Source organism: Lissotriton helveticus, chromosome 8 (genome assembly GCF_964261635.1).
Source record: "Lissotriton helveticus chromosome 8, aLisHel1.1, whole genome shotgun sequence".
Classification (NCBI taxonomy): domain Eukaryota; kingdom Metazoa; phylum Chordata; class Amphibia; order Caudata; family Salamandridae; genus Lissotriton; species Lissotriton helveticus.
This window is the reverse complement of record NC_136069.1, coordinates 143,610,886-143,753,464: the sequence shown is the minus strand read 5'-3', so window position 1 is coordinate 143,753,464 and position 142,579 is coordinate 143,610,886. Positions and strand designations below refer to the sequence as shown.

General features: G+C 45.6%; 1 protein-coding gene across 3 annotated transcripts; it reads right to left on the bottom strand.

Moving 5' to 3' along the window:
* Positions 1–43,725: 43,725 nt before the first annotated feature.
* Positions 43,726–88,669, bottom strand: LOC144772433 (apovitellenin-1-like). 3 transcript variants are annotated; one of them, XM_078656750.1, is made up of 5 exons: positions 88,641–88,665; positions 83,431–83,530; positions 60,406–60,557; positions 51,656–51,818; positions 43,726–48,979 (listed from the first exon to the last, which is right to left on the bottom strand). In XM_078656750.1, the coding sequence occupies exons 3-5, from the start codon at positions 60,434–60,436 to the stop codon at positions 48,826–48,828; spliced, it is 348 nt and encodes a 115-aa protein (XP_078512876.1). In that variant the 5' UTR covers positions 60,437–60,557; positions 83,431–83,530; positions 88,641–88,665; the 3' UTR covers positions 43,726–48,825. The 3 variants fall into 3 exon arrangements, with proteins under 3 accessions (XP_078512876.1, XP_078512877.1, XP_078512875.1); XM_078656751.1 differs by having other exon boundaries at positions 60,406–60,554; positions 88,641–88,661; XM_078656749.1 differs by lacking the exon at positions 60,406–60,557 and having other exon boundaries at positions 88,641–88,669.
* Between the last annotated feature and the right edge of the window lie 53,910 nt (positions 88,670–142,579).

Genomic DNA, 142,579 nt, shown 5'->3' with positions numbered 1-142,579 from the left:
ATAAAGTAAGATATTTTTATCATAAATACCCTCCCACTGGTGGCCACACCCCTGCCGTGCACGGCACTCTGTCTTTGGCATTTGGCTGTGCATTGGTCACAGATCCTGACCTGTGGCATGATGCAGAAGCTGGCATTGCTGCTGCCCAGAGAGAGCAGCTGCTTTTGTATGCTCCCTTCCGGTGAGAGCAAAATGCGATCTGTTTCACCTGCCCACATCTGTGTGGGCACGGAAACAGAACAGAAGTCTGCTACCAGCTGGTGGGAGCATTTTCAAATCTACCACTGGCTAGAGGCACACATAGGGCCCAATTATGAGTTTGTTGGTCTTCCCATTCCAGAAGCAGTGGTCCCAGGAAGACAGACAAGCCTGCAGTCTCCCACCCACCGGATTACAGTAGTAATGCAGGGCTGGCGGTGCGTCAAGAAACAAAGAAGGGAGTGAAGAGATATATCAGTCATGGAACAATCTCCTCTGTAAGCTATGAAAAAACAAAGTGTCCACTATGAGTTACAAAATTAAGTGCTATCCTTCCAAAAAGTGACTAAACCCAAGCGAACCGTTTGGTTTCTAGCATGGGAAAGCAATAGAGAATCTTAAAATAACCTTCACCAACCAAAAGGTCCCTTGTTGGAATGCTTCATCATCGGGTTCTTCCCACCCGCCATTGGGACGGGCGTGCTATGACTGACAGATATGTGGGAGTGCTTTGAAGTGAAGTGAAGGTATGTGTATAGGTGCGAGAGTGGAAGGGTCAGTAATGAGCTTTACAGAAAAACTAAACTTTAATGGTCCCTATAGCTGGTATTTTCAAAAAAGTGGGGAAAGAGGAGGGAAAAAGCTTTAGTGAGCGGCTCCCTCGCTGGTCGACATGTTTCGAAGCCTACCCCTAAGCTTCTTCTTCAGGACCAAATACAATGATCCCTGTTACCACTCTGACTGGTGCCCAGTGCTGTTAGCCTGTTAAGTGTTTTGAATTAATAGACTTCTGTGCAAAACATTTGTTTGATACCTACTTGGTAATATTCTTAAAAGAACGAAAAGCAATTTCTTAATTGAAAATCTGGAAGAATAGAGGAAAAAGAATTAGTAGTCTTGACGTACTACGATTGTTCTCATTAAATATTTTCACCGTAATCGTGTGAGGAAAGAATTGTGATATATTTTCGTGATATATTTTTCACTTCATGCACGATATCGTGTAAAAGAATACATGTGATTTGCGCTGCCCTCTGTTTTTTACAACATACAAGACACAAAAATACATATAAAATTTAAGCCGCTATTACCCACTGCACGGGCGGCGCAAAATTCACAGCTCAGACAGAAGGAAACTACTGCCCCCGGACTGCCCCTCTCCTCTTCAGTATCGCGAGATCGTGATACTGCACCAGAAGACGCATAAAGGAAGCCGCTTTTACCCGTGGCATGGGACGCGCACAATTCACAAGCCGGGCCGGGCAGAAGGAAACCACAGCACCCAGCCTGCTCCGCTCCGATACCGTATTGCGGGATTGCTGGACTGCGCCAGGAGGCGCATAAAGGAAGCAAGCTTTTACCCGTAGCGCGGGACGCACGCCGACATTTCCCGGGCCAAGGGCGGCCTGTCCTTGTCCATCATTGCCAGGAAGAGGCAGGGCAGGGTCACCCCCCTTGCATCTGGCTCCCTGATGGTCCTGCAGGTTTATCGTTGCAACACGAGGTACAGTGATTTTTTTTCTTCTGTTTACCAGCTGGCCCAGGCCTAGGTTGGAATCTGTTTTATCTTGGGCCCAACCTTTTTGGGACCGCCTCCCGGCTCACTATTTGGTAGTGACATTGTCTAATGACATTGACTATTTGACTATTTGACATTGTTCGAGATATTAGGCCCCTTTTTGGATAATTTAGTTATTCACTTATTCCAGCTCCCCTGTGAGAAGTTGGCCTGATGTATGATGTCTCCAATTCTGGTGGCAACTTGTATCAGTCCAAACAATCCCTTATGGTGGTGGTTGTAAGTCAACCTTGTAGATAAGCTATCCTAATGGTAGCATGGACTAAGCAGCCTTTAGGCTAAACTCAAGAGGGCATGTGAAGCCAGCTGTTTTACCATATGCAATCCTGTAATATCAAATGAAAGGACACCACACAAGTTATATATTATAAAAAATATATGTATTTATTACTAGAATAATCCCCTGTACTCTTTATGAGTATAGAAGCACAGCGTTTAAACAAAAGCACAGTTTAACATATGAAAGTTGCACAATTATGGATGAGGCCGGTGGACACTCAAACCATATATCAAAAAAGTGGTATAAGTATCACTTTACGAACAGTGGTAGGGCCTGCGGCCTTGGGAATCGCTGGGACTACACTGGACTAACAGCAGTTAGGATGGGAGTAGCCCGCGGGAATCGGGTGAAGCGCTAAAAGCACACGCATGCACCAATGCAAAGTCAATGGTGCGTAAAAGTTACAAAGTTACTATTTTGGAAGTCTTCCGACTGCAATAGAATTACCACACTTTAAACTACAACACTAGAGGTGTAAACCACTACAGGAGCACCGGTGTTAGATCGTTACCTCACCCAGAGGAAGCGGGTGCATAGGTGCCAGAGTGTGTCGGGTTTCGTCGTGTAGATCTATGGAGCCTGGAGATGAAAATGCTGCAGGCGGCCAGGAGAGAAGAGTCCGGTTGGATCCAAGGGTGGATCGAAGATGTAGAGTACCTGAAAGCAGAGGGGACCGAGTCTGGGTCACTAGCCAGTGACCAGGATGGAACCAGGAAGGAACCAGGCGATGTCGGGCGCAATCAGGTAGTTGTCGCGAAGCTTGTCTCCGCTGCCACGTGGACTTTGGGGCACCGAGGATGACCTGGAGTAAATCACGAGCTGTCCCACAAAGGCTCTGGCTGGCGGCGGTATCGGCTTCCGGATCGGAGTTAATAAGCCTTGGTAAGTGCAACCCACACAGGATTAGAAGATCGCGTCTTGTTCGGACCAGCAAGGTAAGATAGATTGCTCCTTTTTAGGGGAGTGAGGGCCACTCCGGAGCTACCAGACTAGCAGTTTAAATTTAAAGTTTCGTCGGTATTGGGGCCACTAGCCAACGGGCAAGTGATCGGACCAACGTGTCGAGCAGGAAAATGCAAAAAAGGGCCCCACGCAGCACTCGGTGAGTGTGGAGGGGAGATCTTCAGTGCAAAAGCTGCTCGGGGCTGGGGCTTCTTAAACCCCAATGCACAACTTTGAGGGAGCCTCGGGAGCTGCACAGTTAGCACTTCGTAGTTTTTCCAAGATGGCCGGCTCCATGCTTCACGTCGCCTCCACGGGTCTCAGATTCGCTGGGACTGTGGATCTGGCTGTTAGAAGTCTAGGGAAGCTGGTCTTGTTGATCTCTGTTGCTCGAGTTCTGGCGGGAACTGCAACAAAGCAAACCAATGGACGCTGGATGGTGCCTGTTTGCACAGGGTGGTCACTCCTTGAGCACAAGGGAGATTCTTCAGTCTTCCAAGTCGAGTGGGATGTTGAAGGGTCCAGAGTTCTATATCAAAGTTTCAGTCAGGATAATCTGCCTTCAATGGGCACAGCTCCTACCTTTATTCCAAATCAAGGAGCTGGATATCCTAGTAGGTCCCTCCTATGGGTGGGACCCAGGAAGGGGGTGGTTACACCCCTTTCCCTTTGTCCAGTTTCGCGCCAGAGCTAGGGCTGGAGTGCCCCAGCACCGGTTTGAACTGGGCTATGCAGGGGACACCTTGTGTGCCCCAGGCAGTGTCTAGTTTCATTCAGCCCTCCCTGCCCCAATCCACTATCTCCTGTCTGGGGTGGTGTAACACCTCCCTGTGACAGGAAACCTTTTGTCCAAGCCTCCCCTGCCAAGTTTTGGTCAGCAGCAGGAGGCCAGACTTGTGTCTGTGGCAGCAGCATTCATTTTGTGATGCTGAGGCTCTGGTTAGTTTTTACAGCATTTACTGTTACCCACATGTCTTAGCCCTCTAGAAGGGTGGAATGCTACCCCCGTCGCCAAAACTGGCGAGGGGGTAGTTTTCCAAAGTGTATGACACCTTACACGACATGTTTTGATAAAGCCAAACCAAAGTTAGCAATAACCGCGAGGATTATAATGCACTTAAGAGTATATGGTATGGCAATACCCTGGAACAGCCATAAGGAAATGGTTCCGAAAGCTGCAGACAGGCTCAGCTCATGCTAGAGCACCATCTCACATAAAACCAAGCACTCTGCCTCCAGGATTGTTAAGGCCTGCAATAGGAGTGACTTATAGGTATATATGTGTCCAGATATATGTTTAGATATAGGTATACTATATCTAAGCAAGGGGTGATTACACAACCTTGCCCCAGCTGAGTGCTCAGCCAGTTATGTCAGTTCTGATGGCCAGCCAGGGGTGGCAAAAGCTATGCTGCAGCCCCTGGTAGGCCTTGGATGTACCTATGCCCTGGGTACCTATAGTACACTGTACAGGGGCTCATAAGGTGACCCAATATCCAATTAGGTATGTACCTAGGGTACATGGAGTCCATTTTAAAGAGAGAGCAGATAGCCTGGGGCCCTGATTAGCAGGGTCCCAGGCCAACTAAGTCGAAAACCAGCTAAACACAAGGCACAAAATCTGGGGTAACCATAGTCAGGTATCCACCTTCCTACATCCCCTAAGATCAAATATCTGTTATTGGGGGGGGACTACTTTGGCATTTTTCATCCTGTGTTTTTTTAAAGTATCCCTCCTTGGTCCTGTTTTATTTTTTTGTATTTCTAATTTGCCTTACAGGGTGGGTCAAAGTTCCTAGGTTGTATATATCCTTTTGTTGGCTTAGGCACTTTCGCTGCTGATATTGCTATCTCCTATTCATCTTGTTTACGTCGTTCTGGAAAGACCTAGACCTTTGTTGTCTTGAATCTACCTTGGGTTTTGCCCCCTGAGCGTGGAGAGTTAGGGAAAAGAAAAGCTGCGGAGGATTCAGGAAGTGGGCCAGCCGGGAAGGGGTAAAAGGTTAGGAAATTGTCCAAACATTCAGGCAGCAATTTCGTCTTAGATCGCATTGACTACCTGTTAAAAGGATGCAATGGCATTCTAGATGCTGAGCCAGTTACCGCCCCATGCACCTCTGTCGGCCAACCCTCCATTAGTACCATCAGCCCTAGAGGCTCACCAGCTATCCCAGATATGTTTAAGAGTTCACTTTCCAAAAGGCACCCCCCAAGCAAACAGGGGGTTGCATCCCATAATGTGAGGGTCCTCCCACCTCCTCCTAACATCCCCTGCAGCCCGACAACACAGTTAGAACACGCCCTGGAATGTGCTAACAGGTTTACGCCCTTCTGAATTCGACTAATGATGCCAGGGACGATACTATCCTTCAGTCCCCTGAGACACTAGGAGAGACGACACCTGCACCCAACACAGATCTCCAGAACTTGAGCACTTATCAGCTCATTAATGATCTCATGGCTGAAGTAGAGGTTATGAGAATAATGACAGGTGGCCTCACAACGCTAGTAAAGCAACTACTCCAGAATGGACCACAATTTCCATCACTTGCTGAATACACCTTGGGAGCAGAAAATCAGCCCACTTGCAACCAACCCATATCACATCAGCCCAATACAAAAATGGGACCTTCTTTACTATGGGTGCTCTCACTCACACCTTGTTACTATTGCACACATACAAGCACAATTTGAATCTACCGTCATTCGAAATAATTATCCCCCCAAAACATTGGAAGAGAACAGCCCCCCTAATTACCTTGGTGTGGAAAAACAGCCAATCTTTAACGAATAACAAGACTGTTTGGCGAATGACGCCTCTTATTCCCAATATCAATAGTTACCAAAATGTAGAGACAGGCGCTGGAAATTGGACGGCAAAGAACAGGTTTATTCACTCCAGAGGAGAACACAACAGGCCTGACACAAGTCAATGTCTTCAGGAGGTGTTCTAACAACTTCTCGGCTGCTCAGTCTTTTATACACATTTCAGTCAGTTTATTGGTGGTCAAACATCCTAGAAATTCCTGCCTCCAGCCGGTTCCCACACAGACCCACCAGCTTCGTTCCCCCTCCCAAATCTAACAGATGATTGCCATCTTGCAGCTGGACATTCCAGCAGGAAATAAAAGTGTGTGGGATCGATCAGATCTAAAGGTTGTGCAAGTGATAAGATCATGCATTTCTGTTTGTGCAACAATGTCTTGCTGTGTGGGGGCAATAAAGTACGTCCGTAAGGCTTGGTTTACAGCCTGGGATCGGATCAAGTGGCCAGGTGCAGTTGGGGGTTATCAGAAGGGCCTGCCCGAGCGGGGAGGATGAAAGGACGAATGTGTTTTAGGGTGGTAAGTGGCTCTGAGGCTTTGTCAGGCTGACAAGGTTTTATTACCTTAGTGAATTTGGTCATGCTGAATCAGGGCACCGGGGATGGTTGCAGGGTCAGGGTGAATCATGGGTGACTTGCAAAGCGCGAGATGGCCGCGGCACCTAAAATGGATGCCGTTTACGTGTGGGCGATGGCTTTTTGTTAGGCAAGATGGCTCTGGTGATGTGCGCGTTTGTCGATTCTATTTTCAACAGTCGCCCCTTTGAACATTCCCAAGACATCTTGCTAGTCTATTTAGGTCAGTGTTTACAGTGTTAGGTGCACAAAGGGTTTAGACATAGGGAACACAAGGGCGGTGTGCAAATGGGTTGTCTATTGCGGTATTTTGGTGGCCTATTTGTATTACGGGCAGATGAAAACAATCCTGATAATCTTATACAATCAATATGACAGGCGAGGAGGCAGTGCATACAAAATGACATTTGTCGTATCATACATTTAGACCTGGAGATGGCATATTTCTTAGATGATGCAGAGAGTTAATTTTAAATACAAACATGTTACCATACAAATCATTCTGTCAGGATAAGGACCATTAAGCGAATTATTTGAGGCCTAGACTCCGTGGGGGTCCAAACTAGAGATCATATTCATGAGGACAACTGGTGTTCTACACTTATCATTATATAATGCTAACTCTTTCTTTGTCATTCATATACATACAGTAAAAGTGACCGATGCAAGGTTTAAAGGGAAAATCTTTTTCTTGTCCAATTGGCGCATAATCAATACGAAGTGGTTGGGAGAGAAATTCAACTTAATACAAGCGATAGTCAGGGAGTGATAATGTTCAAAGGCTTTTTCTTTCCAGTGTCTTTTTATAGCAAGCCATCACTGGTAGGCTTCCATTGTTCTTCTTCTTTCGTTGGCGCTGTTGAGCACCGGCGGTGGAGGTATGCGTCCAGCTCTGATCCATATTCCACGTTGCAGGGCGTGGCCATTCTTTGCTCTCGGACCACAGTCCTTTTTGCCCTGTTCCCTAACTAATCTGTCATAGGTACCTTAGACATTGTACCCGCACTCTTATTCTTTATCCATGAAGTCCATCCCTATTACCCTATTCTATCTGTGCGCTGTGTTCCTTCATCACTTCATCAAGTCAATTACAAAACTCCATATGAAAAAGGGGGGCGTGCTTTGGAAGGTCGAGGGAAGATAGGGCGGAGTGGGGTCAGATCTGAAATGGACCAAGGGAGGCAGAAATTTCACGCAAGTGGGCCCATCAATTAGGCTCAATGGGCTGGGACTTCTGGCACATGTTTTAATCAACAGGATGGGGCTTCTGGACAGCCCTTCTTTCTTTCATTTTCCATATTGGGAATGGTGCCTCGTCCAGTATCTCTTTGCTCTGCGGCTCCACCTTGGTTGAGGTCATGGGTGTTCCACGATCTGCAGCCAGGCTGTGCGTCACGTCCGGCCCCTCTCCTCCGACGACTGCATGACCTCTTTAAATAAGTACAAAACAATTTTTAGAGATCTGGCAGGGGAAGACGTTTACACCATTCAATTTCTCTCCCAACCCCTAAGTAGCTGAGGAAATGTTTATCGGCTACTCAAAATGACGATAGGGTGGGTACTTTTTAATCCTCGCATCGGTGTCTACTAACTCCTAAATCATTACTGTGGTGCAGGTCTGCAAGCATTTCGTACAAATTTCCACCATAATTTTTATCCTTGGTGTTCATTCCTTTTTCATTCACAATTGTGGCAAGACATCTAATATCTATCAATTACATGGTCTGTCAAATTCAAACCGGCTCCTCCGACAGAGACTCGTCGTTCTAAACTAAATCCTTTGCGCTATATTTTTCTTCAAGGTCTGCTAATTACAAAAAGTGTGATGTGCTATTATCATGGGCATACAGGTACCCTTCCTAGCTATTGTTTACCATAGAGTACACAGCCTAAGCATTGTTGCATTCTATCGATGCTCCCTTCTTTCAGCTAAACGTTTTGGTTTCAGTACTCATTCAGCAGGGCTTACTGCAACATTCCTTTGGTTCGAATCATTTTCATAAACATTATTCTAATTTTCGGCCTCATCTTTTACAACCTAGTTACTTCAACAGTTAATGAGGGACTTGCGATGTCCATACAACCTATATCTAGGGTGACCGGAATCTTAAAGTAAAAGCAACTAGGGACATTTCACAAAATTGGGAGAAGGACTACGATCTTACTTCAAGCCACAAGTGCGTTCCTTAGCAGAGAGCTACAGAACGGTCAGTAAGAATTTACATAAATTGCGAATTTTAAACCTAGCATCTTGCTTGTCAATTAAATCTTTTCTGGAAACAACAGCTAACTTCTATCAGCCTTAGTCAATTTATCTTTTTAGAAACCAGGACATGAGCTACATTTCTTAAAATTTTCTGGGACAGCTGGTACAAAACTGGGACCATTCTGGAAAAACGGGGACGTTTTGGTCACTCTACTTATGTGCAATGGGCAGAATAATATGAACTATGAAGGTTGTGTCACTAAGGCACTAAAACAAAAAGCCACTGACATTTAGTTCCCTTATAAAGGCCAGATTAGGGGACATCAGTCGTCTCACCTGTCCTTTGTTTCTCAGCCAATTGAGAACCATCAATTTACAGAAAGGAGAGGTAGTAATATGGCAAAATATGATTTTTGTTTCTGTCAATTTGTTCAAACACTGTCGTGTTTAAAGCCAATTGGGCGAGTACCGTTGAGGTACAGTGTCATTATTTATTCAAAAGTGAGCTCTCAGAGAGAGAGAGAGAGCGTCGTGCACAACAATAGGCTATTCAGTACACGCATAACATAGAGAGAGAGAGAGAGAGAGAGCGTGTACAATAATAGGCTATTCAGTACATATGCAACATAGATCAGTACAGGTCGGTTTACAAATAAAAGACACAAGCTGAGGAAAAACATAAATGCATAGTTTACGTACACACAAAGTACAAAATTCGAAGACAAAACACAGAGTTGCTTTGGACAAAAAAAGGACTTTCTCATGCATATTGCGTATTCTCAGCACTCTACTTAATTTATTCTGAGGTCAGGCTCCTTCTTTCCTTCTTTCCTAATAGTCGACAATTTTTAGCTGGTGGCCTATTTTGAAAATACTTACTCCCTTTTAATTGGTCGGACACTAGCCGAGTCGTACTTATACTCACGGCGGGGTCCTCCAACATCTAGCAACGATGATCCAGGCTGAGGAAAAGGAGGGATGTCAGTCGGACGTGTGACAGTACTTTTCTTATTTTTCTATGTGGATGGAAGAAACGGGGGTAAATCTAAAACATGACAATATCTCTAACTTCTGAGTGGAGGAGGATTTGGATGATCCCCAACTAGGGGGGACTCTTCATTTCTCTATTTGGTCAGCTCACAGGTGCCCATTACTTTGGTCGCACACTTGCAATATAGGTTAGAGTCAGGTTTAATGTACTGCAATAATCCTTCAAGCTCCTGATGTAGGCTACCCTCCCATTCGCTAGCTTTAGAGAGAGACTCGTTTCTAAGTAAAGAATGTGCTATATTTAAGAAAACGCTAATCGTTTTTCGCATGTAGGTACCATGTTCAGGCCTATTTTTCTCATCCCATTAACCGTTCGATCAAAACTTCAGTCATACCAAAAAGCATTCTCTTATCGACCCAGGCGTACACAACACATACACATTTATCCCATACAAATCAGGACGTGCACACGCATTCATACCCAGGCGTACGCGACACATACGCATTCATACCATACAATTTTTCACAATCCTAGAAATAGCCTCTGCATAATTCTAGATCGGTAGCAGTTAATAACTTGGCTAGCGCGGTGGAAATTTTAAGCACTGAAATGAACATTGTCTTCGATTTCATTTGGGTGGGTGATTTCAATACCCCGTTATGTGAGCTGTCAACCTAGAAAGTTTGTGGGGTCACAGATGATGGTGGTATAGATGTCTTACACTTTAAACATAATGTTTATGGAGAAACACTGCATAAATTTATGAGCTGTTACGATCTAGAAATATTGGGTTTCTCCAAAGACGAAAATGGTCAAATCATTCCTACATTTAAGAACCGTTTTACTAGTTCTGTTATTGATCATGTTATAGTTTCTACCAATATTATCCCCTATTGTGTCTCCCCTAGGATTGAAGTCACCTCATTAAGTGACCATAATTGTATTATATTAGAATGTACATTGTGGAAGGGAAGCACCGAGGAAGCTGATAAAACTATCGCTAATATTGAACCTCACAGACCAAACGGTGTTAGAATGAGATGGAAGGGAGAAAAAGCCAAGGACTTGACCAGCTCTATTGTTAAGGACTGCATGACAGACATTTCGCTTATATTTGATAATACCACCAACGCCGAACAGGTTTTATTTGCTTTTAATGAAATTAATAGATTAATTAATGTTAGGTTCATTAGACCTAGTAGAGATCAGCATCGTAATGGGCCAGGGTGGTTTGACCATGCATGCACCAACTTACTAACAGAACTAAAAGGTGCCCTTACAAAAAGACCTAGAGACACGGACCAAATTATCAAATCCCGACTTTTGTATAAGTTAGCATTGAAGCGTAGGAAGAGTGAGTTACAGCAGGAGGCTTGGGATTCTTTGAACCAAGCTTCTGAGACATCTAATAATACTCTTTTTTGGGCTACAGTTAACTCTCCCTTTCTTAAAGAAGATCATTTACCGGAGTTATCCTCTAACGTCACCAGTGATGATTGGGTTATACATTACTCCAAAATTTTTGCCCGGATAACTGTGATGATTTGAATCATACTAGTTGGCCGCTTTTACCACTTCACATCACTGTTCAAGAGGTCGATCAGGGAATACATGCTAGTAAAGAGGGGAAGGCACAGGGACCCGATGGGGTCCCTATTGATGTTTATAAATCAGCCCCAGAGCTGTGGAGCCCTCTCTTGACTATCGTATTTAACGCTGCAGTCTGTAGTGAGCCCCCTAAAACTTGGGGAGAATCTATAATCATCCCAATCCACACGAAGGGCAGTAGGGCGGATGCAAAAAACTACCGCCCTATTTCTCTTCTTGACTCTTCTGTAAAGATCATGAGTAGAGTAATGCTAAGATTAGAAGAATGGGTTGAGCAAGAAAACATCTTGGCTGACAGCCAGTATGGCTTTAGGAAGGGCAGGGGTACCATGGACCAGTGTTTAAACTTAGACCTAATGATTAGTAAATACACTGAAGCAAAACTTGGTCCGTTATACCTCTGTTTTGCTGACCTAAGCAGTGCTTTTGATATGGTCAACCATGCTATTTTATGGCCAACACTGTTAAAGTTAGGAGCCCCGGAGGGTATAATTTTCTTCTTAGCCAGGTTGTATGAAAAGCTTGAAACCTGTGTTCGATATGGCACTAAAGGAGAGTGTACCCCCAAATTCAATGTGAAACGTGGGATTCGACAGGGCTGTATCCTGGCCCCTCTTCTTTTTATATTATTTATTAATGAGGTTGATGCAATTTTAAAGAACGTAAATGCCGATGCCCCCCAGATGAATGGCGTTTCCGTTCCGGTGTTATTATATGCTGATGACGCCGTTTTGCTCTCAAGAACTCCCCTAGGGCTACAGCGCCTAATTGACAGATTCTGTCAGTTTATCCAAGACAGGAAACTGTCTATTAATAAGGGGAAAACGCACACTATGACCTGTGGGGCTAGTAAGAAATCTTCAAATGCCTTTTTTATTGAACATGAAAAGGTGCTTCATGTGGAAAAATGTTGTTATCTTGGCATTACCTTCTCAAGTAACAGAAAATGGGACAATGAATTTAGCAACGTGGGAAATAAAATGGCAAAAAACGCCTACGGTGTTTTCAGATTTGCGGCCAAAGTTGGAAATAGGCGCACCAAGGATATGCTACAAATTTACCAGGCAAGATGTACTACAATAGCATTATATGGGGCAGGTGTGTGGGGTCATAGATATTCCCAAATCCTACAAATAGAGGAAAATTGTTTCTTGAAAAAACTTTTGTGTCTACCCCAGAGGGCCTCAACTGTGTTGATCCACCGGGAATTGGATATTTATTACCTAAGTGATCTATTATCCTTAAGGCCACTCCTGATCTGGCGCTCCATTTGGCTTCAGGAGGAGAAGGCATTGAATAGAACAATTATTGAGGATTGTTTATCATTGGAAAATTCCCTGGTTAAACTATGGTATTGACTGTTACTCTGAAATTTTCAACCTAAATGTTGTGCTTAATCCCAGAGCCGCATGCCTGATTCCTAAAGCGGAACTTAAAGGTAAATTCTTGGCCAGTAGAGCCAGGAAACGGTGGTCAGCAGCAGGCTCTATGACCACGGTGCAGTTTTATAATAAATATATTGTCTCGGAAGGTCCACCATCTTATCTATCAATGGTGACAAGGCCATCCCACAAGTTTGTGCTGACAAGATTGAGGTTTTGGAGTAGCACACCATTTAGTGGCCCTACCAATTCTTAAAAAACACCCAACAGGACCATGCCCGTGTGATGGTGTGTCCAAACAGAGCACTATGCACTTTTTACTATTTTGTAAACTGTACAAGAACTTTAGAATCGCCTGTCTGAAACCAATGTTTTTGAAATATGGTGCATGTACAGTTAACCAGGCCATGAGCCTGTTGTGTAACATGAATTCTGCTGATATTTGTTTTTATACTGCCTCTTTTTTAAACAAATGCATTTTTGCTAGAAAGAATATGCTTTTTTAATCGTATGGACTGTATCTCTACTAAAATCTGTTTTACTGTTTTTTAGAATCATGTGTTTATTTTTAAATTTGTAAATCTGTTTGTTGTTCACTGTGTGCTTTTATGGTCATGTATCATGTACCGAATAAAGCTTTATGAATTGAATTGCCTCTGCATACAACGTATCATCTCACAGTACTAGCCTACTTTTCGCGTGGAACACAGTGCGTTTAGGCCTTCTCCATTCTTCAGCTGAAACTCCGATGTAACCTACAGAAAAAGAAAAGAGGGGGAGGGGGCAGCATTCAAAGCACATCAGCGCGCATTATAACGAAAATATTTTTACTTACCATGTACCTGACTTATATCTTGGGATGCAGTCCTTGGCATCTCGGCATTGAAGCCCAGAAGAACTGTTAGTGTGGCAAAGATAACCAATGATAGGATGCTCACTACATAGATCGTCCAAGTGCGATATTGCAGACCGCGTGTAGGAAAGGGTCAGAGGCAAGAGGTACTCAGTATAAGGTGAGGGGAGGGTGATGGATCAATGTTCTCATTGAAGAAAACGATCTACAGTGGCCTGGGGCCATTCCTATTCGTTGAGCAGGGAAACTATAGGAGGTAGCGAGTTAAGCTGGGTGCTTTCGCGCTTTCAATGGTATGCATTTTTTGCTACACGGTAAGACCACTAACAGACTTGTCTAATGTCTGCATGGAGATCAGTTTTGCGGGCGGGTGGAGGACACAGCGCAGTTCTAGTCCGATAACGCGGGAGCACAGTTGTGCCGGAAAATCGCAGATTCGTAATTGCGGAGGCTGGCAGACCTATTCATGGGGTCCATAAACACGGACTAGGCCATGTCTGAAATATGTTTGTGCAAGACATACCAATCTATAACAGACAAAAGAAACTGTGCCTTTCTAAAAACCGATAATATGCATTTGTGCCTGACTGCTAAAATACAGTGCCTAGAAATGCCTTTCATATATAATCTAAAGAGATGACCGCTGCGTTAGGAGGTTACGAGAGGTTAAAACAGAACGGGACTTTCCTAAAAATGTTCATTCTAATCATAGGACTTGTGCAAGGACATCAAACGCTAACATTTAAAATGAGCTTTCTTGCGATGTTTTTCGAGCCATGGCTTTGGCCATGCAGGCAAATAGGTTCTAAAGAAGATTCTTCTCTCCTTTTTACTTAATACATTTACAACTTACTCCTGCCTAATGTTAGACTGGATGGCATTCCTTTGGTGAGGCTTAGGAGCATTTTAAAAACTCCTCTGAAACACGTGGTGTGTAAAACAAATATTACGATGTTTAGGACTCCAAGGACAAAAATGCACTTGGTGTTCATAGCTAACAAATTTCGAGCTAATGTACTTCTTTGGGAACTTTACAACAAAAAAATTCCTAATTTGAAAAAGGCGCGCTTTTGCTCCTCCGAGGGAGCTGCTAAGAAAAAGAGGTTTGATCTACTGTCCTCTTTATTGATATATCTAAATATCAGGATCTTTACCAATTGCTTACGTTGTAAGAGTGTAAAATACAACAGATCTTGACCATTGTTTTGACATTGCTTCTGTGTACTGTATCCTTTTTAACTTTTTATAATCGAGTTATTTCATTTTACTGGCCATTTACATTCAAGTTCCTTCTTTGCATATTTGTTCCTCAATGAGTCATAAATTATGGGACAAATACCATACTTTTTTGTTCAACAAACAATTCGAGCTAAAACAACCATTTTCCAATAACTTCAGAAAAGACAGGCAGGATGGATATCGGTCAAAAGAATCTCTCAAATAATCCTAAATTCAGACAAGGAGTCTGCATTACCTGTCGTTTACTATTTTCAAATAGTAACCATTATTCAAAAACTACCAAACAATCAATATTTATGTTGCTAATACCATATTTCTCGTGAAGGGCTATTCCTGGCGTTTCCATTTTAGCGGGGTCAAAAGATCCCATCAGTGGCCTACTGAATCACTCGATTTTTCCTAGTTAGTTTTAGGCCATAGTTTGCTAAAAGCTACAGCGGCTAATCCATATTTCATAATCATGTCCTTTTTTATTAGGGGTGCCCTCCGGTGGAGCCGGATGACTGACCTCCAATAAACGGTCCGGGTTGATCCAATTACCAATCAGTGGGGAGAAGATAGGCATGACGTATAATCGGACAAGTGAAAATCTCAAACAATTGTGGACAAAGGTCCGCACTACCTATCCTTCACTGTCTGCAAAGAGAGAGAATATTCCTATTCTTCGTTGTTTGCAAGCAGGGAATATCTCAAAGAGAACCAACGTACCAAATAGTTAACGAGCTAAACGAACCAATAAAGCGCAATACTAGTATTTCAATCCAAACAATTCCAATACAATCAAACAATCAGATGGATAAACCATCCTACCAATCAGACGTATAAACGTCCTACTTAATCTTACCCGGACCACGTGGACAGTTCTTCGCGTTCCCTTTCCAGCGCCCGATCGTTCTCTTACTCCAATTTTACCGCAGCACTCCTGTGGGGTCCCAGTCAGGAACGCAGGTCACTCGAGAGAGGTCAGTTCGGAACCGGTGAAGTTCAGGTTTGGTTGGCAGCCAGACGAGGGTCCTCTCAAGGCAGGTTAACTTCTAACCGTTTAGATGTTCACTCCGTCGTTAGGACCTCTCTACCTGGACCCGCATGTCTCTGATGGGTGCCACGTTGGGACGCCAATTGTGGAAAAACAGCCAATCTTTAACGAATAACAAGACTGTTTGGCGCATGACGCCTCTTTCCCAATATCAATAGTTACCAAAATGTAGAGACAGGCGCTGGAAATTGGACAGCAAAGAACAGGTTTATTCACTCCAGAGGAGAACACAACAGGCCTGACACAAGCCAATGTCTTCAGGAGGTGTTCTAACAACTTCTCTGCTGCTCAGTCTTTTATATACATTTCAGTCAGTTTATTGGTGGTCAAACATCTTAGGAATTCCTGCCTCCAGCCGATTCCCACACAGACCCACCAGTTGTCGTTCCCCCTCCCAAATCTAACAGATGATTGCCATCTTGCAGCTGGACATTCCAGCAGGACATAAAAGTGTGTGGGATCGATCAGATCTAAAGGTTGTGCAAGTGATAAAATCACGCATTTCTGTTTGTGCATCAATGTCTTGCTGTGTGGGGGCAATAAAGTATGTCCGTAAGGCTTGGTTTACAGCCTGGGACCGGATCAAGTGGCCAGGTGCAGTTGGGGGTTATCAGAAGGGCCTGCTCGAGCTGGGAGGATGAAAGGACGAATGTGTTTTAGGGTGGGAAGTGGCTCCGGGGCTTTGTCAGGCTGACAAGGTTTTATGACCTTAGTGCATTTGGTCATGCTGAATCAGGGCACCGGGGATGGCTGCAGGGTCAGGGTGAATCATGGGTGACTTGCAAAGCGCGAGATGGCCGCGGCACCTAAAATAGATGCCGTTTACGTGTGGGCGATGGCTTCTTGTTAGGCAAGATGGCGCCGGTGATGTTCACGTTTGTCGATTCTATTTTCAACATTGGGATTAGAAATAATAGCCTGTACCAGGGGCCAGTACTGTTAAACCAAGGTGGGACCCAGTTAATACCATCAGTCCCCCCATGTCTGTTACCTGTGTTACGTGCCCAGAAAACCTTTATGTTAATTTCCCCAAACTCAGTGGAAGAACGAGGTATAAGGGGGAAGTTTCTTTGATCAATAAAGCGATTCACTGGATACGCCACGTCAGGGGATGCCGATATGTGATTCGTGATGACATCGCAAGGGCACAAAGATGTACCTCCCCTGACCAACCTCTTGACTGCATTGAACTTACATTCAAAGGGGTAGATCTGGGTGAAAATCTCCTTGCCCTAGAATACTGAACTTGCTTCCCTGATGCTTCTCTAATCCAGTTTAAACGCTTTATACCTTATGAAGAGAGTAAGCCCACCCTCCTCTACCCCTGGGCGGAACGTCTAGAGGTTCCCACCTAGAGACCAACGATTGATGTTTGAGGGAAGACCAGCAGCCTCTGAGGCCATGCCCCACACTTTCCATTTATGCAGATAACTGTTCTAGCCCACTGGATCTACAGAAGTCATCATATACAAGAAGGGATGGACTTCCGCAAGTAGCAGACAAGGGTAGCACTTATATTAATCTTAGAGGGTCAGCATCCAACACAAACCTTAACACTCAAGCATTAACTAATAATTAACTATTGCCCTGCCAATTCAAACACTGCATTCACCCTTAGCCCTGATCCTATCGACAGCTTAGAGTAATATCTTGGAATGTGGCCGGGATAAACGGCAAAACATCACTCCCTCACTAGAACAACTTACTTGAGGAATATGACTTCTGCATTTTTCAGGAAACCTGGTGTTTGGTCCCCCTATTTAAATCTGGATATGCATATTACTGTTCACCCGCAACCACAATAGGGAGAGGGCTTCCATCAGGGGAACTGATCATTTGGGTGGGGATCACCCTGGGATGCCAGATTACCCTTCACCCAAGCCCTAGCCCAGGAATTCTGGGGATCCGCATCAAGGGACCTATGGGGGGCGATTCTATTGACTTGTTCAACATCAACGTAAGGGGGTGACCAAAGGAGGTAGACCATCGCCCATACTTACCCAACTGGAAGAGAGTCTAGCTAGATATCCAATTTGTTTAAGATTAATAGTAGCAGGTGATTTTAAGAGCAGCTTCGAGCCTCTCGATGAAGAGGACCTAACAGACTCACAAGTCGATGACCTTAAATGGGCTTCCCCTCCTTAGACCTACTCCCAGTTAAAAAATGGACCCAGCTGGCGCTCCAAGTCAATGCCTTTAAAGTTGAGTACGTCTTGAGGGCTGCATATGGAAGAACCCCTTCAGATAGTCAGGGTGCAAATACGTACAATGGAGTTAGTTGTCCATCTCGTATTGATTACATCCTCCTTGATGTGAGGCTCTGGCGAGATTCCCTCAGTATGAATGTGGGTGTTACAACCGACACCAACCAAAATCCCCTCTGTCTTAGCATGAAGCTTTTGTGGGAAGCTCCTTGTAACCCCAAGAGCAACTCACCCCTGAGTCATACTAAGGAGATCTATCCCGCCAATGACAGGCGAACACTCAAATGGCAGAAGGTGGTTTTGCATGAGAATAAGATCAAGGGCATACAGCATAATTTGACAGTGGGCACCCTTGAGCTCCAGTCTTTAGCCAATAGTACTGATAGAATGGCCGATGTAGTTATGGCCAACTCTAGAATATTTGATCGACTTAGTTCCTGTTTTGTAGCACTGAGGACAGATCGAAAACCTAACGTCTCACTTGGGAAAGTGTACTCATGCTACACAAGGGATGGTAGAAGTGAGCGTTCAACCCTGCCTCAGCCATCACCGCCAAAAACTTCTCCCTAATTAAAGCTTCTAGGCAGCGTTACAAGGCAAATTTGCGCCTTGCAAAGAGGGCGTGGATGAATCTCGATCACAGCAACTACTGAGAAAGATACCTGGTCATTTTGGTCCCTATTTACTTGGGGCAATAGATCAGGGGTTCAATCATTCCCCAACCATATCACTGGCCAGGAATGGTACGACCACTTTTGGAAGCTTTACACAGACTCTGGAGATGCGCCTGTAGTGGAGGTGGTTGTCCTTCACAGCCAACCTTCGAAAAATGAATTTTTTACCTTGGGTGAAATTGAGGCCTCTATAGGCCAAATAATCTAGTCCAAAGCTGCAGGGCCTGATGGTATCCCGGGAGATCTATTTTTAGCTGATATTTCAAGTTGGGCCTGTTACATTTTACTCCTATCAAATGCAGTAGCTAGCGGTGCCCCAGTCCCGGAGTGTTGGAAGGGGGCAGAGGTGGTCCCAATTTATAAAAAGGAGATAGAGAGGAACCTTCCAATTATAGGCCTATCAGTCTGATCGATGCCCTCTAAAAGGTCTTCTGTAGAGCCCTCCTGCAGAAGATCCACCTGTGGGCAGATGATAATGCAATCTTATCCCAATACCAGGCTGGCTTCAGAGTAAAGACGGGGACCATCGATCAGGCAATCCGCCTCCTACTCCTCCATTGGAAAGTGGTGGTGATTGGAAAGGGCAGTCTCTACTTAGCCTTTATTGATTTAAAGACTGCCTTTGATTTAATCCCCAGGCACAAACTATGGCTTGCACTCAAAGATATGGGCATCCTGCTATCTATTCTCAATTTGGTAGTTCGGTTGCACAAAGGGACTTATGCCAAGTTCAGTGGGGGGGCGCAGGGCAATTCACCAAGCATATTCAAGAGAGCAGGGGAGTTTGTCAAGGCTGTGTTTTGGCGCCCACCCTATTCTCCTTGTATATGAATGGAGTGGTCAGCTTATTGCAACAAGAACCAGCAGACGCACCAACTTAGGGGGAAAAGTATCAACACTTTCGCAGATGACACCCTGCCGTTGTCAAAGACCCCGGCAGGGTTGCAGCTCCTACTCAACAGATTCCATATCTTCTGCAACATTAAGGGTTTGGATATTAACACCTCAAAAAACAAATTTATGGTTTTTAACCCCCACAAGTCCTATAAAGGCAATCTTCTAATGCTAGGAGGGTCCCCCCTGGAAAGAGTTGGTACTTTTGATTACCTTGGTGTTTGACTTTCAGACAAAATGTCATGGAAGCCTCACCTGACTAAGATGCTATTGGGCCACATGCGAGTCACTGCGGTCCTTAGATAAGTAACATCGCTCTTCATATAGCAGACCCATAGCTCCCGCCCTTCAGGTCTACGATTCAAAAGCAGTCAGCACAGCTCTGAATGGAGCAGAGCTGTGGGGAATCGATAAGATAACCGAGCTCTGCAGATCAGAGTACAAATTCCTATAGGACCTGTGATGCTTCTCGAAAGTACCCTCCTTACCTGCCTAATGCTTGATATGGGCAGGCGCCGCTTCGGTGACATAGCAAGGCTCCGCCCCCTGCTTTTTTGGGTTCGCATTAGGCAGACACCAGAGCTCCTGTCCTACGCGGAAGCCCTATCAGAGGTTATCCGGCTAGACATAAGCATCAAGGTAGGCTGGATCAGAAATGCAAGAAGATTGATCTCCGAATTAGGGCTTCAGGCCCTATGGGTCAATCAATCAATCAAAAAGTAAATTTTTGGAGCACACAACTCACCCGTGAGGGTTTCAAGGCCCTGGGGGGAGAGGGTGCTGATACTGCTTGAATAGCCAGGTCTTGAGGAGTTTCCTGAAGATCAGAAGGTCCTGGGTCTGTCGTTGGCGGATGGGGAGAGTGTTCCAGGTTTTTGCGGCGAGGTGAGAGAATGATCTGCCGCCAGCAGTCGCTGGACGGATGCGGGGGATGGTGGTGAGGTCGAGGTCCTCGGAGCGAAGCTGGCGGTTCGGGGTGTAGAAGGTGACTGTTCATTGCGGTACGCTGGTTCGGTGTTGTGGGGAGCCTTGTGAGCGTGGGTGAGGAGCTTGAAGGTGATCCTCTTGTTGACGGGGAGCCTGTGTAGGTCTTTCAGTTGGGCTGTGATGTGGCTGTGGTGGGGGATGTCGAGGATGAGGCATGCTGAGGCATTCTGTATTGTTTGTAGTCGTTTCTGGAGTTTGGCTGGTGTTCCTGCTTGGAGAGCGTTGCCGTAGTCCAGTCTGCTGCTGACGAGGGCCTGGGTGACTGTCATTCTGGTACCGGTGGGGATCCATCTGTGGATCATGCAGAGGGTGTTGAAGCAGCAGGAGGAGACAGCGTTCACTTGATGGGTCATTGACAATGTGGAGTCCAGGATGACTCACAGGTTGTGTGAGTGGTTAGTGGGCGTTGGTGCAGCTCCCAGTTCGGCCGGCCAACATGAGACCTCCCAGGCGGAGGGGGTGGATCCGATGATGAGGACCTCCGTTTTGCCCGAGTTCAGTTTCTGGTGGCTGATCGTCATCCTTTGTGGAGGTTGGATTTGGCGGTGGAGGGGACCTTGGTGAGGAAGTGAATCAGCTGGGTGTCGTCAGCGTAAGAGACGATGTTGAGGTTGTGAGACCTGGTGATGTTGGCGAGGGGTGCCATGTAGATGTTGAAGAGTGTCGGGCTAGGGACCATCCTTGGGGTACGCTGAAGATGATCTTGGTGTCTTTAGAGCGGAATGGGGGAGGCGGACACTCTGGGTTTTGCCGGTGAGGAAGGAGGTGGACCAGTCCAGTGCTCTGTCGCGGATCCCTGCATTGTGGAGGTGTGTGCGGAGGGTGTGGTGGCAGACAGTGTTGAAGGCAGCCGAGAGATCCATGAGGATGAGGGCTGCGATTTCTCCATTGTCCATCATTGCCCTGATGTTGTCGGTTGCGGCAATGAGGTTGGGGGGCGGAAGGTCTGAGGTGTCTGTGTCTGTCGGGGGGCCTGGTTGCTGAAGCTGTCATGGATGTCTGCGATCTTGCAGTGGAAGAAGGTGGCTAGAGCGTCGCAGAGGTCTTGTGATGGCAGGATGTCGATGGAGTTGGAGCTGGGGTTGGAGAGATTCTTCACAATGTTAATGTAATGTAATGTGTATACTTGTAAAGCGCACTGTTGCCAGCCGGCGTCCTGGCGCTGTATACTGCTGGGGAACCCGTCCTGGCTTTCCCTGTGGGATGGTCCCTGCTGGGAATCCCCAAGGTGGAGCCAGGCATCCCCGGCGTTGATGGGGCCGTTGTGGAGATTAGGCAAGCTAATGCCCAGAGTTGCCGAGTGGGACCCCTGGTTAGATTAGGCACCAAGGCAAGAATTATCGAGTCCGCTGACCCTGGTCCACGACCCCGCCACGACGGGAATGGAACCCTGGTCCCGGGCCAACTTCTGCTTCCGGGTCTGCCGCCTCTAACCAGTGAGCCACACCACTCCACTTGACGAGCTCTTTGCTGTTGTGTGTGTTGTTATCAATGCGCTCTTTGAAGGAGGTCCTTTTGGTGGTTCGAATGAGTTGGTGGTGTCTGCGGATGGTGCTTTTGTAGGCTGTGATGCTGTCTGGTGTTTGTTCATGGTGTCACTTCTTCCCAAACCTACGGCAGGCCTGCTTGGATGCCTGGAGGTCGGCGGTGAACCATGTGGCTTTTCTGTCAGTGCATCTGTTCAAGAGTTTCTTGATCGGGGCGAGAGTGTTGGTGCAGTCGTCAATCCATTGCCTGAGGTTGAGGGCAGCGGATTCAGTGTCTTTGGTGTTCGTTGGTGGGTTTCGTGAGAGGGTGGAGACTAGCTGGTCTTCAGTGACTTTGCTCCAGCTGCAGTGGGGGGCCCGTTGTGTGCGGTGGTGCGTGGTAGGTTTCTCGAAGGTGAAGTGGATTCAGCTGTGGTCGGTCCAGTGGAGATTGGTGGTGTGGCTGAAGGTTAAGCAGTTGCTGGCTGAGAAGATGGGGTCAAGCATGTGTCTGGCGGAGTGGGTGGGGGTCGTGACGAGCTGTTTGAACCGAGGTTGTCAAGGTTGTCGAGCAGGGTGGTGGTGTTGCTGTTGGTGTTCTCTAGGTGAAAGTTCAGGTCTCCGAGGAGGATGTAGTCTGTGAACGCAAGGGCGTGTATGCTGACGAAGTCAGCGAGGGAGTCGCTGAACTGTGGCCGGGGGTCGGGAGGTCTGTAGATGATGGTTCCTCTGAGGGTGGTGTTGGGGTCCGTGTGGATCTGGAAGTGCAAGTGTTCGTCGGTGATAAGCGTGTCGTCGGTGCTGGTCGAGATTCTGGGGGTGTTTCTGTGGACGATGGCGATTCCTCCTCCCGTGCCGTTGATGTGGTCCCTACGGGTGATCTTGTAGCCGTCAGGGATGGCTATGGCAATGTCGAGTGCCGATCAGGGGTTCATCCAGCTCTCTGTCAGGAAGGCGACGTCTGGGGTGGTGGAGTCGAGTAGGTCACAGAGTGCAATGGTGTGTCTGCGGGCGGAGCGGGTGTTGAGTAGAACGCATCAGAGGTTGTTGCGTCCTGCTCCGGTTGACGTAATAGTGGTTTGGAGGCTGGTGTATCTACAGTTTCGGCAGGCGAAGGGTCCTTGGGTGCGCTTCAGAGTGGCCAGGAAGCAGGTGTGTAGTCGGCCGGCATTGAGAGCGTGGGGGGTGCTGGCGTCTTAGCAGTGTTGGGCTTCGTGGGTTCTCGGGGGCCAGGGGTTCTGGTGCTGGGCGCAGTCCAGGCGCGGACTGGTGCAGACGGGCTTGCCTTAGGCGCACCTTCGGCGCCCGAGCGTCGAGCCCTCTGCGCGCGGCCACCATAAGAAGGGGAGGTGGGAGCACATGGGAGGCGGGAGCGGGACGAATGGGTGAGCAGGAGGGTGAGCCGCAGGGGACGCAAGGGCAGGAAACCACACGAGTGAGCGGGTGGACTTATAAGAGGGCACAGTAAGAAAACAAAAAGGAATGGAGGAAATAAAAGCAGAGTACAGTACAAAACAGAGCAAAATCACAGCAAAATCATAGCGAGGCACACAATAAAAAAGGGGCAGAGAGGGCACACAGATACCTACGGCCTACCACTGGCCACCAGGGATGAGGCGCAGGTGGTGGCCTGCAGGTGGAGGAGGGCCTCTAACTCACGACAGAGGCGGCAGCAGTGAGCTAAGGGACACAGGCACAACTGGTGGTGCTGTGCGGCGTGGGGAGCGACCTGCCTGGAACAGGGTTAAGGGTTTCTCTCCTCACCGCGCAGCGGCCGCCATATGAAGGGGAGGTGGGAGGGTGGAGCAGCTGAGAGGCGGGAGCGGGACAAATGGTCAGCGGGGGTGGAGACGCAGCAGCGGGAAACCAGGCGAGCAGAGCGGGCGGCCTTAACAGAGGGCACAGTAAGGATATAAAAAGGAATGGAGGAAATAAAATCAGACTTACAGTACAAAACAGAGTAAAATCACAGCAAAATCACAGCAAGGCACACAATAAAAAAGGGGCAGAGAGGGCACACAGATACCTACGGCCTACCACTGGCCACCAGGGATGAGGCGCAGGTGGTAGCCTGCGGGTGGAGGAGGGCCTCGAACTCAAGGCAGAGGCGGCAGCAGTGAGACAAGGGACACAGGCACAACAGGTGGTGCTGTGCGGCGAGTGACCGGCCTGGAGCAAGATCACTCCGGAAGGAAGTACTCAAACAACACTATTGGCAATTGGTGGAGCAGCAAGAACTTAGCAAACCCAACCTGGGAAAACTTACCACAGAATTTCATCTCTTAAAACAGACAAGGTTCCTTGAGCCCTACCATGACATAATCCAGGTCCCTCAGAACAGGATGTTATATATTCATTTTAGGTCTGGTACCCTCCCCGTTTGTGAGACAACAGCAAACTGGCATCGACTCGACCCAACCACAAGCAGTTGCCCAAGCCACAAGGCACCAGTGGAGTCCGTTGCCCATGTTATGGTTACTTGTCAGGCTTATGCCAAACCTAGATCTAAAAGGCTAAAACCGATCTGCCGGCAACTGGGCACATGGAACCATCGGGAGGCCCTGCGCATTTTAAAATCGGATTCCAGACCACTTTTCGCCTGCGGAGTGACCAAGTGTTTAAGCCACACATGGAATATTAGGAGGAAGGCCCAGACAGGAGCGCCAAAGCATTCAGTAGGATGACTTCTCTACCTAGCTACACAAGGGTACATAGGCTACCAACCCATGTTCCCTTCAGTTGTTATGCACTTGCACTTTATTGCACATAATCTCCCTATAATTATATTTTGAGAGTCGAAAAGGCAACCAATATGACTGCTGGGTATGAAGATTACTCAAGGAGTATTTAAGTGTAACAACACTGATCTTCTTTCTTCTCCTTACACATTGTTTTAATTATAATATTGTAATGATGCACTAACCATTTTTAACATTGTCTTTTTTAATCGTATACTCCTCTTTTGCTGTAGCTGTGAATCTGTTAAGCACATGCACTTTTTTGCGCATAATCTTTAGGAGACTATAAGTGTGATATCACTGCAATGTTTGCTCTGCTCCTATCACACCACTTAAAGCACTTTTTAACACTGCAATGATCTGCTAAGATTTTTCTTTTGCTTTTCTTTTAAGATTGACTCTCTGAATCTTATACTCCTCTTTTGCTGTAGCTGTGATTCAAAATGAATGGTATATGCCAAATGGGCATGGCATCCTTCTGCTGTTTTATAATGCGAATCACCTACTACCAGAGGCACCTTTGTAATTGTATTGTGTGTTTACAGTTACTATGGTAGGCTGTTTTAACTTGACATCCCGGCACAGGAACCAGCATATTTAAATTATACTACTGCGGAAGGAACGATTTGTGTGTATGTTATTGTAATTGGTGCGGCACGAATTGTCTATTTTTATATTTTTACTACTATTATAATTGCTGCTTTTTTTATAGCCTGCACAACTGAGAATCCATTTTACCACAAGACATGTGCGATCATTGAATAGTAGGATATTTATTATTGCCAATGGAAGTTTGCTGTATTTGTGCCTTCCAAATGTAATACCCTTTAAATCATATGCTCGTATGGGTACCCACAATTTCAGAGATGTACAAATAACCACTACTTCTATCTTGAGCCCATTTCAGAAATACATAGGTTACCCTGATACCTATTTTTCATATTTACCCCTATAAATTGATCTATACTCAGTATATACAGTGTATCTCAGTTGTTCTTGGAGAACCTACAGACCTAGCAGCGAAAAGGTTAACCTTTGCTTTTTTCAGTGATTATGTAGCGTTTTTTTTGTTACCATACGTTACGTCAACCCGCTGCTGTACATGGCCTTCAGCTGTGTCTGGTGTAGGCTTGGTCACAGTGTCTGGCCTGTGGTCAGGCCCTGGCTGTGCCCAATTCCAGCAGATGCTCCACTCCTCACTGCGCACAAGCCTTGTACAGCAGGGGTTGGGTGTAGCAGATGGGTTTCAGTAAGGGAGACCTATTGACTTTGTCGAAAGGTCACTATACCAAAATATAAAAAGAGGGCTTATTGGCTTTATGAAGAAATCAGGATATCAACCTATAAAAAGCACACCTTATGATCAACAATTCTCATCGATGGCAATAGAGGTCAGATGCTATTCATACATTAACATAGTTATTGTGAGCATGCAAAATGATATGTCTATATTACAAATGTCTAGGTTTCTCCAATCTATAGTGTTACTTACCAGTGTCGTTAACCTGTGCGCCATAGAGATAATAGTATGGTGAGCCTCTCTCTTAATATTCTTGCAGATTTATTGAATACATCACTGTATCTATACCAAAAGGTACGACTTGGAGAACATGCGGGAAACACCATTCGCATGCTAAGGTATGGAAGCCCAACATGTGATCATTAGAAAGCTCACAATAGTACTCTGTTCTTTAAAAAATTATGCTTTTAAACAATGTTAGCAAAGTATGCATGTGGTTGCTTTGCTCCCTGTATAAACATGTGCATATAGCCTTTCTGCCTATGTATTTGATACACTGTGTACTGTCTGGTTCTTTGTACAGTGTAAATATATGTTGTTTTTAATCAATTTGTGTATATGCTGTTAATAAGTCTATGTATTGTACATATTTTATAGCCTTGAAACACGTCGGCTATCAATTGCTTGCTGTGTTTTTATAAACAACCAATGAAAAAATAATAAAGAATAACGAATATATTTTCGAAGGAAGAACGACTCGTACAATGATTTACTGAGAATATATCACTGTGCTTTCTCTATCTGTGGACTATGGATTACAATCTCTGTCACTTGTTTACTTAATTGTGAAGTTGAGTGCTGAACCACGTTGTGAATTTTGGTTTGAGGTTTCTTCCTCCCCACCTAGAGACGTAGGGGGGTCACGTCCACGCTCCAGAAAATAATTTTTTACTATGATCACTCTGTATTGACGAGTGCAAGACTTGTGTACCTTGACTCTTCTTTGTGCTGTTGTTTTGCTATATAAAGCACAAGTATTATCGTTTTCAAAAAATGACCAATATTGTATATTTCATTAATTCACACAGTGCAATGTGATTGTCATAAAAATGTAGTAATGTTATATTTAAAAAAGCATCAACATTATTTGAGTTTTTTTAAAAACATTTTTCAAGCTTCAAAATGCAGCCCCAGAGTCCCTCACAAGGGGGCTCCGCACTCAAGCTGAAGAGTATACAGCTCCAGCTCGGAGTTTTTATTAAAAAAAAAAGCTCCTCTAGGCTCATGGATTCAATGGCCCAGGTGACTTACTGTTCTTCGAATGTTCATGGGGTGCTGCTGAACTCCCTACACTCTCCCACAACATAAAAAAATTATTTGGGTCTGCCCCTGCCTCTTCTAGGGGCACCATCAGCAAGAAAATATTCACCTGAAAAAAGCCCCAGAACATTATGGGGGGGGACTCCTTACTAATAGTAGTGAATAATAAAAATTCAGCTCTTTAAACTCATGTGTTCTTCGTTTTTTCTCACATTTCTTTTTATATAATAGTGGGTGTCCCTGCCCGGGTCCATCCAGGACACCGACCAATTTTTATTTTCCTAGGGGAAATGGGGGAAACCCAGGGCACCAGAGGCCCCTCCGGCTCCCTGGCAAGCATCCATTATCGTTTTAATATTGGAGAGGGGCCTGGGGTCACCCTCCCCAAGCCAATACTGGCCCCAAGGACTCCATCCCCAGTGGTGAAACTAATTTAAAGGGAAGGGTGATGTGTGGCCCCTCTTCTGTGGCAAAATATTGTCCCCAGGGTCCCATCCCCTGGACCAAAATCATTTCAAAGGGTGAGACGTTTGACCCCCTTCTCGGAGCCAAAACTACCTTGGGGTCTAAGGTGGGTGCACCTGTCTTTCCTGGGCACCCACAGTGCACAACTTTGGGGCTCTCGGGGACCCCCACACCAGGTTCAGACAGGCAAGGTATCCCTACCCTGCCCCCTGTATGTTTATTTATCATTTTTTGATTAAGGGCCTGAATGCTGAATCCTAAAATGGCTGCCCCCACATCTTTGTCGATGTGGTGGGAATCCATCAGTCCTTATATCAAGATCTTTTGGCTCAGCGTATCCTCCGTGGCATGAATAGTTATATATTTTGAAACTCAATTTCTCTAAAATTACTGAATGGGATTACACCAAACTACAAAAAGCATGCCTTCTGGACCAAAATCTTGCTTTCTGCCAAATTTGTCTTAATTCAATTCAGTAGTTCTTTGCGGTATTGAGGTTCAATTTTCAAATGGAAAAATTAATGCCCCCACCCCTTTTTCTCACCACCCACATTGATGGATCACCCTGAAACTTTCCAGGAAGTAGCTGAGGTGAATGTGGCTTTTTGTGGGGAATGTTATATCAAGATCATCAAACGGCACCAAAACTTTTGAAAAAACAAAGTTAGGCTCAGATTCAGCAGTTATAGTTGCCTGAGCTAACTATTACATGCGCCCCGCAATGCAATGCTTATGACCTCAATTATTACATCACTCATGACATGGTTATTGACATCACTGATGACATCTCAAATGACATAACTGATGACATCATCCAGTGAGTATGAGTGTTTCATAAACGTTTGTTAAATTTGAAGTTATGGGGCTACTACATATGTTACATTAGTAAACTTTGTGTACTACTATCTGAGTGGCTGTGTGACTGTCTGTATCAGTGTGTGAGTGGGTGTCTGAGTGGCTATATGAGTGTGTGAGTTGCTGTATGGATCTGTCAGTGGATGTGTGAGAGTGCTGTATATGTTTCTCAGTGGATGTGTGAGTGTTTCTATAGGTCTGTGAATGGGTGTGCGAGTGGTTTTCTGGGTGTGTGAGTGGCTGCATGGGTGTGTGAGTGGCTGTATCAGGGTATGAGTGGATGTATTAGTAAATGTATACGTTTCTGAGTGGGTGTTTGAGTGGCTATATGGGTGTGTGAATGGGTGTGTCAGGGCTATATGAGTCTGTGAGTAGGTGTGTAAGTGGTATTGTGGGTGAGTGAGTGGTTCCTGGGTCTTTGTGTGTGTGAATGTCTGTATGGGTCTGTGAGTGGGTGTAAGTGGCGGTAAACACACATTACAACGCATTTTTTACAACACACTACCATTACAACGGAACTTTTACAACGCAAATACTATTACCACGCATTTATTTACAACGCATTTTTTTACAACGCAGGTACTTTTACAACGCATACCATTACAACGTAAGTATAGGTAAGTATATAATTATATTTAAAATGTTATATGTTAGGTTTTTTTTAAAGGGGTATTTTTAGGGTTCAGAGTCAGTTTTGGGTTTTTGGGTAAAGGGGTATTTTTAGGGTTTAGGGTCAGTTTTGGGTTTTTGGGTAAAGGGGTATTTTTAGGGTTCAGGGTCAGTTTTGGGTTTTTGGATAAAAGGGTATTTTTAGGGTTCAGGGTCAGTTTTGGGTTTTTGGGTAAAGGGGTATTTTTAGGGTACAGGGTCAGTTTTGGGTTTTTGGGTAAAGGGGTATTTTTAGGGTTCATGGTCAGTTTTCAGTTTTTGGGTAAAGGGGTATTTTTAGGGTTTAGGGTCAGTTTTCAGTTTTTGGGTAAAGGGGTATTTTTAGGGTTCAGGGTCAGTTTTCAGTTTTTGGGTAAAGGGAAATTTTTAGGGTTTAGGGTCAGTTTTCAGTTTTTGGGTAAAGGGGTATTTTTAGGGTTCAGGGTCAGTTTTCAGTTTTTGGGTAAAGGGGTATTTTTAGGGTTTAGGGTCAGTTTTCAGTTTTTGGGTAAAGGGGTATTTTTAGGGTTAAGGGTCAGTTTTCAGTTTTTGGGTAAAGGGGTATTTTTAGGGTTTAGGGTCAGATTTCAGTTTTTGGGTAAAGGGGTATTTTTAGGGTTCAGGGTCAGTTTTCAGTTTTTGGGTAAAGGGGTATTTTTTGGGTTTAGGGTCAGTTTTCAGTTTTTGGGTAAAGGGGTATTTTTAGGGTTCAGGGTCAGTTTTCAGTTTTTGGGTAAAGGGGTATTTTTAGGGTATAGGGTCAGTTTTCAGTTTTTGGGTAAAGGGGTATTTTTAGGGTTCAGGGTCAGTTTTGGGAATTTTAGATAAAGGGGTACAAGAAAAAAATAAAATAAAAATAAATATAAATTAAATTAATTAAATAAAATTAAATTAAATTAAATTAAATTAAATTAAATACAATTACATTAAATAAAAATAATTTTAAATAATATACAATTAAAAAAATTATATATACTTACCAATACTTACGTTGTAATGGTATGCGTTGTAAAGGTACCTGCGTTGTAAAAAAATGCGTTGTAAATACATGCGTGGTAATAGTATTTGCGTTGTAAAAGTCCCGTTGTAACGGTATGCGTTGTAAAAATATGCGTTTTAACGTCATATATCCGTAAGTGGCTATATGGGTCTGCGAGTGGTTTTTTGAGTGGTTGTATGGGCATGTGAGTGGTTGTGTGGGTGTACGATTGGGCATATGGGTCTGTTAATGGGTATGTTAATGGTTCTATGCAGACCCTCCAGGATTTTGTGATTTTCAAAAAATTACTAAAATCTGCAGTTTTGTAAGAAGGCAGTGATTTTTACAAAATCTACCCACGTAATTTGGAGATTGCAACCTTCCTTGTATTGGTCCAGTGGTCTCCTCACCACTGGGCAAATAGAAGGAAGGTCTCACAGCACGTAACTGCCCCCCTGGCCTGCGCGTGCCCTATGGGTGGCAGGCTCTAGATTTAAGTATCTGAAGGTGTTGAGGTGTTGCATGGCTCCCATGACCTGGCCTGTCCCTGATCCCACTCACCGTGAGGAGCTACTCATGGCTGGTACAGTGGAATGTACAGCCATTACGCTGACAGCACCAGCACCTTTCCAGTCAGTCGGGGCACTTCAGCCTGCAAGACAGGTATGATCCGTTTTTAAACCCATAGGCACTGAGGAGATGAGGAGAGGCTTTCTGTTACTGGGTCAAAAAAATAAAATGCAAAATAACCAAGCGAGAAAGTCGACCACTAGTTGCATTTTCATACAATCGGTCCGGGATGGAATTACATAAAACGGAAATACCAAATGAGAAATTATGTTTTACTGTAAAGTGTTCTATACACTCGCACTCAGAGTTCAGTCTATTTTCCAAATTATGGCGTGCTCCAGGGTGTACTCTCCGTGAAGTACAAACAGATCAATGATTTCCAAGCGTTTCCCTATGGGGAACGTCCCCTGGACACTGCAAAATCCCCCCTAGGGGTTGAAACAAGTTCCAAAAATAAAGTTAATCCATTATTTTCATCAAGATTCCTTTTATTTCATTATGTATTTAAATGCTATTCTTCCTTTTGTATTCATTCATATCATTTCATATTGTATAATCATATCTTTTTCAAATGAATCATCTCTAATCCGTCATCCATCCAATGCATTTCGGCTAGCATGTAACCTTCATCAGGGATTTTAGGTCTGTAAAATAATACATGATTTCAATACATGAGGACACAAAATGACTAACTTTCTATTGCAATCATAAACTGTGAATCTTAGATACATATATATACAACTAAATCCATTGTGTATTTAAATGGAAAGATAATCACACCATCAATAAGCTTCTGGGTTCTGCATTAGTCTGTGCGAAATAAAAAATGCTATGCGTCACTTTTACGCCGCTGGTGCGTCACTTTTTGTGACGCACCAGCGGCGTAAAAAATGTGCCTTGTTGCCCCATATTTACAAAGTGACGCATCTAGTTAGATGCCTCACTTTGTGAACCCCTGCGCCACATTATACCTGCGCCAGGTATAATGTATTCAAGGGGGCGTATTGACGCAAGAAAGGGTCGTAGAAGTGACGCAGTGAAATCTATGTGATTTCACTGCGCCACTTCTAGGACACAAATGCCTCAATTTCTTACGCCTGCCTCACAGCAGGCGTAAGACTGACGCAGGCCCTTTCACATGGGGCTTGCCCCATGTGAAAGAATACATTGCTGGAGTTGCGTCACTTTTGTGACACACTCCAGCAATGCACCACTTTTGAGCCATACAGATACGTCAGAAATACTGAAGTATCTGTAACTCCTTGCGCAATGATGCGTCATACTGTAAATATGACGCATCATTGGTGGTGCAAGGAGGGCGCAGTGAAAAGTGACGCATCGCTGTTTTCATAAATGAGGCCCAGTGTTCTTTGGAGCCGAAAACATTAATTACCGACACAGAATGTCACTAGTACAATCAATGCTTTTTCACTTAGCTATTGAAATATCAACTCTAGACTACAAACTTTTAACATACAAATAAAATTACAATGTAGATAATGGGCACACACTCTCTAGAAAAGTGGCACATTCCGTTATCTTCTAGTCAATAAAAGTTCCATTGTGTGGTGTTATATTTCTGTTACTGCACCACCCGAGGTCGGAGGCATGCCCTGTTTTTTCCAGCTAAAGAGTTAATTAGGAATAATATAAGATCTATATATATATACAGCTGCTACGCCATTTCGAATCAAATTTCAGTTTTTTTAAATCTCGGGCTGACGAGCATAACACTTTTTTGTGCTATTGAAGTGCACAGTACAGGCAAATCACAATGACTGCTCTGCTGACTCAGCATTTGCCCCACAAAACGAAAACGAATCTCTTTTGCTCTGAATAATTCCTCACTTAATATACATTTTCTCTGTTTACATAAGAGAATCAGCATCTTGGCGACAGCTGTACCCCTTCTTATTGTTTTTGCGTACTCAACCCACAGGTATTGAAGCACAGGACGATTTACCCCCCGATTCATCAAAGTCCTGTTTTGCGAGTCCTTAATAGCGATTTTTAAGGAATCGCTATTAAAGACTCGCAAAACGGGATGCATGTAGAAATCGCAATATTTTTTGAATGGCTGTCCCATTCATTCCTATGGGCCTAAAGGCCCATAGGAATGAATGGGGAGTCATTCCTTATTTGCGATTTGCAAATAGTGAATCGCAAATAAGGAAGCGATTTCAAGGGTGCCAGGGTGTCCAAAGGACACCCTGTAGCACCCTTGAAATGGTAATGTACACTGGTGTTGCACACACACATGTCCAAAGGACATGTGTGTGTGTAACATACAACTTAGAAAAATGCACTAAAGTGTATTTTCTAAGTTTTCGCTATTTACCACGAAGTTAGACTTCGTGGTAAATAGCGGCCCCAGATTGCGAATTCACAATTTTAAAATTGTTCATAAATTGCATTTAAGGAATCTCAAATTGAGATTCCTTAAATGCAATTATTCGCAATTTAGCGATTTCTAGAATCTGGCCCTTTGCGAGCCGATTTTGGCTTGATGAATCTGGCTGTAAGTGAATTGCTCAGAATCCCAGCATGTTAAGCCGATGCCGAAACTCGATAAAAATAAGTATCCCAACGACCTGTTGGTTGCCCCAACAGCAGCAGGACCTAGATTTAAGTAAAAAGTGTTGTCCCCTGGCCGTTGCATGCACGATGGGCAGGGGGCCCAAAACTTGATAAAAACTAATGCCCCTTGAGTGCCCTGTGGGTGGGGGCCCATGGGAGTATTCAGTTTATCATATTTTGGGCCTGCCTCCCATTGGGCATGTGGCAGGCCCAGGTGACAATATTGTTTATGAAATCTAGGGCTGCCACCCATGGAGCATGCGGTGGGCCCAGGGGGCATTATGCCATGCAGAACAGCAAAATGAAGAGCAGCAAAAATGCTGCAAAATTTGCTAGTCAATGCTGCAAAATCTCGGGGTGTCTGTCTATGGGTGTGAGAATGGTTCTGTGGATGAAGTAATCAGTGATATCATTTAAGATGTCATCAGTGATGTCATTAGTGATATCACTGACCTTGTCATGAGTGAGGTCATATGAAGTGCATGGTGGGGGCGTAAGTTATAGTTAGCTCAGGCAACTGTAGCTGCTAAATTACTATGGTTTTGTGCATGTAAAATCTGAGCCTATCTATAACATTCCTGTGAATGTGTACGTTTTTTTTTTATTGGTTTTCGAACTATAACGTTCCTTTGACCTTTGGTTTTTTCAGTGAGTTTTTAAGGTTTTTTATTTTATATCAGACATCCCTATAACCTTTAGTTTTTTAAGTGAAGTTCTAAGGGTTTTTACATTTTATTTCTGAGCTATAATGTCCCTGTAACCATTGTTTTTTTTCAGAGACTATTAAGGTTTTTTCAAATGTATTTCCTAACTGTAACCTTTAACCTTTAAGAGTGGGTATGAGAGTGGCTATATGGATCTGTGAGTGGGCATGTGAGTGGCAGTATGGGTCAGTAAATGAGTGTATGAGTGGCTGTGTGGGTGTATAAGTGGGTAGTTTTGTAGGTCATTAAGTGGGTGTGTGAGTGGCTGTATATGTGAGTGGGTGTGTGAATAGCTGTCTGGGTGTGTGAGTGGGTTTGTGAGTGGCTGTATTGATCTGTGAGTGTGTGTGTGAGTGGCGGTATGGGTCTATAAGTGGGTGTATGACTGGTTGGATGGGTCTGTGAGTGGGTTTGTGGGGTATGTTACAGGGTTAAATTACTGTATGGGTGTGTGAATGGGTGTGTGATTGGCTGTATGGGTCTGTAGGTGGATTCGAAAGTGGCTGTATGGGTGTGTGAGTGGGTATCTGAGTGGCTGTGTGTGTGTCAGTAGCTGTGTGAGTGATTGGGTCATGACAGAACCTCACCTGCCAGTTTATCCGATAAAAGTCCACAGTTTTCAAAGAAATGTCTAACCAATTGAAGTATTTTCTACTGGTTAATTAGGCAGTGCAGTGAAGAGTGAACAGGCACTGCAGCAACTAATCCTGCATTTGGGTTTCTCTATAGGACCAAACAAAGTATGAGAAAAATAGTACAAGAAACCAAGATGGCAAACCTACCCCACTAGTATCACTGATTGTGCCTGCTCTCTTCTTTGCAGTCTGTAATATTCGCTTATCTCCTGCCTTGTCACATTTATTGGCACGAGCTTCCCTAACCACTTGCCTGTCTCTGTCTTATCTGTTTATCCAGACAATTAAATCTTCTTTTAAATCAGCAGAGTATCAAATTCTGGGGAAGTCTTAATCTGAACAGCTCCAGCACGTGAATAATTATCCAAATTAGCACCTCATTTTTCATTAGTGGTGCAACCAATAATAAAGGAGAAACTCTAGACTTCGTTATCTTGAAAGGGCAGACCATCACTCTTTATTCCATTACCCCTTGCGATTGGTCCGACCACCACTGCATCCTCTTTTATATCAACAGAGAGGTATCGATGGCGAAGGGTCAACCCTCAAAATCAAAGATCTGGAAAAGGGACCTCAGATCAATAAACTCAGTTGAACTAGCAGCCCATTGTAAATCTACTCTCTCCTCCCAAGCTGACCTGGGTGAGGTGCAGCTACTCACCGACTCCTACAACTCGACTATCTCCAACATCATGGATGACATTGCACCACTCCAACAAAAAAATGCCTCAACAAAAATATCCAAAACCGTGGTACAATAACAATCTAAACACTGAACGTCGCAATCTCGGGGCAGTTGAACGCTCCTGGAGATCCAAACCCTCCTTGCAACAACTAAAACTCTTTACAGAGGTTAGGAGTCTCTACAACAAACAAATCAGATGCGCTAAAGCTGACTACTTCAGACACCAACTTGATCAAGCTGCTAACCGCCCCAAGAAACTTTTCGAATTGGTCAAACAGCAATCCTAATTAGGTCCAAACCTCTTTGACTCTGGATGCAGCCCTCCCTCATGTGACGACCTTGCTGTTTTCTTCATTGAAAACTCAAGACTCATATCCATTGATCTTGCCTCTAAGAAGGCTCTCCTGCCATCCTCAGGGTCTGCATCACACCTTGACCAATTAGAAAAATGCGTACCTACTATCCTGAGCACTAAGAACAATGCGTCATGGGACACCTTTACCCCTTTCAGTGAAAAAGACCTCTACAAGATTCTTCAGAATATCAACCCATCTAACCACTTCAATGACCCGCTGCCCCCTGCCATTTTCAAAGAAATCAAGAATGTACTCATCCCCACCTGAACAAGAATTGTAAATGCTTCTCTATCACAAGGCATGATCCCCGACTGCCTAAAAGCAGCTCAGGTGTCCCTTATACTAAAAAAAACGTACGGAGATAAAGCTGACCTCAATACCTTCCGCACTATCCCCAACATCCCCAACCCTAGCTAAACTCCTAGAAAAATTCGTACAATCCCAACTTTGTGCTCACATAGAAAACTTCCAACTCCTAGATCAGCATCAATCTGGCTTTCGGAAGGGGCACAGAACCGAGTCAGCTCTTGTTCATGTTATGGATGATATCTTAAAAATGTTTGACCAAAATGAGTCATGCCTCCTAATCCTCCTTGACCTTTCCTCAGCATTCGACATGGTTAATCATGACAACCTCCTTTCCATTTTGAAGAATAGGATGGGTTTCTCTGGTCGGGTGCTACAATGGTTCCCGTCCTTCCTACACTACAGATCACAAAGAGTTAAGGCAAACCACTCCCTCTCCCAGGCCTCTCCAGTACTCATGGGTGTCCCCAAGGATCAGCCCTATCTCCTATCCTCTTCAACCTTTTCTTGGAACCATTAGCTTATTCTCTAAATTACATAAACATTCTTTTCCATAATTATGCGGACGATATGCAACTTTATCTGAAAATCTCATCTCCGGATGACATCATCTCACTTAACTCTATCCTTATGTCTACGCAACATTGGTTAACGGAGAACCATCTCCTGCTCAACACCTCCAAAGCTGAATTCCTTCTTATCTCGCCTCCAAACCACATCCCCAAATTAGACCTTTGTTAAATCACCTCACTGGTTTCAACTGCACCCCTCTCATCACAAAATCTGCCAAATCCCTCGGAATCACCCTGGACAATCACCTGAATATGAAAAATCACATCAGCAATGTGTGTAAGGTGGTATGTTACACCTACAACGCAACTTTTACGTAGCATTCCGTTACAACGCAGATTTTACAACGCGGGATCCATTACAACGGATGTCATTACAATGCATGGCATTACATCGCAGATGCTATTACAACGCATACTATTACATCGTAAGTATTGGTAAGTATTTAATTTTTTTTTATTTCAATTAATATTATTTAATTGATTTAATTATTATTAATTATAAAAAAAATATTTATTTTTGTTTTTAAATATTATAAATTAAATATATTAATTTAAATGATTTTTTAAATAAGTATGAGTATAGGAGTATATGTTTTGGGGTACTGAGGTATATGTTTTGGGGTGTTTGGGTATTTATAGGTTTTAGGGCAGGGTTTGGGTTTTGGGGTACAGGGGTGTTTTTAGGTTTTAGGGCAGGGTTTGGGTTTTGGGGTACAGGGGTGTTTTTAGGTTTTAGGGCAGGGTTTGGGTTTTGGGGTACAGGGGTGCTTTTAGGTTTTAGGGCAGGGTTTGGGTTTTGGGGTACAGGGGTGTTTTTAGGTTTTAGGGTAGGGTTTGGGTTTTGGGGTACAGGGGTGTTTTTAGGTTTTAGGGCAGGGTTTGGGTTTTGGGGTACAGGGGTGCTTTTAGGTTTTAGGGCAGGGTTTGGGTTTTGGGGTACAGGGATGTTTTTAGGTTTTAGGGCAGGGTTTGGGTTTTGGGGTACAGGGGTGTTTTTAGGTTTTAGGGCAGGGTTTGGGTTTTGGGGTACAGGGGTGCTTTTAGGTTTTAGGGCAGGGTTTGGGTTTTGGGGTACAGGGATGTTTTTAGGTTTTAGGGCAGGGTTTGGGTTTTGGGGTACAGGGGTGTTTTTAGGTTTTAGGGCAGGGTTTGGGTTTTGGGGTACAGGGGTGTTTTTAGGTTTTAGGGCAGGGTTTGGGTTTTGGGGTACAGGGGTGTTTTTAGGTTTTAGGGCAGGGTTTGGGTTTTGAGGTACAGGGGTGTTTTTAGGTTTTAGGACAGGGTTTGGGTTTTGGGGTACAGGGGTGTTTTTAGGTTTTAGGGCAGGGTTTGGGTTTTGGGGTACAGGGATGTTTTTAGGTTTTAGGGCAGGGTTTGGGTTTAGGGATAATTAAATTATATTTACCATTTTAAAATTAATTGAAATATATTTAATAAATTAAAAATTAATTGAAATATATTTAATAAATTAAATTAATTATTTTAATTAAATTAATTAAATTAAATAAATTAATATTATTATTTTATTTTAATTTCATTATAAAAAATATGTACATTAAACTAAATAATTTTTTTAAATTAATTAAATTAATAACAATTTTTATTATATTTACATTTATTAAATAGATATTATTTTATTAAATTAAATTAATGACAATTTTTAAATGTCTTTTAATTAAATTATTTAAAAAAAATTAATTACAATAAACTAAATAACATTTTTAAAAAAAAGTCAACTTACCTATACTTACGATGTAATGCCATGCGTTGTAATAGCATCTGCGATGTAATGCCATGCATTGTAATGACATCCGTTGTAATGGATCCCGCGTTGTAAAATCTGCGTTGTAACGGAATGCGTTGTAATACAACGCGTTATACTGACACCAATCCGTGTAAGGTAGCTAATCACTTGATGAAGACACTTAGAAACATCAAACCATTCCTCCCACAGTCAGACTTCAAGCAGGAGGTCCAAGTGCTTGTCTTGCCGAGGCTTGACTACGGCAACACTACTCTCTGTGACCTTCCCAAATACACCCTGGCTCCACTAAGGGCATCACTGAACGCTGCAGCTATATTGGTGGCTGGTACCAAATGAAATGAGCACATATCACCAGTCCTAAAATCTCTTAAATGGTTGCTCTATGAAGCTAAAATTTAGTTAAAGATTGCCGTTCTAGTGCACAAAGCTCTGCATCTCAATACTCCCAGATTGCTAGCGCAAAAGCTTGAATTATCATGTGGTGGTAGAACCTCAAGAAGCCCTAACACTTTCCTCCTGAAACCACTCATCCTTAGCAAAAAGAGAACTTGTCACCGAGCCTTCTCTGGCGCAGCCCCAAAGATATGGCACTCTATTCCACCGGAAATTCGCAGAATATCCTCAACGGCTGCTTTCAAACCGGAAGCCTAATAAATACATTTTTACCATCATTGGGCTAGGTTTCTCCTGCTAGAAGCTAGTGATCCTACATTCCCTGTACAAACATTTGATGCTGTTCTTCCTTACCTGCATAGTGTGCCTTCCTGCGTAGCCTGCTATATACCAGTTTATTGTATTACTTGTCCTGTGTTATTTGCCTTGTAATTATGTGATTATTCAGTTTTTTTGCTTTTTTTTGGTATTCTTACTCAATGTCATCATTGATCTTATGTCCTTAATTTCTGTAAAGCTCTCTGATATCCTTCAGGATCTTGTTCGCGCTATATAAAACTTTATAAATAAATAGAATAAAATAAAATAAAATAAACCACTCACCCGGTGCAAGATACAGAGCACAGAGGTCTGCAGCTGAAGGAGCTGGGCTGTACCCCCACATCCTCCCCACACACACAGTCACAAACACTCCTCCCAGCGCCCCCAGAGACAGCGTGACCCCAGGAGAGATTATGACCAGACACCTCCTTTAGTCCCATGGAAATTCCTCCAAAGAGGATAGGGCTCCTTGTTTCATGCACCAATAGTACACAAAACCCATTAAATATTCGGGAACTGCAGTCGCTCCAGTTGGGGCTAAAACAAAAAAAGCCTGACCAGTGCTTAATTTGTAAAATATGAAGTCCCTGTGCTCAAATGTTTGTTGGAGGCCACACCCACTTTCCCCAGCTCCACCCACTTCCTCCACTGGCTCCACCCACATGTTCTATTGGCTCCACCCAAAACCTCAACTGGCACTGCTAAAAGTCAAATGTAATACCCAATCTGACCTTCAGCAAGGGAGCCTTCCTCCAAGTAAGGTTTTGATAGAGGTTCCCCTGCCCCTTGAACATTTTGAAAAAGATTACATCAAAAGCTCATTTACACCACAATTTTGGAATAACTTAGCTAAAATGACGAATGCATTGAAAAGGGACTCGTACTTGGGTATGTCATTTTTAAGAGAGTCTAATTGTGTGGCATGGGAAAATTGTGGACAAACATACACTGCGGGTTCTCAGGGTGCCCTAAGCAATGCGTATCTGCTTTAGGGTTTACAAAATTCAGCAATTCTGTAGTAGTAGATTCCCCTTAAGGGTCTAATCTTATCAGGAGCATCACACACCACAGATTCAGTCACAAATAAGTCTTGTTTTTTCTGATCTCTTTGAGTGTTCAGTTGTGTCTAATGTTACAGGGAAAGTTGTGAAGGGTAAGTAAGGCACAGGGCCCTGATTAGTAGATGGAAACCACCATTCTTGTCATTTGGAAGTGCAGGAGACTATTTCAGGCTTGATACACTGCAATAGTCTGACTGGAACTGCTTTTCAATGAGAATCATGGCTCATGGAAAATAAGGAAAACCCAGACTTCCAAATATTCCATGACTGATGGTAAGGGGTTTCCTGGGGACAAATTGCTCCTCATTAGTCCTCTGAAAGGATGTTGGCATTGGGGACTACTTTCCCTCTATTCAGATTCCTGTATTAGTTTGTAGGTTGTGTAATTGGTCTAGGGGAAGAGTTAGTGACACGGTGACATATCCTGCTAATTCTGTCCCTCCATTATCAGGCTTTCAGTGCTATCAAGTGGTTGGCAGTGATAGCTATGAGACAGGAAAGGTAGCATGATATGCAATGAGTGATAGGATATGGCAAGTGAAACTATAAGAGGAAATTGAGAATACGGAGTGAACAAAGATGAATTATATGGGAGAATGTAACAGTGATAGGAGAGGTGGGCAGTGATGGGACAAGGTGACCTTAAGAGGAGAAGGGCACAGAAGAGGAGATGCGGACAATGACAGACTGAGGGGATGTGGATATGGTGTAAGAGAGGTTGACTGTGCAGAGAGATTAGGGGCAGGGACAGTAAGAGGTGTTCAGTCACAGTAAGAGCTGGTAAAGTGGCTGGATAGGTAGATGGTGTTGGGAGAGGGACAGGTTTGCGAGATTTGGGGGTGACATGGATTGTAACAGGAAAGGTGTACCATGACACTAGATGAGGCAGTGACTGGAGGTTGGTCCATGAGGGGCATTTGGCAGGAGGGAGAAGGGGCAACATAAACAGGAGTACATAAAGAAAATAGCAGTGAGACAAGAGTTAGGACCCAGTTCAGTTCTTGGAATGCTGCAGTACAATCCGAAGTGTGCAAACAATAAACTTCCTCTCCTTTCACACCATCTGCACTTCCAAACATTTTATCCTGTCCCGTACGTACATTAGAGATGGGAGGGGCCCCACGCAAAAACTTTTCAATGGCAGATCAGCAGTACTTTAAAAACAAAACAAGTCAGCACCACTCTCCTTGTTGTGCCTCGCATTCTTCATGCCAAGTCTGGGCATCGCTCATAGAAAAACTCTGGGCAGTCTCCAATGCAGAGTGCTCACCAAGACCAACCAATGGGGCAGTGTTTGCGGTTATATGCATTTAATGGTACTCCATTATTAGGAAAAACAGTACCTTAGGCAGTTGTTGAGACTCCTCAATCAACCCCTTCATGGTCTTTGCACAAGGAGATGGGCCTCAAGATTTTTTAACACTTCACTAAACTAGCCCTGTTGCTGCTGTGGGTATCGCTCTGAGGTACAAACTCGCAGCAACGTTAAACTGACAAACCCTGTCTAAGTATCCTTATCTGTCTAATAGTCACAGATTTTGGTTAATTGTAAAAGGGATGCATGGTATAGGATCTGTTGTTACAGCTCCCAGATATATTTGGAAAAATGAAGAACAGTTGCAAATGTATACAATGATGCAATATTAATTGGTATACGCCTTTGTTTAGAGCATATTTGCCTCTGAAAACAAGGGCATGGGTTGATCCTTATTTAAGATAAGTAAAAAAGCCTTAATAATGTCTCTTTTTAATAAGACTGTGTGTCATCCATCATATGGAATCATTTCCCAATGGGTGGCCATTGTTGTCCTACTAGAAGGTTACAATGCAAACTTACATGCACTCTCTTCATTTTTAATTTTACTTGCCCATGGATAAGCATTGTAGTGTTCCACTGTCAAGCGGTGTGACATTTAGAAGCTGTAGTAGACATGAATTATTGTATTTTTTTCTAGCTCAGAAGTCTACTGATTAGCTGTGGTGTGGATATATATTTGGTATCAGCAGTGACATATAGGAACTCTTCCAGATGTAGTTGGATCATGTGTTTTGAGTAAACGTTGAGCATAGTTGAATATGTAGATGAGGTAATTGTGTGCCAAATGAATGAAATTAGAAAATGAAAATTATGTTTATTTTTGCAGCAAAACAAAATAAAAAATATCAGTTGATATTTCTGTGACTTTTTTACTTTGTGTGCAGTGATATTTTCTTTGGCCATCAAATTAATAGTTTTAGCAATTACTTCTGAAAAGAATAACTGTGATACACTGTAATAAAGATATCATTATTATTACAATTGGTAGTTTTGTAATTGTAGCAGCAGCAATAGTGTGATCTATTGGCTGAAGTGCCGGTAGCCAATCAGATCTCAGCATGAGATCTGCTGGATTTGCAGAGGTTCCATGTCCCTAGATATACACATTTGTTTATCTTTAATATTTAAAAAACTCCTGAACGGATTTACACCTAATAACAAAAAGCACGCTTTCTGGACCAAGAGCTAGCAGTCTGCCAAATTTGTTGTTATTCTGTCCAGCGGTTCGGGTTGTAGTTTTGTTCAAAATCCCTATGGGGAATTGCTTGGGGGAAATGCATTCTGGGACCTCACTTTTCTCAGCCCCGCTTGATGAATCATCCCAAAACTTTCAAGAAAGCAGCTACAGTGATTGGCAATCTAGTTTTGACATTTCGCGAGGATTCGTCAAACAACACCACAGTTATTGACTACAAATGTTAGTAAAAACACTCCGCCTACTGCCAGCAGAGCTGAGTTTACTGACTTGCTCACCACTCACCGCTAGAATTAGTTTCTTGGGGCCAGTTTCTGCAGTTTGGCTCTAGGCAGGCAGCTTTACATTTTTCCTGTCATGCGGACATAAACATGAGCGTAAGTACTGCCTACAGGAACTTTACTGCAGTGCCAGAGCCCGGGAGGGGGAGTATAGTTTGATGGCTGGCGCTTCATCAGTATTCAACATTTTCCACTGATGAGCCTGTTCTGCCCTCCTTCTCTTCTGCTCTCAGCCTGCTGGGGCAGTAGGGTGCATGTGCGCCCATCATCTTGTCTCCCTCTCCTCCTGCCTGAAGGCAGCCATGGGTAGCAGCAAACTTCAAGACTGCATCTCAAAGTGCTGACCCTGCCTGCTCCTGGCTCCACAGCCAGGCCATGACACCAATGGCAGGGGCTCCCCAGCATACTATGCTGGGCACTCTTTTTGCACACGCAGCCTGCTCCCTTTTATCTAGGAACAGAGGTGAGTGTTTTCTGCCTGTCAATGCACTGTCCTCTTCACCCTTCCATCAGCTGATGGCTATTTTACCCAGTGTGAGAAGGTGGCTCTATATATACTGGACAATAAGGCAGTACAGTGTGTATAGAGTCCACAAACCACAAAGGTTTAACAGGGTTAAAGTCAGAACTGACCTTACTCTCCAAAGTGGTAGCTTGGTCGAGCAGTAAGGCAGTACCAGAGGACAGTGTAAAGCATTTGTTGTACACACTGTCAGCAAAATATTTCATACACTCAAGAACTGAACTCCGGGCCAATTATTATTATATCCTTAGATATAGTTGTTTTATTTTTAGAACCGACAGTTATAAAAATATACTTTTCACATTATGAGCACTCTCAGGTAAATACTTTGCAGAGGACCAACAAGTTTGTACACACAATATTCACAGGTTAGCTAATAGCAATACAGTTCTGAAACACACTCTAGCATTGAGCTCAATGGTTTTTCATAGGAAAGTACAGTTGATTACTTTATGGATTACTTTGGTAGTTCCAGGACTAGATCTTGGATTCAGTCCTGGGGTCTAAGCTGAAACCAGATTAGCAAAAACGTTTTAGTTACAGGGATGATTTTTCCTGAATATAAAGCTGTTTTAAAAGTTCACACTTAGAAACTTTTCGAGGTGATTCTCACAATGTTATTCAATGGGAGGAAATTCAGGTTACAGGTAAAGTACGATCGCGTTACTTTTGTAACCCAGCACTAGTCTCCTAGGGCCAGCAATGGGGGCTTAACTCAAAACAGGTAGGTAATTGCGTTTCAGTATGTCGTACGATTTTTAAAGAATATGTGCAGTTTTCAAAAGTAGACACTTAGAAGAAATGTCATAGAAAAGCAGACAATGGGTTCCTATGGAGAAAATACATGTTATTAGTAAACCCACTATGGATTACTTTTGTGGTTCAGTACTTGCCTGAAAGGTACAGTACTGGCTTCTCTCCTGATCACAGGTGAGTATTTTCAAATTCGGACTTTGGCTGATTTTATAGGAATATTTTCAGTTTTCAAAACTTCACACTTAGAAAATTTTCGAGTCAAAAATGGGTCAATGTTATCCAATGGCAGGTAAGTGAATTACCGGTTTCCAGGGGAGTACTTGGTTGGTGAAGTTAGGGTTCTGGGCATAGACTCAGGGGTCCCCCAGGGTCAGGTGAGTACAGTTAGTTCAGTCCCAGCGGCGCAGGGGCGGCCGGGTGCAGAGGTAGGTAGGCCCAATGTTATCCAATGAGGGAAAGGGGGCCTTCGGTTGGTGGCTGCTGGCTAGCAGGCCACGCGGCTATGGGAGCTGGGCTCCTGGTCACTTGCTCTAGGCAAGGGGGGAAGTAGGATAGGGCAAAGAGGTCACAGCCAGCGGCACTCGGGCGGCTGGGTGCAGGGTGCTTTTGAGCCGTCGGGCGCTCAATGTTATCCAACGAGGATCTTGAAAAAGGAACAAAGGCTGCAGGCTCGGGGACGGTGACTCTCCAGGGGCGACCAGCACTTTGAGAGGTAAGTTGGGATGTTGGAGCACAGGTAGGTACCCCAAAGGGAGGTACAGGGGGCTGTAGGGCGCCGGGTGCAGGGGTGTCTTTGAGTGTCGGAAAAGCTTACCCTCGGCTGGTCTGCAGGCATCAGCTGGTTCGTCGAGGAGGGTCTTTGGGCACTGGAATTTGGGTCCCAGTCGCCGGGGGGAAGTCCTCGTGGTCTTGGTTCGGGTTGGCCCGGCCCGGGCTCGGCTGGTGCAGAGTGGGCTGGTCCGGAGCTTCCTGGTGGGCTCCAGGTGGGTTGTTGCAGCAGAGCCTCTGCAGATGGGAGTCCCAATCGTCGAGAGGGTCAAGGCAGGCAGGTCCTCTGGGTGTCCCAAGGTTGCTGTCCGCGGAGGTCGCCGGGTTTAGGCAGGAGCAGGTTCCAGTATCAACATGCCGGTAGGACTGGGGCCAAGTCAGTTGTTGTTGTCCTGTTGTTAGCAGCTGCACGGCGGGTCTTCTTCTTCTTGATCTTCTTTCTTCTTTTTGATATCGGGATCTAAGGAAGGAAGGTTCAGGGAGCCCCTAAATACTGAATTTAGGGGCGTTACAGGTAGGGCAAGGGCAGGGACCAATGGGTCCCTGTCCTGGGGTGAGTACACCCCCTAGCCTGCTCCTCTCCTGTGGGAGGGGGGCAGGAGCCTAGCTGGGATTGGGCAGGACTCCCCATCTACAAGATGGCCGGGGTCCGGGGTCGTGCTTCACCTCGCCTCCTCACCTGAGGGGTGGAGTGGGCACAGGCTGCCCCCCCCCCCCTTCCTGACGTAGTTTTTCCCACCAGTCTTCCCGCCAGGGTGGGTGTAGGCCTGGGGGGGGCCTGGTTGCTGGGTACAGCAAATGGTCTGGAGAAGCTCTCAGAGGCGGTATGCCTTTGAAGCTTCCCCCTGTCTATCTAGGGGGAGGAGACATATCACCTCGCCCAGGATGGGCATTGTTGCAGGCCCAGGAGAGCGGGGGGCTCTCCACCCAGGGGTCCAGCAACATGTCTGCTGTGTGGCAGCCTCTGCAGCCACTCAGCCCAGATGTGGATTGTAGGTTCGGGTTTTGGAGGGCATCTCTAAGATGCCCTCTCGTGCATTTTACATTAAATCCCACACTGGCATCAGTGCGGGTTTAATGTGCTGAGAAGTTTGGTACCAAACCTGTCAGTCTTCAGTGTAGCCATTATGGTGCTGTGGAGTTCGTAATGACGAACTCCCAGCACCATATACTCTTAAATGGCATCACTGCACTTACAGTGCCCAGGAATGGCCCTGGGTACTGTAGGGGCACAGGGCTCATGCTCCTGTGCCCTCACCTCTGGCATAGGGCACCCAGCTAGAGGTTTGACAGAAGTATGCCAGGGCAGTGGGTTCTGTGGGCATGGCACACAGGGATGTGTGCCATGTCGACTCTTCCTTTGGTTCTGTACTTAGGCACTCAGCCTGCAAAGGCAGTGTGTGGGTACCAGGGTACAGGGTCCCTGGGGGTGGCACATTAAGTGCTGCAGCCCTCAGAGGTCTTCTCTAGTCACCATGCCCTGAGTACCTAGGGTACCATTTACTAGGGGCTGACAGGTGGCCAGAGATGCCAATTGGGTGTTTTGTTTCAGCATAGCTTTTCTTTGTAGGGAAGGAACACAGGCCCTGGGTACCTGGTTGGCAGGGACACAGGGCACACTCAGTCAAAGTACATCAGCAGTTCAGAAAAAAGTGGGAGCATACCAAGGCAAGAAAGATGGCACTTTCTCACACCCAGACTTCCCATTCATGGTACACAGTTTCTGCTTTTTCATCCTTCCATGTTTACACTGTCTGTCCCATCAACCACACCCAGCTGCTGCTCTTGTGCAGTTCATCTGCTCACCACCCTCTTGAACTTTCAGCATATCCGCCCTTCCTCCGGAGGACAGCCTGCCAGCTGCACACTCTTTGGCTTCAGCCATGTGTGATGAGCCCCACCCCTGCAGCATACAGGATAGATGTGGATGCTGGCTCCAGGTGTTTGCCTGAGCTGTGCACATCCATTCAGCTTGTAAATGGCCTTGACCATCGCTACAGCTCCATGCAGCGCTCTCAGAGGTGACAAGTTCCGCGGATTTCATCAGTCACTTCTCCCAGTGTGACAAGAAGGAGAGGGAAGGGTGCGACCCTCAGTTGAGCAGACACTGAAGTCCTGGCTCTGCCTGACATGGGCTTGCAGTGCTTCTGAAACCCAGCACATTCTGCCCTTTCTTGGGAAAGGTGTGCTGGAGTTGGGGGGCTTGGGAGGAGCGCCACTGACACATGCCTGCAGATATGAGCCGGAGCAAACGGTGTGCTTTAGCTGCAAGAACTTGAAAATTCACTAATTTGCGGCAAAAATAGAAAACGAAAACAAGCTCGGTATTCCGTGCTTGCTATTAATCAAGCACCCAGGTGAGCCAGGTCCCAGGGGCGTGCCAATGTTTATTAAAAATATGATGGGAGCACACCTGGCCATCTTCCTAAGGCCTTTTTATGCCCGGGAACCACCACCTCCCTGGTGCCAAAAAAACATATAGGTGGACCACACAGGCCCCTCCTCGTCCCCTGGGACCACCACCTCCTCAGGGCTGTATTTACAAAAAGGAGGAAGGCCTCACAGACACCCCGTCTAGGGCTTTTAAAAAAAAACAGTGGACATTATCCTCCCCGGGGCTAATTAAATCGAAATGTAGGGGACCACCACCTACCCAGGGCCAATTGTTTTAGAAAAAATAGGGATGTTGTCAGAACGGCCCCCTCTGCCATATACCGTTTTGGGGACCACCACTTCCCAGCAAGCTGGCCCCAGCACAAAAAAAGGAAGGGGGCCACGCAGCCTGCCTTCTGGAGCCATAAATAACCTGGGGACCTCCACACCAGAGGGCCGGCTCCTGCTATGTCCCGGGGTGCCCAAACCTGGGACATGGCTGTGTGCTTCAAAGCAAACACTCTGCTTCCAGCATGTGGGAGCTGTCAAACTGCTCCCGCTTAATGGAAGCAGAGTTTTAATCTCTTTCCCAGCCCGCATACATGTGGACAGGGAAAGAGATTAAAATATTGCTCTCATATGCAGGGAGCTGCATTTGTAGCAGTTCCCTGCGTGTAACAGCAATGCCGTCTCCTGCAGGAGGTGGGGAGCCGGCTGGGACTACGGGAACCTCACGGTCCCATAGCAGACTTGGTGCCATGGGTGGGACCGGGGCACCCAGGGACACATGGCTGGCCCCCAGGGAATCAGCCCAGGGAGGGGGCTGAGCAGCCTCCCTCCTTCATCTGCTTACACAAGTTCACTCTTGATATTTCTGGTAAGCCATGGCAATTTATCATTTTCTCCTGTTCCCTCCCTAGTAAGAAAAAGCACATAAATAAGTATGTGCATCATTATATAATGGATAACTTTATTCCAGATGTATGACCCAATCGACAGGAGCTAATATGTGCTATTAATAGCACAATTGCTCACAGCGGATGTTTTAAAGTTGCATTCATCAATGTAGATATATTAAGATTTGTGGTCATAAGCTGATTGTTAAACTTACATAGCTCATTTTTACGCACACGTTCTTGCAAAATGCAATTTGATATTGTATTTTAAAAAAGGGTGACTCAGAAGTACTATAAATGGCATGCCTGAAAACACAGATGATCAATCTAGAGGTTTGTCAAAGTCTCTCATTGATTGGCCCCTCAATGTACAACTTTTACCAATGGGTACACTTGGTTCTGAGCTGTTTCATACTCTGCTCCATTCTTCTTCTTGTGTTTATGCATCCAAATGCAAATAATTGTAGGCTTGTGATAAAAATCAAATCAATTTCACTCATTTTACTGTGACGATGTGAAGCATGACTGACAAAGACAATGCTACTATGTACGCCTCTTCCACTGAGACAGAAGATTTGGGCCAGCTCTAATTCTGTATATTCTCCTTCTGTTCGAGATGCTCGGGCTCCTCTTGTTCCTTATTTGCTTTTTGCTTCATTTTTTCCCATTTAGAACTTATGCCTTTTTGAAGTTCTTCAATACCCCGGCTGATGGCGGCAGTTTTTTCTATCAGAGAGTTCCTGTAAAAAGAAGAGAGCCCATGACAGCCTTTAGCAAATGTGCCAGAGAAAGAATATGCAGCTATTCTGAGAGAAAATGGTATATTGCAATGAGTGACACTGGTACATAGCATAGTTAGAAGATGAACATCTCCTGTATACGATCTAGTTTCAAAAATTCAGTCCAAACTTCCAAATAAAAATGAGAGCTCTATGTTGAGAATTCAATATATTTGACTAATAAACGTTTTATTGAAAAGTCATTACACATACCTGCATTGATTTCCTGATGGAAAAAGAGTGTCATATATTAGCATGAAATGCAGCATATTCATATTTCTGTTAAAGCTTCCATCTGGATGAAGAACTAAACCTCACTATAAGAACACTATAGGAGTTCCTAATAAATGGCCTCAAATCATGGAGCCCTTCCGAAATTAAAGGTTAACCACTAAAAACAGGGTGGTATATTATCAAGAACAATGATAAAATTATCGCCGCTTTAGCGGCAGGAAACTGCAGCTAAAACGGCGATATTGGGCTTGATAATATGCCCTTGTGAATTCCCATAGCAGCCCAGGTTAACACCAGAACCTGGGCTACTATGGGAATTCACAAGGACATATTATCAAGCCCAATATCGCCGTTTTAGCGGTAGTTTCCTGCCGCTAAAGCGGACATAATTTTATCGCTGTTCTTGATAATATGCACCAGAGTTCGATATAAACTACTTGAAATTGGTGTTTAAGTCTATCTGTAGCACAGTTGCCAACTATCTCTCCCAAACTCTGACCCAGTAAACCTCTTCATTTTGACCGTGAATACCAGAATTTCAAAAATGTGCAAGAGGCAATTTCAGTTACTCCAGATGGCATCATCTTATGAGGGTAGAAAATTCTCATACCCAAGAGTCTGAGACAAGAAGTTTTTGAACTCGCCCATGAGGGACTCAGTGCGGTTGTTAATAACAAAAGAGCTTTACGGGACTGAGTGTGGTTCCCCCATCTTGAAGAAAGAAAGAGTTGAAAATGAGTTAAAGGCCTGTCATTTATGTCATCTAAGACAGCGTCACACCCATTAAACATTTCTGATCTCCAAAGCATGCATGGGAGAATATTTGTATTGAATTCTTTGGACCCCTTGACAACGGCCACTGAGGGTTGTAACCAGTAAAGGACACATGGTGACTTCTCACCATTTTCGAAAGTCAATTACGCAAGATTCTTCACATTTTAACCACCTACCTTGACCTTCACCAACTCTAGATGTCAGGAGTGAGACTAATCCACCTGAGAGTCCAGAGCGCCAGATGACTGTACAGATGTCTCTGTCACCAGTGTCAGTCATAGACCCTTCTACCATATCTCCTTAGCCTCACATGACCAGATCTGGGCTATTGATTCGAGCACCAAAACAACAATTGAAGAGTTGTTATGTCTATATTTATTGATGGCACTTTTTATTTTACAAAGGGGGAGATGTAGGTGCATACACCGTTGTTATGCATCCAAGCACTTTATAAATGCTTATTATTATTATTATTATTTACAAGCCCCTATAGCTACAGTAACATCACTTTTAGTGATGTTTCTGTGGCGATAAACTCTTCACCTTATTTACAAGGCAGTGTAAAGCCACGTAAAGTGACTCAACGCTGCCTTGTAAATAAGCCACCTCTTTCATGCTACACTTATCATGAAATGGGCAGGCTATGGGTGTTGCGGTGGGCGTTCCCCTACAACACGCATTGATTTTGTCACTGCCCCTTATTTACAAGAGTGGTGTAAATAGGAGGCAGCACCAAAATTAAGCCAAGGGAAAACCTGGTCTTAACATGGCGAAACGAAGAGAAATGCTTTATTACTCCTCATTTTTGCTCTTTTTTATGTGTTGCATTGTGCAGCAGACATAGAAGCAGCAAATTGCCATGAATGATTGTTTTTGTGCAGGAAGGTGTTCCTTCCTGCACATAAACGATCATTTAAAAAAAATTACGATTAGCAACTTATATGTGTTCTGCACAATGCAGCACACGTCAGAAGGTACAAATCATCATTCTGGATTGTATATGTGCAGGTAGGGACACCTTTCTGCACATAAGCAATCATTCCCTCAATGCAGGCACCTTTCCACTATGGTGCAAGGGTGCCTGCAGTGGTGCTAGGCGGTGAATCTAGTGCCAGCGCAGAGAGAAACGCAGGGGTGCATCGTATTATCGTAAATACGGCGGATACCCGCCTTTCTAAAGTGACAGAGCGCAGCAATTTAGAAGCTAACCTGATCACCACCACTTTCTTATACATATGCCCCGTAGTGACTTCTGAGTTAGAGATCAAGGGACCCTTTTGCTTCCTGACGTACTCTGTAGAACAGTGACTTAAGTGTGTGGGTCATAGAATTCATGATATAGAATGTTTAGTTCACGATTACATGCTGATGAATGAAGACTTGTAATACCAAGCTGCGTGGGTGGCGTAATTGTTTACAAGTACCCAGGCTGGGGGAAGACGCTACATGTGAGAGTCAAAGTAAAGGTCAAACGGCGTATGATGGCACTTCCACTGCCCTGGCATTTTGGTGAATTGACGCCCATGAACTAGGTTCTATCAAAGAGTGCTTGTTTGTATTACCACCACACATACACAAGTATTCATATGCATGGATATAAAAAAAGAAGAGTGACTTAACATACTCTACCTTATCTCCAGAAGTATTGGAGTTTGAGCGATGTCTGCAAGGACTTCCCCAGTTTTTGGAGAGATGTTGTTAATAAATTCATAGGTATAAAATAGTATTGCATCAGGGATGATTAGCCAGTCACGCCGTACATGTCTCTTAGAGATGGCCTTCGCATCCAAGCCTGTGGTGGAGTATGAGGGGAAAAGGACATGGTAGAGAGCCCATGTGTGTGGAAGATAAAAGATTGTGATGAAGGACATGGTAGAAGAGATTGGAGCGAGATAAGAGCAGAGGACAATGAGAGGGTGTGAGGAGAGAATGGGACGGATGAGAGCGGTAGAGAGAGAAAAAAGAGTGTGAGAGAGGCAGAGACAAACAAAAGATATAGAGAAAAGAAGAGAGAGTATAGAAGGGTGGGAAAAAGGAGAGCGAGATGGTTAGTAACATTTAATCTGTAATCGCTGTAGTAAATCAGCAGTACAGTACCAAAATGGTGACTCCCAGAAAGCTGATATCTACCAGAGAGATTCGTAGCCATGTTCTAAATCTCATACATACATGTCACATATAACTGCACATCGTATCTTTAATACCTGTATGTGAACTTGAGTACTAATCTAGCTCTGTAAATCTGCCTGCCCAGAGATATGCTGGGAAACTGCCTGAGAATACTTTTTGGCGGGGTCAACAAATAGATACAACGAGTTCTGTGTGCTGCTACAAGTGTACAGGTTCCAGCCCCTTACCTTTTATAGGTAGGCAATCTTCACATACGAATGTTTTTTTTATAGCGTGGACTAAACCCAGCGGTGACAGAAAGGCCAAATTAACAGTTAGAGGCAAGAGAGAGAGCGCTCACATTACGGAAGAGTACAAAACTGAATAAGGCAATTATAATATCGGGATCTGTAATGTGAGTCAGCACTATCTAATACAGCCACATAAGTAGAAAACACGGTACCGTACCTTAAACACGATGGGCCTCATTTAGGAAAAGTGACGCATCGCTGCGTGCAAACAACGATGCGTCACTTTTCACTGCGCCCTCCTTGCACCACCAATGATGCGTCATATTTACAGTATGACGCATCATTGCATAAGGAGTCACAGATACATCAGTATTTCTGACGTATCTGTATGGCGCAAAAGTGGCGCATTGCTGGAGTGTGTCACAAAAGTGACCCAACTCCAGCAATGTATCCTTTCACATGGGGCAAGCCCCATGTGAAAGGGCCTGCGTCAGTCTTACGCCTGCTGTGAGACAGGCGTAAGAAATTGACACATTTGTGTCCTAGAAGTGGCGCAGTGAAATCACATAGATTTCACTGCGTCACTTCTATGACCCTTTCTTGCGTCAATACGCCCCCTTGCATACATTATACCTGGCGCAGGTATAATGTGACGCAGGGCTTTACAAAGTGACGCATCTACCTAGATGCGTCACTTTGTAAATATGGCGCAACAAGGTGCATTTTTTACGCCACTGGTGCGTCACAAAAAGTGACGCACCAGCGGCGTAAAAGTGACGCATAGCCTCATAAATGAGGCCCGATATACATAAAGTGAAAATTCCGAAGGCATTTGTTGGAGAGTCTAGGCTTTCCAGAATAGAGGTTTTTGTCCTGGTACATGCTCTTAAATTGAGGGGTGGAGATGAGCTAAAGGACTCCTAATTACTATTTAAGTGAGTCATAAAACAGCATTCTGTCTTATGACTCTAGGAGCGCACCGGAAGATGGATTTCTCCTATACCTTTGATGTTTTTGGAATGAATTGATTTCGAGCAAGGCACTTCTCGTTGGCCACCTCGATGTTCAGTTTTTGGTTTAGATAGGTTGGGGAGCCAGAGTTAAGACCCTAGTGTGAAATAAAGGTTGGCATACAAACACTTGACCCTGGAGTTACTAACGTTTCAGGTAACGCAGCAAAGTAAGGGCAGTTGTTTTATTTTCTAAGTGCAGGAATGCACGGTATTTACAACAATACAGCACAATCTTGTACTCACTCCTGCGCCGGTCCATCATCTCCTTGTATTTGCTTTGTACGCCCTAAATTGGTAGGGTATGCCCTGACGTGGGTCCCTTGCTCATTGAGCATCTGTATTCAAGCTAGCCTGGCTGATATGGGGTGTTACCCTGAAACCAGTCTCATGATGCTTGTTTCCGGTCCAGGGAAGACCTGGCTTGCAGTTCGGGCTGGACTGTTCCCATGAGGCACAGGGTCAAGACTGATTTACAGAGGAGGAGCTTAGCGCGCACCCAAGATGTCCGCGTGAGCTCAGGGCTCCCGGACCTTCGCCACCTCCACCGACTATCCTGTACCCTATCCTGACTTAGAGGACCGGTTATTATTGGCACGGCCCTGCTGATCGTTTATCCGTTTTCGGACTTCGATTCGGACTTCGGGAGCCGAAGATATGGACTCTCGAACTTTTCCGGCCTGCTCCATGGTGCTGCCCCGGGTTCGGTTTCTCTGCCAGCCGGACAGTAATTGAATAACAACGGATCATGCGACCCTCCCTTGCCCGGTCGTCTACTTTCAGTTTCGTTTCTTGGGCTTAGACCTATCTGACTTTGTCTCGCTCGCCCTGGCTTGCTGCTTTCGACCTACCCGCGCCTCAACAACTGGTGATTCAGCCTCCTGTTACTCTTCACCTGGTGATAGGTCCCCATCTTATTTTCCACATTGCAGCGGGCGCATCGAGTCTAGCCATTTTTACTAGGTCTCAAACTACCCTTCGGGGCGCACGAACTAAGATGGCCGCCAAGCCTGAGGGTGAGAAACGCAAGACCAGACCGGCAATGCAAGGGGGCTCCGTGCAATCAAATGTCATGGACAGGTATACCCTCGCTAAGGGCTCTCCGGGCGGATCGACTAAATCCCCGGCCAACGTTGGAGAAGAATCCCCGATGGACGAAGATCTGTTGTTGAGGGACGTCATGGGCGCCATTGCCGGGATGAAGGCCACACTGGGTCAACAGTATGATGCCCTGGCCCACAAGTTGGATACGGTCGCTATCGACGTTACCCTGATCAGGGCTGATCTTGCGAAAACCAATGAAATGGTCAAATCCCTCGATCTAAAGACGTCTAGCCTTGTTACTGACGTCGCCGATTTGCAGGCAGAGGACGGTAATTTGCGCGCCGCCCGTGACTATCTCACTCGACGCTTGGACGATTTTGAGGGCCGAGCGAGACGGAACAACGTCCGTTTGGTTGGTGTCCCGGAGACATCGGAAGCATCCTCGGTGGACCTGCTGGTGGAAGATCTGGTCCTGAATCACCTGGCACCCAAGGGCCTCAGCAAGTTTTTTGCTGTAGAACGTGCACACAGGATCCCGGGTGGCCCGCCTAAGCAGGGAGCCACTCCGCGTCCCATCATTGCTCGTATCTTTAACTTTCGGGACAGGGATGCGATCCTGCAAGCGTCACACCTCTCTGGTCCTACGGCTTATGAGAACACTACTGTCAGCTTCTATCCGGACTTTACCCAGCAGGTTCAGTAACAGCGACTAGGGTTCCAGGGGGTGAAAAAGAGGCTGAGGACTAGAGACAAGAAATATGCTATGCTTTTCCCGGCCTGGCTACGTGTGGTGTACAATGAACGCACATTTTTCTTTGATCATCCAGGGGCGGCAAGTGACTGGCTGGACACGCTGCCTCCGGGACCAGATCATCCTGCACACTCTGGACACTCCGGTGGAGCGGGGGGCGGACCGGTGGAGCTGGAATAGGGGGCGGAATCGGCTCCCGGTCCGTCGTATTGACTCTCGGCTGTGGTCTGGTGTTATACCACTATTGCTTGCTACTGTGCATCTTACTGGGGTGTGAGTGGGGGGGTGGGTGAGTCTTCCTCCTCTGGGGTTCTTCTCGTAGAATAGTTGTATGTTAGGGCGACAGGCACACTGCAAGTTGGGGTGGCTTTTGAGTCTTACGCAGGGGTGCGGGGTGGGGGGTGTGTTGTACGGGGTCTCTTGGGGGGTTGGGGGGTTGTGGTTTACGTTTCATTGTTTTCTTCAAGGCATAGTATCGATGATCTCCTGTTGTACAGTGTCGCGTGGGGTGGGGATGGGGTTGATCTTTGGGATGGGGTAGGGGACTTAAGTTACTGTGTTGGAACGTTAATGGGTTGGGGGATAGGATCAAGCGGGGCGTGGTGTTGCAGTTGTTGCGACGTTTGTCCCCTGACGTGGTTTTGCTTCAGGAGACGCACTTGCTTGGCAATACGTGCCATGCCATGACTAGGCGTGGCTATCGTCTCATGGCGCACTCAGGTTTCACTTCTGGCTCCAGGGGGGTGGGCATTTTGGTTCATAACTCCCTCCCTCTTGCTGTTGACGACATCATCCTTGATGATAGGGGACGGTACGCCGCCATTGTGGGGCGCTGGTAGGGGAGGGTTATTACCCTGCTCTCCGTATATGTGCCGCCGGGTCTCCAGACTACTACCTATGCGGATCTGGGAAGAGTGATCTTGGGAGTCCCCGAGGGTCTACTTGTAGTGGGCGGGGATTTCAACTCTGTAGTGTCGGGGATGTGTGATCGCTACTCCCCCCCCCCCGTGAAATTGCGAAGTCACAATCCTGGCTGGGGGACTTCCTGGAGGCTCTAGGGCTCACCGACTGCTGGCGCCTGCTTCATCCTGTAAGCTTGCAGTATACATTCCACTCTGGGGCCCACGGCAGTCTTTCGAGACTTGACTATGTGCTGATGCCCTCCTCCCAGGCCTCCTCCATAAGGGAGGTGAAGCATCTAGCTAGGGGTATCTCGGGCCATTCCCCACTTTGGTTGGTAGTGGACGCTCGCTTGGGGTCGGAGGGCAGAGTGGCCCCGATAAACCCCTGGTATCTCCGCGATCCCAAGGTCAGGAACTCATTAAAACGATTGACCAATACTTTGCTGAAAACGTGGGTTCTGTGTCCTCCTCTGTCATGTTGTGGGAAGCGTATAAAACTGTTATTCGGGGCCAGGCCCTCTCCTTGATTGGCGATGTTAAGAGGTGTAGGCGGGAGGAGGTTGTCCGACTTGAGCATGATATTACTGTTCTTGAGGGGGAGTTGGAGTCTGTGGTCACCCCGGAGAGGCTGCACCTTTTGGGTCTAAAACAACTCGAGTACAGGGCGATGGTGACAGATGCGGCGAAGGAGATGAGCAGAGAACAGCAGGGACGTTTGTATGATATGGGGGATAAGGCGGGGAAATTGCTCGCTTGGCTGGATAAGAGAGAATGTGCGAGTCGAGTGGTCCCTGTGATTGTGGATGTGAATGACGTGAGTATCACCGACCCTGCTGATATTGTTCAATGTTTCGCTGACTATTTCAGGGGAGTGTACTCCCCTGTATCTGATAGACCTGAGCAGGACTCCCACTTGCTCCTGCGCGATATCTCGCTGCCGCGTTTGTCCGACCCTGAAAGGGATCTCCTAGAGGCTCTGCCTACAGTTGATGAGGTCGCGACCGCCATCCGCTCGGTGCGCTCGGGGAAGGCCTGGGGCCCTAATGGACTCCCTATAGAGCTTTACAAGCTCCGTCCAGATGTGATAGCACCGTATCTGCGGTCGATGTTTTTAGAATCACTGGAGGTAGGCTCCCTCCCTCCTGATCAAAGATTGGCTTCCATAGTGGTGATTCACAAGGACGGCAAGCCACGTGACTGCTGCGCCTCCTTTAGGCCCATATCCTTGATTAACGCTGAACCGAAGATCCTGGCCAAAGTGCTTGCTAACCGCTTGGTCACTGTCATAAGCGATCTGGTTCATCCGGACCAATCCGGATTCATACCCCATCGCAACACGGCACTGAATCTCCGGCGCTTGCATGGAGTCCTCGCGCGGGCGGCGACTCTGCGAGAGCTGGCCGTCTTGGCGTCTCTAGACGCCACCATGGCGTTTGATACGTTGGAGTGGCCATATCTTTGGGCGGTTCTCTCTAAATTCGGCTTCGGCCCTACCTTCATTGCCTGGGTGAAACTGCTCTACACTGACCCCTTAGCCCAAGTGGTGGTAAACGGTCGTGTCTCGGCCTCCTTTGCTCTCGGAAGGGGAACGCGCCAGGGCTGCCCCTTGTCTCCTCTCTTGTTTGCCCTTGCTTTGGAGCCACTGGCGGCATGGCTGAGATGGGAACCGTCCTTGAGGGGCATTAGATGGAACCCGGAGTTTGAAGATCGCGTATCCTTATACGCAGAGGATATACTCCGGTATCTAACGTCGCCTCGGAAATCGTTGATTGTCCTTTTTGACACCTTGACTTCTTTCCGTACAAATCCGGTCTTGTCATTAACTGGTCGAAGTCTTGCGTCTATGTTCTCCACGGTGAGGCTCCTCTCCTGCCTCGTGGATGTCCTATCTCGGTGGTGCGGGAGGGCTTTAAGTACTTGGGGATTTTTATCACCTTGGACCCTGTGCTTCGTTATGAACGCAATTTGTTGCCCCCTCTCCAGCGCCTCCGTGCTGAGGTGACTGCGTGGGGTAGGCTCCCTCTCTCCTCTGGGACGGGCGGCGTTGTTTAAGATGATGTCGCTCCCCCGGTTCCTTTATGCGCTGCAAAATACACTTGATATTGTGCCTGCCCGCTACTTCCGGGAGATTAAAAGCCTACAGAGACAGTTGATATGGGGGGGCCGTTCTCGTATCTCTCTTGCGAAGCTGACGCTCCCGTGGTACGACGGGGATATTGCGCTCCCGGACATCCGCCGCTACTATTGGGCATCTCAGCTGGGGGCCATCAACCACGGCACTTACGGTCCTTTGCCGAACCCGGCGTTTGAGATGGATAGATGGCTGCTACCCGGTGGAGACTATAACAGGGCTCTGTACGCGAGATCTGTTGGCAAATCTCTCACGTGCCCCACTAGGACGGCAGTACGGGTGTGGTATCGCGCTACAGCGGCCCTGGGCTGGGCTGATAGGCCGACTCGTGCTACCCCGCTTTATGCGTCGGAAAAACTTGGATCCCTCTGGAAGTCGAAGGGTTTCGATAAGTGGGATGTGATCGGTATCAGCAGGGTGAATGATGTGTGGATCAAGGGTAGAATCAAGACGTTTGAGGAGCTGAAAGTGGAGTATGACTTGACTGATAGAGAATCCTTTCGGTATGCGCAAATTCGACATGCGGTTTTGTCCGTCTTTCCCCTGGGCTCGGATATTCCGGAGGCGTCCCCGCTTGAAGATCGGATACTGGATGGGCATGTCCCTGATGGCACGATCTCGCTCCTTTACAAAAAATTGATCAATACCAGAACCGACTTACTGAGTAACCTTCGAGAGGTATGGACTGGGGACGGTCTGGAACTCGATGACGAGGATTGGCAGGCTGCGATCTCTTCCCCGAAGGAAGTGGCTATCCCGGCGCGCCTCCGGTTTGTCCAGCTCAAAATTCTTCATAGGGTTTACGTGACTGGTCCGCAACTGGTGCGCATGGGATTCTCTGTGGATGGTCTGTGCAGGCGTGGTTGTGGTTTGGTGGGCACGTTTCTCCATATCATTTGGGAATGTCCTATGGTGATGCGCTATTGGACTCGCGTGCACGAAGTTATGAGTGAGGTCACGGGTGTGCAATCGATGCCAGAGGCGAGACGGTGTCTGTTGAATGTCTGGGAGCCGAATGATTATGACCTGGCGCAGCTTCGATGGGTGACCTTGGGTAATATGATTGCCAAGAGAGACATTGCTCAGTTATGGGGTGCCCAGAGGCCGCCGACAGTTCTGGTGTGCCAACAAAACATGGACTGGTGCATGTTTAGGGAAAAGACAGTGTATGTTTCCCGTGGCACGCCCCGCAAATGGGGGGAAATCTGGAATCATTGGAACGCATACCGTGGTGATATATGTACTCCCCCCCGTTCAGAATTGGACACTGACCCGTCATCCCCCCGGCCTGATGTTTCCTCCATGGGAATCTAGATGTCTTGCTTATTCCTGGTCTCATCCCCCCTCCCCAATCTCACCACATGTTTCTGGTATTTGATTTGAAAATGTACCCCCCCTCCCCCGGCACCGAGCTGACGCATTTGTAATGTACTGCCTTGTTTTTTGTTTTGTTTTCTATATTTCTATGTTTTTTGTTATTTGAATTCAATAAAAAGATTTAAAAAAAAAAGACTGATTTACATATAGCTGGGACCGTACTGGGGTATTGAAGTGAGCTAAAGAACGATTATGGATTCAACCCAGATCTGTGAATGAGGGTGAGTCTCTGAAAGGTTTCAGAGCTCCGTCCATCATCTCAGTGTGTTTCCTTTGGGTGCAAAAAAAATAGCCTAGTGCCAACGCAGGCACCTTTGCATTATGGTGCGAGCGAGCCTGCATTGCAGGGATGATTGTTGTGCAGGAAGGGACGCCTTCCTGCACAACAACAGTCATCAATGGTGTTTTGCTCCTTTTATGTGTGCTGCAAAATGCAGCACACATAGTAAGAGCAAAAAATGAGGAGAAATAAAAGTATTTTACATTGTTGCGCCACTCTTGCCTCCCCTGGGAAGGAATACGTTTTTGGTGCTGTATCAGATTTACCGATCTTGGAGCAGTGTCAAAAACCAATGGGTGTTGCATGGAAATGCCCAGAGTAACACCCATTGTACACCCCTTTGACGGAGAAAGCGTACATGTTCTCTCTTTCACGTGAGGAGTGTGGAACCCTGTGCCTAGTGCGTTCCACATTCCACCTAAGGTGATGGAGTTCTTGGGCGGTCAGTTGGTGACTGGCTGGCTAGGGATGAGCCACACTTTCACCACAGGCAGATACTTATATTTAAATAAAGTTTTACTTACCTACTTCACCTTTGAAGAGTCGTCCTTTCATCCTCCAAGATTTAGCGACAAGTTGGCCAGCACTCCTGCAGTGGGAAGTGGCTCCGGACCTGCACACAAGGCCATCTCTTGAAATTAAGTCCGGGGGTTCCCACGGCGTCCAAGACGAGCTGCTGATACAAAACGCCAATTGTCGGTGGGTCATTCAGCCCTTTCTTTTTGAGAAAATTGGCGTGGGTAGGGCAATCTTGGCGAAGCGCAAGTACCTTGGCAGTTAACAGTTACAACTTGCCCAAGACATCGCACGGGCACGTTGCTCACGTCATCGTGCTCAAAACTGTACAAGCCTCACAATCTTATGAAAGCATGTAAGACAATCTTGAATGGTGTCTTTGTATTCACTTCATTGTATGCCTCACTTCTTCAGTAGAACAAGCCCTACAACCCTAAGAAATCATGAAAAACATCGGCAGCCATCTTGGAAGAGTGTTTTCATACACACAGTGTCAATGGTTATTTCTTCGATGCTCAAGGCATTCCTGTGAGAAACGAGCCGACTTTACTTCTTCGGTTACTCACACCCCTAACAGCATTTATTCAACGGTGAGCCACAACGAATTAGATCACAACCTGGTGGGCAACAACTGCGGTTTTAACATTGTTTCAACAGTGAGCCATTTCAGTTTCACCTAATGTGAGTGCTGTGGTGAGCAATGACTACAGTTCTTTGTGATTTCAAAGCTCTTTACTCACAACGGTGAATCAGTTCAACAATGATTGACACACTTTGGGACCCATTAGGATGGCGGGCGGATTGCACCACTAGGCCGGCGGCAGCCACCGCTGGCCCGGCGGGAGCTATTCGCCCACCATCCATACCTAAAAGACCCCCGCCATAATAGGATGGCTGGGGGGTCCACGGCGAACGGAAAGACCGTCCGCCGCTTTCCCGCCGGTCCACTTGTCGACCGGGCGCAAAACATGTTTACTATGGTGGCAGTGTCTGCAAGACACCGCCATCCATATTAGGGTGATGACGGAGATCAGCCTGGAAAGGCATGCAGTCTTTGCTTTTGGGGGCCTGTTTCAGGCCAGCCACGGTGTTGGGGGGTAGGGGGTGCACTTGGGGGATACCTGTGGTACCCCCCCCTACATTGGCATGGACAAGGTGGCAGGCACCGGGCGGTGCCTGTCACCTTGGGCATGCCAATGCACAAAATGCATTCCCAGCATTGTGACGGGCAGTGCTGTGAGCCTCGCTCGCCACAATGCTGGGAATAGGGGATGCCACCGCCTCGGCGGTGGTGGCACCGTTATTGCAGGTGTGGGACCACCGCACACCTGGCGGACGGTTCCACATACTGTTACGGTGGCAGGCGGACTTTGTCCGTCCACCATCGTATTTATGCCCCTTGTCTTTGAAACTGTTTTATGCCTTCAGTGAGCAACTTGTATGTGCGTCTGATCAGTAACCATACTTATATTTCTCAGTACTATTTCCCTACAGATTTGTTATTACTACGTGATTTCAGCATACTTTCTACTTCCAACTTGTCTCATACCCAGAGCCTTTTAGTGTCTTTAATTATGCAGACATAGAGGAGGAGCCAAGACGGCGGCCAAAATGGCCGCATAGCTGCCCGGCTCCGCAACTCGCCCTCGCCTTTCGCCCCATCCTGGCACTGATCCTGCATCCCGGTCGCGGCTCACTCCGGCTGAACACCTCTGGAGTGCGGCGCTGTTATTCCGGCTCGGAATCTGCTCCTGACGGCCGAGATCCATCGCCCCATCCTCTCCGGCCCTGGTACTGATTTGGCCGGGACCTTGCGTGACGTGGCGGCCGATGCGCGGCTGAACAACAGCGGCCCCGAGAGGCCATCTTTGCCCGGTGAGCCGGCCCGGGACTTTCGATTGTAGCGGCCTGAAGTGACGGCTTTGGGATTGCATCAACGCCCCAGAATAGCCTGCCAACGACTTGCGCCTTCGCATGCCACTGCTTGCACACTCGGCTGCACTTGCCACCGCACGGAACGACTCTACCTCACTCCACGCACTGCCGGCGACCGATGGCTGTACTCATAGTGTGGCTCTGAGTGAGCAATCGACTATGCCCGGCGAGTGCTTTACAATGCGGTGGGTGTTTTCTGTTCCCGTATGTGCCTGGTGAGAACTGCGTGGTGGACGGCGCTTGCCTTCCTGGCGGTTGGTGAGGCTTGCTTCTTCCCCGGGTCTGGGGTTCCTCGCTGGAGCGGCTCACCGCACTGACCGGTACTGGGGTGATGGCACTTACAACGCGAGATGTCCTGCGGGCCCTCGCAGAGCTGCATTCCGAATTGCGGAGTCGTTTGCAGCCCGGCGATGATTTGCGGAGAATGGCGCTGTGTTCAATGGCGGACGGCCATCTTGCTGATCCGGAGCCCGAAATTCCCTGGTGTGCTGACGCTGAGGGACCCCTGAACGTGGATCAGTCTGATTGTGGAATTGGTGGGACCTGCAGCCGAGCCTCTATGTTTGTGGATGTTATCACCTGCCACTCGGCGTTTATATCTCCTGACCGCCCCTACTTTGTTTTTGCGACGGCCAGTGTGTTACGGAGTTGCACGATCTCTTTCCCTTCATTTCGTCTCTTTGCTGCTGCTTTGACTCCGAACGTGTCTGTGGACTCATCGAACCTGCTTCCTTACATCGTGCGGCGCCTTACTACCTTGACCCGGACTGGACAGGGCTGAACTTGTACTTTTTTACGTCTTCATTGGATTCTCTGATGCCGGATTGATACATAGTTTGTGGGTGTGACTTTGAGTGACCGGGATGACTCTATGTTGTTTGCCCTCCATCATGGTGGGCTCCTTGTTCGTCAGGATGGGTGGGTGGGGGCGTACTTGGGGCCGGAGCGGGGGCCCTCCTCCTATTTTCCCTTTTTCGGGTTTTCTGGGGCGACAGGCGTGCCTATGGGGGGGGGGGGCCGTGGCCTTCCGCTGCATGCTGGGTGGGGGGTAGGGGTGGGGTGTGTTTCATGTTTCTCTTTGTCTCTATGGCCCACTTTTCTTCCCTTTTCTTTCTTTCCTCTTTTAATAACTCTTTCTTCATGATCTTATGATTGTAGTCGGGGTTTCGATTCCTCGAATGGATGATTATCTGTGTCCCCCCTTTTTTTTTTGTTATGTGATCCTGTTCATATTACTCGCTTAGTGGGTGGGTTACTGTGCCTTGATGTACTGCTCTCGGACTTATATCCTTTTGTCATGTTTGCATTGCTGCGCTGCATTGAAGGCTGTCGTTTCTACATGTGTATTGCATAGTGCATGATTTCGTAACGTTGCATTTATTCGGACTCTCCAATTTTTGAACTAGACTCCTTCATATCCTGTAACACTGCTGACGATTCTGATTTTGCACCTGCTTTTTGTTGCCTCGTTGCTGGAGTCTATGACATCCCTGTTCTGTGTTGCACGATGATTTGGCCCCTGAATGTTATTTCATTGCCTTCTGACCTTTATTCGCTTTGCATATGATTTTATCATGATTAGCGTATTTTTAGCTAATCCTCTGATTGCGACTTTTGATATGGTTTGTACATCTGTTGGGTTCCTTGCCCCCTCTTCGTATATTATGGTTCACATGGTAACTGCTCCTCTTCATTTATAACCTTTAAAATTAACCTGATTTCTCCTGTGCTCGACGGTCACCTTTTTATATGTGTCATTTTGACCACTGGCGGGTTTTTCTCTAGTGACTGCTGAGCCATTCTATTGTAATTTTGTGCTGCGCATTGATTTTGAGGCCGGCCGGGTCGGTTGTAGGCCTCTGTATGTACGCTTTTGTGTTTCAATAAAGGTTTAAAAAAAATAAAATAAAATAAATAAATTATGCAGACATAAGCAGCAATCATCTCCCCTCCTCTTTTTTTATCTTCTTCTGGTCCACTTGCTATTGAGTGGGATGATTGGTTATTCATCTTTGAAAACTCTTTGGAGGCTCTGGATGGTACTGAGTTCAGTGCTTCTAGGAAAAAAGCACTTTTATTGAATAATTTAGGCAAGGAAGATCGACGCATCTTCTAATACTTACCTACAGCCACCTTACCCAATAGTGATCCCATTGAAGATGTATATGTTGAAGCAAAACAGCGTTTAGAGTGCAGATTTGCTAAAGAGATTAACATTGTACAAGTTTTACACTCATCATCAGGAGGAGAACCAATCCAATGATAACTTTGTGCCTAAACTTAGAGAACTTTCTTTAAAATGTAAATTTGGAGCAATGTCAGACAAATTAGTTTGTGATCAATTGATTGTTCACTGCATGTGTAAAAAAAACTCAGGAACGACTCAGGGCTGCAAAAAATCCTTCACTAAAAGATGCTATTGAGATGACTAAGGTAGTTGAACAATCTCAACATTGCATGCGTGAATTAGGTAAAAAGTTTGATAGTAATCCTGATGGTGTATCTGTTGTATCAAGAAAAGATCTTGATGTTGCAGCTGTATTCAAGTCTGGTGGACCTGTCCAAAAAAATAGGCAACAATCTAAATCTTGCTACAGGTGCGGTAGTCTCTTCCGCAATGCTGACTATCTCAAGTGTGTAGCTATTGACAAAAATTGTAAGAAGTGTTGGAGCAAAGGTCACTTTGCAAATGTGTGTAGACACCCATTCAAACAGACAATTTCCACAGTAGATGAGAAGAACAATAGTTACTTACCTGTAATCTGTGGTTCTCCAGTATTGGTGTCTTTCATAGATTCACATGCCTGAATCATTCCCCGTCGTCGGAGTGGGAGTCCCACGGTACATAAAAAAGCAATAATATGCCATAAATATGTAGTAATACTAATAGAAAATGAACCAGGAAGTAAAGCAGCCAATGCTACAGTAGGCAAAAAACTTCCACCTCTATGACTCTCATAGTCATTATGTATAGTCCAAACTACAGCCAATCAGGCGCCAGCACCCACCAGAATGTTCTCCCCAGAGGCTCAGGCTCTCAGATTTTCTCGCAAGGAGTGAAGGTAAACCATAATAGCCTAAAAAGCCTCTGAGGGGAGGTGGGCGGGTTGCATGTGAATCTATGAAAGACACCAATACTGGAGAACCACAGATTACAGGTAAGTAACTATTGTTCTTCTCCAGTATTAGGGGTGTCTTTCATAGATTCACATGCCTGAATCAGAGAAGCTAGCAGTACATATCCTTGCTGAACAGACGCCCATAACGCCAATATTGTCAGTTAGTAATGCAAATAACAATGCAAAGTGAAAATACACATATAGCATAAAGCATAACATGATGCAAAACATGGAAATATGTGAAAACATAACACAAGAAGCGTCTGACAGCAGAAAAACAAGGAGGTGGGAAAACAGAGGCTCACCTTAATGAAACAGATTCCGTAGAACAGCTCGACCCACAGAAGTATCAGCCTCGCTGATTGACTCTAGACAGTAATGTCTGGTAAAGGTATGGCGACTAGCCCAAGTAGCCGCTTTGCAGATCTGCTGAAGAGGGACTCCAGCAAATAAGGCCGTAGATGAGGAGACCGCTCTTGTAGAGTGCGCTCGGGGCGCAGATGGTAAAGGTCTCCCAGCCTGTGTATGGCAAAAGGCAATGGCAGCAGATATCCATCTTGCAATAGTCTGTTTTGAAACTGCCTGCCCCTTACGAATAGCACCGTAGGTAATGAACAACTGGTCAGAAGTGCGTACCGTAGATGTTCTTTGTAGATAGAATTTAAGACATCTTTTAATGTCAAGCGAGTGTAAAGCTCTTTCCGCAGGTGTTTGAGGGTCTGGAAAGAACGACTTAAGAACAATAGGTTCGTTCAGATGGAAATCCGAAGGTACTTTCGGAATGTATTTAGGATTTGTGCGAAGTATCACAGAATCACTTGTGAATTGCAGGAAGGGATGATGCACCGTGAAAGCTTGGATATCACTAACTCTCCTGGCGGATGTTAAGGCTAAGAGTAGTGATACTTTCCACGAAAGATACTTCATGTCGGCTTTATGGATGGGCTCGAATGGGTGACGCATGAGTTGACCTAGGACCACCTTCAGATGCCACGAAGGAGGCGGACGGCGTACAGGAGGGAACATTCTAAAGAGGCCTCTAAAGAACTGTTGGATAATTCTTGCTGAGTACAGAGAATTGGACCCATCCTGTCGATATCTGGATATCGCAGCCAGAAACACCTTTAGAGTAGCATGTGACAAACCTGTTCGTGCTAACTGCAAGAAAAAAGGAAGAATTTCCTCAGGTTTAGCTAAAAAAGGGTGAACCCCTGCTGAACGGCACCAGATACAGAAGCGTTTCCATTTCAGACTGTACGTCTTGATGGTAGCGGGCGCTCTAGCCTTGGCCAACACCTCTTTACAGTCTTCCGGGATGTTCAGGTGTGCAAACTCATGGTGTTCAGGAGCCAGGCCGCTAATCTCAGCGATGCTGGGTCCGGATGGAAGACTTGACCTTCCTGAATGCTGAGCAAGTTTGGGATTGGTTGTAACGGAATTGGTTTGCTCTCCGACAGGAGGAGGAGTTCTGTAAACCAATACTGGCGCGGCCACCTGGGCGCAATCAGGATGAGTCGGCAAGGTTCCTTCTTCATCTTCCGCAGAACCTTGGGGACTAGAGGAATCGGTGGGAAAGCGTACGCAAATGTCAGAGACCAATTGATGGAGAACGCGTTCCCCAGAGAATACTTGTGGGGGTGCCAGCTCGCGAAGCTCTGGCATTTGCTGTTGGTACTTGTCGCAAATAGATCTAGGTCTGGCCAACCCCATTGGTGAAATATGTGTTCCACTGTCTCCTGGTGAAGCTCCCATTCGTGGGTGGTGATTGTTGTTCTGCTGAGTGCGTCCGCTAGGACGTTTTCTGTCCCCGGAACATGCACTGCTTGCAAATGTACATTGTGGTGAAGAGCCCATGTCCATAATTCCTGCGCCTCTTGAGACAGGAGAAGCGATCGAGTTCCCCCCTGCTTGTTGACGTAGTGCATACTTGTGGTGTTGTCTGTACGTATCAACACATTGGTGTCCTGAATGATGGCACAAAACGCCTTGAGTGCCAGAAAAATGGCTCTGAGTTCTAAACAGTTGATGTGCCACAGTTTCTGTTGCGCAGTCCATTTGCCGCTGATCGTGAGGCCTTGTAGATGAGCCCCCCAGCCCTCGAGGGATGCATCCGTAGTGATGGTTAGACTTGGTGCTTCTTGAAGGAATGCACAACCCTGACTCAGATGACACCTCTGTGTCCACCAAAGAAGAGACTTCTTCATGAGTGGTGTGATTTGAATGAGGTCCTCGAAAGTGCCCGAAACCTGCTGCCACTGCAAGGTTAGTTCCTCCTGAAGCAGCCTCATTTGAAGACGGCAATTTGGAAGTAATGGAATACAAGCCGATGCCATCCCTAGAAAAGACTTGTACAGTCGGACAGAAACTGACTTTCTTTGCATGAGATTTTGTGCTAGCCGACTTATTTTCATTTGTCTCTCCTTGGAGACGAAAGCTTTGAGTCTTTGAGTATCCAAAATCGCACCTAAGAATGCTCTTCTTTGAGACGATTGCATTTGGGACTTGTTGAAATTGATTGTCAGGCCTAGAGATTGAAACAGGTGCAGACACTGTTGAAGGTGACGTTGAACGGTTTCGTGAGAACAGGCCTTTATAAGGCAGTCGTCCAGATATGGGAAAATTTGTATTCCCTCCAGCCGGAGGTGCGCAGCCACTGGAGCTAACACTTTTGTAAATACTCTTGGAGCTGACCGCAGGAAGGACCTTGAACTGGTAGTCCCTGCCAGCCACCCTGAAGCGAAGGAATTTCCTGTGGCGGGGTAGGATGGGGATGTGGAAATATGCATCCTGGAGATCTAAAGTGACCATGTAATCTCCTGCTTGTAGAAGATGCAATATTTCCTGAAGAGATAACATCCGGAACGTCAATTTCCGTAGATATTTGTTTAAAGCGCGAAGATCGAGTATCGGGCGCCACTCCCCGTTCTTCTTCCTTATCAGGAAGAACCTGGAGTAAAATCCTAATCCTCTCATCCTCTGAGGAACGCTCTCGATCGCTCCTTTTTGTATCATCTTTTTGATTTGGGTAAGAAGCTCCTTCAGGTGAGCTGGAGGCGGTCCTTTTGGCGGTACATTTGGAGGGAATTTTTTGAATTCCAGGGAATGGCCCCTGGCCACAATATCCAGGACCCATTTGTCTGTTGTTATAGACTGCCAGTTGGAGTAAAATTTCGATATTCTTCCGCCAAGTCTTTTGTGAGGGGGGAAAGATGGTGGTGGCAGGTGGAAAGTTTCATTGTCGCTTGTCTTTGCCGCGGTAATTAGTCTTACCCCTGTTTGGGGTGTATTGTGATCTTTTCTGCCCATAAGACTGGTAGCGCTGTGTCTGATAGCGCTGGTTACCTTGTCAGTATGTGGATTGTTGTTGTTGTTGTTGGTATCCACCTCTATTGAAGGACGTTCCTCGCCCTCTCGCTCCTCGAAAGGGCGGCTTGTGGAATTGTAGAGTGCCCAAGGATCTGGCTGTTTCAGTATCCTTTTTTATTGTTTGTAAAGCTTCCTCCACTTTGGGGCCGAATAAATATTCGCCATCAAATGGCATGTCTAAGACTCTGTTTTGGACTTCTTGCCTGAAAGAAGTGGAACGTAACCATCCCTGTCGACGCAGAACAGCAGCTCCTGCCAATTGACGAAATCCCGTAGATGCGACATCTACAGCTGAATCGATAATCTCTTCAGAGATCCTTTGACCTTCTTGAAGAATTTGGAGTGCTTCAGCCTTGGATTGCTCAGGGATGAGATAGATAAATGGTGCGATGTCAGACCACATTTGGCGGTCGTACCGACCTAAGATTGCCAATGCATTGGCAGCACGAACCGTCGTTGCAGCCATGGTGGAAACGCGTTTTCCAATTGAGTCTAGGCGTCTGCCATTCCTATCCGGCGGCGCCGTAATTGCCGAGGACGGATTTCTGGCTCTCTTCTGAGCCGCCTGAACAACTACTGAGTCAAGTCTTGCCTCTCCAATTAGACATGCAGGCGTCTTTTCGGGAGCTTTATACTTTTTATCAATGCGTGGCAAGACCGGAGTAATGGAAGCCGGCGTTGACATCACCTTAATACCTTCCTTCCAGATGAAATCCACAATGGGTATTGTTTTTATTTGTCGTCTGGGCTGATCTTTGAAATCGTATAAGAAACATTCTTGTTGCGTTTGTTCCATCTTTATATGAAAACGTTCGGTTGCACGTTCCATCAATAAGTGAAAACTCGCAACATCCACCGGAGGGGAGGCCGACGCAGTCTGAGGAGATGTTGAAGGAGACTGTACCTGATAGTCATCCCACTCTGATAAATCATCCACTTCTCCTTCTTCCCGTTGGTCTTCATCTTCCGAAGATTGCAGATCCCCTTCATGAGGTGGTTGCAGGTGTGAAGGCGGACACACCGGTGGGAGCACGGTTGAAGGTGCTTCCGAAGTTGGAGTTGCCGGTCCAAAAGCTGCTGATTCTGAAGGTGGAAACCTCCTATAGTAATCGTCCAGCATAAATTGTAAGTTGGATAGCAAAGCCATAGGCACTTGGGCAACAGGGTTACTCACTGGTGTTGATACATTAACAGGAGATTGAGAATCATCACAATCCTCCTCTTGAAGTTTAATATGCAACTCCGATGGACTAGTAGCTTGTCCAAAAGTATTCTGGACCATCTCATCCTCACTCTCAGTGTCCAAAAGTTGGTCTGGCACTTCAGAGGACACCTTATGAGGCGAAATACAAAGGGGTGAAAGCTGCATTTCACGTATCTGACCTGATGCTTGTTGTGGTGTTAAAAACACCGTCGATGGAGACAAAACCTGCAGTGCCGTGCATGATGAGAACTGCGGCGTCGTCGGAAGATTCCCTTCCGATGGTTTTGTAGTCGACGGGACACTTTTCGTCGACGGGACACTCGTCGTCGACGGGACACTCGCCGTCGACAGGACACTCTTCGTCGACGGGACACTCTTCGTCGACGGTGTTATTTTCGTCGACGGCGTGGAGCCCAAAGACGAGCTCGTCGACGGAGTCTTTTTCGTCGGCGGTAACGCCTTTAGAGGTGTCGACGACGAGGCACCGACGACGGACGTCGACGACACAGGCCTCACAGAAACAAATACCATAGTTGGAGACGCCGTCGACGAGGACATAACCATACCAGGTTTAGGAGAGGAAAATGTTACCGTCGATGTCACTGTTGTCGTCGTTCTCGTCGACGAGGAAGCAGAAGAGGACATCGCAGTAGGTGTAGATGAGGTCTGTGGTAAAATCCTCTCAGATGATTGGGGAAACTTGAGGATTGTCCCCTTTTTTGAAACAGAGGTGCTTTCCGTGTCCTTGGTGGGGACAGTCTTGGATGTTGAAGGCTTATCCAGTCCCTTAGCAGGTGGTTGTTTTTTAGTCAGCTTAGCCTTAGGCGATGACATTCCTTCAGGCGCAGGCCTCTTCCTAGAGGCTGAAGTAGAACCAGAGGCAATACTGCCTACCTCAGAAGCAGGATTAGAAGAATCCTTTAGCCTTTTCAACCACAGAAGTAACCGACCCTCTCTATCCCTGAGAGTCTTTTGAGGCATGGTTCTGCAGATCTTACAGTCAGAGGCCTGGTGATCTGGGTACAGACAATAGATACACTTTTTATGTGGATCTTTTTCAAAAAGCCGAAGCTTACCACAGCAATCACAAGCTCTAAAGAGAGATTTCTTAGAAGACATCCTTAAAAGTAGAAGGAAATGAAGTTAGAAGTAAGAAACTGAGCAGAGCTCAGGGAGACTCCCTTACACACGACGTGCGGTAGAAAATCTGAGAGCCTGAGCCTCTGGGGAGAACATTCTGGTGGGTGCTGGCGCCTGATTGGCTGTAGTTTGGACTATACATAATGACTATGAGAGTCATAGAGGTGGAAGTTTTTTGCCTACTGTAGCATTGGCTGCTTTACTTCCTGGTTCATTTTCTATTAGTATTACTACATATTTATGGCATATTATTGCTTTTTTATGTACCGTGGGACTCCCACTCCGACGACGGGGAATGATTCAGGCATGTGAATCTATGAAAGACACCCCTAATACTGGAGAATTTTAAGTTCACATCTCATGGCACTGACTTTTAAACACAAATATAAGATTTTAAGTGTTGACGATCCCACTGATGACAAGGGCAGAATAAATAGACCTAAGTCAGATTTTGTGATAAACGGAAAATCTGTACAACATATGGTGGATTCCGGGTCCATGTATACTATTGTTCCCAAAACAGTGTTTGACATGTTAAGGTCAGGTATAGTGCTACTCCCCAAAGACATTAACCCTGGGAGTTAACAGGGTAAAACTATAAATCTATTAGGGTATATGAACACTACAATAGATTTTGGGGGTAGTTCAGTACAAGGGAAGGTGTACGTAGCTACTGATGGACCTCCCATTCTAGGACGGATGCCCCAGTATGATTTGTGTATCATGGTTGACCCTAGAGCTCCCACTCAAGTAATGGTAGTGGAGAACCCTTCTTTGGAAAGTATTTTAGAAGAGGCAGAGGACGTATTTAGAGAAAAATTAGGATGCTTTATGGCTTATGTCCACAAAATAGTAGTAAAACCTGAGGCTTTTCCAGTACAGCACAGGGTACGCAGAATACCTTTAGTAGCCAGGGCGGCAGTGAAAGATATGCTTAAGGATACTGTGTCTTCAGGTGTAATTGAGCCAGTAGAAAGCTCCATGTGGCTTTCTCCAGTCGTTATCACTGAAAAGTCTGACGGAAATCTCAGATTTTGCATAAATTTGACATCACTCAATCAAAATGCAGTTGTAGATACCTACTCATTACCCAACATTAACGAGTTGATCGTGGCTTTAAGTGGTGGGAAATTTTTCTCTAAGCTAGACTTAAAAAATGCTTACCATCAGATTAAACTTCATGAACAGTCCAAACCACTCACGGCTTTTATCACGATGGATTGCATTTTTCAGTGCACTAGAATGCCTTTTGGACTTTACTCTGCTGCAAGCGTTTTCCAACGCATGACAAGTGTGCTTTTAAAGATGTCAATAACATTGTGTATTTCCAGGATTACATTTTCTTATATTTGGAGACACCATTGACAAACACAATCGCATCCTCAGGGAGGCGCTGCTCAAGATCAAAGAATCTGGTTTAACCCTCAGATGTGAGAAATGTAATTTGTAGACAAAGTTGAATATCTTGGCTATGAAATCTCTGCCGAAGGTGTAAGACCTAAACAAAACCTTTTGTATACTATCAGGTTAGCTACTGCACCTTCTGACAAAGATAAATTAAGATCTTGCCTAGGTCTTATTGAGTATTACTCAAAGTTTGTCAAAGACTTTTCTTCAAAAACAGAAATTTTTGCATCACTTTTAAGAAAAGGAGCTACTTTTGTGTGGGAATCTCAGCAACAGTCTTGTTTTGATGATATCAAAAAAGATCTTTGTGAGGCAGGCATACTCACCCCTATTGACACCAAGCTTGAATTCGTCCTCACTGTCGATACTAGTGCCACAGGACTTGGTGCCATTCTATCTCAGGACCATAATGGACATGAAAAAAGGGTGGCATTTACATCCAGGACACTGACAATAATTCTGAAAGGAATTATTCAGTTATTGAACGCAAAACTTTAGCGGCAGCTTGGGGTTGCGAATATTTCAGAACCCACTTATGGGGTTCCAAATTCAAGCTGAAATCTGATCACAAACCCTTGATTGATGTGTTATTACCAGGTGGAACCCATAAATACTCTGTGAGGCTAGCTAGGTTAGCTTTTCGCTTACAAGAATATTGCTACAAGGTTGAGTATATACAAGGTTGGAGAAATATTTAAGCTGATTGCTTGTCACGACTTTCTCTTGAGTGGGAAAGTGTTGATAAATCATCAGTTATAGCAAAGGAGGCGGGAGGTGCCATAGCTTGTGTAAAAAAATTGCTGAATGTGGTTGAAGCTCAGGCCATCAAAGAAAGTAAATGGGTTAAGGAAATGTCCTCTGACAACTCCATGCATGAACTCAAACGCTTGATTTTGCAAGGCAGTAGGAGAAAAAGTACAGTGTCTCCTTCTATCAGACCTTTTGTGAAAGTACTGGATAAATTGTCTGTATGCGGCGATATGTTAATTATGAGGGGAGAATTATTTGTTCCTCCTTTAGGGTTAACTCATCAGATTGGCACATGAGGGGCATCTGGGCCAAACAAAAACAAAGAAAAGGTTGAAAGTGAATTTGTGGTGGCCTGGGATGGATGCTGATGTGAATAATTGGGTGGAGGAGTGTGAAGTATGCAAACAAAGTGAAAAGCGTTTAAGAGCCAGAGTGCAAGCAGTCATGGGACAGATGGCAGACCGTGGGCAACCTTGACATACCATCTGCTTGGATTTCATTGGTCCAATTAACGAACTCAAGAGTTATTGTAGGTTTGCCATGGTAGTGATTGATATTCACACCAAATGGTTCTTAGTAAAGTTCATGAAAGAAATCACTATGAAAGCCACAGTGAACACTTTGAAAGAAATTTGAGGTAAAGAGGGTTTACCATCTGTTTTGATCATTGACAATGGCACCCAACTAACTTCTGTGGAAATGTAAGCATTTTTTGCTCTTTTGGTATCAAGCACAACTGCACATCACTCTAGAATCCACAGGGCCATGGTGTGGTTGAGAAGGCAAAAAGGTTGATCAAAGGTACCATTCAAACAACCTTGACTTGTGGAAGTGAGGTAAACTTATTGGTTTTTGAAATGTTGTGGGCATACCACTCAAGTTTGCATGGGGTTACTGGTAAAACACCTTTTGAAATGATGCTTGGGAGACTGCCGAACACCAAACTTGTTCCCACTTGGATTAAAGACATAGGGCCAGATGTAGGAAGGGTATTACCGGTCGGTAACGGCCGAAATTACCGAATTTTGGCCGTTACCAACCGGTATTGGGCATTTGGGATGTAGGGGAGGATTCGGTAAATAACAAATCGGTATTTACCGATTCGGTATTTACCGAATCATCATTTACCGATTCGGTATTTACCGAATCGGTAAATGACATGTAGGAAGCACTTTGAAGAGTGCTTCTGTGCTTTAAGGATTCGTTATTTACCACCAACTATTAGTTGGTGGTAAATAACGAATACCTCTGTAAATGCAAATCTGTGCATTTACACCTGTGCCATGTGACAGACATACTGTGTGCCACATGTGCACACAAGCACTATTCAGGGGTGCAACAGGGTGTCAAAGTGACACCCTGCCACCCTTGACTCTTTCCCTATTTTACCGAATTGGTAATTACCGATTCGGTAATTGACATTCATTCCTATGGGCGTCCAGGCCCATAGGAATGAATGGCAATTACCGAATCGGTAAATACTGATTCGGTAAATACCGAATCTTAACGATTCGGTAATTTTTACCGAATTATTACCAGCATAGCATTTACCGATTCTAAAATACTGAATCGGTAAAATTCGGAATTTTAGAATCGGTAAATCCTATTTACGTACATCTAGCCCCTTGTTCTTAAAAGCACTTCTCCCAGTACTTCTCCCACAACTTTGAAAGTTGGGGAAAAAAATCAGCAGACTCATTTGCTCAGGCGATTGGGTGAAGCTGCATAGTGGAAGATCTAGTGCAGGTTTATCCAAGTTCTTGGGGCCTTACAAAGTGACACGTACTGTACTTCATGCTGTTGTGCTTGACAATAGTGATAAATGGAACCACAGGCGCGTAGCTGTTTATCAGAAAAGTGATGTTGATAATGTTTTTTTCAAGCACCATGATCTAAGTGCTAGCAATATCTTCATGTCCATGTCTGGCAGTGATTTGACTAGCCCTTCACATGCAGGTTCTGGTGCTCGTGGTCTTACTCAGGGTGGTGGTGATGCCTCCACTGACTTTGAACACTGTGTTCCTGTTGGAAGGGAAGTAAGACCTAGAAGAGTTCAACATCCTCCAGGATACCTCAACGATTATATTTGTGATTAATGTTTTACCATCTTTCACTTTTGTGCTTTCACTTTTACTTTTGTAAGATGTGGTTTTAATTTTCCCTTTTGGCTATAGTCATTTCTTTCACTTTCTTGCTTCTTTCTTTTCTTTCTTTTCCTTCGTTCATCTCATGTCTCTCTCTTTCCTTTTCTCCTTACTTCTCTTCTTCTTATGGTTTCTTCTTTTTGCTTCTAATAATTTTTGTTGTAAGGAAAGAGAATGTGTTTTACTTGCGGCATACATGTCCTCTCTTCCATGTGAGGAGTGTGGAGGACTGTGCCTAATGCGTTTCACATTCCACCTACAGTGGTGGAGTTCCTAGGCGGTCAGTTGGTGACTGGCTGGCTAGGGATGAGCCACGCTTTCACTGCAGGCAGATACTTATACTTAAATAAAGTTTTACTTACCTGCTTTGCCTTTGAAGAGTCGTCCTTTCGTCCTTCCAAGAAAGATAATATATACAAGGAAGAGTTAAGCCACCTTGTAAACATGGACCAGTGCACAGCGACACCGGAGCATCACATAAAGTGGCACTTCTGTGGTCATAAGGGTTCCTGCTTTGTAGTCAAATTAGTTTTAATGCAGGAAATAATACTTTCCTGCGCAAAAACTGTTCTTAGAGGCATATTCATCTTTGCATGTGTGCTCCAAAATGCAGCACGTATGCAAAGAGGAAGTAATAAAGAGAGCGTACGTTTTTAATTGTGAGATTTTTGTTAGTTTGCACAATTTTTGTTTATTTAACTTTGTAAACGTATGCTCGACTGTAAACTTTCTCTTTATAATTTCTTTAAGGGTGCAGTAAATTATGTGGCTAATAGAGATCCCTGTCCAACTCATGGACACATAGTAACAACATGTGGTACAGCACCCTTTACCTGCTTTGTGGGATTTTTTTGTTCCTTATGTTCCTGCTAGGATATTTTTTGACAAAAAAATAAATCTAACAACCATTTTTATTTGCAACACCAATAGCTCAAACTGTCACTAATGTGAGAACCATTGCATTGCAAATGCTTGTTTTGATTGAGTAAGGGGATTCTTCTCAAGCAACAACCACCATCCTTGTCAAGTTGAACCACAAAAAAATCACTGAATTAACCTGTGCTTATCCCTGTGATAGCTTGGCACAAAAGTAGTCAGGTTTAACTTAGAGACACCGTGTTAAGTAGTTATTCAGCACACAAACAGTAATACAATAAAAAATGTGTTGTATAGGTGTGCGTTGTAAAATTATGCGTTGTAGTGACATACATCCGGCATAGGGATTAACCAGTTGGCAGGCCTTGTGCCCAACCATTGCCTGCCTGCAGAGTGGTGTGTGCATAACCTACACAGTGGTGAACTATCTCGGCTGCAGTGGTGGGCCTGACCTCCTGCATTTTCCCATGTGCAGTGAAGGAATTGGCCTGTAGTGGGGGGTTTGTTTAGTGTAGGGGCCTGTTAAAAATGTATACCATGCAGCAAACCCTCTTTTATACACAACTGAAGGCCTTGCACAGTAGAAAAAAATTCCTGCTTCGGAGAGAGGGGGCGCAGGTCCTGGCTGCCTTCGATGCGCAGAGGCGTGACCGAATGTGAAGAGGTGGTTGCAAGATGTGGCCGGAGGCCAGTACCTTTTGTCAACCTTCCGCCTGGCTGTGGAGGATTGGGCTCACGCCCTGCACAGCGGAGTGGCAGCGCTGCTACGGAGGGGGGTGCAGAGCCTGGCCAGAGGCCGGGTCCTGCCGTTAACCCTCTGCTGAACACCGACAAAGGGTGTGCACAGTAGAGGGCTTGGCTGCTAGAGGTGGTTTGGCTACAGAGATGCCAACCCTCTACTGTGCATGGTTGAAGGCCTTGCACAGTGGAGAGACTGCCCGCAAGTGGAAGGGTGGGTGCAGGGTCCGGCTTTGGCCAGGCATTTTGGTCATACTTCTACTGAGCTGCAGAGTGGAGGGTGCCAGGCATTGCCAGATGCCAGGTTCTACAGAACATGGCCAAATAAACTGTTCTGTGAAAGGGTTGGTTGAACATAGATGGTTAGGTGTATGCTCAATTTAGAATATGAATACAAAACAAGAAAAATCACCAAAAAAACCAAAGGTTAAAGTGACGTTTTAGTTAGGTTTGATAAAACGATATTAACGTGTTAGAAAAACAGAAACTCACTGAAAAAAGCAGGGAATTTAAATAGTTTAAAACAAGAACCCACAGGGTAATAAAATATATAACCGAATCATTCAAGATGACTTACTTTTAAATGACATCAAGAGTGAGGGCAAGAGCATTTGCTTTTGTTTTGTTATGGTTTGCATGATCGTTGTGTGAGTTATGGATTGCAGTCCTAACTGAAACTGCATTTGAGTTGTTTTTCAGTATTAATTTGCAAAAATCATAACTCCGCTTTAACTATGTTTTATTTCAGTGAATTTCCTTTTTTTAAGCAAATGTTATTGCGTTTTAAGGAACGCTAACCAAAAACCTTGATTTAACCTTTATGTACATATTTGATCTAGACGTTTTTTGTTAGATTTACTTTCTGAAAGTTGCCTAAAAGTAACTCAAATCAGGGCAAAGTGCTCCTTTGTGTTACTCTGGGTCAGAGGGGCATTACTTGGATGGTACATGAGCGTTCCCATGCAACCATCCATGCTTTCTGATGCAAAACTCTATCTAATAACTGTAGTAGACGGGGTATTCCGCCAAAATATAATGACATTTTGAAGCAGGCATTAAAAGGAGAAATATTTTTATTTATCCTTTCTTTTCCAACTTTGCATGTGTGGTGGATAGTACAACACACGTAAAAAGTAGAAAGTATTTGAAGTTTGTTTAGACATAGTATTTTGTACGGTAAGGGTACCTTTCCAGTATGAAACCTATGCTAGACTCACTTAGATTCTTCTGCGCTATGGTGCAAAGTTGTGTTTGTGGCGCTCTACAGCCCAATTGTGTGGAGCGCTAGGCAGAGAGGAGGACGATGACATGGCTGTTTATATGGTGCTCTCCTCATCTCTCTGTAGCAACTTTGGGTGCTGTGCTGCATTGTGTTACAAGATCATAAATCTGGCCCTAGATGTCTTAGAAATTACCTGAAAGCATCCTGTGCTAACATAAGAAATTCAGAAGTCCTGAGCATGTAGGAAACATGGATAAGAATGCAGCAATGAAAATTACAACAGTGGGGAAGTGAGCATGCAATGTTTGCCATTCTGAAACTGCACTAGTGCAAAGATAGGTAAAAAGTGCAATGTGAGCATGGAAATGAACTGTTATTATTCATAAACAATGATTAATGAGGTTATCTGCATTATAATATGCGTTGCGGACCTTAGTCAGTCAGTTATTTTAACACAGTTAATGAATGTGCATAAACATGAATAAATTCTGCAAAACAGTTGTTAATCACACTATCAAGTAACTATGAAATTACAAATGTCAAATTTCTTGCATTGCTTCACTGCATGATAAACTGAAAACACAATCTGTGTTGACTAGGGTATTCCATTGTAAAGTACAAATAATAAAAAATTAACAGATCACCAAGGCACAGAAGACCTCCCATTGTTCTTGGTGCAGTTGCTCAGGGCGAAGGGATAATTCTTCATCCATGGTTTAGTCCATATCGGTTGGCATTAAGCCCTGTTTAAGTTGCAAAAGAATTATGGCCAGTACCCAAAACCGTGCTTCCATAACCTTGGCCAGTGCTTTTAGATCTCGGAGAACCAAATACAAAGGCTGAGTTGAATTAAAGCAACCTAAGGGCTCTCCATCAACTATTAGACACTCCCAGCCCCTTTATACAAATATTGCAGATTCCTGCTTCCTACCTTTGTGACTTTTTTTCATCTTTCTCCTCCTAATTCTTTTCCTTTTGTTTGGTTTTTCCCTCTCTTGCTCACACTCAATGTCTATTGAGGCAAAATAGGTGTCAGTCTCCATAATGTAGTGCCTGTGACCCAATCAGCGATCACTGGCTCATATTAAGCACTGCTATTATGTTTAATGCTGTACTTTGGAATCTTTTCTTGATCATAGGGAAAGGTGGCACCCTTTTTAAGTTTAAGATTAAGATTAAGCTAAATATTTCATTTAAAGTGATAAAGAGTGCAAAAGAAAATTGCTGGTGCATTCCAGCTACAGAGCTGTCCACTGTACGTATATTTGGGACGGGAATGTCCCCTGCATTGTAAACAAATGTTTATATTTAGGTCCTGGTGTCAGACTAATTTATTGTGTCCCCAGATCAATAGTCCTAGTCCTGCCTCTAACAAAGCATGCATTACATTTGGCCCTGGACTACTGTCCCTACTCTTGGTACATCACACAAAGAGGTGGTGGCATCATGTGATGTGAAATTATAGTGTGACTACAACATTTTCTCTGTACCGGTGAGAGTGTAGTCTACTGACCCATCTTGTGTAAAGTTCTACTGTTATGTGAAACCCGGAGAATATGCTTTGTGTCTATCAAGTGTGCGGGTGTGTATGTGCCGTCTGTGTGTAGCATATGTATGGTAGAAGGACTGTGTGTTGTATGAGTCTGAGTATTGGGGATTGATATGGGACCAGAGCCAATCTCCCAGAGGTGAGGGGACATTATCTGAAGTCTGTACTTTGCTGGAGTTGCTGAGTGTTTGCCTATGTGCCTAAACCTGCCTGCTTGCTCAGACATGAAAGGGGAGTGCGTGCCACTGAGGAAGGACTGATTATTCTGGAAGAGAAGTCCAGCAATTTCCATGGGTGTGGGGCACCCACAAGTGACTGTTGGGAGGGAACAAAGATGGTCCTGGCCTGAAGTCTGCAGGGTTCCCCCGTCTCTTGTTGCAGTTTGTATCATGAGCTGCCTAAAGAAGTATTCAACAAGTTGTCTCCATGAGGCTCGGCATTCCAGCCTTGAGGGCATAGTGCTGCAACTGCCCATCAAAATAGATGATGCGTCGGCTTTCAGGGCTGAATATGAGATGAGTGTCTGCTTGCTTTGTTTCCAAGTGCCACATCTAACAAAGATGATCTCCAGACTGTGTTGGCTTGGAAGCTTCAACCACCAACAAGCCCCCCAAGCACATTGGTCAGCTACCGTGTTCCTAAAGTGGGCTTGACAGCCATCCTTGGATTCCCATACAAGCCCCAAAGGTCCATACTGTTAAGATGCTAATTACAGCAGCCAGTGCCTGGGGAGGGGGTCCGTGCAGTCCTCCTCCCAGAACAATTTCGGCCCTGTGAGCCCATCCTCCGGGGCCTGTCTAGTACAAATGAGTGAGGGGCTGAAAAGGCCCTCTTCCCTGGGCTGAAATCAGCCCCAGGAACCCCATCCCCCAGGGCCCGGCATTTTAAACATTTTTAAAATACTAGTGGGGAGGGGGCCCACACAGCCCTTCTCCCTGGGCCGATTTTGGCCCCAGTGACCGATTTCCCCAGGGCCCAGCTATTTACAAATGGGGGAGGGAGGCTGCATGCCTCCCTATGTCTAATTCAGCCCTGAGGACCCCATCCCCAGGGCCTGGCCTGGCCTTTTTTCTTTTTAATAGTAGTGGGGTAGGGGACCATGCAGCAATCCTCCTAGGATGATTTCAGCCCCAGGAACCCCATCACCTAGGGCCCTGCTATTTACAAATGGGGGAGGGGGCTACATGCCCCCCCTCTCTAGGCCAAATTTGACCCCAGGGACCCCATTACCCTGCAACGTGGCCATCTTTTTGTGGGTGCCCCATTGGCACCCACTCTCCAATGATACCGCAGGGGGAGCCTGAAGACACCTGTGGTCCCTGCCAACTCCCCGCCTCATGTGGGAGCCGGCATTGCTTTCAGACATAGAGAGCTGCTAAACATCCAGGCCCCTGTGTCTGAAAGCAATTCTGCTCCTCTTCCAGGAAGCAAGAGCATTTCTGAGCTTTTGATTGCATTTCTGAGCTCTCTCTTGCGAAAAGCAGAGTGCTTTCTGTGGTCTTGGTGGGAGCGGTAAAGCCCTCGGACATAAAAGGAGCCGGCCCTGGGAAGTGGCAGTCCGCAGGGCCATCTATGGCTCCAGAAGGGCAAGGAAAGGCCTCACAGTCCCCCTCCCATTTAAAATATATATATTTGGCCCTGGGGAGAAAGTGTTCCCCAAGTTCCGGGGAGGGGTGTTTGTGAGGCCCCCATTACAAAAATAAACAAACCAAAGGCCCAGGGGTTCACGAGGCAACCTATTTTAGTTTTTGAATGCGGCCCCAGAGGTGGTGGTGGTCACCAGGGTCCAGGGAGGCCTGAGAGGCCCCCCATTTAACAATGACTAAGCCCCAGGGAGGTGGTGATCCCCGGGGCATTATTAAGGCCCAGGAGGGGGGGCATGCGCCCCCTCCTTAATTTTCAAAATTCTCCCAGGACATGGCTCACCCAGAAACTGATTACTAAAGAAGCTCAGGAGCCCACTCTCCATTAAAAATATATATATATATCTGAGCCGCAGATCTAACATTGCTCCTGCTGAAAATTAAACAAAATAAAATGCTTTTTTGGCCCTGCAGGGACACCCCACATCCCCTCAAGAGGCCTAGGAGATCAGGGTATTCCTACCCTGCAGCTCATGCCAAGTCCCAAGATGGCTGCCAACAGTTCCTGGTTTGAAGTGTAGGCAGCCAATCAGCTCCCAGCACAAGATTGGGAGGGGTCACGGACCCTCCTCGCCCCTATATATACAATAGAAAAATACTTTTAATAACTCCGCAACTACTGAACCTAATAACACCGAATCACAAAAAGGCACTTCCCTGGACCAACATCTATCTTTCTGCTACATTTGGTGTAATTTATTGCAGCAGTAAGGGCTATAACAGTGTTTAAATTTCCCAAGGAAATTAACATGGGAAAACGCATTTTGGGACCCCCCTTTTTCTCGGCCCTCGCTTGACGGATCACCCCATTACTTTGCAGACAGCAGCTGAAGTGAGTGGCGAACTAGTTTTGAAAAAGTTGTGAAGATTTATCAAACGACTCTAATGAACAAATGCTTTACCTATGGCAACTACGTCCTAACTATAACTACCTACTGGAAACCGCCAGTAGTTATATATCTATAGATATACTGAAGTTGCCCTCAAGGAAGACGCAGTTTCAAAGCAGGTAAACTCTCCTGAGTTTTTTATTTGTAGGCAAAACAAGCATCTACATGAAGAAAAGTTCCTTTCCTGACGAGTTTCGGGCCTCCTGGCCCTTGTTCACAGGGTAAACGAAACAAACAACACGCCAGCACTGCATGCTAATTAGATTGTTCGCGTGCCCTCCAGTGGGCCTCTCAAGTGAGTTTCTTTTCAAGGCATGCTGGAACTCATAGTGCAATGCAGTTTGTAATTACCCTCCAGTGGGTGTGCACCGTGACATTTCAATTAAAATCTATTTTTAACCCTCCAGGGGGCTTCTCCATGTGGCATGCTGGTTAATTTTTCATTTCTCCGCCAATTTGCTTTACTGGTGACAGGCTCGGAAGAGTTCAAAACTTCCAGTCCCACATGATTCTTTTGTGGTGGTGCAGCCCCATGGCAGGACCTGCCGTCGCATATCATACTGAATTTGCCCTCAAGGAAGACGCACTCTCAAAGCAGATAAACTCTCGTGACTTCTTTATTTCTCGTGACTTCTCTATTTGTAGGCAAAACCAGCATCTACATGAAGAAAACTACCTATATATATATATATATATATATATATATATATATATATATATATATATATATATATATATATATATATATATATATATATATATATATCATCTGGGGAATAAGGCTTTGGAGAGTCAACTGATTCTCCACCCTTCCAAAGTATGTGTGCACAGCACATTGCGAACTTGTATAATAGATTCCTAATAAATAGTAACTGTAGCACTTCCAAAACAGACCAGCAAAATGAACCATTGACAGAAAATTAGAGGTCCTTTTAGGATGGAGGGGGGTGAAGCACTAACAAGGAAGAAATATCAACACAAAATGTAGTCTGTATTCATCTATACAAAGTTTCAAACTTTTAGCAATTTGGGATTTTTTTTAGAACCAACCTGATAGAGTTGTGCCGAGAAGCAGGATGAGAGTCACAGCTAAAGTCTTGAAATGCATGGTTCAGTCTTCTGGTTCGACAAATGATGCCAAGAGCTCAGACTCAAGAAAACAAGAGAACAGGCTTTAATTCAGAATTAAGAGGATTACAGTTTTTTACTGATATAATTTTAAAAACACTGATGCATTTTTCTTATTCTGAAAGGAATTCATATTTTACACCATTGAATATCTTCACTTTCATAGTAGAACTTGACAAATGAGTAGGTAAAAAGTAAGGATGCAGGCTAGCGAAAATAGATGACCTTGAAATGAATGTTTCTAATACGATTGTTACTTGACCAAAGTTGTTATGTGGTCAAAAACTGCCCCATTCGTAGAAACAGACCGTTACCCACCTCAAAACTACGTTTCCAAATGTGCAGAGCACAAATTGTGATTCTGTAACATGTTACTAGGAGCCAGATGCACAAAAGTACGTGTTTATGATTTCCTTATAGCAAATATTAGTGATACGCAATTAGGAAATGACAAACTGCGCTGACCCCTCCCCCTTTGCGGATGGGTTACCACCACTTTGAAGTTGGTGGTAACTGGAAATGCTTTGCTTTTGCAGTCGCAAAATAGTCATACAAACCAGTGCTATTCAGTATAAAGAAGGGACGGTCTAAACATGCCCCTTTCTAATACTGAATCGCAAAAAAGCAAAATGTGATTCGGTTACTGAGTGACGTTTTGCCTGTTGTACGTGGCTAAATGCATTTTACCAGTCGGTAAGGGACTGATGGGCCATGTGCGTCAAGTAAAATTGCCATTACACACTTGGACCCAAATCTGAACTTTGTTATTGATTCGGTTTTTGGAAGCGGTGTGTTTAGGGCGGCCCTTCTAAATAATGAATCGCAGTTTTATGTATGAATGTTTTGTGACCGAATTACGGTCACAAAACATTCATTTTTTATCAACACCTCAAGAATGGTAGTTACTATTTACAAATGGAAAGTGGTCCCCAAGGGACCTCTTCCCCTTTGTGAATGTAGAAACAAATATTTTTTAAGAGCCAGCAGTGGTCCTTGGGACAATTGCCTACTCTTAAAGAATGAAATGTAAACATTTCATTTTTTTTTTTAAACACAGTCCTCCTTGTTTTTTCCTTCAAGGAAAACGGGCTGCATTTTAAAAAAAAAGTTTGCTTTATTAAAAAACAATCACAGACATGGTGATCTGCTGACCCCAGCATGCCACTATTTCTGTTATGCCTGCAATTCCTAATGGGTCGCAAATTGCAACTTACTTCATTAATATTAATGAGATAGATCTATTGAGAACACACTAGGAATCGCCATTTCCAATTTGTACATTTTTGTACATTAGGAATTGCGAGTTCCTAATTGTGATTCACAAAGATTTACAATTAAGAACTCAAAATTCCTAAACTCTGTACATATGGCCCTTGGTTTTTTTGCAATGATCAAATTCAGTGTTGAACTGTTTTTATGGGTGTCCATGTTACAGTGGAGAAGTGTGGCTCACTGGTTAGAGGAGGCAGACCCTGAAGCAGAGGTCAGACCCGGGACCAGGGTTCAATTCCTGATGCGGCAGGGTCTTGAGCCCAAATATCCACGGACTCGATAATTCTCGTTTCGGTGCCTACTCGAATCACGGGTTCACACTCTGCAGCTCTGGGCATTAGCTGCTTAATCTCCACTACGCCCCCCGCGGCGGGATGCCTGGCTTTCACCTTGGGGATGCCCAGTACAGGTATCTCACAGGGAAAAAGCCAGGACGGGTTCCCAAGGCAAGTGCCGAGATGCCTACGGGTAATCGAGAGCTATATAAGAACGCATAATAATAATACAACATTTGATGAAGCCATTTTCAATTAGGAGAGACATCAAGTTGTCAGACTACTTGTATCTCTTTTTCCCGTAAGGATTGCCATGTTTATTCTGCTCAAAATGCACTGTTAGTCATTGAATGATTGCTATATTATGAGCTGTGATCAATATAGAGGGGATAGAGTCCATGGAGCTGATTTAGGTGCAAAATAGCTGGAAATATTATTTCCTAACATTATGACCATGTTTAAATCTGGCTATTACAACTTTATCCCCTCGGAATTCGGAATAACCATGCGCTCCTGGTTTTTCTACACAGAAATTAAAATGTTAAACTTTTGCCACTCTCATTTACCATGTACATGCTGTGGCCTGGTTAGGGGACATTCTATGCTCCCCATGCCACAAGAGGGACTCAGTGGGAGGTTGCAGGGCAGACTGCGAAGGCTACCAAACCACATGTGATTTTACTGCCTGAATTTTCTAGTTGGTAAAACAGTACCTGGTATACCAGGACATCTGGTTGGAGGAAACTCCTGGTCATTTGTAATCTGACCCAAGTGGATATTTGGATATATTCACATGCTATTTTTGCTGTCTCGATGCAGAACTGTGAAGCCTTATGGAAGTAAAATATCCATTAGAAGTTCTGAAGCAGGAGTAAACCATGTTTCAGTGAGCACAATAAAAAAAGGTGGAGGTGAAGTTAGCGATGGATGTTTTTAAAGGGTATAGCACAACAAATCTAGTAGCCGGGTTTAATAGAATAGTGATTCTGGCGTAAGAATATTTAAGCACACTGATTTAGTACAATATTTGATTGGTCTGCGTCTTGCAGTTGCGGGGATCGAATGTATAGTCAATTCATTATCTTCATTAAATGAACCCAGTGATCTTTGAGTGATTTGAGGACGCAGGAGAAAGTCCAGTTAAGAGTCTTCATTAACGGTTTAGGGTAGCCTTTATTGGAGGACATAGGTTTCAGAGACGGTTAGGAACAAGAGGAAGTGCTTCCATATCTATATTCATTGAATTGATGCTTAAATGTTATGACAAAAATATTGAATGAAAAAAAATGTGATTTAATGAATATTGTGTCAAAAATATTGTCACTAAAAACATATTGAGTCACTAAATATAATGTTTTTGGTATGTAATATTGTTTTTAAAAATGTTGTATAATATTATTTACATTAAAATAGTTGTAGTAAAAATGTAAGTAATGTATTATATTAGCTATTATATTAATTATAGGTGTTATTATTATTGTAATTGTTTTCTTTTTTAAGCATAGGTTGTAATTTTTAAATATACATTTTTATATTTAATTAGCAAGTTATAATTTAGTAGCAGGATGCTCGGTTTGTAGTGAGATAGGGTGTGAAGTTATTTAAATTATGAATAATTGTTTCTATTTTTCAGTTTAGGTTGTACGTAAATTAAATATTACATTGATGATTTATTATGCAAATTGATTGTCATATTATGTAAGTGTATTTAGTATTTTTATTGCATATTTAGATTTTTTTATAGCTGAATTAGTAATTTAAAATGTAGTTATGGGCTGATGGGTTTGTAGGGGAATTGTTCATTAAATATGTAGAATATTTTAATTGATTATCGGTTATGTCATTTTTCTGCTGAATAATTGGTATATTTAATAATAGCATTTGTAAAAAAAAATATTTTGGGGTTTAATCTTATTAGTTTTAAGTAACTATTATTTTGCTATTATTGTTTTAATTAAGATGTGCTATATTTTTGGAGGGGTTTGATTAGCAGTAAGGGACATATTATTTTTACATTTGTTTTATTTGTTACATTATTCTTGTATTATTTATTGTTTTTCTTACATCATGTCATTATTTATAGACTATTTCTTAGTTTGAAAATGCTTTATTTATTTTATTTTGTAAGTCATGTAAATGTTTGTTGAAAAAGTATAGGGCTTGAGAATGACATATGTAATATTTCTTAAGGTCAATACTTTCCCTGATTTTTGTTGCATTTGAGTGAGAATAGTAAATTTAACCTCACCAACGTCCAACACTCTCCCAACAATTTTTCTTAGATTGAAGTGGTAACGGTTTTTGTGACCCCTTCAAAGTCCAACACTTTCTCTACTTTTACGTATGTTGGTGTTCCAATAGAATATCTAACCTGTCAAAAGCCCAGCGTTTTCCCCAATTATGCTTACATTGGAGTATGAATAGTGACTCCAACCCCTACAAAGTCCACCACTTTCCCTCCTTTTGTTTCTTTAGCGAGGGAATACAAAATCTAACTCCTCCAAATGCTAACAGTTTTCCTTCATTTGATCAAATCGGAATTAGATGACTAAACATGACTCCTTTGAAGTGAAGTCCATTACTTTTGATACTTTTGTTTATTTTTGTCATTATTTTTTGATATTGTGTATTTTTCTTTAATGTATAGGTTTGTTAATGTTAACTTATAAACAATTAAAAAATACATATGTATGTATATATATGAATTGAGAATAACCAAAGACAACGACATTGCTTAAACTAGGTACAAAATCAAATTTCCACTATTTTAAATGGGCTAGTAATCAACCCAAGAAAGTCAATTTTTGTGTAGTGTCGTTTTGGATTGGTTGAGGGAGAGAGTAGTGAATATGAGCATGATAACTTTATGCCATCCAATGCTGCATTCCTCGAATGGTAGCTAAAAAGTCAAACATTCATGCTTTTTTATATCCGTTTAGGCTGTGAAAGGGACGATGATTTCAAATGGAACTATAATGTAAATGGTAGAGTCGCAGACAAGGATTAAAGAATCGATAATGCTAGTGTACAGCCCTTTAGAAAGTATCTCATACAAGTTAAAATAATACAAACTATTCTTTAATCACTTATGGACAAATTATTTAGATTGCTTTAATTAGTTGAACCAGTCTTAGTAAACCTAGTGGGGCTAGAGAAGATAATATATTTACATCTGTTATTAAAGTTTACCTTTGCATTGGTCTTTGCTTCTATCATATTGTTACTAGCTTGCCATACCTTGCTGTTGTCTGTCATTAGGGGGTAATCTTTTAACTGTGCATGTGTCAGCACTAGTATCACTGGTTTTATCCCTTTTTTCAATATGGGAATTTTTGTTCCCTGAAACTTTTTTGTATGGTTTAGAACTATTATAGTTCTCATAGGACCGTCCAGTATAGTATAAACAAACTGTATAAATATGTAGTCGAATATGCATTTAAATGTGATTATACTAAACATATACAAACATAACATATCTTCATGAGAAGTCCCTGGCTACATAACAAGACATTTGTAGCAAGTGTTGCCTTTGTTCCAGTTACAGCTACCAATTATAAAGCTAATTTGCAGTCATGTTTTACTTACCTGTTCACAGGAGCCTGGCTGCTGCACTCCTGCAGAATGGGTAAACAGAGAAGAAATAAATAGAAAACTGAAGCCAGAGGTCACGTTTGGAGAACAAATTGTACTTTGAGAAATGTTGTCTTTATGTTTAAACCTTTAACATTGGAGGTATGATGTTTGTCTGACCCAACTGACTCAGAGATCTGTTCTATTATGGTTCAGACATTGTGAGGGTCACACAATTGTCAAAAACCCAGTCACATAGGATCCAATGTGTTTTTTATTTGAAATTGATCCCTTGATGAGCTTACGCCTGATGCATGTATCAGTATAATCTGAGGGTACCTCCTATCAGGGAACAATGTTGACTGAGGCGAACACTGTATTTTCTGGTTAACAGAGTGGGACAGGTCTTCCTAACAGTGCTCTGAATTTTAGATGAGTCAATAGGATGGTGCATTGCTTCCACATACTGCTCCAGCTCACATCAAGAAATAAAAGTGGATGAGCAGTTTCTGCCAACATTTTAGACTCTTATGCGGACTCTCCAACAGTAAAGGGAGCTGCAACAGGATCACTATGGCTGCAAACACTGCAAGCAGTATCCACAGTTTACATCCAAATGGCTATTTTCATCAATACCATGCTAAGGTTTGCTACATGTGCGGGATGAATGGACTTGCCTGCAGCACCTGATGGTGGCAACATAGGACCTTGCATCAGTCATTAATCTGAAACGCTCCTACCACTATGTATATCTAGGAAGGATGACCAAAATAGCACCTCTATTCTTTACAATCTGAGGAAGCTATACAGGAGACATACAAGCACACTGTGGGGATACCTCCTGAGAGCTCTACTAGAGATCAAATGGCCTCTTGAGTAGAGTGAATCTACAGCCCAGCAGTTCAGACTCCTTCCTGGGCTGGGCTGAATGCTAAATATTTTTCCCTTGTGTGGTTAGTCCGAAGTCCTGAATTACATTATACATGTCAAAGTGCAATCACGATCTGGCACATGGGTGGAAATCCATCAATATTTAATAAAATCAATGTTTAGGAATATCAAAGGAGAATACATGATAAAGAACTGAGCCACCAAATGGAGATTTGTCTGAGTATTAAGCCATCATTGGTTCATTAATCATTTCGCACAGTTTCATCACAGAAAGGACAGAGATGATCCCTGAATTAGGATAAACACCCACTGGTGGGAAATTATCTTGCTTCTCAGCCACTCATATTGGGTCACCCTAAAGGAGGGGATGAATTGCCCGGGTTCCTTCTCGTATTATCTGCCATAGGAAGGGAGCTGCTGCAGTATTGTCAGGCCCAGATTTCCCTCAATTTACTGCTTGAAAGGTGCAGGGGGTGGAAAGACCTTTGTAACTTGCAAAGGGCTACTTGACACTAATCTCTTCAGTCTGAAGGCCACCTGTGTGCCCAACTAGTCTGTGTGGGTGTGTGTGCAGCCTATGACCTTCCTAGCATATAATTGCTGTGTTTGAGACAGACCTTCCAAAGAGCGAAGGCCTTAATTCATGTCTTATTTACGAGGACCCAGAAGAGAAGCCAGATCAGTAGTGTCAAATGGGAAGTTGTTTCCTATGTGTTGATGAACACAATAGGTTAGTGTACCTGGGCTCAGGGTCCAAATTGTTTCCAACCATGAGGAATAGTAATACAGCGGTACTAGCTAATGTTACGATTTATGGTAATTCACAAAGATCCAGTTGGGATTGTACAGCAATCAAATCCAATTCATGCAGCGCACAAAAACCTGGGGCCTCATTTATGAAAGCCTTGCGCCACCGGTGCGTCACTTTTTCCCATGTTAAAAGTGACGCACCGGCGGAGCAAGGTCTTCATAAATAAGGTCCCTGGTACTTAAGAGTCATTGTTGGTGTGGTCAGGTAGAGTGTCTCAGAAATGGGGAATAACTCTTCCAAATGGGAGGGGCGTGTGGAAATCTAGGGATGAGCATAAGGATATTCAACATACCCAAACAAATGTAGGTCTTTTGCCGGTTTTACATAAATCACAAACATTTCACCCACAGCTACTCAATTCATAGCACAGGCAAAATATCTGTTGTAGCACAGTATTAAAGATGAACTTCAATAAAATAACACATAAGTCAGTGAAGGCAGGGAATGACAATACCAGGACAAAGGAATAAAGGAAAGAGGAAAACGCAAAAAACTGTCTACATACATAAATAGTAATCACAATTGTAAAATGTTCACACATGGGAAAAAAGAAAAAAATGGAACACATTGACATAGGAGACATGTCACACATAACATAGGCACAGCTGTCCTACTGAAAAACACTTTTGAGAAATACATCGAGTAAAACATGCCTATTAATGAATGGGGAAGGAATGAAAATGCACTTTAACCACAACCATTGCCAACTGAGACTAATCTGAACAACAACCAGGTACACCCAGCTTAGATTCATAATAAGCAAGCCACAGATGCACCACTAATCTCACAATGTTCGAAAATGTGTTTGTGTCACTGGCCCTCATCCTGAGGAAGAATTACTTAAGGAGGCGAGAGGATGAAAAAGCAAAGGATTGTCCTCTCTTGTATGGCTGAGGAAAATATAGTGTTAAACTGCTGATTCCCTCCTGATACTGGACATGGTTGCAAAATGGATGTAGGTGCTCACGTCACAGCTATCGCCCATGCCAAACCGTCCAATGTCAAAGTACTTTCTGAACTCCACTGGATCTCCTTAGAGGATCTTTAGTGGTATCAGAGGCTACCTAATCCTATTGCTTGCACCAGGAACTGACATGATTGGCCGATCAACTGCAGCATTACATCTCTATAGCAAATCTACTTTTTATGCAAGGTCACCCCACATGTTTTGCTTTTTTTTACCCTTTTTTTTGCTAGTATATGAATTCTGTGTACTTTATCCCAAAACAGAAGAAAGTTGTTTGTGCCCATGCTTTAAACATGGTTAAATTGGTTTACACATCATTGACATATTTAACCTGCTTATAGGGCCCTAACATATCGTGAGAAAAATATATATAGGGCCTAGAAGCTAACTGCCACATGTGGACTGCAACACCTATTGTGCCACCCACATAGTGGGTCTGTAAAACATGGCTTCAGGCCTACTATGTGCAGCCTGACTGGAACCACCTAAAAACCTGCTGTCAAATAAACATTTTTGACAGGTGAGAAACCTTGCTTTTAACATTTCATAAATCACCCCAAAGTATACTTTGTTGTCCACAAGGTAGAATGGCTGATATTTAAATGTGGAACGTGTGTGAAAATAAAGTTGGCTTGTGCCTTTAGTGACTAACGCCCCAAAAGAAGTTTTCGCTGGCAGGGTTGTGGTTAGATCCTAGAAAATGTCAAAGTACAGATTATAAGCTTTAATCTGTAACTTTGAAAGGGAATGGCTAAAATGGTCCCTCAAGAACTATTTCCATATTTATCAAAAGTCCAAATCATTGGTGAAGTTGACTCTTTAATAAATAGTTAGGAAAAGTAACATTTACAGTAGTTTTTCACTATTCACAATCACATGAACCATTATTACGTCATTACGGGGACGTTCGTAGTAATCATGGTCACCTCCTACTGGGGATATGGTAGCACCTATTTCCATAGGTTTGTCAAGCTAGACTTATGAAAGGTTATTCCCCCATTCTGTGGTTTATGTAATTCTTTGATTCCAGATTCAATTGAACCTGTTCACTATGGCACTATGATGATACGGGCCAATTGCAGGGAAGCAGTTAATCAACATCTCTAAACTAGAGGTGTCACCGATGAGGGGGGCAGTTGCTTTTGTAAAAGCTGCACATGTGGAGTATACCTTTGAGATATTTTACTCATGGCTGGAATTCAAGCCTATCAATGCTGCCTCAGGGCAGTTTCAGTTCTACACAGCAGTAGACCCGCCAGCACATTATAGGACTTATCAAGATTTGGAAATCCCTTTAACTTTCCAGTAACACCAGAACTGGTTTGCTGGTTAATTGCCACACATGCACAGAAATGTCAGATTAAGATGTCTGAGCAAAGAACGGGCTATGTGGCCAGTTTTGGCTGGCTACACTTGTGTCACTTATTCCGATAACTTGCCACTTGCTGAGGTGGTCATGGGTTTTAAACTATACAGTGTCCTTATACAGAAGACTTGTACAATTTCCACAGCTTACTTTGAGCTCCAGACCTACTCTTGTACTCAAGTACAAACCATTAGTCCCCGGACTGATAACGTTATCATGGCAAAAGTGCAAACAAGGTGTGATGAAATGGCTTTCTGGATTGCTTGCAATCCAGAAAGCCATTTAGAGGCAGTGTATCCATACACTACACCTCACGACAAACATAGAAAACTGACAATATGTCGTCCTCCTAGGATGGTGACACCATAGAGGAATGTATAACTTGTGGAAGCATCTTTGCATGCATTAACAGTAATACTCATGGCACACCTTCATTGGCAGTTCTCCCTGATTTACTTAGGCAGGTACAAAATGACCAAGGAGAGGCACCAGCTCTGGATTTAGGAATACAATTAATGAGGAACTTTTACATGGTTTCCTCTATCATCCTGAGCAATATTAAGGGAGATGCTTCAGTTCTGGCTATCCGCCAGAGACTAGAAGCAGGTCCAGTTCAAGATCGTGAGCAGAAACTACCAATAATAATTGTGGAAGTTAATACTTCTGTGGGGAGAGATATCTTAGGTACTCAACCATTAAACCACATTTAAACCCTAAGGTGGACACCGAAGATTCCATAAATCAGATATCTACAATGGAAGGAAGAAGAAACAGTGAGGTATAGAGAAAAGATGGACTGGATCGCTCACTTCCTGGGAATCCAGTTAGGGTGGTTACAATATCAGCGATCACGAAAAAATAAAAAAATCTGAACTGTATCAGTAGTCTGATAGCCGCTCTTCACAGTCTTTTGAGGACACTGACAGTAAAAGAACAGAGAGGGGGAGCCGATTTGAGTACCGAAGAGGAGTACAGTAGGAAAGGTGACGTTGGACGTGAGACTGACGCCAGTGTAAAGAGGAAGGAGAAAGGATTCCACTATAAAAATCTCCTTAAAGAAAAAGAAAGTAGCAGGACTTTCTAAGAAACATGCCAATACAGCTACAAGTCATCCTGTGGAACAGGACTTGGGCAAGAGTGCTCCTAGACTGTGCAGCAGAACTTATGATAGTGCATCAGACGCTTCAAAGATTTCTGTATACAAATCCAACTGATGAATATATACAAGTTGAGACTCCAGATAGATATTTAAATCCTCCAGATAAGATTTACAACTTAAACTTACAAATAGAAGGGCATTTACCACGTGTCATTAAAGCAGTTATCTGGTCACATTTATCTGATGATTATGACATTATACTAGCGGGAGAGGACTGACCTCCAGTCTCTATTGGAAGTTCCCTGGGAAGCCGTAACAGTAGCTTTTTCTCCCATAGTGCCTGAAGAAATGAGAGAAATTTACATCAGTGAATGGGCAGTAAGACAGGCTCTGCCCTCAGACAGGAACCGCTCAGGGTAGGACAAACACTAAAATCCACCTCATTCGTCACGCAGTCAACCACAAACTCAATACCATTGAAAGCCAGAAGCAAAATGTGGTATAAAAGCAATATTAGATTAGATAGCAATGTTAGAGCATAAAAGTACCTTGACTCTCACCAATGAACACGTTCCATTTTCCATTCTCAATACCATATAACTCCTATAGGATAGTATTAGACTATAGGAATCTGAATTTGCATACGATGACCTATGCAGTACAAAGCACCCATAGAACAGGTTTAATTACCAACTTGGTACCGAAAAAATACAAAACAACCCTGAAAATTTCCAATGGCCTTTTTAGTCTAGTCAAGTCAATCAATCTTGATTTGAATACAAAGATATCCATAAAAGAGTCATAACAACATTAACAAAAGATTGGGAAATACTTTACCTCACTTTGCAGTATATCAAGGAAATCAACTAGGTGATGTTAAACAATATATTGAGCCCTTAAAATATCTCTTGTATCTAAAACATCTGACTTCATTACTGTAGTAACTTTGTTCAAGCTATAGTTAAGATTTCCAAAAGTCACATTAATAGTATTCATATCTCATATCTCTTATAAATAACTAAAGCATCTCTCTTGATAGCGTATATTATCATGATCCATCCTCATATGTTAATACTTCGAGGTATGAAAGTGACCAAACGCACAATGGTGCCACTTATGTAACACGAGGGCGACATTTAGCTTTCTGTGTCCCCCTCCCGCTACCCGCCTCACTGTTTCCCGCCGCTGCGGCCCCGTCCCCCTACCATTCGCCACCCCGCTCCCGCCTCCCAGCTGCTCCTCCCTCCCACTTCCCCTCATATGGAGGCCGTGAAGCGCCCGCGCGGCCGACGCGCGCATCGGGTGCGCCGCTGTCGCACCGAAGGCACGCCAAAGGCAAGCCCGTCTGCGCCCGTCTGCGCCCGTCTGTGCCCGTCCGCACCTGGACCGCACCCAGCACCAGAACCCCTGGCCCCCGCCGCTGCCAAACTGCCCGACTGAGATATGACACCGCCACCCTCCACACACTCAACACCGGCTGGCCTCCTGCCTGCTATCGAGCCACCCCGAAGCGCACCCACAGACCCTTCACCTGCCAAGCCTGCAAATTCACCTGCCGCCGAACCTGCACCCCACCCTCCGGACCAAGCAACAACAAGAACCACCTTAAAAGCATCCTACTCAACACCCGCTCCATCCACAGGCACGCCGTTGAACTCTGAGACCTCCTCGACACAACAGCGCCGGATGTCGCCTTCCTCACGGAAACCTGGATGAACGCCTCCTCAACCCCCGACATCGCCATAGCCATCCCGGACGGCTACAAGATCACCCGGAAGGACCGCGTCAACCAAACCGGAGGAGGAATCGCCGTCATCTACAGGAACACCATCAGTGTCACAACCAATTCAGAAGACACCCTTACCGTTGCCGAGCACCTACACTTCCAGATCCACACCGACCCCAAGACCACCCTCAGAGGAACACTCATCTACAGACTCCCGGGCCCACGCACACAATTCAGTGAAGCCATCGCCGACTTCATCAGCCCGCACGCCCTCACCTCGCCAGACTACATCCTCCTTGGGGAACTGAACTTCCACCTGGAGAAGAACTACGACAGCAACTCCACCACCCTGCTCAACAACCTCGCCAACCTTGGACTCAAGCAACTGGTGGACACCCCCACCCACTACGCCGGCCACACGCTTGACCCCATCTTCTCCGCCAGCGGCCACATCACCTTCAGCCACACCTTTGAACTACACTGGACCGACCACAGCTGCATCCATTTCACCTTCAAGAAGACAACATCCCACCACCACCTACTACAGATCCCCCGGAGACGCTGGAGCAAAGTAACCACTGACCAGCTAACCACAGCACTGAGCCAGAACCCACCAACCGACACAACCGACACCAACGCCGCAGCCCACAATCTCACACAGTGGATCACCTACTGCACTGACGCCCTTGCACCACTGAAGACCCCTCCAGACAATCCAGGCAAATGGAGAGCCACTTGGGTCACCGACGACCTTAAAGATTCAAAGAAATCCTGCCATACCCTCGAGAAAGCCTGGCGCCACGAACAGACAACAGTTAACCTGACAGCTCTCAAGAACGCCATGCGCAAGCACCACCAGTTGATCTGCACCACCAAAAGGACATCGTTCAAAGAGCGGCTGGACACCAACACACACAACAGCAAGGAACTCTTCAGCATCATTAAAGAGCTCTCCAACCCCAGCGCCAGCGACAACGACATCACACCGTCGCAAGACCTCTGCAACTCCCTCACAACGTTCTTCCACCGCAAGATCGCCGATCTACACGACTGCTTCGGTGCCCAGACCCCGCCTCCAACCACCGAATCAACGCCCCCTAACACCACCCTCAACGCTTGGACCCCCATCAGCACTGAAGACACCACCCACGTGATGAACACCATCCACTCCGGCTCACCCTCCGACCCATGCCCTCACCACATCTTCAACAAAGCCGACACCATCATCGCACTCCAACTCCAGAACGTCATAAACAATCCCTTCACATCCGCCACCTTCCCAGAGAGCTGGAAGCACGCAGAAATCCATGCCCTACTGAAGAAACTCACAGCGGACCCCAAAGACCTCAAGAACATCCGCCCCATCTCTCTTCTCCCCTACCCGGCAAAAGTAATCGAAAAGTCCATCAATAAACAACTGATTGCATTCCTCGAGGCAAACGGTTCCCTCGACCCAACCCAGTCCGAATTCCGAGCTAACCACAGCACCAAGAAAGCCCTCATCGCAGCCACCGACGACATCAGGACCCAGCTCGACAGCGGGGCAACTGCCGCTCTCATCCTCCTAGACCTCCCTGCCCCTTCGACACCGTCTGCCATCGCACCCTAATAACCCGCCTCCACAACACGGGGATCCAAGGAAAGGCCCTGGACTGGATCACCTTGTTCCTCTCCGACAGAACCCAGCGAGTCCTCCTCCCCCCCTTCCGCTCCCCGACCACCAAGATCATCTGCGGTGTACCCCAAGGCTCCTCACTCAGCCCTACCCTCTTCAACATGTACATGAGCCCCCTCGCCGCCATTGCACACAAACCTAACCTCAACATCATCTCCAACGCCGACGACACCCAGCTGATACTCTCCCTCACCAAAGACCCCATCACCGCCAGAATCAGCTTTCAGGAAGGAATGAGAGACGTGGCCAAATGGCTGAATCTCAGCCGCCTGAAACTGAACTCAGACAAGATGGAAGTCCTCATCCTAGGTCCATCCCAATCCGCCTGGGACAACTCCTGGTGGCCCACAGCACTGGGCACTGCCCCAACACCCACGGACCACGCACGCAACCTGGGATTCATCCTGGACTCCTCCCTCACGATGACCAAGCAAGTCAACGCCATCTCATGCACATGCTTCAACACCCTGCACATGCTCCAAAAGATCTTCCGGTGGATCCCCACCGGAACTAGAAAGGCGGTCACCCAGGCCCTCGTCACCAGCCTACTAGACTACGGGAACGCCCTCTACGCTGGAACCACGGCCAAACTGCAGAAAAGACTCCAACTCATACAGAACGCATCCGCACGACTCATCCTCGACATTCCTCGCCACATCTCTGCCCACCTGAGAGACCTGCACTGGCTCCCCGTCAACAAGAGGATCATGTTCAGGCTCCTCACCCACGCACAAAAAGCTCTCCACAACATGAGCCCCGAATACCTCAACAATCGACTCACGTTCTACACGCCAACCCGCCAGCTCCATTCCGCTAGCCTCGCCCTCGCCACCATCCCTCGGATTCGCAGAGCCAACACCGGAGGAAGATTATTTTCCTACCTGCTGCCAAGACGTGGAACTCCCTCCCCGCCCACCTACGACTGACCCAGGACCACCTCACCTTCAGGAGACACCTCAAGACCTGGCTATTCGAGCAGTAGCAGCACCCCCCTCCCTTCAGCGCCTTGAGACCCGCACAGGTGAGCAGCGTGCTCTATAAATGTACTTAATGATTGATTGATATAAAGTGAACAATTCTCCGTTTGGCTTATTTCCTATATTGGGGGAAATCTGAAAAGGTCTTATATAGGTCTTAAAGGTTTCACAGCCCCAGGCTTGCAGCTGTGTTCCCAAATTACCATAACTAGCAAATTGCATACCAAGGTATGGAAAATGGCCCTCACCCTTAATATGGTGACCCACAGTTTTTTGGCCTTCCATGATTTGAAGGTTTCGATCAACAGCTGCAGCCCATTAGAAGTTCTACAAATCAGAACTGCATCATTGGCATAAAGCAGGATAGGGACTGGACCATTGTTAGCCCTAGTTGCATCTGCTTGACCTTTTTGTAATGTCTCATCCACTCCATTAATGTATAATGAAAACAGCAAGTGGGGCAAGAGAACACCCCTGTCGTATCCTGCACAATACCTTAGAGCGGGAGGTACATTCCCAGTTTGACCCGCAGTGAACTCTGGTAGTCAAACAGGCATATAGTTGTGACAAAATTGAATAATCCCAATTGGGGTGACCCAACTTTACCAATATCTCCCACAACGTAGTATGATTCACTAAATAAAATGTGCCGCTTAAGTCTGCAAATGATAAATGGATGTCTTTCACTTTTGCTACAGTATATTTGCTGTGAAGCAGATATAAGTTAACACATTGTTACATTGTGCCAACATCCCTCCTGTAGCCATATTACGTGTCTGTAAGAATATGACTGTTGGATACCCATGTCTCCAATGTTTCCAAAAGAACTCTACCCATTAATTTAGCAGTAGAATCCATACGGATATTGGTTGGTAGCACCTGAGATCTCCTCTCTACCCTTTTTGAAAATTGAAACAATAATACCATGACCACGAGGCAGGGAGAAACTGCACATGGCAGCATTGCAGACTTGCATCAGCATTTGGGGCCCACAAAATAACATATGAGTTGAAAATATCTATAGGTCCCCCAACGGGGCTTGGTGCTTTTGCATTAGCGGGTTTTCTCAAGGTTAATAGTTGATAATTGTTTAGGCTCTATTGAATATACAATGGCAGGGGGTAGAGCATCCGGGTTAAATCTTCCTCAATTGTGTTGTAACCAGTTCTCTGATTATACAAGGGCCTGCACCCTAGGAGCAGCTGAATCTTTAAAAAATGGTTGATTAATCATTTCCCAAAAAAGAATGTTATCATTAGTATCAGCAGCCTGTTCTAAACTAGCCCACTCCCGGTCGTGCATCTCTCTTCTCCTCTGGACCAGAGCTTGTTTATAAATAACTCTCACGGTAGTAATTTTGTCCGTATCCCTCAGTATCTCGTGCAGGGATGTTCTCAGATCCCTGCTTGCACAAGTGCAATTATGATCAAACCAGCCGTAAATCTTTTTAACATTAATCTTATTTATAGGTCTTAATATATCGGCTATGTCAGCCATTAATTTACTAAAAGCAGTTGCAATTAAGCAATAGGAAGTACTCCAATCAGTACAAGTTTTAAAGTCACTAACGTTTTCTTTTATTACTTTTTCTAAAAGGATGGTGCCATTCACACTCGATCATCTAAGGCTAATGCCATTATAACCTTGAGTTTCTAGGTGCCTTGCGAGTTGCGGGCCATACATACGGTAGGTATCAATGTTAAAAACCATCATCAGGGGATTATGGTTACCAATGGCCTGATCACTAGTTTTGACGGTGCGGGTGCAGGCGGTACTCCACTACAGTGCCATCACAGCACCGAGACTCGCCGCCACCTGCCTGCCAGATTATGACTTTTAAGTACTCCGGTGGTCAGTGTGGTGTTCCCAGGGTGGTGCCTCTCAAAAAAGCACCACAATGGGAACGCCTCACAAGACTCGAAAGTCAATGCTGTACAGGAACTGTTGTGCATGCACATGGGGGGCACATGTTATGCCCCCTGTGTGCATCCACAAGTGGAGGAGGCACAGGGGGCCCTGCAGAGCCCCCTTTGTTTCCTCTCTGCCAGGGTTGACATGGGCTAGAAACCTCCATGTCAACGCCGGAGAAGGAAGACTCGTAATATGGTTGGCGGGACCGTGGCGATCCCACCAATCACATTGGGGCATGTGACCACCACACCACCTCCAGGGAACAGTGGTTCCCTGGTGGCATGGGCGGGCCCAGAGTGTTCTAACTGCCTCACTCGTAACGAGGCAGTCGGACTGCTGGAGCCATGGTGGCTACTACTGCACCCACATGACTCTGTCAATCCTCAGACCACCAGATTCTTAATCAAGGCCTAAGTGGGCTTGGGGTAACCTCAAAAGATTCCACCATTCATATCCAAATTACAGAAACTAAAATATGGTCTATGATGGAATAATGGCCACTTCCTTGAAAAGTAGGCATTTGTAATCCCCCTGTCTCATAATGATATTCTAACAGCTCTAAATTATGTTTAAAAATGATTACATTGATAGCCTCTGCGAACGTATTATGAGGAAAATTAGGCAAAATGTTTTCTTTTAAATAGCCACACATTTTGGCCATTTTAGTATCTCTTTGAGGATATTAAAATCCCCTGCCCTACAAGATTGCAATCATCTCTAACATGACGTATGAAGGATTACAGCTCCATTCCAAGTTTAACAATGACCCTAGATCTGGGGTCTCATTTATGAGACCTTGCGTCAGTTTTGCGCTTCCGATGCGTCACTTTTTGTGACGCATCGGCGGCGTAAAGCATGCCTCCTGTTGCGCACTATTTACAAAGTGACGCATCTAAGCAGATGCGTCACTTTGTAAACCCCTGCGCTACATTATACCTGCGTCAGGTATAATGTATGCAGAGGGGGCATTTCCCCGCAAAAAGCCTCGTAATAGTGACGCAGTGAAATCTATGAGATTTCACTGCGTCACTTTTAGGACGCTGTTGCGTCAAAATCTTGCGCCTGCCTCACAGCAGGTGTAAGACTGACGCAAGCCCTTTCACATGGGACTTTCCCCATGTTAAAGGACGCATTGCTGGAGTTGAGTCACTTTTGTGACACACCCCAGCAATGCGTGACTTTTGCGCTTACAGATACGTCAGAAATACTGACGTATCTGTAACTCCTTGCGACATGATGCGTCATACTGTAAATATGACGCATCAATCATGTCGCAAGGAGTGCGCACTGAGAAGTGACGCATCGCTGCTTTCACGCAGCGATGCGTCATTTCTCATAAATGAGGCCCCTAGTGTTTTCAAAAGCTTTATTATAATTGTTGACAGGGGCAATGTTCAACGGTTCGTCTGTCTGCAGGTGACAAATCGGAAATTAAGGTGAGCTTGTTTAATACCTTTTTAATCTGAGCAGGGTAATTGCAGATATTAATAAAGTTAAACCCAATTTGAACCATCCACCATCTATAGGAATGGCCAGGGTAATGACAGAAAATAGCCCTCTACATGAAAATCGTCCACCGCCCATGTTTCCTGCAGACAGGCAAGATGGGATGTTGTAATAATGTCCAGCATTTCTATAGCCCCTGGTTTATTCTCAACACCCACAATGTTCCATGATATGAGAACTAGTATAGCACTTTCATTAATTATGTTAGATGGCGAAACAATTTCACACTTCTAGTTGGTTCAGACTCAACGGTCCCCTTTAGTCAGTCCTGTTCATCACAGCTGGAAAGGGGTGCAAATCTGTTGTAGGTTGGAACGTATATGTACATACTAGGATTAGACAGCGAGGCAGGTACATATGAACAAAGATTGGGTTGCGTAGACAGAGATTTGACCAAACTGGGGGAGCAAAAATTCACAACAATGCATTCATCCTGTCCAATTTTCCTAGAAGGGTGTACCCATCTAACTCTTCATATCACTATCACTTCCTGGAATAAAAGGTCCGGGTCACAAATCTGGTTAGCCAACCAGTGAATTACCTTATTTTTGAAGTCACTCCAATGCTCAAATGATTGTGATTTTAATTTAGGGACATTTCTTCTCACAATTACATGGGGGGTCGCCTCTGGTGGAAGATGCAAGATATCTTGTGCTTGAGCAGCAGTGTCCGGAGCTAAAACTCTCTCTAGGAGCTCAGAAGGTAGCTGCTGAGGGGCAAGGTGGGAGCTCGCAGGCACACAAAGATTGGAAGAAGAAGCCATGCCGGCCAGTCTGGCAATGGCATGAGGCTGATCTTCTCTCTTGAGCAAGACTAGGGCTTCATTTACAGATTTCTCCATTGTGGAGATCCTTTCTTTTATCTCATGTATTTCCATCACAAACATTTCACCCAAAATCTCGATCTTGGCAAATAAATTCTTACATAACATTTCTGAGGATTTTGGTAGTATTAGATCCCTGTCCTCTTGAACCCCCTGTGGTAATGGTCAAAGGATGACGAACACAGGTAGGGTGCAAGTAATTAACTTCTTTATTTGAGGTTCGTAGATGTAGTGCGGGATACAGCGACCCCAGCCACAGCCGAAAGCCACAACAGGTGACAGTTTAACCTTTCCTCCGTGGCGCTCGCCTTGGAACCCTGGTCACGGTGACATTCTAAGTGATGTCACCGCGAGCTGTTCCAATTCACGCAGAGCTGCCAGGGAGGGGGGGGAGAAGGAGGTGGAAGATACCACACACCACCTTTCCCTACGGAATGAGACATAAGAAATAGGACTCAGAAAACAAGGTTTACAACAGAAAATTACAACATCACATATTGCTCCAAATGTCTGGGCGGTCTGGTCACCCTCCGGCTTGTCCTACCCCCCAGGTGAGGGATCGTCACCTGTTCCCTGGGAGGGGGACTCAAATTCCCCTCAGAATTGCTTCCACGCCCTCTTTCCCTACAGGAGTCCTGCCCAGGGGGGTGATACCTCACTACCCTTCCAGGTCCAAGATCTTTCCTGCCTGGGTCTTGACAGCATTCTTTAACAATTTAGTGATCTTAGTGGGCCTACTGTATTCAGACCAACTTGCCCTGCCAGTGGGTGTCCTGATCTTAATGTCATCTCCTACTTTGAACCTAGCCTCGTGTGTAGAGTGGAGTCCGTCAAATCTTTCTTTCCTCTCCCTCATTGCTTCCTTCTGTCTCTCTAGCCCCTTTGCCTCTTTGGAGTGGTCTGACCATCCCTTGTGCCACCCCATCCAGCCTGGCGACAGTTTGGTGTTGGGTATTCTTGCTCGGATCAACTCGAAAGGAGTGACGCCCGAAGTTTGGTGCGGGGTAAATCTGTACGCTTCTACTCGTCTCCATACATCTTCCTTCCAGTTCATGCCGCTGGTCTTCGCCAACTGAATGCTCTCTTTGAGAGTCTTGTTGAAACGCTCGACCATACCATTGGTCTCAGGGTGGTACAAGGCACAACGTTTGTGTGTGATTCCCCTCTCTTCAAGGAAGTCTTCCATCTCTTTCGAACACAGTTGCACCCCATTGTCCGTGAGTAGACTGCTGGGTAGCCCCTCTCTAATGAATAACTCTTGAAGGAACTCAATGACGATCTTCGTTGTGATTTCACTAACAAACTTCACTTCCGGCCATCTGGAGTACAGATCCATGAGCACCAGAATGTGCGGCATGCGCACTTCTCGCATCAGGGGGCCAACGATGTCCAACGCCAACTCTTCCCAAGGTCCAGACGGGGGTGGCCTACACACCATTGGAGGTGTGAGTTGTCTCAGCACTTTGTCGCTGATGCCGCACGGAATACAGTCTCTTATTTTCCTTTCAATGGCAAGGTCCATGCGTGGCCACCAGTAGTCTTCTCTCAATCTTTGTTTGGTCTTGGTGATGCCTCGGTGACCATCGTGGGCCATGTCCACCAGATTTTCCCTCACTGCCGTGGGAGGTACCAACCTCGTCCCCCTAAACAGACATTCGTCGATTACAGACAGCTCATCTTTGACAATCCAGTATGGCCGTAAAGCTTCGTCCTGCTTATCTTCATGTTTCCATCTGCTTTTTACTCTTTCGCACACATCATCCAAGACCTTGTCAGACTTTAGTGCTTCCTTCCATGTTTCTTCTCCTCTTGCTCTCTGAAATATTGCGCACACATTTTCCTTTTGGTAGTCATCAATTTCTTCTTCCACTTTGTCCTTCGTTCCATTCCCATCATTTTCTCTCACCAGACGTGATAAGCAGTCTGCTGCAAAATTTAAGGTTCCAGGAACATATTCAACACAGAAAGTGTATTCTTGGAGGCTTACAACCCAATGTCTGATCCTGCTAGAGATCGCATCCAGGCCCTTCTTTCCAAAAACCTCTACTAGTGGCTTGTGGTCCGTTCGAAGAATGAACTTGGTGCCCCAAAGGAAGTCCCTGAATTTGCCCAATGCCCAGAATACTGCCAAGGCCTCTTTTTCAATGACAGAGTAATTGTTCTCTGACTTCTGTAGAGATCTTGAGGCGAAAGCTATCGTTTCTTCTCCGCCTGATCCTACTTGTGTGAGGACCGCCCCTAGCCCCTAGGCACTTGCGTCGGTGGTGACCACAGTCACACGATTGGGTATGAAAGACTTGAGGCTGGGTGCTTCTGTGAGTGCATTCCTCACGTCTTCAAACTCCCCTTGGCACTCATCACTCCACCTGAACACTGCGTCCTTTTTTAGCAATTGTCGCATAGCAAATGTCCTTCCTACAAAATTCTGTATGAATTTGCTGTAGAATTCCAGCATGCCTAAGAATGACTTGATTTCATCCTTGCTCTTCGGGGGCACCAAGTTCGTAATGGTGTTCTGGAGCTCACACCCCCTTAATTTTGACACCATTCCCACGTGCCCTAATAAGTTATCTTACCTTCTTTAAAATGGGTTCTGGCTGGGCTTGTGCCTGGTAGCATTTCATTAATGGAGGGGGAGTCACTTTGGCTATTGCTAGATTCCTCAGAAATCAAAAGGGGGTCATGGGAAACACATGGAGGGTGGACAGGCTTGGGATTGATTTTTGTCATGCCATGGCATGAAGGCCCCTGATACAATAGATCAATCTCATCATCAGCAGCCTCCATAGCTCTGCATGGGGCTGTCTTTGTTGCGGCCATCCTTTCTTAAGTGTTAATAATTTCTCTATTCAGCATTCCATTACGTTTGTAAGGTAATTTGTGATAGCATTAGTGGATTTCCCATGTTTCATGCATTTCCCTCCTTGAGCCTGCATTAATTATCATTTGCCCATTGCTGATGTCTACTTAGCTAATGAAATCTAAGGCATAAGCATCCTTACAGTACTATCAAAAATAAGCATTCTTACCAGGGCTCAAGACTCAAGTTTGGGGCCAAAGACTTGAAGATGAAGAGAGTGGATCCAGCCCAGCCTTGGTCAGATGCGGATGGGGGAAGAAGAGGCCACCCTTGGCCCAGGAGCGGCCATGAGCATCTGCTCTGTGGGACAGTGACACACTTTTTCAAGCACTTGATGTGCTGGCAAGTGAAGTCAGGTGTGGGCTCCCTCGAGGATTGTGGGACTTGTGGTCCGCAGCAGATGTTCTTGCAGCGGCTCTCCCCATGTGCACAAAAGGGTCAGCAGCGAAGGGAAGCTGACAGACCCCTCATCCGTTGCAGAGTGTCCCCACATATTCAAATTAATAGTAAAGCATCAACAGTGAAGGAAGGGTGACAGTCCCCTCATCTGTTGAGATGTGTCCCCTCAAGCCTGGGGAAGCTCCCTTGCAAACCGGATGCCTGCCTGTGGAAAAGTCAGCCCATAACGCACCTGATGCCCAGGCTGCTGGCGCAGGACGCCTCTTAGTTCCCATATTGAACAATTACAAAATAAAGAGACGGGCGCTGGAAACAGGAAAACAAGAATAGAGCTTTATTCCTCATGAGGAGAGCCTGTCATTTCGGACACCCGTATAGTGTCTTCAGGAGGTGCTTTCTCTTTCCTACCCACACCACACCACACCAGTTTCTCTGAGGCTTCTTCTTTTATACACGTGTTTATGATGCACAAACATTCCTTATTACAATAAAGACGCTTTGAAGTAGGAAAAGGCATGCTTGGAATCCCAGCTTCAGGCCTATTCCCATACCAGTCGCTCAGAGGTCATCCTCCCCTCCTGAATGTAACAAGAGGTTGTGATCTCTCAGCCGGACATTCCTACAGGACACGAGGGCAGGAGGGGATGATCAGATCAAAGGTTGGGCAGGCGATAAGATCAGGCACTTCGGCTGGTGTATCACGGTTTTGTTATGCTGAGCAGGGAAGAAGGGGGGGTGTACATCCACGAGGCTTGGTCTTAGGACTTGGGACCAGGTCGAAAGGCCAAGTGCAGCTGGGGGGGGCTCGTCAGCAGAGGGGAAGGGTGTTCTTGGGAGGAAATGGGGGGGTGTGGGTCAAACAGGAGTGTGACTTCTAGAGCAGGGTCACGCAGAGGGAGAGGGTCTTATGGCCGATGCATGAGCAGTGTGCGCAGGGAGGGGTGCCGGGGGTTGAACAAACGGGCAGAGAGGCCATGGAGCCTAAAATGGCTGTCATGTACGTGTGTGCATGGGTCTATGCTGGCGGGATAACACAGTCAGTGTTTCGCGATATCCGTTCTGCTTACAACAAGGGGTACAGTGAACACAAATGAACGCCGCTTATGTGCATATACATTGTCATTTTCAACAGTCGCCGCTTTTTTACATAAGCTAGTTCATTTCTATACAGTTGATACTATTGGCGGAATGCTGTACATATGAATTTACATTTGTTGGGTTATTCGTACAAGTCTAGAGATCGGTATAATACTTAGTCGGAGTTAATAAACGAAAAAGTGTTCCGACACATTATAGAATCATGTTCTGACTTTCTCTCCGGTGACATCAACATACAGTAAAAAGTGCTCTGATACCTTCGGATCTTGTCAGTGCTATAAGAGACTTTTGGAAACTAAATACATGAGTGACCGATGAAACATTTTTGAAAGCAATACAAAAATGGTTGAGAGAGGAATTCAGTTCGATACAAGCAATTAGTCAAGGGGTGGGTAGAAAGTTCAGGAAGGGGGGGTCTTCGTCACAATGTCTTTTTAACAGAGTCCGTCTTCTTTCGTTGGTGCTGTTGAGCACCGGCGGTGGAGCTATAGGTCCAGCTCGGATTCATCCTTACGCGTTGCAGGGTGCGATCAGTCCTCTGCTGTTAGATCACAGTCCTGTTTCCTAACTGATCTTCTTAGGGGTGCCTCATGCTGGGCACCTGCGTGTCTTTCTTCTTTCGTGGCAAAACCTTATTCTATCTAAATGCTGCTCTTCTTTTCTGAGTCAAAAGTTATGCGAAAAAGGGTGATGTTGTTGAATAATCATGGGAAGAGAGGGCGGAGTGGGATCAGATCTTTGAGCACACCAAGGGACCAAAGGAGCAAAGGATGACGAGCAGGCAGGCCCATCAGTCGGGCTCAAAGGGGACGGGGACTTCAGGCACGAGTGGGTCAGCAAATCGAGGGCTTCAAGGCAGCCCTTCATTCCTTCATCTGCCGAGTTTGAGAGTGGTGCCTCGTCCCGCGTCTCGTTGCTCTGCAACTCCACCTTTGGTCGAGGTCACACGTGCTTCATGATCTGTGGCCAGGCTGTGCGTCACGTCCAGCTCCTCTCCTCCGGTGATTGTATCTTTGAATGAGTACAAAACAAGTTTTAGAAAAACTGGCAGGAGAAGACATTTATACATCTCAATTCCGTCCCCAATCCTAAGTAGGTGGGGGATATGTTCATCGATCACAGTCAGAAGTCATCACTTATGGAGTATGTAGGAGGGCATTCCCACTGAATTCGTAAGCCTATTTGGCGTTCATTCGTGACGTACGTGGAGAGAAATCGGACTCCTATCAACAGTGTATTATATCAAACTCGGAATCTAGTCCTTAGGTAGAGACTCGCCCTTTTTCTTTGTAACCCAAGGACTGACAATCCTACAGTTCCCTTCGGGGTCGGCTAACTCTTGCAAGCAGGGCGTTATCATCATGAGAGGGGGGGCAGATGTTAAACATGCTTCTCTTGGGGAGCGACAATTAATCAAGGTCATCAATTACGTTTCGGGGATAGCTGATATGGAGCTGGGGTCAATCGGGAGAAGCGAGGACGCTTTGGACAGGGAGCTGGGGTCAATCGGGAGAAGCGAGGACGCTTTGGACATCCGCACTTAAGTGCAGAGGGGTGAGGAAATCTGGGCATTGGGAATTGCATTTCTAACGAACTGAAAAACAGAAGACCATTGACATTATAGTCCCTCTATAAAAAGGCCAGATTAGGGGACATCAGTCGTCTTACCTGTCCTTTCTTTCATTACCAACTCGGGTTCTATCGTTCTGCAGAAAGGAGAGGTAGTAATATGGCAAGTTACAATCGTTTTAGTTCCTGTCAATTTTGCCGAACACCTTTGTGTTCGAAGAGACCCAATTAGGTGTGTGCCGGTGGGGCACAACGTTATCGCACAAGGGAGGAGGGAACAGGGGGACCCTCAGAGAGAGAGAGAGAGTCGCCCGCACTCTAAACGAACCATTTGGTACACGTATGACATGGAGAGAGAGAGAGAGAGAGAGAGAGAGAGAGAGAGAGAGAGAGAGAGAGAGAGAGAAACGTGTACAATAATGGGCCATTCAGTGCGCACACAACACAGGACAGCAGGGGTTAAGTAATACGGAAACACAGGCAGAGGGATGACGTAGATCCATACATTACGTACACACATACTGAGGTGAGGGAGACAGTACATGTATTATATACAGAAATCCAAGACAAAACATAGAACAGTGACTGGTATTATATACAAAAATCCAAGACAAAACATAGAACAGTTATTGGTCATAATGATCTCTTCCTGTATGCTGCGCATCCTTAGCATCCTAGGCTCTTTTTTTTACCTTTTTTCTTCTCTTTTATCATCGGCTGCCTTTACTGGTGGTTTTGGTTGCATACACTTATATGCCTTTGGCAATTGGTCAAGAACTAACCTGGTCGGGCTAATGTGTTTCCAGGCTAAGGCAACAGTGGGTGTCAGTTGGGAGAACAATGGGGTAGCTTTGAGTTTCATGTCTATGAGGGTGCGAAAAGGATGTAGTAGATTTTAAATACTGGCAACATTCCTAGCCCTCCAAGCGGAGGGTACTTGGGTAAACCTCACCTCAGAATATTCCTTAAACTTTCCCTATTTAGTTAAATGTAGGATGCTTATTCATTAGTGCACGTCATTTTTAGTTGTACTATTCGGGGTGTCAAGCGAAGTCATATGTTGTAGTTTCCGCTTCAGGCCGCCCTCCCAAGCGCTAAGTTCAGGGCATTGTTCGCTCATCGTGTGTAGGCACCATAATCGAACGCCTTTTTCCCATCTCTTCGTCCGCTAGATCACCATTTTTTCGTACTTTAATCGGCGTTCCAATGTGACCTGCAGAAAGAGGGAAAAAGAAGGGGGGCGGGGGCAGCATTTAAAAACACATTAGCGCGCCTAAACCCGAAAAGGCTTTTACTTACTACATACTCGGCTTATCTCCACGGAATGCAGTCCCTGCCAACTCGGCATTTAAGCCCAGGTTGACCGCTTAGTGTGGGAGAGATGATTATCGGAAGCCTGTGGATAGCATAGGTCGCCCAAGTGTGGTATTACGGATCGTGTGCAAGGGGGTGGTCAGAACAAAGGGCAGTCGGTGCAAAGTGGGGGGGGGGCGAGCTCGTGCTCTCCTTTGAGGAAAAGGGATAACCTACAGTGGTACGGAGTCGTTGTCGTTCGTACTAGGGGGGGTCAGGTGGCACTCCTTCGGGGCGACTTAGGGGCATTTTCAAACAACTTTCCTGTTACCGGTGGCATATGAAGTATAGGCTAAATACCAGGATCTTCAGCGGTTGCTTTAGGCTGTACAAATATGCAAAACACATACAACAAAAACCCTGGACCATTCATATTTGCAATATTTCTGAGTACTATACTTTTTAACCCTTAACTAGTCGAGCTGAGCCATCTCACCTGTATTTTAGTTATATCGGAAATAGTGGTCATTTATTCGAAACTTACCAATCTACGCGTGACAACTACGTTTGCTTTTTCCAAAAAGTCTTTAATAAGAATATCGGTGTACAAATACGGGCCTACAACCTCGTGGGCCGGCCACGGAGCAGGCTGTAACTGTACATGTGGGGATACTTATTAGTGGAAAACCTAATGGAGTCGGTGGTCGTTGATTTCATAATAAAAAGTGCGACAAGTGCAATAAAATCATATCGAAACCTCAGTGCGAGCGAGTATCATAAGTGTTGAAATTCGAACTTTCAATAATCATGATGCGCCAAACCTTAACAACAATTCATTGTCCGAATGTTCAATCGGTACCCATCTCATGTCAATTCATTGTCCTTCATTGTCCGAACACATAATCAGCACCCATCCCATATCAATTCATTGTCCGAACTGACAGTACACATCCCATATCAATTGATTGTCCGAACATATAATCAGTACACATCCTATATCAATCCATGTGTTTAAAAAAACTGCATACATATCTCATGACACCAAGGCTGAGCAATCGGGGTACAACAAGGAGTTGAAAGTTTCATTTGTACCGGCGCCATTTTGGGTGCAGCCAGGCAGGTCCAGGCATAGTCAGAATCTCCACCAACTCCTGGTTGGCCCAGAACCTCTTTCGGCAGTCCAAAAGTTCCGTAAAAGGGCAACAGAAAGGATCGGCAGTATGGACCATCAGTCAAAAGGGGGAGGGAGGCAACAATTCTTTTCTGCCGGGTCATACTGGGTTTTCACCGGAACTGATCCGAACTGTAGTCTGCAGTATTTCAGTCATTCAAACTGAGGCTGGCGTCAGCATGGGAGCGCCGACGTCTCGCGGCCACATTTTCATCGTTCCGCGGGCAATCATCCCCCATCGGGGGTGTCTGCGGGGGTCGGGGGCCCCCGCGGCTCTTATAGAATCTTCAAAGTCGAGGAGAACACTTATGATGGTGGGACTCGTTTCTTAATCAACAAGCAGCCGGGCCATCTCTTCACGCCGGGCCCACTCCAGCACGGTCGATCGCCATTTTATGAGTGGGCGAACCCTTGTTGGGTGAGTGGAGCATTGGGGATGCCACTGGGGGCCTCCACCTGGGGAGGTGGGAGAGGCTCGTTCGCGCCGCCTCTCCCTCCCAGCGCACCCCACGCCGTTTTTCTCGGCGCTAATATTCATGATGGCCGGACCAGGCGATGAGAGGGGGGGGGGTCGGTGGCATAGGCAAGACATCCCCCCCCGTGTTGTCGCAGCCATTATTTAAGAAAGAAGAGAAAGGGGCGCCCAGTACGTTTCGGGCCGGGCCTCCGGTTGATGGCGGCCGGACGCTCTTCGCCACGGCCCCAGGAACGGGTCCCTTGGTTCATCCTGGGGACAGACGTGGTGCCGCCTCCGGGCTATTCGCGTAGTGGTCCCTCCACCCCAGGCCTCTCGTGGAAGCCGGACCAGGCGATTAAGAGGGGGGGGTCGGAGGCATGCGCAAGACATCCCCCCCGTGTTGTCGTAGCCATTATTGAAGAAAGAAGAGGGGACGCCCGGATCCCGTCGGCCTCAGCTCTTCTTTTGGCCCACCATACTCGACGACCTCCGGCCGACGGCTGGCAGCAGGACCCGCCCTACACGTGGCGAAGATCTCGTCTTCCGGATGGGCGTAGCCGCGAACCTGTTGCATTTCGGGAGTTTCCAGAATGGGGGTAGGTATCTGTCGACTTGTATCTGTCTCATGTTACCGTTATAGGAGCGTGGCAGGCGGTGGGACAGACATGTTTGGATCAGTGAGGGGTGGCGAAGCCTGGTTGCCTCGTGGCTGCCGTGAAGTCAAGCTTGGCTTCTCTCACCATTTTCATGTTTCTTATTACGGGCTTATTTCTAACGTTTCTTATTTCTAGCGAAACCATGTGTTTTATCGTGAGCTATTTCTAACGTTTTTCCTATTTGTAGCGAAATCAAAAACTCATCAGTGGCCTACTTATTTCTTTCTTCCCTTTTTATTCCTAGCGTGTTTCATGCTAAAGTTTCTGTTAACAGGATACGGTGATTACTTCGTTATTGTTGCATATGTCCTTTTTATTAGGGGTGCCCTCTGGTCGAGCCAGATGACCTACCTCTAATAAATGGTCCGGGTGGAACTAGTTTACCAATCAGCGGGGAGTAGATAGGCCCGAGAGATTACAACGGGGGTCAAAGGTCCGCCTTACCTACCCTTCACTACTTGCAAAAATTAGACAGAATATTTATTTTCTACGTTATTTGCAAACAGAGGATACCTCAAAAGAACTATTCCTTGAACAATAAATGTCCAGACAATCAATCAATCAGTGGGGAGAAAAACAGGCATGACGGATTACAACGGGAACAAAAATCTGCATTACCTATCCTTCACTATCTGCAAAGGGGGCAGAATATTTCTATTCTTCCCTGTTTGTAGACAGGGAATATCTCAAAGAGCAATAATCGATAAAAATCGATAACAAACAATCAGTGGGGAGAAAGATAGGCATGACGGATTACAATGGGGGACAAACGTCTGCATTACCTATCCTTTACTATTTGCAAAGAGAGAGGAACGTTCCTATTCATCGCTGTTTGCAAATAGAAAATGTCTCAAAGAGAACCAATACTTCAAGTACAATCAATCAATCAATCAGATGGATAAAGCCATCCTACCAATCGGACGTAAAGATGTCCTATTTAACCTTACCCGGACCGGACCGTGTGGGCAATTCTTCGCCTTTCCTTTTCCAGCGCCCAATCGTTCTCTTTCTCCATGTTTTTACCGCAGCATTCCTGTGGGATTCCAGTCAGGACAGTAGGTCACTTGAGAGAGGTCCGTTCGGAATCGGTGAAGTTCATTCAATCGGCAGCCGGACGAGGGCCCTCTCAAGGCAGGTATACTCCAATCGTTTAGATGTTCACCCCATCGTCTGGACCTCTCTTACCGGACCTTATGTCGCTGATGGGCCCCGCGTTGGGCGCCAATTGTGGAAAAGTCAGCCCATAACGCACCTGATGCCCAGGCTGCTGGCGCAGGACGCCTCTTAGTTCCCATATTGAACAATTACAAAATAAAGAGACGGGCGCTGGAACAGGAAAACAAGAATAGAGCTTTATTCCTCATGAGGAGAGCCTGTCATTTCGGACACCCGTATAGTGTCTTCAGAAGGTGCTTTCTCTTTCCTACCCACACCACACCACACCAGTTTCTCTGAGGCTTCGTCTTTTATACACGTGTTTATGATGCACAAACATTCCTTATTACAATAAAGACGCTTTGAAGTAGGAAAAGGCATGCTTGGAATCCCAGCTTCAGGCCTATTCCCATACCAGTCGCTCAGAGGTCATCCTCCCCTCCTGAATGTAACAAGAGGTTGTGATCTCTCAGCCGGACATTCCTACAGGACACGAGGGCAGGAGGGGATGATCAGATCAAAGGTTGGGCAGGCGATAAGATCAGGCACTTCGGCTGGTGTATCACGGTTTTGTTATGCTGAGCAGGGAAGAAGGGGGGGGTGTACATCCACGAGGCTTGGTCTTAGGACTTGGGACCGGGTCGAAAGGCCAAGTGCAGCTGGGGGGGCTCGTCAGCAGAGGGGAAGGGTGTTCTTGGGAGGAAATGGGGGGGTGTGGGTCAAACAGGAGTGTGACTTCTAGAGCAGGGTCACGCAGAGGGAGAGGGTCTTATGGCCGATGCATGAGCAGTGTGCGCAGGGAGGGGTGCCGGGGGTTTAACAAACGGGCAGCGAGGCCATGGAGCCTAAAATGGCTGTCGTGTACGTGTGTGCATGGGTCTATGCTGGCGGGATAACACAGTCAGTGTTTCGCGATATCCGTTCTGCTTACAACAAGGGGTACAGTGAACACAAATGAACGCCGCTTATGTGCATATACATTGTCATTTTCAACATGCCCGGATCCAGTACGACAATATTGCCATGCCTCCTGTTCAGCGTTCTGTAAACTCTGATTCTGCCTGACCGACTCCCACGCTGCTCCTGACAGTACACGCCTGCTGTCCTCTGTACTTGTTTTGAAAGATCTACTAGTTTTTTTGTCAAATTATAGCACCTGAAAGTGAGTATTTAGCTGCCTTTATTTTCGGCAGGGTGCAGTTCTCAATTGGACGTTTGACTCTAGGCTATAATAAATGTCCTGGCTTAATTTCTGCACGTGTTATGGAGATCTTACAATCAGATCCTAAGGTATCATCATATTTTAATAATATCTATCTTATTGTTGATGATTTAGATCTACACCTAACTGGACTGGACAGAGTGGTTACCATTTTAACTTCACATGGTTACCAAATCCATATTAAGAAATTGAAAATTGCCTCCCTGATGGTGACCTTCCTAAGTTGTGAGTTACCCAGTGAGGGCAAATGTTTAGCCCTGGACTTCCATCAGTAGTGGGTTACCTTGCAGCCTCCTGGAAACACTGGGAACAGTTGCAATACCTTCTTGGAGTTCTCAGCTTTGGACATACTTACTTGCCTCATTATACTGAGCGGGTTAAGTCCTATTAAGACCTGAGATACCAACATTTTTCTCTTTGCGATGGCTGAGTGCGCACTCTGATATCTTGCATGCTCTACCAGCAGACATGCTTGAGACTAAATATTTACAATTTCACGATAATACAATGAAACTAGTTATCAGAGCCATACCCTGTCACTATGGTTATTCCTATGTGACCTACAATGAAGGACAGACCATTCCTATTGCTTACAAGTCCCACTTGTATTTTATAACTGAAGCCCCTTCGTATCCATTGAAAAAGTTTTGCAGCTGTACAAACTGCTATTTTGAAGGAACGTCCTTTGGCACAGGGAAACCTGTCATTGTGGTTTCTTCCATACCCCACTAGAAGTGGCCACCAAAGCAAGCATTCGAAATGCTTGTGCACAACACCCAAGATTGGTGCAGTGTGCCTCCGGACTCATGAAGGAGCTCTCTGGGGAGAGTACTGTGCTGAGGGGGCCCCCTGGAACTTGGGGGCCTGTGTTATTCCACTGGTGTGCCTCTTCTTTAAGTGCAGTGGATGAAAAGTTTGAGTATGATCCCACTCTTCAAACGCAAGCTTTTCTCCAATATGAACATCACGTCACTCCAAATACCATGCCATTGAGTCATAGCATTAGAGCAAATTCTGTATTGATGGCTCTGCACAACTGGCAGTAGGAACAAAATAGAAGTACTCCACAGCTTGAGAAGCAGTGTAAGGTCAGTGAAGGATAGCTAATTCCTTGTACAATGCACCCACACTAAAATCCTAGGAACCTTTCACCACCTCCTCCTACAATCTCCAACATCCCTTTTTCTGTTAATTATTTGGACCATATTGGTCCCCTTCATTACATGAACTGATATAAGTAGTTATTGATGGCAATAGATTTGTGTTCTCAATTCCTATGGATTTTGCCACAGAGAAATGCAAGTGCTTTAGCAGTAGTAAAGGATTTGCAATGCCTAGTAGTGATTGGGGCAGTTCCTTCATTTCAAACAGATAATGGTCCTGAGTTTGCCTCCAAGGCTTACAGGGATTTCATGTCTGGTCTGGGAGTTTGCCACCATTTTCATCAATGTGAGAAATTGGGCTGTTTGTTGACTTGGGTTTGAGCCCAGCCACAAACAACAGCCACAGTCCCTTGCAGGATGAACCACAAAAAAGTCACTAAATTAGCCTGTGCTTAACCCTAGGTAGCTTAGTACAAAAAGCAGTCAGCTTTAACTTAGAAGCAATGTGTGAAGTGTTTATGCAGCACATAAACAGTTATTAAGTGAAAACACAACACAACGAAAATCCCAAAAAAATTTAGAGAAATAGAGTAAATGTTGATAATTATTTGACACCAAAATGACAAAAACCTAATCAGTAGAATCGAAGTGATACATTTTTAAAGTTTAAGGTTAAAAATAGAGCCTAAAAGATCAAAGCGCCAACCATGGCCCTGAATGATGTTACCGATTGCCGAGTGAACGCTGACAGAACAACAACGTTCGCGAGTTTTAGCACGGATCTTATGAACATACTTACCATGCATTGCAGCTTCGCACCACGTGGGTATAGCGCTAACCTTCACTCCAAGACTATTGAGTCAGGACTTTAACGAGTTCCTAGTCCCTACCGTCCCGATAGTAATTCCAGCCTAAACCCTGATTGACTTTTCTGTTCCAACGGAGGGAACCGTATTTGAGCCACACTGCGTCAGTGTCTGCACTTCTAGCCTTTCCATTGTCCTGATGAGGCCCAACGGGGAAAAGTCCAAAAAGCATCAACACCTCCAGTGGAGGAGTCTTCTGAAAATTAAAAAGTTTCTATAAATAAAGTTTGCACCAACATTTTAAAAAACTGGGACTCATTGGTACTCAATGAACGTTGACCTGAGAAACACTACCTCCTAATTGTGGATTGTAGCTTGATTCTTTTGAAAACTGCCACACAATTTCCAAATAAATGGAAGACTGAAGTCTAATGGTTATACATGATTTTGCCTGTTCACAAACACTGAATGAAAATAATTGTTTGTGTCTATAATAATATGTATTGTTATTCATGTGACATTGTGTATAGATGTGTATGTGTCAATATATTTAAGCATTTGTAGGTATGAGTACTGAAAGTACCAATTCTTTAGCTTGTCTTGGCCAGTAATAATACATTTATTTTGTAACTGAAACATTTCTGACCATTGATTAATCGGTTTCATCATTGGGTACTATTGTGGTACTATTTTCTGTCCTGTGTAAATAACCGTGGATATCTACAACACTGGTACAAAGTCAAAAGTTAAGGCAACCGCGACGGATCGCGGTTTGGCTACAAGAAGTTGATTGGGCCCGGTCAGCGCTTACTTTCAGAGTTGAAAAAATATATAAAGAAAAGTGTTTGGGGATGTAAAGTTAAGTGGGTCAAGGCTGTAGTAGGTGTCCGAGCGAGGATGGCCTTAGGTGGAAGCCGCAGTGAAGATTTCTACGTTCTGACTTAGTCCCCGAAATGGAAGTTGAAAAACTCCAGCGGAAAGAGGCAGAAGGCTGTGGCCAAAGACAGTTCCACAAGGTCAGATACCCATTCGGCGTAGGGCCATTGAAATGGATTTGCTTCTGCAGAGAAGAACACAGCAAGAGAAGATGCAAAGTCAGTCCTATCAGTGATGCACCTTGGACGGATGGGTGAAAAGGTTGGTCCCAGTCTCCCACTGGTTCTCAGACCACTTTTTGGCCAAATTTTGTCTAGTCACTTAGTTTTGGAAAATGGCCATCTGAGCACATGTAGCACCACAACCAAGGGTCCAGGATTGTGGGACAGCTCCTGGGGGTTCCGGACTCACTCAGGCTAGATCCAGGTGTGGGCTCAAGATGGTGGGAGCCTGTTATTCCCTTGTGGCTCTGAACAGGAGGCCAGAAAACTAGTCCTTGGAGTCACTTCTAGTTGTTCTGGGTGCAGGTGTATATGCAGGAGTGGCTTCCTGAGTGTACAAACAGCCCTTCCAGGTTCAGCAGCAATCTGGCAGAGTGCACAGCAAGTCACAGCATCAGGTAGTCCACTGAGAGTTTTCCCCAGGTCCAATAGTGAACTGAACCGTGGACCTAAAGGTCCTATTTATACCCTGGTGCCCTTCTTATGGAAGGTGGGAGAAGCTTCTGGTAAGGCTCTTTGAAGTGCATTGGCTTCCCTGCCTCTCATACCCTGGCTCCAAGCTGGCTGCAGTGACAATAGAGCGTGGTTAGGCCCTTTGTGGGAAGATTGGGGACAGGCTATTCAGGTGTAAGAGGGGTTGTGCTCAACTCCGCACCCCATCCTGCCGGCAAATGGCCCATACAGGCACACCTAACCCCTATTTTGGGTGTTTGTTCGGAAGGAGTTCACAAAGTCTAACTGTCAGCGACACCCAGTCATGTGACCCAAGACAGGCTTCAGGCACAAAGGGCTAAGGACAGAAAAATGCCAACTTTCTAAAAGAGGCTTTTTAAAAGTTGTAATGAAAAATCCAATGTTAACATTAAAAAGGGTTTAACATGACATATCTATCCTATGTTTTTTACAGCTTATTAAATGCAATAAGGAATCAGTAATGTTATCCTATGTGAGGGGTAGGCCTCACAGTAGTAAAAAGTAATTTGAGAGATTTTCTCTACCAGGACATGTCCAAACTTTTAATTGCACAGCACCATGCTGTATGGGATACCTAGGGCCTACCTTAGTGGTGATTTATACGTAATAGAAGGAGAGTTTAGGGCTTGGCAAGAGGGTTTGAATATCAAGTCAATATGGCAGTGGAACAATGCATTAAGACTGCAATGGCTGGCCTGGGACATGTTTTGGAGTGCTACTTAAGTGGGTGGGACAATAAGTACAGCAGGTACACTGGTAGCATTTAACTTACAGGCCCCCAGTATGTGGTACACCACTCTATAAGGAACTTATAAGTACATTAATTATGCCAGTTAGGTATATGTCAATCAAGCAATGTTTAGGGAAGTGAGCACAGGTATTTTAGCACTAGATAGGAGTGGTAAAGTGCACAGAATCATAAGGCCAACAAAAGCAAAAATGCAGCTAAAATTGAAGATAGGTAGGCAAAATGTTTGGAGGAAGACTACCCTAAGGCTGAGAGGTCTAACAAGCAACACATTCAAAGCTGAATCGAACATCGTCATTGAACGTGCTAACGCTATGATTGACTACTAGGGTACTGAGTTCAGATCTTAGTTGGTACCATAATCTGTTTGGAGTTCAGAGAGCCCTGAATAACTTGCCTAGACGAGGTCCTCAGTCCGACTGCACCGGGGGGACTCCAACAGGCTCACGGGACGCCATCATGGGTGCTTTGCCACACAGAGGGCCCAAGGATGGGCCTAGGATGGGCCCGGTCAGAGCTACTGAATGCGGACAAACAGGGGAAGCCTCCCTGGGCCCGAAGGACCCCACATCCCATGCGCGTGGTGGTGCGGCAAGCCGGAGAGCAGAACCCAGGGTGGGAGGGCCGGGAGCGCCCACCCTGGGGCCCTGCAGGGCACCAGGGCCCGGTCAGAGCTCCTGGGCCTGGCCGCACAGGGGGAAGCCTCCCTGAGCCCACGGGACCTGATCCCAGGTGCTTTGAAACGCTGCGGACCCAAGGACAGGGACCAGGATACGGGTTCCCGCCCCGTGGCCTGCCGGGGCCCCAGTCCGAGCTTCTGAACCCAACCGGGCAGGGGAAGCCTCACTGAGCCCGATGGATACCCGTCCCTGGCCCATGGCGATGTGGCAGACAGGAGCTCAGGGTGGGAGCGCCCACCCCGGGTCCCAGTGGGGCCTGCGGCCCTGTCAGAGCTCCTGGACCTGGCCATACAGGGGAAGCCTCCCGGGCCCGCAGTAGCTTTTCCAGGGGCTTGGCCATGTGTCAGGCCAGAGGATGGAAGGATGGAGCCGATGATGGTGGACTCCCACCGCATGACATGCTGGAGCCCTAGTCAGAGCTTCTGAAACCAGAGAGGTAGGGGAATACTCCTTGGGCCTGATGCACCACCGTCCTGGGGCCTTGGTGGTGCAGCAGGCTGGAGAACAAAGCCTGGGGCAGGAACACCCGTCCTGGGTCCAGAGTCAAAGCTCATGGCCGCCACACAGGTAAAGCCTCCCTGGGCCCAGACAGTTGGTAATAAAACTTGTTCTGCCATTTTTATTCCCTTGGATTTTGGACCTTAGCTCAGCCTGCACCGAGGGACACCTAGTCAACCTTGGGCTAGCCATGGTAGGTTGATATGCATGGCTCTCGCCACATTTTATTACCCAGAATCCCTTGCAAACCTCAAACTTTGACTATAAACACATGGTTTACTCACATTTCTGTGATGTAAAGTTCTGGAATCTGGAGGGAGCCACAAACTTCCTTCCACACGGCATTTCGCCAAGTCTCCCAATACAAATGGTACCATACTTGTGTGGGTAGACCTAGTGCACGCGAGAGGAAATGGCCCAAAACACAACATGGATGCAGCGCACTTTTCCACCGAAAACAGACCCTTTTGTTTTCCAATGAGCCAATCGGCTCATTTTACTTTCAATATAATGATGTCAGCGCGCCATGGGCACCAATCACCATTATACTAAAAAAGAAAATGCCTCGCATGGCAGAGGAAGCTATTCCCCTGCTCCAGAGGCTGAAAAATGAAAAAAGGAATCCCTCTGCTGTAAAAAGCATAGGGATTTCCTGGGCATGTGCCGAGGACGGAGCTGGTAAGTCCTTCGCACATGGCCACCGTGGCAGAGGATGTAACCATTACATCCCTGGCACACACAGGATTTAAATTACACTGCAGGCTGCATTGTGAGGCCTGAAACATGTTTTAAAAGACTACACTAATCGGTGGCTCACTGAGTGCTGCAGGCCCACTAGTGGTATTTACAGGCCCTGGGTGCATGCAGTAACATTTACTAGGGATTTACAAGTTAATTAAATGTTCCAATTGGGTGTAAGCCAATTGTCCCATGTTTTAGGAAGAGTGCATTAGGGCTTTAGCAGTATTTAGCAGTGTCAAAATGCACAGACTCATAAAAGCTAACATAAACGGGTTCAACAAAACAGGAAAGGTGAAATCAAAACATTTGGGGTGGTCATGTGTTGAGGACCAGGTCCAAAATGGCTGATGCACATGGAAGACCGAACTGATTGGGCTATCCTTGATGTGAAACCCGACCTTGTAATGGACTCCAATAACTTCCAGTGAGGTTGAAGAGCCACTATGAAGACCTTACAACAGGTGGTTTCTGGTCAAAGCAAAAATTGGCGCTCCTTCTAAATTGACAGAATCATTTGCAAAAATGACCTTTGGCAAGCACAGAGTATAATGCTGCATCATCCTGAGGATCGACAACATCTCAGCAGTATGTTATGTTACCCACATTAGATAAAGAAATCAAAAGTGTAATTGGTAAAAGGGTTCTGATACTGAGCTGTCAGATATCTGTAGTAGTGGAATACTTACCAGGCCTGTCTAATCAAGTTGCAGACAGCCACTCTGCCACTTACCGGATACCAGTAATTGCAAACCCAGCAGTGGAATCAGAGACTGTTCCAACAAATGTTTTTGTTCAGACCTAGGGTCCACAATTAAACAATGCTTTTCCTCCATTTTGGGTGAATCTCTGGAAGTGGGAATAGGGCAGAGTCAAGCAGCAGAGCTCATAATGGTAACACAGATTTAGATGAACTGAAGTTTGCTATGCAGAGCTGCTAAAGTTTAGTAGTACCTCAATTTTTTGTGCCACAGAAACTGACAATCCCGAACAATTTAATGGGAGAGAATCATCATTTAATACAGGACGGTCTCCTCATACTCATGGCATGGAGGATTTCAGGAAATTATGGGCTATAAGGGGCATTTTGGGATATGTTGAGACACTCTTCAAGGAATTCTGCATTCCAGATACTCTCAAGAGTTGCAAGGCAGCCTGGGTTAGAAGTTATAGCTAGTGTATGGAGCGGTGTTTGCATCTGTCTTCAGTAGCTGTTGTACACATACTTAATTTTCTTTTGCACTTGGTACAGTAGCATCACACTTATTTGACCATCAATTCATATAGCTGTTCCATTTTGGCAGATTATGTTTATGTTGATAGAGCCAAAGTGGGAAAACCCTATTCAGTTTGTTGGTTTCTGAAAGAGGTAAAGATGCACATTTCTCCAGAACCACTTTAGGTGTGTATGAGAATTCTAAACAAAGTTTTTCAGTTATTTTTAACAAGATTTGCTAATGGATCATTGAACATCAAGGAACTTTCATGGAAATGTGTCATCCTCCCATGATTAATCTGTTGAAGAATGTCAGATGTCACTGTGATAAATGTTGCAGGCTCATCATTTACTCACAAAGGAGTTACTTTTGTGATATCTAGAGAAAACAGCAAGTTCCAGAGAGGTGTTGGACTCTACATTTCCACAGAAACCCAAGGTATGTGTGGTGAGGTATATGAAGGAGTATGACAAGAGAACCCAAAAATAAGGCAGATGGGTGAAAGCCAATTACTCACAGCCATGAAACCACCTCATAAAACTGTAGAATCACCCACTGTGGCTTCTTGGGTAAGGTGGGTGTACAACAGATAGGAATGGATATGACAAACATTGGAGTGAAGCCAGAATATTAATGCCAAAATATTGATGGGAGACAATGTCAAGGGCATAATATTGAAAATCAAATATAAACAGGTAAATCTAGATTTTCTATACCTAAATCTCTGTACATGTACTTTGACAATATATATTTATACATATCTTTAACGTACATAGTTGTGGAGATAGCTTCCCATTACGTGCTTACTCTTCGATATTTTGTCCCTCAATAATCTGTCTTCAATTTTCTTGAACCACAATATTCTGGGGGTTGATATTAAAGACCTCAAAGACAATTCAGATTGTTGCACATTTAGAAGATATTATGTAGGTTGCAGGCTGGTGAAGGGACTCAGCCTGTAGGGAATCTATTTAGTGGCTAGTTTCCAGTGTTTTGATTACACCTTGAGCTAGCAAAATAGGAGACTTACCCCCAGATTCATCATTGTCATGTTTTGCGAGTCCTTAATAGCGATTATTAAGGAATCGCTAATAAAGACTCGCAAAACGGGATTCATGTAGAAATCGCAATATTTTTTGCGATTTCTACTGCTTCCTTATTTGCGATTCGCAAATTGCTAATCGCAAATAAGGAATGGCTTTCCCATTCATTCCTATGGGCCTAATCAATAACTACTTATATCAGTTCATGTAATGAAGGGGACCAATATGGTCCCCCAATTGTAGGGTGGGTACATCAATATGACTTGCACATCATTGTGAATCGCAAATAAGGAAGCGATTTCAAGGGTGCCAGGGTGTCCAAAGGACACCCTGTAGCACCCCTGAAATGATAATGTACACTGATGTTGCGCACACACATGTCCAAAGGACATGTGTGTGTAACATACAACTTAAAAAAAATGCTGGGCAGGTTACTCCGTCACAGCGGTGATGGATATCCCGTCAGCCGAAGTATAAATTCCATTGATTATAATGTGATTTATATTTTGGCGGACAGGATATCCATCACTGTTTTTTTGGGGGGTAGGGGGATTTCATATAGTGCAAACTAGACGAAAAGGTACCGGAGCACTTTACATGAGCACCAGTTGTGTTACAGAAGGACAAATTAATTTTTGTTAGGCACAGGGATATTAAGGGCACCATTTAGATGTCGGTTGGAGGTTTTCCGACCAACATCCAAGGTTTGACTTTCGACCGCCTAAAAACAATGTAGGTAGTTGGAACTCAAACCGGCCGGTTATTCCCCCTGTAAACCTCATGGTGCCTGACTCATGATGATGGGATTTGCTCAAACGCTCATAGATCAATAGGACTTTGCGACCACACCATGTGCAGTTGCATTGTAATTAGGTGGTCGGAACAGCTGACCTCTGGTCAGTCTGTTCCAACATCGAAACGATGTCGAGCAGATGCAAGTCAGCCTGACATCTTAATAAGGCCCTAGGTGATTTGCCCAGAACCACATGATGTTGAGTGTCCCTGCCTAGACTCGACCCTGGTTCCCCCGCTCCGAGGACAAATGGCCTACTTATTAGGCCACATCCTCTCCCCACGGAGTAACATGTCTGCCAAGATCTAAATTGGGCCCCATGTCTTTTCATAGAATAATGATTTTCTGGACACCATTATATTAAGCCTAGATTTTATTAAAGGGAAAGAGGAGAGTATTTTCAGCATGGTATATGGTTAAAATATATGTTCCTCTTGAATTATCTCATGCCTGGCCACTTCCTGCTGTATAATACACCGTGGTCACTAAGTACTAGCATCAACCCAGCATCATGGTATTGAAGTGAAACATTTTGCCCTCCCTTTATCCTTATGAAGTTGATGGCCAGTAAGAATCTGCTAAGCCCAAACACAATTAAGCAGGAATTGTCTGTTTTTAATATTCGCAGCATTTCATTCAGTTTCCTGATAATAAGTCACCTACCTATTGCTGTTATACATTTTTTTCTGGCGATTTTGTATGCTGGACAAAAAAAAGTACATGTGCAATGTCCTTCTCTACTCCCAATTGACATAAGCTACACTGGGAGTCCCCCTCCTTAAATTGTAGCATTGCCCATTTGGAGGTGAAAGTGTTATTCTGCAGTATTTCATATCTAAATTTCAGGTATAAACACTTTGCCAGTTGTGGTTCTATTTCGTCCAAAAATGGCTCAAAACAAGGGGTCAATTTAAACTGGAGGAATTGCATGGTAAGCCTTCCCGGTCTACTACTTGAAGTTACTTTGTACCTTTAATGTTTGTTGTATCTTTGTTCTTCTTAAAACCTAATTCACATACTGCCAAAACAAGATTGATCCAGCCCATACCACTGAAAAATCAAATACCAGCAGCAGCTTTTACCAAGGACTAATTCAAATACTAGTATCAGGTTTCTCCTCCCACTAATTCGATGAACCCCAAGCAAAATTGTTTCTATGAATCAGCTAATACTGCAGCGAAATCAGTACCTCAGTAAATATATTTTGCTGCTTTATTAGACATTTTTGAGCCACAAATGCTCACGACATTAAACTAAATGAACATAGTACAGCTAATCCAAATACCACAGGCACAAATGTGTTTCTCTGATTTGGGCACAAGTCCTCAGACTCGAAGGTCAGTCAGTTAGACAGTAGTTCACAATGTTTCACATAAGCAAACATCACCCCAAATACATGTTCCTGCCCCCACCAATTTAATAAATATTTGGCGTTTCTACATGTATTTATCTGAAAGACAACAACCTTATGAAAAAGTCTAAAAGCAAGATTTAACTGTTAAATCTTAAACCGAATAGAAAACATTTGCTTGCTCCTCACTGCCTGTTTTACAATTGGGTGGTAGCAAACAATCCTATAGGCTGGGGAGGAAATGCTAATCCCTCAGAGGAATCCACTAGTGTAATTAACTCCACCAAATGGATGGTATGGGGGAGAGGGTTATACAGCAGATTCTACCTTAATCTCGACTAATCAGTGGACTTCCAGTTACCACCCAACTGTAGAGGAAACCAGACTACCTTCCAACAAACCTTCACTTGTCCTTTCCTTTACTTGGCAGATTCACCTTTCATCTTACAACATCCACTTCAATGTTATTTCTGTTGCCTTAATTTCAGTTATGTAAAAGTTCACGGAACCTGAATCACACAGGTCTTCCCACTGCTACTGATAACAGTGTGTAAAGAACAAAGTTTATTTTAACGTGTTTATTTTAGAGGAACATGATGAAACAACACTCTTTTGTGGGTTTATTCTGGCAAACTAATATGACCGTTGGCCGATGTCTCCGTATTACCTTAGATGCCTGTCTTGTTCCAGGATGCGTTGAGAAATCCTGGGGCCTCATTTATGAAAAGTGACGCATCGCTGCGTGAAAACAGCGATGCGTCACTTTTCACTGCGCTCTCCCTGCGACATGATTGATGCGTCATATTTATAATATGACGCATCATGTCACAAGGAGTTACAGATACGTCAGTATTTCTGACTTATCTGTAGGCGCAAAAGTGACGCAATTCCAGCAATGCTTCCTTTCACATGGGGAAAGCCCCATGTGAAAGGGCTTGCGTCAGTCTTACGCCTGCTGTGAGGCAGGCGCAAGATTTTGACGCAACAGCATCCTAAAAGTGACGCAGTGAAATATCATAGATTTCACTGCGTCACTATTACGAGGCTTTTTGCGGGTGAACGCCCCCTCTGCATACATTATACCTGACGCAGGTATAATGTAGCGCAGGGGTTTACAAAGTGACGCATCTGCTTAGATGCGTCACTTTGTAAATAGTGCGCATCAGGAGGCATGTTTTACGCCGCCGATGCGTCACAAAAAGTGACGCATCGGAAGCGCAAAACTCACGCAAGGCCTCATAAATGAGGCCCCTGACGTTTATGAAGCTTATAGTTTTTAAAAGAATATATAGGATGAATAAATGAACTTCATACTTGCAAGGCCTACTAATATCCAACTATGGGACATATTTACAAGCTCCTATGGCCACCATAGCGTCACTTACAGTGATGTTGTGGTGGCGATAAGGGCTCTACCTTATTTTCAAGGGAGTGTTAAGCCACTTAACGTGGATTAACGCTGCCTTGTAAATAAGGCACCCTTTCACGCTGCAGTTAGCGTAAAAGGGGAGGGCAATGGGTTGTGCGCTGGGCGTTTCTCCTTGTTTTTACAGTTTTCCTGTTTGCTGCCCTGGGTCTGTAGTTGTCAGAGGAGGTGAGTAGAGAGCATTGCCGTACTCGAGTCGGCTGGAGATGAAGGCCTGGGTGATGGTGCGTCTTCATCTTTGGGGTAGTCATTAGAATATCTTACAAACCATGCAGAGGATAAAGAAGCAGGAGGAGGAGAAAGAGTTGACCTGAGTTGTCACAATTAGCTTGTTCTTTAGAATGATGCCTAGGTTCCTAGCATGGTCAGTGGGTGTAGGAGTAGATCCGAGTTCTGAAGGCCACCAGGATGCATCCCATGGGGAGATTTTGTTTCCGAAAATCAGTACCTCTGCCATGTCCGTGTTGAGCTTCAGGCAGTTGTCCTTCATCCAGTTGGTGACATGTTTCATGCAGTTGTGGAAGTTGGTCTTTGTGGTGTTTTCGGAGAGGGTGAGGATGAGTTGTGTGTCACAAGCATAAATAATGTTGAGTCTGTGAGTTTTTACGATGCTAGACAGAGGTATCATATACGTGTTGAAGAGGGTGGGGTTGAGCCAGGATCCTTGGGGTACTCCACAGATGAATTTCTTGGGTTCAAAAGTGAAGGGAATGATCCCCACCTAGCCTGTAAACCCGGCTCTTCCAGCAATTCTAGCCGGGCACATTATGAGGCCCATGAGTGCAGTCCCCAGGGGAAAAGGTGGATCAAACAAAGGAAAATGGGGAGGTAACACTTTGTCAGTGACTGTCAAAGGCTGATGTAAATTCTTGCCTCACAATGTGCCTTCACTGTGTATAATCTGGTAAATGGTACACAAGTAGATTTCAGTATCATGAACAAAATTTCAATTAAATAAAAATACAATAAATTATAAGAATTCACTTACCAGCGTGAGCTTAAAGGGGACTGTGATGGACACCATGGTGTGCAGGAGACTTCCAGAAATACAATCTCCTCTGACATACACCTGCAGCAGAACGAAGCATTAGCACAGTACAAAACAAATAGCTGGTAACACGGTAAGAAGAAACAGGAAGTTATCTTGAGAGGGGCACCATGAGAGACCAAGGAGGGAATAAAAATTACAAAAAGGGAAGACAAACAATGCCAATGAATGACTATAGCAAATAGTGAGAGCCACAACCAACTAAATTCAATGTTGCTAGGCACAACGTTCATAGATATCAGCCTCCTTATGCTTCTACTGGCTAGTGCTACCCAGAACTGCTGTGTAACCTTAGCTTCGCAAAGGCCAAGCTGACCTCGAACTAATTCTTGTCAGAACTCACTATTATTCGCTACGCACCTGCTCACCAAAGCTGCCAATCTAGTAATCTTCCACGCTGGAGTTATATGTCAGTACACATTTTGTTTAGTCCTGAGCCTTGTTTATCCATCTTTTATGTTGTTGATTTCTGACACATGGTAACATATATCTTTTTATGCCAACTTAAAAGAGAAGGCTTTGCTTCACACATTTCTTTTAGCATCTTTAATGTTTTTATTCAGGTCGATTCTTCAGCAATTCTGTTCATGAACGTGCTTTGTATCCAAAATCATTTTCGTTTTTAGTCAAATGCTTAATACTCCATACTATCGTAAAAAATAGTATGCATAAACATACTTTCTGTAAACTTCTACATTGTTATATTCAAATGTTGTTCTAGCAGTTTTTTAAAGTAAACAATATTCTTAGCCAAAACTGCTTATTTGGGTCACCAAAAATATAACAAAGCATTTAGGAGTGACAACTGAGCTACATCACTCAATAAATATACTTCCCAAACTGAAAAGCAAAATAAATAGGCCTCTTACCACTTCTATAGAATATTCTATGCACTACTCTTTGTATCATTATAAATTGAAGTTTATCTCACTGTGTGGTTCTGATATGTACTTTGCTGACTGAATATACTTTTGCATGCATATTGATAATAAATAATCCAATATGCTCATAGTTTAGCTCTTGCATACTCTTGCACAATTTAATGCAGACTTAAATGACTGAAAACACTTTAACAATATATCACTTCCCGATTGAAGAATAAAGAATGCATTTCAGGGTTTTCACAAATTCTAGAAATTCTCGAATAAATGTTTCCTAAGCTGTTTTGTTCAGCAGCTTGTCAGGCAGTACTGGTACATCTATAAGTCAGTTACTGACCCAGGTGTAAATTTACAAGCCCTATGTGCTGCCGAAACATCACTTTTTGCGACATTCTGGTGGCGCACAGGGGTTAGCCATATCTACAAGGCCATGTAAAGCCACACTGTGTGGCTTTTCAGAGCCTTGTAAATATGAAGTAAGGCGAGGCAGTGTGTTGTCCAGGAGATTATATGCCAGTGCAGGAATACATTTTATTTAGAAGTACCAACTCATATGTAAGTGAGCAGCACAGGGGCGTCTCTGAGGGCCCACTTGACTGGAGTGTAGAGGCGGTGGTGTGACATAGGACGCTAACTACATGCACAGTGGCCATACTTAGACTGTCCAACGAGAGGGCACACACAGTCTATCACTGTTGTTCCATGCCCCCTAGGCTACATCTGACATCGGAAACAGTGTTCTTTTTGAGGGTTGACAGCAAAGAGGAATCCCTGTGGTCTAGTGGCACAGTGACACATGACGCCAAAATAATGTGACGGCCATCTTAAAAAAAGTAAAAGAGAGTTTGCTTCAGGCACATTTATGAACGGTGATGCACACACCTTGTTATTGAACTTCGGTTCGACATGCATACCGGTGATGTGCACACCTTGATAAATTAGCAACATAGTCATAGCGCTGAGTGCTGCATATTAAAAGTAAATTTCTGACAACACTTCTTACGGTGCGTTTCACAATGATAAGCACATTGAGGCATATTACCAACGATTAGCGATATTTATCGCTAACGAGGCTTAGCAACAAATTTTTTAACGCTAAGCATCGCCGGAAATTATCGCAGAGATAACTTGCAATTAGCAAGGTTTATCTTAGAAGTGATAAAAATCCTCGCGCTAACTGCCAAATGAGAGATTATCACTGGAAAACCAAAGATAATCTCTCGAAGTTTGGCGTTAGCTTGATGATAGGGGCTCACAAACTTAGCCATGATATCCACCTTCCAAAGGATATCATGGCTAAGTCAGGAAAATACCAGGTGTAAAAAAAGCAGTGCTAACCGTGGTTAGCGCTGCTTTTTATTATCACTAACAGGGTTAGCGAAATCCTTGATAATAATAGAAATGTCGCTTAACAACATTTCTCCTATTATTTTTCTCTGGAACGCCCCCTTTGCATCTCATTAGAGATGCAAGGGGAAGCGTAGAGAAAAAGAGTGCTAACATGCGAATTTGCGTGTTAGCACCCTGTTGCTGATAGGGAGATAATTTTATCTCCGCTTTCTTGGCTTTTAAAGCCAAAAAAGCGGAGATAAATCCCTTGATAATATGCCCCATTGTTCCTGGTGCTTCCATTGTTTTTAGAAGCAAGCTGTACGCAGGTTTTTTTTATTATAGTGGGCTTCTCAGTGATATGTACACTATTGAATTCATGATAGCTGCTTTCTCCTTAGGTTACTGTTACATAGCTTACACATTTTTGGGGGGGGGCGGTCAGGATAGTTTTCAAGCATAGAATAAATGGAAGCTTCTGAGAGTTGTCACAGTGAGGTTGACCCAATAACGTCATCTTCACAAATTTCTGTCATTCCACCGCCTCGTTTTTTAATGCAACCAGGCTCTCCACCCATGCCTTGGGAAAATTGAGTCTTAATGTTTGATAACTACATAGAAGCTTTAGATGGAGTAAGATTTTGACCGACAAAGATAAAGGCATTGTTGATGAGTGCCCCAAAGGGGGTCAAAGGGTGTTTTGAGACTTGCCCTCAGCTATTGAGGTGAATGGTCAACCCATTCCTGATGTCCTTAAAGAAGCCAGGTGCAGGTTGGAAATTTGTTCTGCCAAAGAGGATAATCTTCTTATGACTAGGTGTAAGTTCTATACTCAACACCAAAAGGTGGAGAAGATTATAGATGAGTTTGTAGCTAGATTGCGCGAGTTGGCTACCAAGTTTCATTTTTGGGCTTATGACAGATTTACTCATTAGAGACCGATTTATTGTACAGTGGAAAAATAAAAGTATACAGGAGAGGTTATAGGCATCTAAGAACCCCACAATAAGTGATGCCTTAAGGATAGCTAAAGTGCTAGAGCTGTTAGAATTCTGCATAAGGAAACTGGTGAAGAAGAATCAGGGTGAGGTAATTTCTGAAACTGGAGCTGTAGCTAAATCAGGAGGTGAGTTCTCTACCACAGTTAAGCCCAGCAATACTAAGGGGAGGAATTATGCACCATCTAGACAAGGTAACAAGGGCTGCAATCAGCGTGGGAGTGCGAGTCATGCCTCTGACTCGAAGTTTTGCTTTGTTAATAAGAATGCAGAAAATGTGGCCGTCTTGGCCACTTTGCAAGAATGTCTACAGGGGTAGGTCATGGAAGAGTGACCTGTTTCCCTGATGTACCTACCGAACCAGCTGAGATGCCTGAAAGGAATGGTAGTGTTGAGGGAGAAGCACAAGGGTTAAACGAGTACGAGAGGATGAATAGACTAAAAGCAATGCACAGAATAAATAAGTGTGATGCTCAACTTATGTTGACACAGGATGAATGTACACTATTGTGCCCAAGGCCATGTTTAAGAAACTGTGGTAAAGCACATCACGAGATGCTGACATAGAATTTAGAGGCAGAAATACACAAGGAAAAATATACATAGCAGAGCAAGGTCCCCCAATTGTAGGGTGGGTACATCAATATGACTTGCACATCATTGTGAATCACAAGTAATAGTGGTTGAGGATGAATTGATATCTGACATCTTGAGTTCAATGAGACAAGTGTTTGACAGCACACTGGGAATGTTGAAGGGTTATGTACATAAAATAGTTCTAGAAAAGTGCTGTTCCTATTCAGCACAAGCTCAGGAGGGTCCCAGTAACTGTCAGAGAAGGTATGAAAGAGTTGATAAGGGAGAAGAGGGAATGATTGAATATAAAAAAAATTATACTTATGCTAAAAGGGGGAGGTTTTTTTTTTCCTAAATTGTATTTAAGAAACGTGTACAATCAGATTAGGCTCAATGAGGAATCAAAAAAGCTCACTGCGTTTTAACAATGGAAGAGACTTTTCAGTTTACACACATGCCTTTTGGGTTCTCATCATCGGCGAGCATTTTTCAATGCATGATTCCTGCAGTTTTTATGGGAATGGAATATCTTCAACGGCATACTGATTTTTAGTAAAAGAATTGAAGAGCAGAACTCGGTTTTGAAAAAAGCCTTGCAGAGGATTGTAGATGTGGAGCTCACTTTGCTGAAGGACAAATGTTGTTTCTTGTCAGAACAAGTGGAATACTTGGGGTACCCACTGTCAGCTGACGGAGTGAAGGCAAAAAAAATCTGTTGAATGTTTTAAGTTAATCAAACAAGAAATATGCAAGGCAGGAATTCTGGTGCCATTTGACATTTGTCATAACAGTGGATGCGAGTGGAACAGGTGTAGGTGCCATTCCATAACAAAAGCACACTAGCATCAAGCACATTAATAGATGCTGAAAGAAACTACACCATAATTGAGAGAGAGAGCCCTTGCTGCAGCATGGGCTGTAGGGTACTACAGAACATATATATGGGGTACAGAGTTTGTGTTAAGATCGAATCATAAGCCCCTGGTTAAGGTTCTTCTACTTGGTAGGGCTGGTAATGGTTCTGCCAGGTTGGCTGGCCTCTTCTTATGCTTAAAGACTAAACTATATATATAACACCTCCCCTTCCGTTCCATTTGTTGTCAAAACTTGGAGTTTGGGGAGGGGTAGCTCCTTGACCTGAATAGGGCTGTGCCTGGCAAGGTGAATGCTGGCTCCACCTCCTACTGTGCTTCTGATGGCAGAACCCTCTATCTGAAAGGAAGGATGCAGCCTGATAAACAAAGTGCTCCAAGATTGAGCAGAACTGTTTCTGGCTGGGTTCAGTGACTTGTGACTCTTTAGAACAAAGATTTTTGGGGTATAAATACCTGTGCCCAAACCCCTACAATTTGTATTTCTCCTGGATGTCAAGACGAACCTCTGTCCGAGTAACCAAGGAATCTGCAGGTGTTGGACTGCCCTTGTGCTTTGTGCTGTTTCTGGGATTGGCCTGCAGTTGTTACCAGTGGACTGGAAGAAGAGGGGAAAGGACTTTGGAGAAAACTTTCACAGATCTGGCAAAGCAATCACCCAAGGGCTAGAAGCGAGCTAGCCTCCTGTTGAAGTCTCAGGCACATCAGACTTCACCAACAGCCTCCTGATTCCTCCCAGCGAGGATTTCTATCTGCAGGTGAGGCTCCTGTGAGTTCCAGGAGCTATAGTACTACTACAGAGAACAGAGTGCTGAAATCGCCGCTAACGCACGTTTGCGAGCCGTGGCAGCCGAGAGCGATGTTTTGGGAATCGCGCTGCTGCCGCCGAGTGCTCATAACATTGAGATCATCGCTAACACACACTTGCGGCCCACTGCAGCTGAGAGCGTCACCAAGGATCATCACGCTGCTTCGGCTGAGTGCTCGCAACATCAGTTCCATCGCATCACACCAGGATCGTCGCTCCCCAGCGGAGAGCCATTTCTTCGCATTTGAACCTACTCGCACACGCAACAGGATCGTCGCCTCTTCTCCTCCCTCGTGGCAAGGATTCATCACATCACCGGCCCGCGTGCAGAAAACCATCGCTACAGCTCCATTGCGACATTTTGTTTGTTTTGCTCTGAAGTCCAGGTACTTTGTAAGTAAGAGGGTCGCACAGACCACTGCTTGAACTGAACTCCTTTTTGCACACCTTGAACTATTTTTGCAGCATTTCAAGAATAATCCTTTATTTACAGTATTGTGGCTTTTACCGTTATTGGTCTTGTGTTAAGTCTATATATATAGATAGTTATTTTTTATAACTACTTGTGTGGTATCCCTTTGTAGTGTTCTTCACTGTGTTACTGTGTACAGTCATAAATGCTTCACACACTGCCTCTGAGATAAGCCTAACAGCTCGTGCTACGTTACCACAGGGTTGAGCAGGGGTTATCAATGGGTGTAGCCCCCTTACTCTGACTTGGGAAGAAGGGTCCCTACTTGGACAGTGGCCAGCCATTGCCAACTTGAGACGGACATTTTCAACATTGGTGGTCAGCGGTGAGGATCCGGACTTGCATTTGTTATCCACATACAGTAATTATAGTGTACACTACTAGTGAGTGCAGACCATAACGCAACCACATACGTTTTTTGAGGTTTTCTCTATTTTTAATTAATATAGCTAGTTATTGCTACAATGAGCAAGCGCAAATCCAATGCCTCGGAGGATCTCTCTTGGGAAGAAGAGAAATTAGAAACCTACAATGCCAAGCAGCTCAAATATTTCTGCAAGCAATTCACAGCCCCTATTACAGGTCTCTCTAAAAAAGGAGGAGTATCAAAAGGCGCTGAAGGCCCGGCTAGAAGCCAGGAATGCCCCTAAGGATTTGGGAGAGTCTGTGGAGAGTGAAGAGGATGCAGGAGAGCAGCAGGTGGAAGTAGTAGATTTGGTGGGAGGTAAAGCACTTTCCAGCCCGGGCACTAGTGTGTCCTCAAAGGGCCTGTCTCCAGAGGAGCTGGAGGACAGGGAGAGAGATAGGCGGCATAACATGGAGATGGCTAAGCTTAAAATATATGGTCAAAGTGACCTATAGAACAAGAAGTTAGAGTTTGAGATAATGAAAATGAAACTTTAGCACAAGAGAATATTGAGGGAGTTGCAGATTATAGCAAAGAGTGTAGAGATCTCCCCCTCTGGTGGCAACATACCTATAGTGCATACTGAGAGTAGAGTGTATATACCCAAGGAGGTCATTAAGGATTTCCACAAGAGTGAAGATATTGGGCAATGGTTTGCAGCCTACGAATTAGCCATGGTGTCCTACAGGGTCCCGGAGAAGGATTGGGGAGCAGGGTTGTGGGGACACTTTGTGAGTGAGGGGAGGGATACCTTGTTGGACCTGCCCCAGGAATGTAGGATGGTTTGCGCCCACATGAAGGAAGTTTTGATGACCCGCTATGGTTTGACCTCTGAGATGTATAGGCAGAAGTTTATGACCTGCAAGAAGTTAGAGGGTACCACTTGGATTGAATATGTGTCTTTTTTTTTGCAGAGCAATGGAACGCTGGGTAAAAGGTAGCAAAGTAGAAACTTTTGAGCAGCTTTATGATTTGATTACATGGGAGCATTTATCTAGTAACTGTTTTCCTGAGTTATGCCAGCACCTGGTTGATTGCAAGCTGACTATCCCTAAGAATCTTGCTGAGGAGGTCGACCGCTGGGTGGGCACCCGGGTTCGCAAGGGTCCAGTGGGAGCCTTCGCCACAGGTGGGCAGGGTCCCCAGCAGAGAAGTGAGGGGACAGAGGTAAACCGAGGGAGTTCCAAAGAGGACCCAAAGTAATTCCCAAGGGAACCAAGCCGTCTTGTCCCAGCCTTCCCCGGAGAAGAAGCCAGTGCCCCCGACAGGTAAACCTGTTCAGAGGGGGCCCCTTACGTGTTTTAGGTGTGGTCAGGTGGGCCACAGATACTTTGATCCCCAGTGTCCCCAACGGGATGCTAATGCCCCACCCCCTGCACCACTCCGCCAGCTTGCTAGTGTAGCCCTGGGTGGGGAGGAGATGGGTGCCCAAGGTGGGTGGGGTCCTGTGGAGTTGACCCTTGTCTCATTAGAAGATTTGGAGATGGTCCCTAAGCCTACACTGCCTGATAACACTAGAAAGTACAGGCAGTGGGTGACCATCAATAGCCATAGGGTTGAGGCTCTTAGAGACACGGGAGCCAGTATAACTGCTGTCAGCTAGCTCCCGGTTAGTGTCGAAAGAACAGGTTGTCCCCCATGCATTCTGCCCAGTAGTGTCCACTGGCCCCGGAGCATCGGGGAGCGTAAAGAAGGTGTTCTCCAGATAGAGGTCCACCACCGCCGTCAGGGCCAAGCGCACTGCACTCCTGGACATGCTGGAGGCCTGAAGTGAAGGAAAATCCGGGTGATTGACTATGGGCATGGAGTTAGCAGAGAGCAGGGGGACGCCAGACAACCGACGCAGGTCAGACCAGGCCCATCGAAGTCTCTCAACCTCGGCCCGGGGGAGCACCGCGGGCGCGAACAAAACTGTGGACAGAGGCCAGGGAGAAGCAACATCTGTCTCAATGGCGACATGTGGTTGATAAGGGGAGGGGTGAATCCAAAAATGCAGGAAACTGGCCTGGGCGCACAGGGCATACAGCCTGAAGTCAGACGCACCCATCCCGCAGGCAGATATGGGTAGAGTAAGGATATTGTATGCTACTCTTGGCTGTTTACCCGCCCAGACCAATTAAATAATTAGGGAGCGTAATTTGTGAAAAAATTTAGAGGTGAGGGGGATGGGGATATTTAAAAACAAGTAGAGGAATTTTGAAAGGACTATTTTGGCGATTGCAAAGTGGCACACAAGGGACAGCGGAAGCCGGCTTTACGGTGGAATCCTGGTTTCCAGCCAGTCCACCGCACCACCGCACAACCAAAGTTTGACCTCCACAGTTCATCCAGATCCCTACTGAGCGAGACGCCCATATAGCGTGTGGACCCGGAAGCCCAAACAAAGGGGAAGTCAGGTAAGAATGGCACAGTGGCGTCAGTCAATGGAAAAAGAACCGACTTACTCCAGTTCACCTGGATACCCGACAGCCCACCAAACCGAATGATCTCGCGTACAAGAGAGCTAAGGTTCTCTTGGGGATGACGGACATAGAGCAAAATGTCATCCGCATACATTGAGACGAGCAGGGAACAGGACGAGAAACCAAGACCCCTGTGGGAATGGTGCTGCCACAATCTGGCGGTCAGGGGCTCCATCGCAATAGCAAAAATCATGGGCGAAAGTGGACACCCCTAACACAAGCCTCGGGCGATGATAATTGGGTCCGATACTTGGCCGTTGATGCGGATGCGTGCTGAGGGGTTGGTGTAGAGGAGTCTGACATTGCGCAAAAAGTGGTCACTGAAGCCCATACGCGGCAAGATGTAAATTAAGAAGGGCCACTCTAGCGCATCAAATGCCTTCGTGGCGTCCAGCAGGGCAGCCACGGCTGGTAGGTTGGGATTAATTTGATGCGATACCGAGAAAATTGTCCGGAGGTTGTGCGAAGTCACCCTTCCGGGGATGAAACCCGATTGATCGGGAAGGGCAATGGTGGGCATAAGTAAGAGAAGGTGGGAGGCGATCAGCTTGGCAAATATTTTGTTATCTATATTTATTAGAGAAAAGGGGCGGTAGGAGTCGCGGCGATCGGGGGGCTTATCGGGTTTGAGAAGCAGGGTTATTAGCGCCTCGCTCAGAGAAGGCGGGAAGGAGCCGGTGTCGAATGAGTCATTATACATTGCAGCTAGATGTGGTTCCAGAAGATCGGCGAATGTTTTGTAAAAAGAAGCAGGCAGGCCATCTAATCCAGGGGCCTTTTCTCCAGGTAAACTATTTATGGCTGCTAATATTTCTTCTCTGGATAACGGTTCATCCAGGAATTTACTGTGGTAGTCTTCCAACCAGACCAGAGCGATGGAATCAAAATATTGATTGAAGTCTTCCCGTGGCAGGGGAGTGCCAGCGGAGTAGAGCTGTGAGTAAAAGTCGAGAAAGCGGGACTTAATGTCCTCCGGGGAGGTAGTCCTGTTTGGGCCACCATCACTTAAGGCCGTGACATAGGAAGTGGCGCGCGGAGGGCGAAGAAGGTTGGCAAGAGTATGCCCCGGGCGGTCCCCCTCGTCATAACGGCGCGCCCGTTCCTCCCTGCCCAGAAAAGACAGTTCGCGCCCAGCCTCGTCGGAGAATTCAGTGTGTTTCTGACGCAGTTGCGCCAGCATCTCAAGACAGGGGCTCGCAGCCTGGGCAGCGTCCAGGTCCTTGATTTCCTCCTCCAGCTTCGCCAAAGTGGCACGAATAGATCGAAGGACGCCTGCCTGCTTAGAAATACACTCACCACGGATGACGGCCTTAAACCCCTCCCATACAGTGGAAGCGGACTCCACCAAGCCCGCGTTGAGATCAAATTAATTGGTGATCGCGGTCTGGATGTCTGCACAGAATACAGAATCCCGGAGGGCATTGGGGGGAAGGCGCCAAGTAATGGCCCATAGCAGGGAATGAGGAGGGCGAAGACGGATCTGGACTGGCGCATGGTCCGAAAAGGTGCGAGCCATGTGCATCGCGTCGGAGAGCCAGGAAAGAACGTTCGGGGAGGTCAGCCAAAAGTCTATGCGTGACCAACAGCCCAGTGCGCCAGTGAAGCAGGTGCCCTCCTGCACATCAGGATAGGAGTGGCGTGATCCCCTTTTGTATCGCCTTGTTCGCCCTAAGTTGGCAGGGTATGCTCAGACGTGAGTCCCTTGCTCACTTGGCCACTGGATTCAAGATAGCCTGGCTGATGAGGATTATGAATCCGAAACCGGTCCCAGGATGCTTGTTTCCGGTCCAGGGAAGACATGGCCTGGCAGTTCGGGCTGGACAGTCCCTATGAGGCACAGGGTCAGACTGATTTGCAATGGCCATGTCTGAACTGGGGTGGCTGAGTGAGCTAAATAATGGTGATGGATTAAACCCAGATCAGTTGACTGGGGGTGCGTGTTTGATTTGCTCAAACGCTCCGTCCATCATCCCCTTTTGTATCACTTTGTTCGCCCTAAGTTGGCAGGGTATGCTCAAACGTTAGTCCCTTGCTTACTTGGCCACTGGATTCAAGATAGCCTGGCTGATGAGGATTATGAATCCGGATCCGGTCCCAGGATGCTTGTTTCTGGTCCAGGGAAGACATGGCTTGGCAGTTCGGGCTGGACTGTTCCCATGAGGCACAGGGTCAGACTGCTTTGCATATGGCCATGTCTGAACTGGGGTGGCTGAGTGAGCTAAAGAATGGTGATGGATTAAACCAAGATCAATTGACTGGGTGTGCGTGTTTGATTTGCTCAAACGCACCGTCCATCATCCCCTTTTGTATCGCTTTAGACGTCGTAAAGGGCATTATTGGTTAGAATAGATGAAAGAGCTGCAGCAGCGCGTGGATGAGATGCATGGCAACTCGATCGGTCCAAAGTTGCAGATAAGGTAACATTAAAGTCCACACCCCAGAGGATCGCAGAGGAATCACAAGAGGAGATGAGGTGCCAAACGTGATTGAAGAAGTCTGCGTCGTCACAATTGGGTCCATAGGCCGCGGCAATCATAACAGGTTGTGCCAGTAGTAAGCCATGAAGAATCGCATACCTGCCTTCCGGATGAAGGATCACCCTGATAGTCTGCCAAGGCGGGCCCACCTTATCAAAATAGAGACGCCCCTAGCATAGGAGGAGTAGGTGGCAGAGTGGGATTCCCCCCAATACCTGGAGTGGAGTTTGGAGATAGTCCCCGGCAGCAGGTGCATCTCCTGCAGGAGACATATATCCACATTGTGGCATTGTAAGTGAGAATGAATCAAGCAGGCTTTGCGGTGATCATTCAAGCCCCGGATATTCCAGGACCAGCATACTACATCAGTCACAAGGAGACAGTAGCGAACACAGTACCACGCGGCGCAGGCAGCAAGCCCCGCAGAGGAGCACAGCGCGCATGGGGAGCAGGAGAGAAGGAGGGCAGCCACCTTGGAGCATCCCACTGGGGAAATTTACAATCGAGACAGTAGAGGAGAGGCGCGCAAGCAACTAACTGGCAGGCAAAGCCTAGAGCGCAAATCACTGCAATGAGCAATGAGAGCCCAACACAGGACAGACAGCAAGAGAAGTGGCATGCTGGGGGAGGAAGGCACCAGGAGAGCAATAGGTTGACCTACAAACCGAGCCCAGTGAGCAGGAGCAGGGCGAGGCAAAGAACACAATGGAACATAGCCTACGGAGAAAGCAAGTGGCCAAAGCAATAGGCACAGCACAGTGTCAATGGTGAGGCATACAAAAACAATACAGAGCAACAACATGGCGGCAAACTCAAGCGGCCTCCTCAATAGATGCGCAAAACATCCCGCAACCCCCCCACCTCCCCTAACTCATTCCCGCATGACAGCCACAGACCAAAAATCCCCGACCACCCCGCACCCACTCCAACACCCCGAACAGGCTAAGTTGACCACCCGCCCCACCCAGGAACCCACACCTAGGAGAGGAAAGAACAGTGGGCTGAGAATACCACCCAATCAACCCAGGGAACTCACAACTGGGAGGGGGAAACTCAGAGTATACAATGGGAATCATCCCGGTGGGTGCATGGCAGGACTCAGCGAACACCCCTGCAGAGGAGTAGGGTGGCCAAGCTTGAATGGAATAGCAACATCAACGTCAGGTGTCAGGTGAAGCAAGAAAAACCATAGTCCGCACCATTAGTCATTGTCACTAAGGCGTCAGGAAGTATCGTGTAGAGATTTGGGAGGGGAAGATCTAGACTCTCTGTCAAGCCTCTTAGCGAAAACAAGCGCCTCCCGCGGATCAGGAAAAATAAGAGTCTTGGAGCCCTGTCGGACCTTCAACTTTGCCGGATAGGCCAAAGAGTATGAAACCTCATGCTTTTGGAGGATGCGCTTGGCCGGCAGACACTCTCTCCTGGCGGCCTGGACAGTCAAGGTGTAGTCGGGATAGAAAGAAAGGGTGTTGCCCTGGTGCGTAATGGTGCCCTTATCGCGTATCACGTACCGCCCGGAGAATGGCATCGTGATCTCGGAAGTTCAGAATCTTTGCCACTATGGGGCGGGCAGGCAGACCAGGCCCCGGAGCGGGCCAAGTGAACGATGGACGCGTTCCACGACGAAGAATGGAGAGAGGACATCCCCAAAGATTTCCCTAATGAGTTGCTCTACAAATTCTTCCATCTTGGAGATGTTGGTGGACTCGGGAAGGCCCGTGATGCGAAGGTTACTCAAATGGGAGCGGGCCTCAAAATCTTCATTCTTCTCCCGAATTACGGCCAAGATCTTATCCATCTGGAGCAACTTCTGCATATCTTGGGTAGCCATTCCTCCGCATTCGAGACTCTGGATTCCACATGAATAAGTCTGTTGTCGTGGGAATCAACACGGGTCCTTACGGAGTCGAGGCGAGCGGATAGTTGATCGAGCTGGGAAGCTATGCCGGTGACAGTCGACTTAACCTCTAGCATTATCACCTTGAGATCATCATCACGACTCGGGGAGGGTTCCATCATCCAAGCGGAGTCGGCCAGCACCGTCCTGGCGTGAGGATCTCCGGAGTTCAAAGGCGATCTTGGGCTGATTTGGGTCTGACCTCCCCATAGCGAGGCACAGTACGGGTGAGCACCAAAACACGCAGGGAGGAGAAAGAGCCGGCAATGCAGGAAGATTTGCAATCCGTTAGCGACCAGGAGTATAGAGTCAGTCGAGGAGCACTATCCAGGAGCCCGGAGGGAGGCTGTTTGGAACAGGCCTACAGACGCGTCGCCCCCAGCACAGTGAGGAACACAGATGGTAGGTGGTAATGGATGGGAGGAGCTAACAGACCATTCCTTAGCCCAGCCGCCACCAGCAGGAGAGGAGAAGGAGTAGACTGAGGCACACCACAGTGTAGGGGACACCAGGTGAGAGCAGCAGACAATGGGCAGCGTGTCCAGTGCAGACCCAATAAACCAGGACGCATAGGTGGGTCAGATGAAGTGGCGGACTGTCCCAGGCAGCAGCTGGGATGTGAGCCGCAGTAACGTCGGGGGCATCACGCTCCAGCTATCGTCTGTAGGGAGCCCCCGGCCGGCCCCAAGCAGCTGCAGTAGCAGGGCCCGGGGACTCACATGCGGGCCTTGTGGTAGTGTTCCAGGTATCTGGGGGAGCTGTAGCAGAGGTAGATGTAGAGGGGCCCCAGCTGCCACCTGCCGGGTCCAGTGGCTAACCAAATGCCGCTCACAGGGGAACAAGTCTCAGGGGGTCCCATAGCGAAGAGGAGACAAGAACAGCGCGCCGGCAGAGCACTGAGGTGCTATGCGGACATCAGGGCACCTTCCCCGGCAGTCGAGGCATCAGATGGTGGGAACCCAGGAACGTCGCGGGAAGTGAGCAGCAGCAGTCCCTCCGCCCCACTCACTTAAGCAGGCCACAAAGCCGGAGCCGGGAGCAGCAGATGGGCCTCAGCGTGGCACAGAGGATGGGGCACCCAGGGTCCCAGGGCGGTGCAGCCACAATACCAGGTAGACCTCTCAGGGCAGAACAACAGAGGCCTGGCAGGGAGCGGCGGTCAGCGCACGCTGAGGGAGAAGCACCAGCGAGGGGAGCAAGGGGGGCGCGCCACTCCCACAGCCCAGCCCAGGCAACACCGCACCTACGTGATGCCGGGGCCAAGCGATAGGCCGTGACGAGGCCGCGGCGCCACCATACCAGGCCGCACAGCGAGCAACCCCCAGCCGCCCAGCAACGGCACGACTCACAAAGATGGTCGGCGTCCGGTCCTCAGTAGGGAACACAGCAGCACCGCGGCCTCGCAATCAGCAGCAGCTCAGGCGGGGGCGCCGGCAGCCACCCAGTGCAGGAGCCCAGCACCAGCCACGAGACAGGGATCTCCGCCGGGGGGGGCACGCAGAAACACCCAAATGGAACTGATGGGTGCACCGTGCTCCCCGAATTCAGGAAACAATGGAGTTGTGCGGTAAGTGGTGCCAGCAGGATTCTTGCGGATAACTTGGCCGGCAGAGCCCACTTAGAGTGCGGCCATCTTGCAGCCGGCCAAGCCACGCCCCCCGGGTCAGGGCCCACATTAAGGAGGAAGTCTACAAAATGTCTTCCCTAGGGGTAATTGAGTCCTCTAGCAGCCCTTGGGCCAGCCCCATGGTCTTGGTACCAAACTCTGCAGCGCCTGGTGCCACCCAGAACTTAGGTTCTGCGTTGACTACCGAGGTCTCAAGTCGGTCACGAAGACCGACGCGCACCCCATCCCCCGAGCTCATGAGCTAATATATCTAGGAGACAATCCCGTAGTCAGATTCCAGATTTGGAAGAACGGACTACGTTAGATTCTCTTGCTCGTAATTGGATTATGAGTAGTGTACAGTATAGTGTACGTGATATTTTAGATAATTTCCTTCAATGGAATGCGCCTACGCAGAGATACGTGTTCAATGCTATGTGCAATATTCTGATTAAAGGATGGGGAGATGTGGATGTGGATTAAACTCCTCAGGATTTATTCGAAGTACAGGATCAA

Bases quoted from the DNA above. Each gene is read 5' to 3' on its own strand.
- LOC144772433 (XM_078656749.1), bottom strand. From the start codon at position 83,488: ATGCATTTCAAGACTTTAGCTGTGACTCTCATCCTGCTTCTCGGCACA. The intron at 51,819-83,430 runs GTTGGTTCTAAA...ACTCCACCACAG, and splicing joins TCTCGGCACAACTCTATCAG to GCTTGGATGCGAAGGCCATC. The intron at 48,980-51,655 runs GTAGAGTATGTT...TTCTTTTTACAG, and splicing joins CCAATACTTCTGGAGATAAG to GAACTCTCTGATAGAAAAAA.